At 42.4% G+C, this 144179-nt stretch overlaps 3 protein-coding genes and 1 non-coding gene across 8 annotated transcripts; 2 read left to right on the top strand and 2 right to left on the bottom strand.

Annotated features, from left to right (window-relative positions):
- Window positions 1-44245: 44245 nt before the first annotated feature.
- FUT10 (fucosyltransferase 10) lies at window positions 44246-116418 on the bottom strand. 3 transcript variants are annotated; one of them, XM_059685442.1, is made up of 6 exons: window positions 116166-116418; window positions 107425-107778; window positions 105262-105337; window positions 102269-102563; window positions 56038-56873; window positions 44246-48090 (listed from the first exon to the last, which is right to left on the bottom strand). In XM_059685442.1, the coding sequence occupies exons 4-6, from the start codon at window positions 102489-102491 to the stop codon at window positions 47866-47868; spliced, it is 1284 nt and encodes a 427-aa protein (XP_059541425.1). In that variant the 5' UTR covers window positions 102492-102563; window positions 105262-105337; window positions 107425-107778; window positions 116166-116418; the 3' UTR covers window positions 44246-47865. The 3 variants fall into 3 exon arrangements, with proteins under 3 accessions (XP_059541425.1, XP_059541423.1, XP_059541424.1); XM_059685440.1 differs by lacking the exon at window positions 105262-105337 and adding an exon at window positions 49025-49100; XM_059685441.1 differs by lacking the exon at window positions 105262-105337.
- Window positions 116419-118683: 2265 nt separating this feature from the next.
- Window positions 118684-128462, top strand: MAK16 (MAK16 homolog). 2 transcript variants are annotated; one of them, XM_059685444.1, is made up of 10 exons: window positions 118684-118771; window positions 121259-121308; window positions 121399-121508; window positions 121610-121674; window positions 122089-122240; window positions 122942-122996; window positions 125568-125642; window positions 126331-126441; window positions 127306-127371; window positions 127725-128462. In XM_059685444.1, exons 1-10 carry the CDS (start codon window positions 118757-118759, stop codon window positions 127917-127919), a joined length of 894 nt encoding a protein of 297 aa, XP_059541427.1. In that variant the 5' UTR covers window positions 118684-118756; the 3' UTR covers window positions 127920-128462. The 2 variants fall into 2 exon arrangements, with proteins under 2 accessions (XP_059541427.1, XP_059541426.1); XM_059685443.1 differs by lacking the exon at window positions 118684-118771 and having other exon boundaries at window positions 121220-121308.
- An 8-nt stretch (window positions 128463-128470) lies between these two features.
- TTI2 (TELO2 interacting protein 2) lies at window positions 128471-138399 on the bottom strand. Of its 2 annotated transcripts, none has more exons than XM_059685438.1 (7): window positions 137262-138359; window positions 135068-135254; window positions 134454-134546; window positions 132215-132402; window positions 131998-132141; window positions 130051-130213; window positions 128471-128762 (listed from the first exon to the last, which is right to left on the bottom strand). In XM_059685438.1, exons 1-7 carry the CDS (start codon window positions 137879-137881, stop codon window positions 128637-128639), a joined length of 1521 nt encoding a protein of 506 aa, XP_059541421.1. In that variant the 5' UTR covers window positions 137882-138359; the 3' UTR covers window positions 128471-128636. The 2 variants fall into 2 exon arrangements, with proteins under 2 accessions (XP_059541421.1, XP_059541420.1); XM_059685437.1 differs by lacking the exon at window positions 128471-128762 and adding an exon at window positions 128812-129621 and having other exon boundaries at window positions 137262-138399.
- Window positions 138400-138638: 239 nt separating this feature from the next.
- LOC132229071 (small nucleolar RNA U13) lies at window positions 138639-138741 on the top strand. The gene has a single exon (XR_009451637.1). It is a non-coding gene; the product is annotated as a small nucleolar RNA U13 (small nucleolar RNA).
- Window positions 138742-144179: the final 5438 nt, after the last annotated feature.

Genomic DNA, 144179 nt, shown 5'->3' with positions numbered 1-144179 from the left:
AACCTGGCTGAGTTAAAGATCCACAACTAAAGAGGTGAAGAAATCACACTGAGTCTGGTAAGAGGTAAGGAGGCGCGGAAAGTGCCGGCACCTGGATGTGCTGCTCTTTTAATCGGGAGGGAGATACAACCTCCCGCTTGCTCTGAACTCCAGTTCCAGGCGAGACTCTGGGGGACTTAGACACATAGAGGGAGAAACTGGACTGTCTGGCATCAGGACAGGAATGTGAGGGCAGCTTTCTCTCAGAGGTGCTCACAGCGATCATTGTTCCTGCAAGGGGGTGCCTGACGCAGAGACCCAGGGACCTCTCCAGTACAGGGCTGACTGGCAGCCATTGCTGTTTGCTCCACCCTGGTAATTCCCAGAGACCCCACCCCATCCAATTTACAACCCCACCCAAGCTGTACACATCGGCTTTTGCATATGAATGGCCTGTCCTCTCTCTGCCTAAAACCTGTCAAACTGCAGCTGGGTCAGAGAGCCCCAGAGCTTCCAAAGGAAGGCCCAAGGCTGGCAGCAGCAGCCTGCTTTGCTTCACAGCTGGGCCTCCTCTGGGCACTTCCAAACCCCATACAAAGAGGAGGAATCTGCAGATGTCTCTGTAGCTACTGCTGGGCAGCCTCAGACAGTGGCTGACTTTGCACCTCCTTGGAGATCCAAGAGCCAGTGTTTCCCGTGGTCACAGTGAGACCATACCCGATTACAACTCTTCACATCCATAAGAGATACACTCAAGGGGCAGACTCGGTGAGCACCAAAGCCCCACTGAAGCAAGTCCTGCCCCATAAGGGTGTATCCTGCGCAACAGATCTTCCAGTGTAGACACAGCTGGTCATCACAGCCAATTGGCCTGGAGGTCAATTCCTCCCAGTGATACCAACAGCAATCAAGGGTTAACTACAATAAGACTGTGCAAACAGCCCACAAAGGGGTGCACCAAGAGTGTCCACCTCAGGTGACTAGAGAGGCTGAACCACTAGGCCCTATAGGACACCTACCACACAAGGCCACTCTATCAACTCAAGGAGACTTAGCAGCTACCCAGTACATAGAAACAAACACAGGGAAGCAGCCAAAATGTGGAGACAAAGAAACAAGTCACAAATGAAAGAAATGGATGAAAGCAAACTACTGGATATAGAGTTCAAAACCATGGTTATAAGGTTACTCAAGAGTCTTGTAGAAACCTCCGAGAAATTTAGTCAGTCCCTCTAGGACAGGGGTCCTCAAACTTTTTAAACAGGGGGCCAGTTCACTGTCCCTCAGACTGTTGGAGGGCCTGACTATAGTTTTAAAAAAAAACTATGAACAAATTCCTATGTACACTGCACATATCTTATTTTGAAGTAAAAAAAACAAAACAGGAACAAATACAATATTTGTATTTGCATGTGGCCCGCGGGCCGTAGTTTGAGGACCCCTGCTCTAGGATATGAAAAAGGACCAATCAGAATTAAGCATACACTGACTGAAATACAGAACAATATACAGAGATCCAACAGCAGACTAGAGGATCCCAAGAATCAAGGCAAAGATTTGAAATACAAAGAAGCAACAAACACCCAACCAGAAAAGCAAAAAGAAAAAAGAATCTAAAAATATGAAGATAGTGTAAGGAGCCTCTGGGACAACTTCAAGCTTACCAACATCCGAATTATGGGGGTGCCAGAAGAAGAGAGAGAGCAAGATATTGAAAACCTATTTGAAGAAATAATGACAGAAAACTTCCCCTATCTGGTGAAAGAAAGAGACTTACAAGTCCAGAAAGCGCAGAGAATCCCAAACAAAAGGAATCCAAAGAGGACCACACCAAGTCACATCATAATTAAAATGCCAAGGGCAAAAGACAAAGAGAGAATCTTAAAAGCAGCAAGAGAAAAACAGTCAGTTACCTACAAGGGAGTACCCATACGACTGTCAGCTGATTTCTCAACAGAAACTATGCAGGCCAGAAGGGAGTGGCAAGAAATATACAAAGTGATGAATAGCAAGAACCTACAACCAAGATTACTCTACCCAGCAAAGCTATCATTTAGAATTGAAGGTCAGATAAAGAGCTTCACAGACAAGAAAAAGCTAAAGGGGTTTATCACCACCAAACCAGTATTATATGAAATCCTGAAGGGTATTCTCTCAGAAGAGAAAGAAGAAGAAGAAGATAAAGATAAAAAATTATGAACAACAAAGTGACAACAAATACATATCTAATAACAAGTGAACCTAAAAATCAAATGAATAAAAAACCTAATGAACAGAACAAACTGGTGAATGTAACAGAATCAGGGGCATGGAAAGGGAGCAGACTGACAATTCTTGGGGGGAAGGGGTTGTGGGGGTACAGGAAACGATTTTACAAAGAGCTTATACCTATGAACGAGGTCAGTGGGGTGGGGGGAAGGCCTGGAGTGGGGTGGGAACTGGATGGAGGGGAGCTATGGGGGGAAAAAGAAGAACATCTGTAATAATCTGAACAATAAAAATTTTTTTTAAATGCACATATAATAGCAATTGCTACTACCCTTTACTAAGATTACTTGTTTAACTATGTGTCTGGCTCCTTCACTAACTGCTGTTGAAAGCACCTGTGTTGCTCACAACTGCATCCCCAATACCCAGCCTCAATAAATATTAGCCAACCATGGAGGCTGATTGTGTCTATAATAAACCTTAATGAAACTATCTTTTGACTTCAAGAGTTAAGACTGAACCCATGGTCTTTGTCTCCCTCTTTGATTTTTTCCTCCCTTCCACTTTCCCCCTAACATACAGAAGCATGTTTTCAGGTTAATAACACCATCAAGTCCTGAGCCCATTTTTCTTTCAGCAGCAGCTCCTGTGGGCTTGAGTAGTAATTACCATGCAGAAGACAGAGACGGGGTGGAGGCATAAACTGCTCCTGAAAATGAATCTACCATGATGCACCAGCCAGGAGCTTAATAGGGAGCATGATCTTCAATTTGCTGAGTGTAGCTCTACAAGGAGCCCTGAGCTGGGCTTGTGACATGTCATATCTCAGAGGATTTCAGCTACGGCTACTGCTGCTGCTGTTGCTACAGGGATGGATTGATGACTCCAATAAGAGATTTGAACACAGTCCTCTTAAAAACCAGAAGGGTCATTGGGCTAATTAGGATTGAAGCCATGCGTATGTGTGTGCCATACATAATAATGTATGTATATTATATACGTAGTACAGAGGATAGAATGTTTGAGGATAAAGCAAAAGCCAAAAGGACAAAGACAACAGGCAATCTAATCCACTTAATGGGTCAAGGAGCTCAGATCTGAGCCGCAAATGCATCATTTGATAACAGTAATGAAAAAGACAGCAATCTATATCTACAAATAGCATTAAGGCAGATTTGGTTTAGAGGCCAAACTAAGTTGATGTGAAATTTATGAGACTGGCTGTCTCTCAGAGATGTTTGATGGGGGTAGAGGGAGTGTGCATTGAATCCCTTCGTTTCTCCTGTGGACCTCAGTGAATTAGGTCTTGTTTCCATGGTGGGTCTTTCAGATGTGGGGCTTTGTTTTGTTTAAATGACAATTAATCATTCTGCCACATAAGCTTGTCTTAATGCTGAGGACGGAAATTTTACAAGTGGGTGAGGAAGTGGTCCCTTTGGGCATTTCATTTCCCTGTGCAAACTGTGATTCTCCTGCTTGCAGGGGGGGGGGGGGGGGGTGCATGCATGCGCATGCACACACACACACACACACATGCATACACAGAGTTAAAAGTTGCAGGTGCTTGTACTGGAATTTGCAGTAAGGTATGTGTCTGAATCATGACTCAGCAGCTACCCCTAGGAAATATCTGAAATGTGTATCCTAATGTCTTATAAAGTATGTTTTGTGTCTGTGAATTCCATTACAATATTCCTGTGCAAGATGCTATTGGAAAGGTACTTTATTTTCAACCCAAGTTCTAATACATCCTCTACAGTAATCACAGTACATTGCATTGCAAAATATGCAGGATGCATTAAGCTTTTTCCTCCTTAGGATGCCTCAGTCAATATCAGGTAGCGCTCACAAAGGGTAATGAAGTCTGCTTTCAACACAGCAATGTTCCTGCAATTATGTGCTGATTGACCTTCACTTTGTGCTGTGCCTGCAAAGAAAGGGGACCCTGATATATTGTGCAGAGCAGAGCTTGTCCCTGCAGCATGGGATAGGAGTTTCACTCTAGACTTGCTCCTAATTCAAGGTACAGCAGACCAAACCAGAAGTTTAAGAATGGATTTGGCCAGAGACAGAGAAGCATCGATCAGACCATTAAACCTCAGAGGGAACGCTGGAGGGTGAGAGGAAGGGGGAGAGATCAACCAAAGGACTTGTATGCATGCATATAAGCATAACCAATGGACACAGACACTAGGGGGGTGAGGCGGGGTGAGGGGGCACTGGGGAGATAAGGACACATATGTAATACCTTAATCAATAAAGAAAAAAATTAAAAAGAATGGATTTGGGGGGAGCAGTTTTTAAAAAGTCACCCCAGGATTTAGATCTCCATCTGTTTTATAAGAAATTTTATGAAAAGTGAAGTCACTTTATTTACTTATTCCACAAATCTAACCTAAGAATACATTCCCTCATGAAGGAAATATGAATTCTACATAAGATGCAACTGCATAGATGAGTTCTCGCCCTTTGTAATGCTCCTTACTGTGCAGGTCTCTCTGCTTTGGTTAGGGTAGGTAACTGTGGTAACAAGTAGTCTCACGAGTATATGATTCAAGTAAAATCAGCATGTATTTCTTGCTCACCTAACAGCCTGGGGCAATTTCAAGTCATCAGGATTGGTGGTGATGGGAGGCGTGCCCTGCCTTACACAGTTACGCAGAGAACCAGGCTGAGGGAGGCTTTGTCAACAACATATGATAGTCCCCCTGGAGCTCTCCATCTCAGTACACTGGAAGGGAAAGAAGCATGGAAAACACCAGGTAAAAAGTTGTATGGACTCTGTCCACATCACTTCTGCTCACACAAGAGTAGCTAGAAATCAGCCAGCCACACCTGGCTACCAGGGAGGCTGGGAGATGTCACCTAACTGGGTGCCCAGAAAGAAGAGAATATGGGTCATGGTCAGAAACTAGCCACTTCTGCTATACTCCTCTCCTCCCTGCTCTTTTTTAAAAAATATATATTTTTATTAATTTCAGAGAGGAAGGGAGAGGGAGAGATAGAAACATCAATGATGAGAGAGAATCATCCATCAGCTACCTCCTGCATGCCTGCCCCCCCTATGCCCCCCCACTGGGGATCAAGCCGAACCTGGGCATGTGCCCTGAAAGGGAATCAAACCATGACCTCCTGGTTCATAGATTGATGCTCAACCACTGAGCCACACCGGCCAGGCTCCTCCCTGTTCTTTTAGTGGTGGAGTTCCTAGCTTCACGGGGTCTGTCTCGGTGTTATAAGATACTTCCAGGACACAAGGATTACCATCTATGGGATGCTGTCATGTCCAGCCAAAACTCACCTCCTAAATTCAAGAAGGAGATTTCCAAAACTCCACTATACATCTATCTGATTATCAAATGAGCACTTCAAATTTGACACACATGAAGCCAAATGTGTTATCTGTGCTCATCTATAAAACAGAGATACTAATAGTATCTATTCATAAGGTTGCTAGCGATTAAATGACTTACTATGTGTAAGCCACTCAGAAAAATGCTGGTGCATAGTGGATGCTTAGTAAATGTTGGTTATTTTTATTATTTTTTCTCCCTTCTTCTCTTCCCACAAATATTTTCCTTCTCATGTTTCATAACAGGATCACCTACTTAATACATCAAGCTGGAAGTCATATTTGACTCCTTCTTAATCAGCTCTGACCATTATCCAGTCATTTTCAAATAACTCTCAGAGCTGGGCCTGACCTCCATTCCCATTGTCATGTTCTGTCTCAGGCACTCATTCCTTCTCAACTGAACTATTGCAAAATCCTGCTGAGGCTCACCCTTTCTGTTGTCTCTTCTTCCCCTACTCTCCCTCCATAATATTGTGAGATAATGTACTTAAAATATTCTAAAATATGTTCTCAAACACTTCAAGGGATTTTTATTGTCAACAAGCATAAAGTCCACAATCCAAAAAGCTGAAAAGGTGGGTCGAGCCAAACTGGGAAGGTCTTGAATTCTAGCCTAGTTCTCACATTCCTCACCCCTTTTCTCTGTTCCAACCGCAGCTGACTACTCACGCTCTTCACTCTCTGAGTCGTGTTGATTCTGGTCCTTGTATTTAGAAAAACCACCCTTTTTCTTTTCCTCATATTTCTCAGCCCCAATTCAAATATCACCTCATCAAAATGGTAGTCCACATCTGATTTATCGGGCCTTCCTCCACTTCCCCTAGCACTTTATTCATACCTCTATCACTTGTTAATTGTGATTTGTCCTAAAGTAAATGGGGCCTGTTTCCTCTATGGGATTCTGAGTCCTTGAATGTTCCCAAGCAGAGACAGTCTCACCTCCATGATACTTTAACTTAATTTTTAAAGTTTCTCAGCTTACTGGGATATAAATATGAACCTTTTAATTTTTACTCCATTAACTATCTTTAACTGAGCTGTGTTGATTCCCTCTTTCCCTTGGGGCAGTAGCCCCTTAACAACACAGAGCATGCTCAATAATTTCCAGGACCAGTCAGATACCAAAAAGTCTTGGGATCTGGATCCAAGACACTGGCTCCTCCTTTTTCCAGCCTTTTGTTCCTCCAGTGTTGGGAAGAGGAGGGAAGGATAAGTCTCCTTGCATGGTAAGAGTCTCTACACGGACTCACGTTCAGTTCAGTTCCAGCCAATGCTGGCTTCCAAGTAAGTGGTATGAATGGTGTTCTTAGAGAGAATTTGGCTTTAGCCCAGCACCCTCTGTAATTGAAGTCCTCTCCCAGAAGGCCACCACCATCTCTGCACACCCCAGCTGCATCTCAGGGTACAGCAGTGTATATGTTTGCTGCAGTGGCTCACTGGGCAAGCCCACAGCTGCTGTTTCTCAATTAAACCTGGTACTCTTCATGTAGAACTGCCTGGATTGCTAGAGTCCTCTCCTACACCCTCTAAAGCAGTGGTTCTCAACCTTCCTAATGCCGCGACACTTTAATACAGTTCCTCATGTTGTGGTGACCCCCAATTTCATTGTTACAAATTGAACATAATTAAAGTATAGTGAGGGAGAAAACAAGATGGCGGCATAGGTAAACACCGGAGATTGCTGCCTCACACAACCACTTCAAAAATACAACTAAAAGACGGAATGGACATCATCCAGAACCACAGGAAGGCTGGCTGAGTGGAAATTCTACAACTAGAAGGAAAGAGAAAAGCATACCGAGACTCAGAGGAGGTGTGGTGCGAAAGCAAAATACAAAGGTGCGGAGGTGCATGCGGAGAGGGCTGGCGGCTGAGGACACAATTGTCTTTTTCAATCAGGAGGGAGTCTCAAGCTCTGAGCTCCAGTTCCGGGTGAGTCTCTGGGGACCCAGACTCAAATGGGAGAAGCGGGACTGTCTGGCATCGGTCGGAACTTGAGGACAGCTTTCTCTTGGAGGCATTTGCAGCGATTGCAGGGGCCTCTGAGGGCAGGACTGAGAGCAGCCATACTGCTCACTCCGCCCGCCCTGTTGATCCCCTGGGACCCCACCCCGCCCAAGGAGGCTTTTGCATATGAAAGGCCCAGCCCTTTGTAATCTGAAAATTACTTAACTGCAGCTGGTCCAAGGCCCCATGGCAACTTGCATTGCTTTCCAGCTGGCTTCTGCTGGGTAGCCTCAGGCAAAGGCTAGATTAGCACCTCCTTAGATCCAAGAGCCAGTGTACCCAGTGGTCAGAGTGGGACCATCCAATTACAACTCCTCAGATCCATAAGGGACACACTCAGGGAGCAGACTCAGTGAGCACCAAAGCCCCACTGAAGCAAGTCTTGCCCCATAAGGGTGTCTTCAGCACAGAAGTTCTCCCACTGCAGACACAGCTGATTCTCACAGCCAATTGGCCTGGAGGTCAATTCCTCCCAGAGTTACCTAAAACAATCAAGGCTTAACTACAACAAGACTGTGCACAAAGCCCACAAGGGGGTGCACCAAGAGTGTCTACTTTAGGTAATTGGGGAGGCTGAGCCACTGGGCCCTATAGGACACTTAGCACAGAAAGCCACTCTATCGACACAGCGGAGCATAAAAAATGCCGAGACAAAGAAACAGGACACAAATGACAGAAATGGAGGAAAGCAAACTACTGGGTATAGAGTTCAAAACCACACTTTTAAGGTTTTTCAAGAATTTTCTAGAAACTGCTGATAAACTTAATGAAACCCTCAAGAAATTTAGTGAGACCCTCGATGCTGTGATAAAGGACCAACTAGAAATTAAGTATACACTGACTGAAATAAAGAATATTATACAGACTCCCAACAGCAGACCAGAGGAACACAAGAATCAAGTCAAAGATTTGAAATACGAAGAAGCAAAAAACACCCAACCAGAAAAGCAAAATGAAAAAAGAATCCAAAAATACGAAGATAGTGTAAGGAGCCTCTGGGACAGCTTCAAGTGTACCAACATCCAAATTATAGGGGAACCAGAAGAAGAGAGAGAGCAAGATATTGAAAACCTATTTGAAGAAATAATGACAGAAAACTTCCCCTACCTGGTGAAAGAAAGAGACTTACAAGTCCAGAAAGCGCAGAGAACCCCAAACAAAAGGAATCCAAAGAGGACCACACCAAGACACATCATAATTAAAATGCCAAGAGCAAAAGACAAACAGAGAATCTTAAAAGCAGCAAGAGAAAGAAACCGAGTTACCTACAAGGGAGTACCCATACGACTGTCAGCTGATTTCCCAACAGAAACTTTGCAGGCCAGAAAGGAGTGGCAAGAAATATTCAAAGTGATGAATACCAAGAACCTACAACCAATATTACTTTATCCAGCAAAGCTATCATTCAGAATTGAAGGTCAGATAAAGAGCTTCACAGCTAAGGAAAAGCTAAAGGGGTTCATCACCACTAAACCAGTATTATATGAAATGCTGAAAGGTATCTTTTAAGAAGAGGAAGAAGAAGAAAAAGGTAAAGATACAAATTATGAACAACAAATACACATCCATCAACAAGTGAATCTAAAATCAAGTGAATAAATAATCTGATGATCAGAATAAACTGGTGATTATAATAGAATCAGGGGCATAGAAAGGGAGTGGACTGACTATTCTTGGGGGGGAAAGAAGTGTGGCAGATTCGGGAAGAGACTGGACAATAATTATGTACCTATAAATGAGGACAGTGGGGGGGGTGAGGGCGGAGTGTGGGAGGGGAACTGGGTGGAGGGGAGCTATGGGGGGAAAAAAGAGGAACAACTGTAATAATCTGAACAATAAAGATTTAATTTTAAAAAAAAGAACACACACACACAAAAAGTATAGTGATTAATCACATATGTAATTATATATGTGTTTCTGATGGTCTTAGGCGACCCCTGTAAAAGGGTCATTCGACCTCCAAAGGGGTCGCGACCCACAGGTTGAGAACCGCTGCTCTAAGGCCTAGGAAGAACTAGGATAAGGGGCAACTTGTCCCATCTCTTCCCCAAACACTTTATACAGGGTTCTACAATCCTTTCATGTTCATATGGCCTACTCCAGTGGCCTTTCATCCTCAGAAATTTCTAGATTTAAACTCTCTTGTTCAAGTACATTCCCAAACCTTTGGAGATTCTGGGACTGAAATGGACATTGTAAGTGTTGCCCTAGGATACTGACACTCCTCCAGGAACCCTGAAAGCATTCACCTTGAACAGGGGCATCCGAGTGCTTCTAGAAGGCTGACAGCTCAGCACATGCCAGTTGTGGAATGAGATGCCAATCTTCATGTCTTCCAGTCTCCAAGTTACTTCCAGTCTTTCCCACAAGAAATTCTCCTAGTGGGCTTAGGGCTGTGAGACAGTAGACTCTCACCTGGAACTGCGCTGCTCACTTGGTCAAGACTGCCCCACATTCCTGTCCCCCTCTCATAACAGGGGGTAGGGGGAGACAACGCCAGCATGGCTCTGGTCCCTCCCAGTAAGTCCTATGGACAGTACTGGCCTCACTTGCTCAAGAGGAATGTGCTGTATGTAGGGCCTTTCTCTGTTTTGGGCCTTGGCTACAATTCTGGGGCAGATGAAAACGCATTTTCACATACTGTTAAGTGCCTAATATGTAGGTACACCTCTGTTGGCCTTATCACTCTTTCTATAATATATTTTTCTAAATGTACATCTCCCTGCAGACACTGGTAACTCTTTAGAAGACTTGATCTTCCTCGTTTTGTTTTGCCATTTCTCAGCACAGCACTGAGCACTGTATGGGTACACAGTAAATATCTGATACATTATTTCCTAATCCCCATGAACACTAAAGTCCCAGGACTATGCAATGCCAACCTCATTTTTCAGAAGACAAACCTTAGGTCCAGAAAGATGAGGTCACTTATCCAAGGGCACACTGCAAGTTCAGATTCCATTTCACATACAAATTCATACACTTAATGGTGCAGCAGAAGCAGAAGCAAGCCAAGTCTATTTGATGACTGGCCTTTGGAGAAAAGAAAGTGGGTAATGGAAAACACTGCACAAATTCCAAAAGTTAATTTTTGCAGATGAAGCACATTTCTCTTTCCCTGGTCTGGTAGGTTTGCCAGCATGTGCCGTGACTAATTCCTGTTGGCCCAGCCCAGACTTCCTGTTTTCAGGGCAGCGTGACAGATTTGTTGGTATAATTTGGCTTTAATTCGTTTCAGGCCGATGCTGGAAACCAGAGGCTCTGTCATGTCTTCATTGCAACATTAACTCCATTTTTCTTTCTTCACTTCTTCTATTAATAAGCAGAGGCCACTCAATAGGGCAATCTTAACTGCCCGCTCAAGGTGACAGCCAGAAGTATAAATAACTCTTCTTATTTCGCCTTTTATTCTCTTCCGGGAAAAGTCATGGCTTATTCTCTTATCTCTCCAGTGGATCCAAAGCTGATAAACTCATTCAAGACACTCATTAAATGTTGTTGGGTTTTGCTTGGTTTGTGTTTTGTTTTGGTGAAACAGAATTTGCAGGGCCAGCTGCCAGAGAAGGAGCAACACCCCCACTGCCATCCGATGAATTCACAGAGATTCAGAATTGAGACAGGGTTTCCTCTGAGCCCTGTTGTGTATACATTTAACTCCATCTATGAAAGATCCTGAGATATTATCCAGGAAAGTTTTTCTTCTGCATTGTCTGTAAGCACAAAAAGCTGCTCACTTATTCAGAAGTCTCAGAATAGAGGTGAAAAGCAAGAGAGATAGAGAGCAGAAGCCAGATGTGGGTGGGTCCAAAAAGGAACTCTGGATAATCTGTGATGGAGCGTGGTCTCTAGGCACATACTTTTCAGGGAGCAATTCATGAATCAACAGTCCCTTGGCACAGGTACCTGCCTGTCTTGTGCACCTTCATGCATTGGGTAAGGACTGATCTAAAAATCTACCCCCATCCCCAACCTTCCTTGGTAGAGAAATAGAAGACCCAACCTTTTGTTCCTGGTGAGTCCTTTGCCTAACTATGACTCAATTACCATGGCCAGGGAGACCCAGAACACCAGTTGGCCACTCTGTGTCATATACCCACACTCAAGTCTATGAAATAAAGGAGAACTCAGTGAATGGCAGAGGGACACTCAAGACATGGGAGAGCAAGGCAGAGGGTAGGCATTTCCCTGAGGAAGGTATGCTGAGAATATATCTATGCATTAATAGAAACCTCTACACACTTTTAAAAAATGTTTTTATTGATTTTTTAGAGAGAGCAGAAGGGAGAGAGAGATAGAAACATCAATGAGAGAGAAACATCACATCGATCAGTTGCCTCTTGCACGCCCCCTGCTGGGCATCAAACCCACAACCCAGGAATGTGCCCCGACAGGAAATCAAACTGGGCCTTGCCAGTGTGGCTCACTGGTTGAGCATCATACCTCTCTGTACATAATCTGACATTCAACCACTGAGCCACACTGATGGGGCCCTACGCACTTTTTTATTCATAATCTTAAACTCACTCATGAACATATTACATAAGATCGTTTTGACATTTCACCTAACATTTAGGTATCTTATGTAATGTCTAGAGAATCTATTGGCTATAATAGTAACTATATTATACTTTTTGAAAGACTGTGAGGCTATATATACAATACCCAGGAACTGCACTCACTGGCTACCTACTGAGCTTTTCCAGCAATGCACCACATGTTAAATTTCTGTGTCAAGTGTCCTGTCTTTTCATTCCCAATTAATTCTTCTCTAGGAGTCACATGGAAAATTTTTAGAAATAAATATTTCAGAATAAAACAGATGGAGAATATGTATTATAATCCATCAGTCATAGTTATCTATGGAAAAATTTGGAATATAGGACATTTAGAGGGTCTAAGAATAAATTATTATATTTATATGTTTTCAGAAAGTAAAACAATGGTAGAATTAGACAAAATCTAAACTCATAATGTCTATTAAAAGAGAGGCTGTTATCTTTATGTAGGAGCTGGAAAGCTGGGAATTTCCTTCTTCTTAATACTTCTTATTCCCATTCTGCTACTGGACCAATAACCATTACTTTTATCACACGAATTCTTGATACTGAAAAGGGAACATAAGGCTGATTATCCCATTCCTCACATGATGTGATTTGGAGTCCCCAATGCTTCAAGCAATGCTACAGAAAAACAAGAGCCGACGCACCCGCCTCATTTTCATTTCACTCGTAAGAAAATGAGGGCAGCCAAGAATTATGAGTGTTTATAATGAGGTGTTCTTGTAAGGTTTAATATGTTTCTAGTCTGCCATCGATATAACACTAGCTGCTTGGTATTTCTTATAAATGGGTCTTTCTTCTTCAAATAACATTTTAGTTGTTTTCTGGCCAAAGATTCACTTAAGAAAAGCATGAAGAGAGAATAAAAGAATAACAATCCTTCTTACCTTCTAAATCACCTCACAGCAAATACTTAACAATAACGGGAAAGATGAGAAGATACTGGGGTTTAGTGATTAGAGGGAGCTCTCATCCTTAAATAGAGGAGCATTGCTTTGAGGAAGGCAAGGGTGGAAAAGGGGAAAAAAGGAACTGCAATTCCTTAAATGGTTGTTTCATTCTAAGCACTCTCTTAGATATGGGATTGACAAAAATAAACACACAAAAAATTTCATCCTTCAAAGAAATCACAAATTATGACAGACATGCACATTAACTAGAAGAGCATAGAAGGTGTCTATTAAATGCCTGTTGGCCTGGTAAGTTACTTAAACTAAAATTCAAATTCTCAGGGAGAAACCAAGATGGTGGCATAGGTAAACACCGGAAATTGCTGCCTCGCACAACCACTTCAAAAATACAACAAAAAGACAAAACGGACATCATCCAGAACCACAGGAAGGCTGGCTAAGTGGAAATTCTACAAGTAGAAGGAAAGAGAAAAGCACACTGAGACTCAGAGGAGGTGCAGAAGTAAAGTGCTGAGGTCCGGAGGCGCACGTGGAAAGGGCTGGCAACTGAGGACACGGTTGTCTTTTTCAATCGGGAGGGAGTCTCAAGCAACCCACTGCTCTGAACTCCAGTTGAGGGTGAGTCTCTGGGGACCCAGACTCATACAGAGAGAAACTGGACTGTCTGGAAGCTGGCAAAACTCGAGGGCAGCTTTCTTTCAGAGGTGCTTGCAGTGATTACTGGGAAACTGAGACACAGGGCCTCTTAGGGTAGGACTGAGGAGCAGCCATAGCTGCTAGCTCTGCCCTGTTGATCCCCTGAGACCCTGCCCCACCCAAACTGTGCACAGAGGCTTTTGCATGTGAAAGGCCTGGCCCTTTGCAATCTGAAAATTACCTAACAAACTGCAGCTGGGTCAGAGAGACCCAGAAGTTCCAAAAGAAGGCCCAAGGCCCCACAGCAGCTTGCATTGCTTCACAGCTGGGCCTCATCTGGACACTCAAAACCCCAAACAAAGAAGAGGAATCTGCAGATCTCTCCATAGCTCCTGCTGGGGTGCCTCAGGCAGAGGCTAAATTAGCACCTCATTAGAGATCCAAATGCCAGTGTACCTAGTGGTCAGAGTGGACCATCCAGATTACAACTCCTCAGATCCATAAGGGACACACTCAGGGAGCAGACTCAGTGAGCACCAAAGCCCCACTGAAGCAAGTCTTGCCCCATAAGGGTGTCTTCAGCACAGAAGTTCTCCCACTGCAGACACAGCTGATTCTCACAGCCAATTGGCCTGGAGGTCAATTCCTCCCAGTGTTACCTACAACAATCAAGGCTTGGCTACAACAAGATTGTGCACAAAGCCCACAAAGGGGTGCACAAGAGTGTCCACCTCAGGTAATTGGGGAGGCTGAGCCACTGGGCCCTATAGGACACCTAGCACACAAAGCCACTCTATCAACACAGGGAAGCAACCAAAATGCGGAGACAAAGAAACAGATAAAAAATGACGGAAATGGAGGAAAGCAAACTACTGGATATAGAGTTCAAAACCACACTTTTAAGGTTTTTCAAGAATTTTCTAGAAACCGCCAATAAATTTAGTGAGACCCTTGAGGATATGAAAAAGGACCAACTAGAAATTAAGCATACACTGACTGAAATAAAGAATATTATACAGAGTTCCAACAGGAGACTAGAGTATTGCAAGAATCAAGTCAAAGATTTGAAATATGAAGAAGCAAAAAACACCCAACTGGAAAAACAAAAAGAAAAAAGAATCCAAAAATATGAAGATAGTGTAAGGAGCCTCTGGGATAACTTCAAGCAAACCAACATCCGAATTATGGGGGTGTCAGAAGAAGAGAGAGAGCAAGGTATTGAAAACCTATTTGAAGAAATAATGACAGAAAACTTCCCCTACCTGGTGAAAGAAAGAGACTTACAAGTCCAGAAAGTGCAGAGAACCCCAAACAAAAGGAATCCAAAGAGGACCACACCAAGACACATCATAATTAAAATGCCAAGAGCAAAAGACAAAGAGAGAATCTTAAAAGCAACAAGAGAAAAACAGTCAGTTACGTACAAGGGAGTACCCATACGACTGTCAGCTGATTTCCCAACAGAAACTATGCAGGCCAGAAAGGAGTGGCAAGAAATATTCAAAGTGATGAATATCAAGAACCTACAACCAAGATTACTTTACCCAGCAAAGCTATCATTCAGAATTGAAGGTCAGATAAAGAGTTTCACAGATCAGAAAAAGCTAAAGGAGTTCATCACCACCAAACCAGTATTATATGAAATGCTGAAAGGTATCCTTTAAGAGGAGGAAGAAGAATAAAAAGGTAAAGATACAAATTATGAACAACAAATACACATCCATCAACAAGTGAATCTAAAAATCAAGTGAATAAATAATCTGATGAACAGAATAAACTGGTAAATATAATAGAATCGGGGTCATAGAAAGGGAGTGGACTGACTCTTCTTGGGGGGAAAGGTGTGGGGAGGGGGGTGCGGGAAGAGACTGGACAAAAATCGTACACCTATGGATGAGGACAGTGGCGGGGGGGTAAGGGCAGAGGGTGGGGGGGGGGGACCAGGTGGAGGGGAGCTATGGGGGGAAATAAGAGGAACAACTGTAATAATCTGAACAATAAAATAGACAAACAGGGTAATTGACCGTAAAAAAAATAAAATAATAAAATAAAATTCAAATTCTCATTCCACACCATACCTGTCAAATTCTAGCCCTATAACTAACAAGCAGTGTTGTTGCTGCACAGGTTATATAACATCTATATGCTACTGTGAACTACTTTGCTTGTAGTATTTGCTCAGTGTCTGGCAAATAAATGTAATAGTAGTTTATATTGATTGTATTGTTATTGTTGCCTGCCTCTCCCTTCATCTCCCAACATGCTCCTTCTTCCTCCCTTCCTTAAAGTTTACACTCCAGTCAGACCAAACCAGATGCTGATTCCAAGACTCATCATGCTACTTCAAGTTGCTAAGTTTGTGCTTTTCATTCTGTTTTGTCCATCTAGAGTGGATTTCCCAAACCAGTTGTGAAGCCTGTGGAGAAGGCATTGTGGTTTTTCACATTTCTAATTCAATCACCTAGCACACTGCCTGGAACAGGGAAGACATTTCACATCTACTTGTTCAGTTGAATTAACTATGTGTTAAACTAAATAGTGTGAATAAAACTATATACATCAAAGTAGGGAAAGAGTGAAGAATTCTTCATATGGAATAAATCATAAAATGTTTCCCACAGGATCAGACAGTTTAACTTGCAAACTTTGAAGGATAAATTCTTCAGTTGATTGAGGTTTGGTGTGTTTAACTGTTATAGTTGCCTTAAGAAAACACAAGACATTGCATAGCATAGGTGCTCTATGGGCAGGGAGCTGAATGAGGAAAAGAATGGAGACACATCTTTGTTCTCTAAGCAACAAATTCTTTTCATATTAAGAAAGCACAACTTAAAGGAGACATATGTACTACTCTTTGTAATATTTTAAGCAATAAAACAAAATTTAAAAAAAAAGAAAGCACAACTTGCCTGGCTGGTGTAGCTCAGTGGTTTAGTGTTGACCTATGAACCAGGAGGATTTCCGGTCAGAGCACATGCCTGGTTTTCTAGCTCGATTCCCTGTGGGGAGCATGCAGGAGGCAACCGGTAAATGACTCCCTCTCATCATTGATCTTTCTATCTCTCTTTCCTAAATATATTTTTTGAAAGAAGGAAGGAAGGAAGGAAGGAAGGAAGGAAGGAAGGAAGGAAGGAAGGAAGGAAGGAAGGAAGGAAGGAAGGAAGGAAGGAAGGAAGGTTGGTTAACATGATTGGAAACTTTTGGAAAACAAAAACAAAAAACACTACTTGGATTTTTCAGCTTCATGTTAGTTTTTCCCCTGCATCAATAATATTTTTGTAAACTCGTGGGCCTGGAGGAAGGGAGGGGCCTTAGCCATTTCTCAGGCTTTAATAGATAAGCTAAAAAATAACACTCTCACTACCATTAAATTACTCCATTATCCAAGTCGACTTAGCCCCAGCTCATATTTCCCATAGATAACAGAGATTTCTTCTCCAACTTCTACTTCATCTTCAGGTCTGAGCTTGTGCAGAAGCAAACCTTCGCCACCTGATGTTCTGAAAGATGGGACTTTTGACAACCAAACTAGAGCACAACCATCATTCAGAACCTCCTGAAATCTAGTTGAATGGAAGTCCTACAATCAGAGATATAAAGAAGAAGTCATCCCTGGCCAAGCACCTCAGTTGGTGAGAGCATCATTCCCATACACCAAGGTTAAGGTTCGATTCCCAGTCAGGGCACATACAAGAATCAACCAATGAATGCATAAATAAGTGGAACAACAAATCAATGTTTCTATGTTTCTTTCTTTCTATCAGTTTATCTATCTATCTATCTAATCTATCTTTATCTCTATCTCTCTCTAAAAACAATCAGTACATAAAAAAATTTTTAAAAAGAAGGAGCCACATCGAAACTGGTAGGAAGGGGAGAGGTATGGAACAAGGCTGGTCCCACACCATGGATACTGATGAAAACTGGGAGGGATATCTCAGCTTCAGAGGCCTCCCCTAAAAAGTGAGGAATACCAACCACACACCAGGCCCCCAGCCCAGGGTTCCAGTGCCAGAAGAGAAGTCCCTATAACTTCTGGCTGCAAAAACCAGGAGGCTTAAAAACTCTCAGCAAAGTGGGAATAGAGGGATCATACCTCAACATAATAAAAGCCTTATATGACAAACCTAGGGCCCACATCATACTCAATGGGCAAAAACTAAACTCATTTCCCCTAAGAACAGAACAAGACAGGGATGCCCACTTTCACCACTCCTGTTCAATATAGTATTGGAAGTGATAGCCATAGAGATCAGACAAGAAGAAGAAATAAAAGGCATCCAAATTGGAAAAGAAGAAAAACTGTCCTTATTCACAGATGACATGATACTGTACGTAGAAAACCCCAAAGACTCCATCAAAAAACTACTAGATCTAATAAATGAATTCGGCAATGTAGCAGGATACAAAATTAACACCCAGAAATCTATGGCTTTTTTATCTATATAATAAAAGAGCCAGGGTTGGAACAACCGAAGGCTCAACCAGAATAGAAGTTTCTAGTCTCCTTCAGACTAGAAGGAGGGCAGTAGAGGGCGAGATCAGGCCTGCAGGGGAGGGCAGTTGGGAGGAAGATCAGGTCAGCAGGGGAGGGCAATTAGGGGTGATCAGGGAACTTTTACCATTTGCAACAGCATGGATGGAACTGGAGAGCATTTTGCTAAGCGAAATAAGCCAGTTGGAGAAAGATAAATATCACATGATCTCACTCATATGTGGGATATAATGATCAAAATAAACTGATGAACAAAAATAGATCCAGAGACAAATGGCAGGGGATATGGGGGTGGAAGAGGGGTGTTAGAGACTTGTATGCATGCATATTAGCATAACCAATGGATACAGACACTGGGGTGGTGGGGGCTTGCCCAGGTGGGAATGGCTGGCGGGGGGGGGGGGGGGCGGGGGGGGCGGGGTGTCAATCAGGGAAAAAGGAGATATATGTAAAACTTTAGACAATTAAAAAAAAAATAGGGGGCTTGTGATTGAGTGAGATGAAGGGCTGGTGGAGTCCAGGCAGTTCCTCTTAATGGGCCTGTGTACAGACTTACTCTCCAGTGGTGGGGCAGCAGCTTAAAAGGAACCAGGGACATACAGAGAGGAACTGAATTATCTGGCACCAGGGCAAAGGCTTGGGGGCAACTTTCTTCCAGACAGAAGTGAAGGCTGAGACCATTGTTCCTTTTCTGAGCCCGCCCCCCATAGAGCAAGCAGGAGGGTACCACATATAAATCTCCATCAGCTAAGCTCAGCTAACATTATTCACCTACTCGGATCCCACTCCATCCAACTTTCTGGTCCACTCAAGCTGTTTCCATACAAATGGCCTGTCTTGGCTCATGCTTCAGACTTTCCTAAAATCTCACAAACAAGCAGCATCTGACCTCAGTGTGTCCAATACCTCTCACTAAGTGGCCCCAAGCCTGGCACTAGCAGCAGCTGGTCTTGTATCACAGCTTGGCTGTGGCTGGACACCTTCAAGCCCAGCACAAGTAATAGCCATCTTCAGAACACTTTGTAGCTCAGGTGGCCTGGAAAGAACAGAGGCGGGGGCTGACCCTGTACTTCCCAGGAGGCCCCATAGCAGTGCACCAGTTTCAGACTACATCAAAGTACCACCCAACCACCTCCATAAGTGACACACTCAAGAGGAAGACTCAGGAGGGCACTATACCCCATTAAAGTAAATCCTGCTCTGTAGGATAGGCCCCTGCATAGCTGCTCTTCCACGGTGTTTGGTTTGTCTCAGCCAGTCCTTGCAGCTAATCAGCCTGCGTGCAAATCCCTACCATTTATGTGCCAATAGTAATCAAGGCTCAACTACAACAGTGGGGTGTATACAGCCCACATGGGGGTGAGGGGAACCTGGGATGCCCAGCATTGGTGATCAGGGAGGCTGTGCCACTGGACCCTACAGAACACCTACTACATAAGGCCACTCTACCAAGCCCAGGAGACATAGCAGCTCTACCTAATACACAGAAACAAACACAAGAGCTGCCAAATGAGGAAACAAAGAAACATGATTCAAATGAAAGAACAAAACTCCAGAAAAAGAATGAAATAAAATGGAGACCAGCAATCTACTAGATGCAGAGTTCAAAACATTGGTTATAAGAATGCTCAATGAACTCTGGGAAATTCAACATAAAAAAGGATGTGAAACCATAAAAAAGAACCAGTCAAAAATGAAGGATACATTAACTGAAATAAAGAATAATTTATCGGGAATCAATGGTACAGTAGATGAAGCTGAGAATCAAATTAGTGATTTAGAATATAAGAAAACTGCCTAATCATAACAGGAGGAAAAAAAGAATCCAAAAAAATAAAGATACTGCAAGAAGCCTCTGGGACAACTTCAAGTGTATCAACATTTGCATCATGGTGGTACTGGAAGGACAAGAGAGAGAGCAAGAAATCGAAAACCTGATTGAAAAAATAATGACAGAATGTTTCCCAAACCTGGTGAAGAAAACAGATATACTAGGTGTATCCGTTAATAATGCAGATTTTGTAATCAAAGAAAACATGATAATTTCAAGAGAAACATCAAAAGTGCTTTATTCAAAGCAATGGCCATTGCTAGCTACACAATTCTCCCATCTTTCAGGTAATTTGTAGATACCATCCCAATAGAACTTCTCTTGTTTTGAGGCAAACCATTCAGAGACCCAATTTTCCACTTCTTCGTATGTTTTGAAGTGCTGCTCAGAAAGTGCATGTGCCATCGATCAAAACAAGTGGTAATCTGAAGGAGCAAGGTCTGGTGAATACAGTGGGTGGGTTAATACTTCTCAGGCAAGATCTTTCAACGTGTCTTTAACTGGTTTTGAAGTGTGTGATGGTGCGTTATCATGAAGCAAAATTACTTTGCTGTGTCTTCTGGTCCATTCTGATGGTTTTACAATCAAAGCATGGTTCAAATTGATTATTTGTTGTCGGAAGTGATCAGTATTAATGGTTTCACCTGGGTTTAGAAGCTCATAATACACCACACCTTCCTGATCCCACCAAAAGCTGAGCATTGTCTTCTTTCCGAAGCGATTTGGCCTTGCAGTCGATGTTGATGGTTGACCTGGAACAACCCATGACTTTGTGCATTTGGGATTCTCAGAATAAATCCACTTTTCATCGCCAGTCACAATTCGATGCAAAAAAGACTTTCTTTCATGCCACTGAAGCAACATTTTCCTAATGACTTTTCGGTTTTCCATTTGTCTTTCGTTCAGTTGATGTGGCACCCATTTTCCTTCCTTTAAAATCTTTCCCACTGCTTGTAAATGATCGAAAATTGCTGAGCAATGTTTAATCTTTCTGCAAGTTGTTTTTCAGTTTGACACACATCTTCATCCAATAATGCTTGTAATTGTTGGTCTTCAAACTTTTTTGGTTGACCTGGATGTTCTCGGTCTTTCACATCGAAATCATAACTTTTAAAGTGTTTAAACCAGTGTTCACAAGTATCTTGAGATGGAGCATGTTCACCATAAGCTTCCCAAAGTATTCAGCAGCACTTTTCTTCAAAATAAAGTAATGAATTAAAACTTCCCGTGTGGGGCGCGGCTACAGTGTTTTGGACAGGTTCAAGCCTTGGACTGATGGGAGGACACAGTCCTCTCATGGCCATGTGAAAGTCCCAGCTTGGATGGCAGAGTCCTCCCAGCACAATTATAGCCAACAGCGATGGTTGTAAGCTTGAACCTATGGTCTGAACATGTGGCCCCACGTGCCTGAGTGATGTGGGCTTGATGGAGTTCAGATGCATGTAGTTGAGTAGCATTGAAACCCACGAGAATGTTGTAAATATCTTGATCACACCCTTACTGTGCCTCGTGGCATCTGCTATAAAATAAAGACACAGTTTGTGGGCGTTGGCACTGTCTCTCTTCATCAGAGAGGGCAGCATCCCACCGAAACCCAGCTTTCATTCTCTTATCTGCCTTTTCTTAATCTTTTCATTGCCCCCACTCAGGTTCACCCTTGGCCATCCTGGTGTAGCACATTCCTGCAAATGCTCTTCTTTTGGGCACGAAATTTGACATTTTTAAGTGTAAAAATATCTATGATGTTAACACCTTCAGCAAATTTGACATATGAAGTTTTGAAGCTTGTTGTCAATACAAAAAATAGCATACATATCAAATCACATATATATCAACATATGTGTAACTCCATCTATTGAAAAAAAATCTGCATTATTAACCGGTACACTTAATACAAGTCCAAGAAGCACAGAGAGTCCCAAACAAGATGAACACAAAGAGACCCACACCAAGACACATCATATTTAAAATGCCAGTGGTTAAATACAAAGAGAGAATCTTAATAGCAGCAAGAGATAAGCAGTTAATTACCTACAAGAGACCCCCATAAGATTGTCAGCTGATTTCTCAACAGAAACTTTGCAGGCCAAAAGGGAGCAGCAAGAAATATTCAAAGTGATGAAAAGCAAGGACCTACAACCAAGATTACTCTACCCAGTAAAACTATCATTTAGAACAGCCATGGGCAAACTACGGCCCGTGGGCCGGATCTGGCCCGTTTGCAATGAATAAAACTAAAAAAAAAAAAAAGACTGTACCCTTTTATGTAATGACTAGGGGCCCGGTGCACGAAATTCGTGCACTGGGTGTGTGTAGGGGAGGAAGTGTCCCTCAGCCCAGCCTGCCCCCTCTCACATACTGGGAGCCCTCAGGCGTTGACCCCCATCACCCTCCAATCGCAGGATCGGCCTCTTGCCCAGGCCTGACGCCTCTGACAGAGGCGTCAGGCCTGGGCAGGGAACCCTCATTTCCCCCCATCACTGGTTCTGCCCCCAGCTCAGGCCTGATGCCTCTGGCCCAGGCATCAGGCCTGGGCAGGGGACCCCCAGACCCCTCCGATTGCTGGCTCTGCCCCTTGCCCAGGCCTGATGCCTCGGCCAGAGGCATAGACCCCCATCACCCTCCGATCGCCTGATCGGCCCCTTGCCCAGGCCTGACGCCTCCGTCAGAGGTGTCAGGCTTGGACAGGGGACTCCCATCTCCCCCCGATCACTGGCTCTGGCCCCCGCCCAGGCCTGAGGCCTCTGGCCCAGGAATCATGCCTGGGCAGGGGACCTCCATCTCCCTCTGATCGCTTGCTCCACCCCCCGCCCAAGCCTGACACCTCTGACCCAGGCTTCAGGCCTGGGTAAGGGGACCATCATATCCCCCCAACCCCCGGCTCCGCCCCCCACCCAGGCATGATGCCTCTGGCCCAGGCATCAGGCCTGGGCAGGGGACCCCCAGCCCCCCGCCCAGGCCTGATGCCTTGGCCAGAGGAGTTGACCCTCATCACCCTCTGATCACCAATCACCGGATCGGCCCCTTGACCAGGCCTGAGGCCTCCAGCAGAGGTGTCAGGCCTGGGCAGGGGACCCCCAGCTCCCCGCGGTTGCAGGCTCCGCCCCTGCCCAGGCCTAATGCCTCTGGCTGAGGCGTCCGGCCCGGGCAGCGGGGACCCGCAGCTGCAGCGGCCCCGCGATCGTGGGCTCCGCTTTAGGCCCAGGCAAGGGACCCCTAGCTCCCGGGACTGCCAGCTTCGACCATGCTCAGCTCCCATCGCTGGCTCCACCCCTACTTCCTGCTATCACTGGCCAGGGCGGAAAAGGCGCCTGATTCTCCGATCATGGCTGGGGGGCAGGGCAAAGGCGGCCCCAGGGCCGCCTTTGCCCTGCCCCCCAGCTCTTAGCTCCCCCCTGAGTTTCCAATCACTGTTAGTGGCAGGGGGCTTCTTCCTGCTTTCCCTTTCGCCTCCCTGCATTGTGCCTACATATGCAAATTAACCACCATCTTGTTGGCAGTTAATTTGCATATAGCCCTGATTAGCCAATGAAAAGGCTAGCGTCGTACGCCAATTACCATTTTTCTCTTTTATTAGTGTAGATGTTTACTTTGAATTTATATTAGCTCACACAAACAGTCCATCCATGCTTTTGTTCCGGCCCTCTGGTCCTGTTTAAGAACCCAGTGTGGCCCTCGAGTCAAAAAGTTTGCCCACCCCTGATTTAGAATCTAAGGACAGATAAAGAGTTTCCCAGACAAGAAAAAGCTAAAGTAATTCACAGCCACCAAACCAGTATTACATGTAATGTTAAAGGATCTTCTTTAAGAATAAGATAAAAAATATGAATAATAAACTGGCAAACATTACATATCTAACAACAAATTGAATCTACAAGAAGATCATCTATTTTCTATTTATAAGTGAGCAATAGAGTTATCCATTGAAAGGCAGATACAGTACAAGACCTAAACCAAGACAAATCACCAAATCCCGCATTAGGTCTGGATCTAGAGTAGTGGTTCTCAACCTTCTGGCCCTTTAAATATAGTTCCTCATGTTGTGACTCAACCATAAAATTATTTTCGTTGCTCCTTCATAACTGTAATGCTGCAACTGTTATGAGTCGTAATGTAAATAACTGATATGCAGGATGGTCTTAGGCGACCCCTGTGAAAGGATCATTCGACTGCCAAAGGGGTCGCGACCCACAGGTTGAGAACCACTGCTAGAGTGTGGCTAGGGTTGGACCAGAAGACTTAAAGGTCTGAAAAAAGTGAGGAAGGGGGCCCTTGCAGAAAGATCAACTAGTCCAAAGACCAGTGTCAACAGGAACTTGGTATTTTGGGGGGACAGCAACGAGAGGAAGCAAGAGTGGCAAAAAGATGATGAAAAGCAGAGAGATCAAGGGCAATAGTAGACAGAACCCGACAATCTGGGATGTTGGAGGCCGTGGTAGAGTTTTTGAATGAACAAGGCAGACATACTCCCTTCCTTCATAAAGAAATAGCCTACCACGGAAATGAGACATCTAAAACAGAGTTATCGCCAACATGATAAGCATGAGAAATAAAAATACAAGTATTAGAGAATCATTTAACGAAGGACTTAGAGCATCTAAGGGGTTTAGAAAAGGCTTATCAAGCTCTTTTAAGAAAGTACCTGTCTGGAAATAGAGGAGCTGGGGCAGGGAGAAGAACATTCCATGGAGAAGAAGCAGAACCCAAGGCCCAGAATCACGAGAGAGTGAGAGCGTTTGAGACAAAAATCCCAGTGGAGCTGAGCATTGAGTCTAAGGAGGAAAGAGGTTCTGAGGAGGGAGATCACAAAATAAGAGAGGACTGGATCTTAGAAGCCCTTGTAAAACATTATAGAGATTTTGGTCCATGTCCTAAGAGCAAGAGGAAGCCACTTTAAGCAGGGGAGTGATATAATCAGACAGGAGTTTTAAGGTCACATTGGCTAATGATTTAGTATGGCTGGATACAGTGTGGAAGAAAGGGAGCTGGCAAAATAAGTTAGCTGGGGTCTGGTTATGCAAGAAAAGACCTAGAAAGCTTCTTCTTTCCAGGAAAAAATAAATAAAAAGAAAGAAAGAAAAATGAATAGGAAATCTAATAGGCACTAAGGAAAATGTCAGACTTCTCTCTCAAAAAGTGTCTCTCTTCCCCACTAACTTCATTCTTTTGCCCAATGAGGTTGAAAGTTATTTTTTCATCTTGTTTTCAGTTTCATGGGAACTACCAACATACGGGGCACTTATACTAGTGTTTCTCACACTTGAATGTGCATAAAGATCTGCTGGTGACCTTATTAAAATGCAATTGTTATCCAGTGGGTCTGGGGCAGAGCCTGAGATTCTGCATTTCTAACATGTTCCCCGGTAATGCCTATGATGCTGGTCCATGAACCACACTTTGAACAGCAAAGCTATATACAGTTCTAGAGCTAAACAAAAGGAATTCCAGGCTTTCTGAACATGTATATATAATAGAGTTAAAAATACAAAACAAGAAAACAAACAGAACCGGCAGATTACGCCTCTGTTATCGTGCTGCCCATTTTCCGAGAATCTGGATGTGACATGTTTTTCCATAAAGATATTTCAGGAGATGTTCAGTGTGTAACTTAACTGGAAACACTTCAATTCCAACAATTCTAGGGGAAGTTCAAATCTGGAGGCCTTCTGACTGTGGCCCTACACCACAGCGACACCTGCTGGTAAATTGATGAATATTTTAAGCACATTTATATAAGGAGACACTGAGAAAAATAAAGTGAACAAACTTTATCACAGTTGTAAGTAACTTGTCCTTAAGTGCATCTTCTAGTTGGAAAAAAATCTTTTAAAATCAGGTGTCTGAGCTACCTTGATAAGAATTAGGATCTGAGGGAGGCTAGGAGACTGTCAAGGGCGGGGGAGGGGGGGAGGACAAATATGTAATACCCTTTGTAATACTTTAAGCAATAAATAAATAAATAAATCAGTAAAAAAAAAAAAAAAGAAAAAAAGAATTAGGATCTGAGCATTGGTATGCTGATAAATGTTTAACAACCAGCTTGCTAGAAAAAAGATACATTAGTAATTACATACAAAATAAATTTTGCTGATATAAAGGATGTGCAGCACATTTTATAAATAATAAAGTATATAACATGTTTTGTTGCAAATTCTATACAGAAATTGATTCTCACAGAATCCTTTTGCTTACTAGTACTTTTGCCAAACTCTTGTGTCAATGGCTAACCTATAATTTCAATTCAACTGTTTTGACAAAATCAGCCTATGAAAAATGTTCGAGTAGTAGGCAATTTAGCAAAAAGCCATTCATGTCATTGATGGCATAAATGTAGTCCTGGGTAATTGCTGGTTGATGTATTTGTTTATATTAATGAATAAGACAACAGTGAAACACACAAACATGTTAGGACTTCACTCATTAGTCATATGAAAATGACTTCTTTGTGAAACTGGATAATCTGTTTTGAACTCTGGAAGACTATTTCTTCAATTTGGGGGCTATGCATATTGTAACAGCTACAGACATAACACAATTTTAAGTTTAATATGCATTAATAATGTTTTCCCATCATATTCTTAAGTCTAGACAGTCAACAAAACAATAAACCCAGCCCTGATTTGTGGCATTTTCCAACTCCCATGTTACCATGACTGGTTCCAAGCTACTGATGTGCCATCCCTGACTGTGAGGCTGGGAAGACATGAACATTATTCTGTACACACTCGCCTATATTTTTACCATACAGACAAGGGATGGAAATCACCTCCAGAGTACAGGGAGCAGGAAGTTGAAGTAAAATAATTAGTAAGTGATACAGTTTGAATGCTTTTATTTTTGTTTTTAAATAACTTACTTAATTGTAAATTTCTATAATTTAATTTTTTAATATATTTTATTGATTTTTTACAGTGAGGAAGGGAGAGGGATACAGAGTTAGAAACATCGATGGGAGAGAAACATCGATGGGAGAGAAACATCGATGGTAGAGAAACATCGATCAGCTGCCTCCTGCACACCTCCTATTGGGGATGTGCCCACAGCCAAGGTACATGCCCTTGACCGGAATCGAACCTGGGGCCTTCCAGTCTGCAGGCCGACGCTCTAGCCACTCAGCCAAACCAGCCAGGGCTATAATTTAATTTTTAATAGTGGCTGTTTTTAACAACCAGCTCAAAAAATTTCTTTAAAAATTTAACATTTGTCTCACATGAACCAGTAGGAGCCTGCGGCAGCACACCTCTAGACCTGCAGCGCGGGACAGTGAGAATAACAGAAAGGGATTCAGGGAGTCTAGGGATTTTGACCTAAAAAAAGGTCTATGCCAGCTCTTGACCAGGTAGACAAATGGCAGAGGAAGTCATAGAGTCACAGTGGAATGTAAAAGAACTATTCCTGAAGTGAGGAGAGATCTGAGAGAAGTAAAAACAAGTCCTCCTACCCTACAGTGGACCTTGTTAGGGACATCAAAGGGACAAGGCAGGAGGTGGAGACAATGACAAGGTTGCCAAAAGGGAAAGGAGGGTGGTGAGGAGAGGATCCTGGTGCAGGCAATCGCTCTAGAACCCCTGGAGCTAGTACTTAGGCCTCTGTTTGACAATAGGATAACCAAGATGTTAGAAAAGGCAGCAAAAAAATATTTAGCCCGCTGTTCCCCAGCAGTAAGAAAGAGAAAGAAAAGGGGAGATATTAACCCCGGAACTCCACATCTAACCATGTAGTTTTGGAGAAACGTACGTTTTCTCTAAAAGCACAGTAGGCTGATGAAGACTCTGCCTTTCGTTTGATGCTTGCAATGAGTCTTCATCTATGTACTCCCTACCTAAAAGAGAGAGTGGCTATCTTTGCTTAATTAGGACCTAGGCATCTTAAAATCAGAAAATCTGTCCAAAAAACAACTGATCAGGGAAGGATTTTAGAGATAAACTAGTCCAGTTCCCACATTTCACAAGTAACTATAAAAATGAATTGAGACTTCTATGCCCAAGAAGATGGAGAAGTACTTTTACATACTCCTTCTTAAAGGTACAGCTAAAAACCCTTCACTCTATATATAAAACAAACATAAAAAGATGCTGGAATATGGTGAGAAGGTAGAACGGCTAGGAAACTTGACATCCAAGAAATGACACAACAGAAAGTTCCTGAGGTTCCTGTTTTCCTAATCCATCCCAGACTTGGAGCTGAAGAAGCAGGCAACTAGAAAATACCAAAGTACAAGGAAAGGGACAGCCCACCAAGGCAGAAAACTGTTAGAAAACAACCCTTCTACTCTGCCAACAAACGCAGAAACTGAAATAAAAAATGAGAGAAGAGATATTACTACCGATTTTGTAGAAATAAAAAGGAGTATAAGAGAGTACTATGGAAATTGTATACCAATAAATCAAATAACTAGACAAAATGAAGTCTCAGAAATATACGAACTACTGACATTAAATCATAAAGAAACAGAAAATCTGAATTGACCTACGAATTAGTTTGCTAAGGCTGCCATAACAAAACCATAGACTGGGTAACTTAAACAACAGAAATTTATTTTCTCACCGTTCTAGAGACTTTAAGTCCAAGATCAAGGTGTTGGCAGGGTGTTTTATTTCTGAAATCTCTCTCCATGGCTTACAGATGGTCAATTTCTTGCTGTGTCCTCGCATGGTCTTTTCTTTGTGTATGTATATATGTACTGTCTTTGTGTGTGTCCTGATCTCTTCTTATAAAGACAACAGTCATATTGAGCTAGGACCCATCCTAATAACCCCCTTTGAACTTAATTAGTACCTAAAAAGGCTCTATCTCCTAATACAGTAACATTCTCAGGTGTTAAGGGTGAGGGCTTCAACATATGACATTTGCAGGAATACAATTCAGCCAATATTAGCCTATCCTATATAATCAACACTAATAAAAGAGAAAAATGGTAATTGGCGTACGACGATACCCTTTTCATTGGCTAATCAGGGCTATATGCAAATTAACTGCCAACTAAGATTGGCAGTTAACTGTCAAAAAGATGGCGGTTAATTTGCATATGTAGGCACAATGCAGGGAGGCAAAAGAGAAAGCAGGAAGAAGCCCCCTGCCACTGACAGTGATCGGAAACTCAGGGGGGAGCTAAGAACTGGGGGGCAGGGCAAAGGCGGCCCTGGGGCCGCCTTTGCCCTGCCCCCCAGCCATGATCGGAGAATCAGGTGCCTTTTCCGCCCTGGCCAGTGATAGCAGGAAGTAGGGGTGGAGCCAGCGATGGGAGCTGGGCATGGTCGAAGCTGGCAGTCCCAGGAGCTAGGGGCCCCTTGCCTGGGCCTAAAGCGAAGCCCACGATCGCGGGGCCACTGCAGCTGCGGGTCCCCGCTGCCCGGGCCGGACGCCTCAGCCAGAGGCATCCTGCAGGGGCAGGGGCAGAGCCCGTGCAATCGCGGCGCCCCCCGCTGCCACTGCAGGTCCCCGCTGCCCAGGCCGGACGCCTAGGCCAGAGGCATCAGGCCTGGGCAAGGGGCCAATCCTGCGATTGGAGGGTGATGGGGGTCAACGCCTGAGGGCTCCCAGTATGTGAGAGGGGGCAGGCTGGGCTGAGGGACACTCCCCTCACAAACACCCAGTGCACGAATTTCGTGCACCAGGCCCCTAGTAAAGACATAATATGCAAATTAACCCTCACGCCATCACAAAGATGTCTGCCTACGACCAGGCTGGCAGGAAGGTTAGTGAAGGACGACCAAACGATTGAACAAGCAGGCTGCGTGGGGTGACCAGGCCAGTGAGGGGGCCATGAGGGGTGACCAGGCCAGCGGGTGGGGGGGGGCAGTGAGGGGCAACTAGGCCAGCAGGGGGGGCAGTTGGGGGCTACCAGGCCGGCAGGGGGGCAGTTAGGGGCAATCAGGCCAGCACACAGAGGCAGTGGGGGGCGATCAGGCCAGCACGCAGAGGCAGTGAGGGGTGATCAGGCCGGTGGGGGGAAGGGGGGCAGTTAGGGGCAACCATGCAGGCAGGCAGGTGATCTATTAGGAGCCAGCGGTCCAGGATTGTGAGAGGGATGTCTGATCCCTGGGATTGTGCCTAAACCGGCAGTCAAACATTCCCCAAGGGATCCCAGATTGAAGAGAGTGCAGGCTGGGCTGAGGGGACACCCTCCCCATGCATGAATTTCATGCACCGGGCCTCTAGTCCTATGTAATAAAAGCTTAACATGTTAAGTGTCTGGTCATCCGGTTGTCTATTCAACCAATCAAAGTGTAATATGCTAATGATATTCTAAGGCCACTCAACTGCTCACTATGATGTGCACTGACCACTAGGAGGCAGACACTCAATGCAGGAGCCAGGCTCATGGCTGGAGCCAGGCTCACGGATGGAGAGTGCAGTGGTGGTGGCGGGCCTAAGCCATCAGTTGGACATCCCCCGAGTGTTCCTGGACTATGAAAGGGCACAGGTTGGGCTGAGGGACTCCGCTCCCCCCTCCCCCGAGTGCACAAATTTCATGCACCGGGCCTCTAGTAACAAATAAAGAGATTGAATCAGTAATTAAAACTTCCCAAGAAGAAAATAAAAGCCCTAGACCAGATAGAGGGCTTCATTGATGAATTCTACCAAATACTTTAAGTTAACACAAATATTTCTTAAGCTCATAAACTTGAAGAAAAGGATAAACTTCAAATTCAATCTATAAGACTAGCCTTACCTTATACCAAGCCAGAGAAAGACACAACAAGAAAATAAACTGAAGGCCAATATGCCTGGTGAATACTAAAAAAAAATCCCCAACAATATACTAGTAAACAGAATTCAACAACACATTGGAGGGATTATATACCAAGAGCAAGAATAATTTATTTCTGGAATGCAAGGATGGTTCAACATATGAATATAAATCAAGGTAACATAATACATTAACAAGACTAGGGGAGAGAATCCCCACTGATGCAGAAAAACCATTTAACAAAATTCAATACCTTTCATAATAAAAAAAAAAAAATCACCCAACAAATTAGGAATAGAAGAAAAATCATCACAATATAATAAAAGCCATTTATTTAAAAAAAAAAACATAGCTAACATCATACTCAATGGTGAAAGATTGAAAGCTTTTCTTGTAAGATGAGGAACAAGACAAAAAAAACCACTTTTAGCACCTGTATTCAACATAATATTGAAAATTCTGGTCTGTTTTTTGGAGCAATTGGGCAAGAAAAAGAAATAAACAGTTAAAAATTAAAAAGGAAGAAGTAAAATTATCTATGTTCAAAGATGACACAGATCTTATATGTAGAAATCCTAAATATTTCACAAATAGAAAAACTGTCAGAATTTAGTAATAAACTACTTCAGTAATGTAACAAGATACAAATTCATCACAAAATTATGCACAGTAACAATGAACAACCTAAAAAGGAAATTAAGAAAATTAATCCATTTAAAATAATATAAAAAATAATAAAATACTTAGTAAAAACCTTAACCAAGAATGCAAAAGACATGCACTGAAAACTAAAAAACACTACTGAAAGAATGTAAAGACATAAATAGATACAAACACACTAAATAAGATATGATCAAAAATAAGGTCATAAAATGACAAAATCAAAATAAATAAAAAAAAAACTTGTGTTTTGCAAAAGACCTTGTTAAAATGATGAAAAGGCAAGCTACTGAGTGGGAGAAAATGTTTATAAACTACTTATCCAACAAAGGACTAGTATCTAGAATATATAAAGAACTCTCAAGAGAAACTAAGATGGCGGCATAGATAAACACCGGGAAATTGCCGCCTCCCACAACAATCGAAAAACACCTCAAAGGACAGAGCAGACATCATCCAGAACAACAGGAACGCTGGCTGAGTGTAAATTCTACAACTAGAAGGAAAGAAAAGCACAGGGAGAGCCAGAGGAGCTGCGGAGGTGAAGTGCAGAGGTACGGCGGCTGGCGCACGCGGAAAGTGGGTGGCACCTGAGGACGCGGCTGTCTTTTTGAATCACAAGCTCCCGACTGCTCTGAACTCGGGTTCCGGGAAGTCTCTGGGGACCCAGGACTCATACCGGGAGAAGCTGCACTGTCAGGCAGCGGGCGAACTTGAGGGCGGCTTTCCCTCAGAGGTGCTTGCAGTAAATATCGGGTCACTGAGACTCGGGACTCCTTAGGGCTGGGTGGAGAATCAGCCATAGCTCTTTGCTCCGCCCTTTGATTCCCTGAGACCCCGCCCCACCCAGGCTGCGGCAGAGGCTTTTGCATGTGAATGTACCGGCCCTTTGCAAACTGATAATTACCTAACTGCAGCTGAGCCAGGCAGACCCAGAACTTCCAAGAGAAGGCCCAAGGCCCCGCAGCGGCTTGCATTGCTTCACAGCTGAGCCTCTTCGTGGCTCCTGCTGTGTGGCCTCAGGCAGAGGCTGAATTAGCACCTCCTTAGATCCAGGAGCCACTGCACCCAGTGGTCAGATTGCAACCCCTCAGATCCATAAGGGACACACTCGGGGAGCAGACTCAGTGAGCACCAAAGCCCCACTGAAGCAAGTCTTGCCCCAGAAGGGTGTCTTCAGCACAGAAGTTCTCCCACTCCAGACACAGCTGATTCTCACAGCCAATTGGCCTGGAGGTCAATTCCTCCCAGTGATCCTACAACAACCAAGGCACCAAGAGTGCACCAAGAGTGTCCACCTCAGGTAACTGGGGAGGCTGAGCCACTGGGCCCTACAGGACACCTGGTGCGCAGGGCCACTCTATCAACACAGGGAAGCAGCCAAAATGCGGAGACAAAGAAACAGGTCACAAATGGCAGAAATGAAGGAAAGCAAACGACTGGATATAGAGTTCAAGGCCACGTTTATAAGGTTTTTCAAGAATTTTATGGAAACCACTGATAAATTTAATGAATCCCTCAATAAGTATAGTGAGACCATGGAGGACATGAAAAAGGACCAACTAGAAATTAAGCATACACTGACTGAAATAAAGAATAATTTACAGAGATCCAACAGCAGACAAGAGGATCCCAAGAATCAAGTCAAAGATTTGAAATACAAAGAAACAAAAAATACCCAACCGAAAAAGAAAAAAGAAAAGATATTCCAAAAATATGAAGATAGTGTAAGGAACCTCTGGGACAACTTCAAGCGTACCAACATCAGAATTATAGGGGTACCAGAAGGAGAGAGAGGGCAAGATATTGAAAACCTTTTTGAAGAAATAATGACAGAAAACTTCCCCTACCTGGTGAAAGAAACGGACTTACAAGTCCAGGAAGCGCAGAGAACCCCAAACAAAAGGAATCCAAAGAGGACCACATCAAGACACATCATAATTAAAATGCCAAGAGCAAAAGATAAAGAGAGAATCTTAAAAGCAGCAAGAGAAAGACAGTCAGTTACCTACAAGGGAGTACCCATACGACTGTCAGCTGATTTCTCAACAGAAACCATGCAGGCCAGAAGAGAGTGGCAAGAAATATTCAAAGTGATGAATAGCAAGAACCTGCAACCAAGATTACTTTATCCAGCAAAGCTATCATTCAGAATAGAAGGTCAGATAAAGAGCTTCACGGATAAGAAAAAGCTAAAGGAGTTCATCACCACCAAACCAGCATTATATGAAATGCTGAAAGGTATTCTTTAAGAAGAGGAAGAAGAAAAAGGAACTCTTACCATTTGCCACAGCATGGATGGAACTGGAGAGCGGATAAATACCACAGGATCTCACTCATTTGTGGAATATAATGAACAACATAAACTGATGAACAAGGACTGATCCAGAGACGGAGAGGCATTGATTGGACTGTCGGGCCTTGGAGGGAAGGTAGGGGAGGGGAGGGGTAAGGGGGAAAGATCAACCAAAGAACTTTTATGCAAGCATATAGGCCTAACCAATGGACACGGACAATGGGGGGGTGAGGGCATGAGCGGGGGGGGGGGGGGGGGGTTAGAGGGTAACGTGGGGACAAGGACACATATGTAATATCTTAATCAATAAAAAAGATATTAAAAAAAAAAGAACTCTCAAAACTCGAAGGTAAAAAAGGAAACAATACAATTAGAAAATGGACTAAAGACATGAAGAGACATTTTCTAGAAGAAGATATAAAGACAATAAAAAAAAAAAGCCCATGAAAAGATGTTCAACATTAATGGCCACTAGGGAAATGCAAATTAAAATCACCACGACATTTTACTATGCACCTATAAGGATGGTTAAAAAAAAAAAAAAAATAGTGGGAACACCCAATCCTGGGGAAGATGCAGAAAAACTGGATCACTCATGCATGTTTGGTGGGAATGTTAGAGTCACTCTGAAAAAATTTGCCAATTTCCTTAAAAACTAAATATGAAACTACCATATAAACCAGAAAATTGCACTTCTGAGCAATTATCCTAGAGAAATGAAAACTTATTGCCACACAGAACACTATATCAAATTTAATTTTAAAGTATTTTATTGACTTCCCAAGGGTTACGCAGAAGTGTAAAAGCAGACCTCTGTCCAGTACTCTATTTTGTCACTATACATCCCTGTCCATTATATGTGAAATGACATTTAAGTTTTGTCTTCATCTGATGGGTAGCGGCTGCTTGAAATTCTGTGTTGAGAAAGATTCTACGGCCTTGGAGTTCCAAGGTCAGCAGGAAGTTTCCACAATTAATTAGAGGTGCCTGCCATGAATAACCCAGCAAGAACATACACGCTTACTATTTTCCCAAATTGAAATATGCTGCCTCACCAATCACAAAATGTTAAAACCAAAAGAGGTACAACAATTACTTTAATGATGAGAAAACCAAAGGAGTGAAATATGAGAGAGCCAGACCCCAAGTTTATTGCCTGACCTCTCCATTGTATCAAGTCCATCCATCCTTGCTCTCTCAAAAGTAATTGACTAGATAGTTCAAGTCCTTCAGTTTTCTCTTTGTGCAGAGGGTATTTTACTTGTGCAGTTATTTCTCACAAACAGCTGGGGTTGTCCGAGGAAAAATGGGAGCTCATTATAGAAAATATCCAACTCCAAAATTTGGAGCAGAGTCACTTTCATATACAGGCTGGTTTCCAGAGAATATCTGGCCTTATTCTAAGAAGTATATTGTGGGAAGAGGTAGAGCAGAGAGACATAGAAAATGGGGTGGTAGGATCTTCAAACCCTTCTGCCTACACAAGTCATCACCCCAGAAATAACAGGCTTCATTTTTTCTATGCGTTATTTTTGTCCTGTTACTATCAAAGAGATTACTAAATATGAATAAAGGGAGAGTCATTAAAATTTCTAGGTTTGGATACTGTCATGTTTTAAAAGGGGGGAAGCAGGCAGCTCTTAGGCCCTTTGCCACTGAGCACAAGCTGTACGGAGAGATTTGAACTCCCTGCTGGCTGCTCTAGTTCCATGTGCCCTGAGACCTTGCAGAACCTCTGCCGGAAGCCTCACTGCAACCTCCCTGAGTAACCACAAGCTGATGGTCAATGAACATGTAAGGATTTGAGGATAAGGCTGGGGTGAGCAGGCTTGATACTTGATCTTTTGAGTGAAACTCACAATAACAGCTCACAGTGCACCTTCTGAAAGCTTTCCATGGCCCTTACCACTGCCAGCCTCCCACCTTATCGGCAGGCACCAAACGCTTCAAATTACTGTAGCTAATTGGATGAAAACGGAAATGCATCCTTCTAATGGAGTGAGAGATTAATGCCCTGATCTTTTTCCTTCACTCTCGGAAGCAAAACAAAAACACAGATGAACGTTGCGACGCGGAAAAGTAAAGGAGCTCTGCTCCGGAGCCACAAGAGTGAATGAATGTTCCAGCTAAAATCTAAGCTGCTTTTGAGGCTATAGACACACATCAAAAGGACAGAAAACAACCCGAGATAGCAGTTGCCAAATTATCCCAGAGACAATCTGCAAATCCCTTGCTCAGCAAGAGTTAGCACTACAATTTACCTTCCTAAGTATATGAATAAGTTACTTTGTACCTAAAGATAATTTCATTTATGGCCCGGTTTTATAACATTTTTATAACTGTGACACCCTATATGGGCTCCAGGAATAAATAGAGCTGAATAATAAGAGGCGTCAAAATAAAGATTTAATGTGAAATTGTCTAATGCAGTTGGGACTCACGATTTAGCCAACGGGGCGTACTTTTCATGAGCATTCAGTTGATCCAGTAGATTTCTTAGGGACTAACATAGTTTTTATTAAAAACACATTTGCCGTTGTTTCAGGAAAGAAGACTCTTTTGACATCAACCTATTTTATCTAAAGAGATGCAATTAAAAATGTATACAAAGTCATTTCATCATTTTATTAAATTACCCTGAAGAAAAGAGCCGTGTGACCACAGAGTGACTGAACACTAAAATTCAAAGAAGTTTGAGAGTGAGATAAATTGAATTTGCATCATTTAAAAGAGAGGTCTGAGATCAAGATGCTGGGTGACCTTCTGACAATTAATCACCATGTGTGGTGTATTTTAATATGTTTTTATACTCTGTTTTCGAGGAATGACATGTGTGAGTGCCTGGGGGAAGTGTCATCATGATGGCAGTGGAAACAGTAGGGAGTGGAAAGAGAGATGATAATAATGAGGCAATTACAGAACTTGGTATTTATTACATTTTTAAATAATAGCCCCACCATTCAGTGCAAAGAAAAGGAAAACAGAAAACTCTGTGAGAGGTACTCAAATACCCTAATTGTGAGCTAAATGTCCTTTCTGGAATACGTACCTTACTGTTTTGGACAACTAGATCAACGGACACCCATCTATAAGCTGAAGGCCTGGTTCACACTGTCAAGAACCTAAGCCATCTCTATTAAGCACCAATTAAAAGCAGAACCTTGAAACTGATGGTTGCCAGAGGGGTGAGGGCAGGGGAGGTGAAAAAGTTGAAGGGATTGAGAAGTACAAATTGGTAGTCACAAAATAGTCATGGGGATGTAAAGTACAGCATAGGGGATATAGTGAATAATATTGTAATAACGATGTACAGTGCCAGGTGGGTACCTGAAATATCAGGGGAGCACTTTGTACAGTAAGTATATGATTGCCTAAACACTATGCCAGGGGTGGGCAAACTTTTTGACTCGAGGGCCACAATGGGTTCTTAAACTGGACCGGAGGGCCGGAACAAAAGCATGGATGGAGTGTTTGTGTGAACTAATACATGTTAACACTGCTGCTGGTGAAGGAGCGGAGGGGAGAGCAAGAGAACCCTCGCTCTTGCGGCTCCGCGGGCCGGATAGAACAGCCGAACGGGCCGGATCCGGCCTGCGGGCCGTAGTTTGCCCACGGCTGCACTATGCTGTATACCTGAAACTAATACAAAATAGTGTTCTATATAATAAAAGGCCAATATGCAAATAAACCAGACAGCGGGACAACCAAACAATCAGTCGCTATGATGTGTGCTGACCACCAGGGGGTGCACGCGGAACATGGCAGGCATTGGCAGCAGGTGGCAGAGCACAGATCATGGCGGGATGGTGGAGCAGGTGAGCAGAGTCGCCAGACCAAGGCAGGGCGCCGGTTGCTGTCATCCGGGCAAGCCTCTGGTGGTTACTGAAAATTCTTTGCTCCCATGTGCCGAGATCCCACCCAGCGCTCACACCTGCTGCTGGCGCCCAGCGCCAGCAAAGATAGCTCTGCAACATCAGCAGGTGCAAGCGGGGGCTGCCAGCCCCAATCACCCCTGAGGGCTTCTCCACCTTCCCCTGCTCCTGAGGGGCGATAGGGGCAGCAGCCGCTGCTCGCACCTGCTGATGGCGCCAGCCCCAATTACTCCACACAGTCAGTGGGTGAGAGTGGGGCCAGTGCAGTCAGTGCGTGGAAGTGGCGGTGGTGGGAGCAGGGCTGCTGGCAGACAGGGGTCCGGGGGCCGCTGTGGGAGGGACCAGGTGGGGATGTGGAGGATGGGCCGAGACCTGCCCCTGTGCCCACTGCAGCCTCATGGACCACAGTTCCTTTCAAGGTGCACAAATCCGTGCACTGGGCCCCTAGATGAATATAAACTGTAATTGAAAAATAAAATTTTAAATATGTATTTAAATTTTTTTAAAGTGGAACCTTGGATTATACTCTCCATGAATGACCATGAAATAGACATAGTATTCATATGATATAAAAAATGTACCAATTCCATGACAACAAAATGCTGCCATCCATTTTATTTTGTCAGTTTAATGAAGCATAAGTATGTCCTTTGGAATAAATCTGTCTCTTTAAAAAGTATATTGTAGAACAAAATACCATGAACTTTGATCTAAATCTGGATTCTGCCACTTATTTTCTGGGTAAATTCAGTTAAGTTACTCGGCACTCTGAATCTGTTTTCCCATTTGCAAAAATCAGATAATATTTTCACTTTACAAAGTTGCTTTGAGACTCCAACCACATCACAGCCATATGTAAAAATGCTTGGAACATGGTCAATACATACTGAACTATAGAGAGCATGCAAAGACATCAATTCCAGGACAAGATAATCTAGTAGGTTTGAGATTCAATTTGGAAACAACCTAAGGTATCATATACACATTCATTATAGAAACACAGACGGCCAAGATGAATATTATAGTTATCCAAAGCCAGCAAAGGGTTAGGGTTAATTTCTAAGAGGTTTTAGCCCTGACTAGGGAGTATGATCTTGCCATAATATGTGAAATTATAGCACACTGTTGGTATTTCTAAGGCGTATATATCTCCAAAGAACTTCTTGAATGCTTTATCTCACTTTGTGATACAGCAATACAACCTATTCTTCAACAAACGTGTATCAAAAGCCGGCGAATTTCCAGGTGTTCCTTCTCCTGAGCCTGTCACCATCTGCACAGAAACTTAAGAACCCGTCCAGGCTCTTCTACCCCCTGAGGAAAACAACTATCCGCACCTTGCTCTCTGCAATCAGCACTCTGAATTGACACGAGCTTACTCTTTCAAATGTGCTTTTAAAAAAGTGTACATTGTTTGGTTGTAATTTCCCTGGTTGTTTATTTTCTTCTCATTTATTTTCTTTTCTTTTAATGTATCCCAGGTACTACAAATAGTGCTCATTCCTGTACATTATATCAACATGTCTATCACCAGCAATAAGGCTTGACAAATTAATTTTTCAGTCTTGGCTTTATTTTATGTTTTAAAGAGTGATGCGTTGAATGAGAAGCATCAGCCCAGGAAAATATTATCTGTGCTGGGAGCTAATTTTAAATGAAAAATATTTCAAATTCAAACACTATGTGTAGATACTCAACCATATTTTCACTTACTCATGAGCAGGTTTTTTAATTAAGGCAGAACATGCTACTTAACATAAATCATTAACTTTGGTAACAAAGTATAGGCAGGATTCAAACTCATAAATGAGATTCATGGCACTGTGCTGGGCACTAGGGATATGGGGGTGGGGGTGAGGGAAGGGGAACACCAGTTGATCTTCAAGAAATCTAGTCTGTAGGAGACAAACATGTAAACTGGTCATTAAAATTACAATATAATAAGTCCTTTTATAAACATTTCCAGATATTTTTCCCATATGTCAAGAGGGTGCTCAACTCAGAAAAGAGAAGGTAACAGGAAATAGGTATCTTATCAAGATAACCTACAGAACAGGCATATAAGATTGCAGATGCTACTCAGCCCAGAACACCTGGGAGGCCTCTCTCCTTCCACCTCGGGTGGTATCCGCAGAGGCCTTGACAGAGCTCAAGGACATACCCCTGCAGGGAAGAAGCAGGGCCCGGAGTGGGGAACAAAAGACAATGAACATGCTAACTCCAAGACCAGTGAAAGAAACTGGAGGAGATACTAATGAAAAGTGGCAGAAGATTCACTCTCAAAACTCCAACTCCTCATTAAAACTCTTAACTGAGCTAGAATGAAAAACATAAACCAAAAGTCAAAGACTGTTAAATCGTTTCTTCCTCCATCCCTGTAGGTGTGTGGATGTGCACACGTGAGAATGTTCTCATAAGCTTAACCTATCAACTCTTAAGAACATTTTGGGAATGGGTTGCTTGTACTGCTCCCTCCCTTTCCACTGGAATGTTATCTGGGTCATTACAAAGAATAAATATACAATGTGTAATGCACAAGAAGAGAGAAATAGTCTTTTAAAGAACTAGGGAAGGCTTCACTGAGGAAATTATTTGAGCTGAGTCTTGAAGAATAAATAGAGATTCATCCAACCGATATTCCAGGCAGAGGAAAGAAAACAGTGCATGAAAAACAGAGGTATGCAGAAAGCATGGAGTGTGCAGGCAACATATAGTTTGGTATAGGATAGCACAGGGGCATGCTAACGATGGAGAAGAAAGAGGTGAGCCTGGAAACATAGGTAAGGGTTCTGTCAGGACATACTCTCCCTCAAAGGGAATGAGTGGCTATTAAAAGATATTGCACTAGGAAGTGTCTAATTTACCAGAGAAAGGTTTTATTGAGAGAATGGACCTGAAGTGAGCAGAATATCTGGCTCACACCAAATAAACATATTGGGAAAAGTCTATGCAGAGGTCATTTGAGCTGGGAGGTGGAGGACGTGGGGTATGACCTTGGAAGATACCACAGAACTCCTGGAACTTGGTGGGACTACTGTAATCTGTGAGGTCCTACACCAACAGTGGCAGAAGAAAGGGACAGATGTGGATACCTTAAGGGAGTAGATTACTAACTGGGATGGATTAGTATGGAAAGAGGAGGCAAGGAAGGAATATAGATGAATCTCAGATGTGCCGTTTTGGTGATTTGGCAGATTTATGGGGAAAGATCTTGATTTCCATTTCATTAAGGTCAAGGGGCCTGTGATGCATGTACGTCAAGTTTCCCAGTGGGTAGTTTACCATGATTAGAAGCATGGCTTTGAGGGAGGGAAAATATTTGGTGTCAAAAAGCAGATTAGTGATTGTCTAGGGCCAGAAATGGTGAGTATTGGATACAAAGGGGAACTAGGGAACTTATTGGAGGGATATAAATGTTGTAGCTGTCTACATTTGAAAAAAACTCACTGAACGTGAAATGGGTGTATTGTATTTTGTGTAATTACAATACAATAAAGTTAATTTTTAAAATGGTTCAATTCATAAGTATATTAATGAGAGTTGACAATGTGAAGCAGACAGTATAGATGAGAAAGATTACAGAGTGAGGTAAGAAGAGGATTGAGCCCTGCGCTGTGGCTCAGTTGGTTGAACATAGTTCCATGCACAGGAAGGTTGCCGTTTTGATTCCCAGTCAGGACACAAACTCAGATTACGGGTTTGACCCCAGGACGAAAGGCAATGCTCGATTTTTCTCTCATATTGATGTTTCTCTCTCTTCCTCTCTCTCTAAAATAAATAAAACATGTATTTTAAAGAAGAGGATTGAGGCTAGAACTGTATATAGGTAGAAGAGGAAAACTAGCAAAATCGTTAGCTGGTGTTTAGTGCTTGGGCATGAAACAGAAGAACACTGTTTTAAAGGCCTTGGGGCTTTATGTCATCTAGCTCTGCTTCATTTTACATATGAAGGAACTGGGGTTCATGTTGAGCTGAAATGCTTTGCTAAGGTCACAAAGTAGTTAATAGCAAAGGCAAAACTAGCCAGACTCCTGGGCCTGGGATGGTTCTGTGCTAAACTGCTCTATCAGTAGGACTCAATTGCAAAGGACACCCTACATCACAAGAAGTGCCAACAGTGTCCCACTAGAGCAGGGGTGGGCAAACTTTTTGACTCGAGGGCCACAATGGGTTCTTAAACTGGACGGGAGGGCCGGAACCAAAGCATGGATGGAGTGTTTGTGTGAACTAATATAAATTCAAAGTAAACATCATTACATAAAAGGGTACGGTCTTTTTTTTCAATAGTTTTATTCATTTCAAACGGGCCGGATCCGGCCCGCGGGCCGTAGTTTGCCCACGGCTACACTAGAGTTATTCCATATATTTATTTCTTTTAATTACTGCTTTCTGTGTGCAGGGGTCATCAAAGAGCCACCGGACCGGACAAGCTTGTAAAAAGCCTTGAAAGACAAAACCGTCTAGTGAGGAAGGAGAGGGGTGCTCCCAGCTGCCACCACCTAAGATCTTGGAAGTAGAAAGGGATAATGTTAGATCTAGATATGCACCACCATGACTGCAACTAGAAGAGGCGTTTTTCATCACGCGAACACACACTTACGAAGCAGGGGCTCTAGTTTTATTTTGTTTTCCTGGCATGATACACATTGACAGGCACTTTCTGGCAATCAAATCAATGAACTGAACATGTCACGCTGACAATTAAGAAAAAGTGTAGAGAAGGTATTTAACATTTTATCAAGCTAAGCACCATCTTTCAATTTTTATTTTCTTCTACTTTAAAAAACACACAAAATGAACCCACATAAGTACACTTGCCCTTAATATGAGAAAACAGACAAAAAGTTGACTTCGCTGGTAAATACCGAACAGATGGAACCAGAAGCGTCTAGGGGAGAGGAAATAGAGACAAACATGGTTGTCATGGTTTCTTTGAGATGCAATAAACAAAGGGACCCAAATGGACAATAAAATCCCCTATTGGGAAAAACCACATGTTGCTCCTTTCTGTCTTGGTTCGATAACTGCCAAGCTCCCTTTGAATGCCTGGAGTCAGTGGGAGATGAGAGCACAGTGATGCTGTCACTCACCCCTGGCTATTCTCAAATTATATTCACCCTGGGACCATCCTATCCCCCTATATAACAGACATCAAACAATTAATGACAAGCTCAGATTAATCAATTGTCCCAGTGGGCAGTGCCCTGAAGAAATATGTGCTACATGTAAACACGAGAGAAGCTGTGCACAGCCTGCGACCAAGTTCTCAGCTTAATTGGGAAGCAGCGAGCACATATGAGGGGAACATAGAAGATTTATGCATCCTGGTGGACACATTCAGGTTCCCCATCTCTAGAGTCCCTTTGCAGCCATGTCCAAATTAATCTAAATCCAACTCCACTTATATTCTAAGTAATAAGTGAATAGTCTGAGAGCTCGATACATCTGCACTGTCCAATGTTTCCCCATAATTTGTTTGTGGGGTGTTGAAAAGGAGGCAGTGGGGATGGGGAGGGGCCCCTTCACAACGGCTTTTTTGAGAGTCACACTGAAGCCAAGCACAATGAAGACTGTCCCTCTATGATGTTAAACAGGCAAATGTTGGAAACATTCAAATGTTTGGCTGAACTCATGATCTGTCTAGAGGTTCCGATCAAGTTGACACAAGGTCTTTTCCAAGGTCATCAGAGGCTGCCAGCACTGAGATCAGACTCTTGTAACCCTGGGTTCTCCCCTCCCCGCCAAAACAGATTCTTTCTATTCCACACAAGATTAGGGCTTGTTTCTCCTTGTTTTCCTTGCCCTTCTAGAGTGACCCTCCAGATTGCTGCAGGGTTGTGCAACTTGAGTGGAGGTGCCATGCGGAGGTGAGGAATGTGGCTGTGTTCCTGAAACACTGGGGTGATGGGCGGGAAGACCAGGCACTTGAGCCGGCTGCAGCCGCAGGAAGGCTGGCCTGACCTTGGCTCAGTGACATGTCCTCGGAAGCCAAGAAGTCGCCGAGTGATTTTTAGGTTTTTTAAATTTATCTCTCAAGTCTGTCCCAAAGCCCAAAGCTTGCAACATCTTATTTCCTGTTTGGGGATTTCCTGAAACTGAAACTGAGATGTTGGCCTCTGTAAAGAAATCCATAGAAATACTTCTCTGGAGCTATGACTGCGCATAGGCTTCACCGTACAACTCACCTTTCCAACTCAACACTTTTTTTTTTTAAATATATATACTTTTATTTCAGAGAGGAAGGGAGAGGGAGAGAGAGATAGAAACATCAATGATGAAAGAGAATCATTGATCAGCTGCCTCTTGCACGCCCCCTACTGGGGATCAAGCCCACAATCTGGACATGTGCACTGACCACGAATGGAACCATGCCCTCCTGTTTCATAGGTCAACACTCAAACCACTGAGTCATACCCGCCAGGCTCATTGCTCTTTTTATATCTCCTCACAAAGTGCATTTTTCATTCTTGTTCTTCATTGTCCACACCTCTCTGTTCCCTGTCATTGTCATTCCCCCTAACTTTCTGATAATATAAAAGCCTATTACAGTGATGGCGAACCTTTTGAGCTCGGCGTGTCAGCATTTTGAAAAACCCTAACTTAACTCGGGTGCCGTGTCACATATAGAAATTTTTTGATATTTGCAACCATAGTAAAACAAAGACTTATATTTTTGATATTTATTTTATATATTTAAATGCCATTTAAAAAAGAAAAATCAACCAAAAAACTGAGTTCGCGTGTCATAGGTTCGCCATCACTGGCCTATTATAAAGTTTATTCTGGGGTGCTGCTTTTTCAAAAGATGGGTTATAATATGAGTTTTAGGGAAATATGTTATCCTCTGTAATTACAAAACTGAGGGAAAGCATCAAAGTAGAAGGAATCACTGACTTGATTAATGGTGTCTGGGTCTTCAACCTGAGACTTGAATGAGGGGGATGGGCATAATAACTATGGCATAGGAATTGACATCACATACTATTTTCTTTGAACTTGAAAGCCAGTTTTCCATAATTGTGATCACGGTTTACTATAGTGTCACTTCCAAGATCCCAGCATCATTTTTTCTGAGTTTTTGTTGTTCCCACAAATATACCATCATTACTTTATGGTCCTTCCTATTCTACTCAAATTTCTACTTCTTCCCATAATACGTTTTGACTTTTCCATCAATAGGGTGCTTGGTGAAGATGCTACTCTTTCCAAACACAAAAAATTCCTCCAGAACGAGGGGAACCCACTTGCCTTGCATCGCCATATGTGAAGGGATTGATGGGGAAGTCCCTGCCAGAGCAGGGCATCTCCACCCAGGAGACCGGAGATCACCACCACTACAAAAAGCAGCTAGTGGCAAACCTTCTCTCCATTCAGATAAGAAAGTTTAAAATTTCACTCCGCCATGGTTACATGGAGTTTTGTTTGGTATTATAAAAGTAAGGGGGGGAGGGGGGAAACTACCTACCTCAAGTAGTTATTGTGATAACTAAGTGCTATTATGCAAGACAGCCTCCAGCACAGTGCTCCAGCACCAGAGGCATAAATCATGTCTAGGGCTTTCTTCTACTAGTAGAACAAAAAACACCTCATGTAATATAATTAACAATATGGCCTTTAACTAACAACCCCCTTGCCAGTCCTTTCTTCTTTGATATTACCAGATAAAATGGCAGAGAAATAAATTCCTTTCTATCCCCAATACCACTCAACAGCGTTCTTCCTCCTTCAAAGAGTGTGCTTTCCTTGAAAACACAGTGGCTTTGAAATGTCTTACTAAAAAACCACCTACAAAATCAAATTTCTTAGATTTTGATGAACAAAGAATGGTACACAGAGAAGAACTTCAAAGACCAGTCCAATCACTTCCTGTTAGGTACAAAAGCTAAGTAAGATCCAGGGAGGTTAAGAGATTTGTACAAAATCAGGGTGGGAAGAGATCAACCAAAGAACTTGTGTACATATATGCGTAACCCATGGACACAGACAATAGTGTAGTGAGGGCTTGGGGGGCGGGGGGGGGGGGGGAGGCAGACTAGAAGAGGTCAATGGGGAAAAAGGAGGACATATGTAATACTTTCAACAATAAATATTTAATAAAAAATAAAAAGTAACAAGAGATACATACAAAATCATATTTAGTTAATGGCAGAGCTAAGACTGAGAAAGAACCCAGTCACAGGGCAACAGCAATGTGACCCTTCTTGCCTCCAAGCACGGAAAGCCACTGGTCTGCGATAAAAGGGGGGTGGGGCCGCAGGAGCCCCTAAACTTCCCCCTTATGCCACGTCAGGGACATGAGTATCAGATCTCTTCCTGTCCCCTGGAGCTTACATCTTTCCACAGTAAAGAGTATCGAAGCCATGCCACAGTGGGTGGCACCAGGCTCTAGCATCGTCTAGAAAATGTGAGTCCATGCTTTCTCCTTGTCTTCCGTGGTGCCCCGACAGATGCTCTAGACCAGTGGTTCTCAACCTTCCTAATGCAGTTCCTTATGTTGTGACCCCCAACCATAAAATTATTTTCGTTGCTACTTCATAACTGTAATTTTGCTACTGTTATGAATCGTAATGTAAATATCTGATATGCAGGATGTATTTTCATTGTTACAAATTGAACATAATTAAAGCATAGTGATTAATCACAAAACAATATGTAATTATATATGTTTTCCGATGGTCTTAGGCGACCCCTGTGAAAGGGTCGTTTGACCCCCAAAGGGGTGGCGACCCACAGGTTGAGAACCGCTGCTCTAGACAACGCAGCTGAACTATGACAGGATCAGAAATGACAGTGAACGCTCACAAACCAATGGGCCCACCACAGCAGGTCATCTATCATCCTGAGAAAAGACAAATCAGCTTCAACACAACTGGAGCTCCCAGGGGCATTCACTTCCACCCTCACATTGATCAAAATGCACAGGCTGTCCAGCCCGAATCATACACTTATTATTCTGCTCGGCGGTATAAGGGACGGTTGGGAACATCTCGCTGATCACACACACACACACACACAAGAAGGAGAACTGTCTTCACAAAACATTCTGCCGCTCTGGGGATTGGGAGGATACAGGGCAAAATGAAAATCAGAAAGTTAACAGAGGTGACTGAGAGTATGGAGAAGCCAGAGGCGGGCCATGTCCTTTCAACTTGAAGAGTAGATGGATCAACTTCACACAGCTTTTAGAACTCACTCACATCCCCGAAACCAACAGAAGGAATCTCTCACTGCCAAGTTCTCATGCATTTCAGTTCCCGCTCAGCATCAGGGCATGGCGTTTGCCAAACGCCAATAAACTGCAACGAGTGAGGAACCAGGAATCCCTCCCTTTCAGCGAGGAAAGCATTCACTCTGCGTTACGTGAACTTCCACAAAACGCAGCAGGTACATGGGTGCAAACATGCACAATGAAGCTGATCAGTGTCCATGAAAAATACAGTAACCTCCCCTTATCCTCGGGGGGTGCCTTCCAATGCCCGCAGCGGGTGCCTGAAACCACAGACAGTACCAAACCTTATAGATACATTATAGATATAGATAGAGATAGAGATATATACTATGATCGTTTAATTTATAACTTAGGCATTGTAAGAGATGAACAACAGTAACTAATGATAGAATAGGGCAAGTGTAACAATATACTGTACGAAACGTTATGTGAATGTGGTCTCTTTCTCACAATATCTTATCGTACTGTACTCACCCTTCTTCTTTTGACGTGAGACCATAAAAGTATTGAGAACTTTCCGCTTTTCCCTGCAAGGCAGCACTGCACGGCTTCCCCGTGGCCTGCCCCAGCGGGCAGCACCGGCACCCCGCACTCCGGGGACATTACTGACTAAACTAAATGTGACTTAAACGCAAGCCCGGCGGCGCCCGGCAGTCCATCCGATAACCCGGCCAGGACGACCTAACGCGAGAGCACGTCTGCAGCGTAAACAGCGTAACAGAGACGCTGGAAAGGGGATGATTCACGTCCACCAGGGATGAAGGCCTCGCGAGATTTCATCAGATACTCAGAACGGCGCGTAATTTAAAACATATGAATGGTTTATTTCTGGATTTTCCATTTACTATTTTCAGACTGCGGTTAACTGTGGGTAACTTAAACCATGGCAAGCGAAACTACAGATAAGGGGGGGAGTGGGGTACTACTGTATTTTCCTTTTGAGTATAAAAAACATAGAGGTGACCCCTGAGGGTAGTTCATATCTATTATTTCATCGGGCTCATTATGAGTATTGCGGCAATTCTCATCCTAAAGGGTAGTCAACAGAGTGGCTATGATATTCAAATATTAAGGCAACCTAGAAAGTAAACCTCTGGAACTCTGTAGTCTGTATCATTCTGATACTTATTTAAATTAGTCCTTGAATACTAGGCCCCAAAACTCTTGAGCCGAAAAGTTTTGATTCCTATCGACCAGCCACCTTAGTGCCTGGGCTTCTCTCTTGGACTGTTGGAAGCTGGGTATCCACATCTCTCGAGAAGCGCTCCGACGCGGAGCCACAGGTGAGAAAGCAAACACTGTGGGTTCCGGGCAACTCAGGTGCGTAACATCTGCCTTCCATCTTTTGGGTGGTAAGCCCTGCATGGAGAGAAGGGGAAAAAAGAATGAAAAACATATGATAAGGAAGCCAAGTCCCATGTTCCTGCCTCGCAATAACAGAACCCAGCACGTACTTTCCCTAAAGCAAGTAACTTCACTCCATGGAGTCTCAGTAGTTATACTGCTGAACAGTGGAAAGAGATGGAAGATATCTTACATTTATTGAGAATATTCTGTGCACTAGACACTTTGCTAAGCATTTTATGCAGGTTACCTCATTTAATTCTTATGGCAAACCCTATGTAGAGACCAGTACCCTTCAAAAGTGTCAAAGTTATTAAAAATAAGGAAAAAATGAGCAACTGTCACAGATTGGAAGAGACCAAGGAGATGAGATGACTAAATCTGGGATCCTGGAATTAGTGCTGGAACACAAGGGATATTAGTGGAAAAGCTGTGAAAAATGACTGAAGTCTGTAGATCAGTTAGTAGTAGTGCACCAATATTAATTTCTTAGTGTTGACAAATGTGCTGTGGTTATGAAAATGTTAGTCTTAGGGAAAGCCAAGTGAAGGGGATATAAGAACTCTGTGCTCTATGTGTAACTCTTCTGTCAATTTAAAATCATTTCAAAATTAAACATTTTTAAAAGACAATAAAAAATGCCTTTAAAATTCTGAGAAAAATTGGTGTCCATTTTAGTAGCTTACACACAGCTAAACTACTGCTTAAATGTTAGAGTAGAATCAAGACATTTCAGATATCCCCCATGTACCCCGTCTCAGTAAGCTTTCTGGGGGTATATGATCACCAAAACAAGAGAGCAAACCAAGAAAAGGGGAGAAAAGCATGCAGGAAAGAGAGGTAGCAACACAAAAGAAAAAGACACGGAAGGCAATTCCCAAGATGCTGTGGAAGGGAGATCTCAAGCCTGAGATCCCTACACTGAATGTGGAAGGCAGTCAGTACATACTGGAAGAATCAGGATGCTCTGTGAGAGATTTCTTCAACAAGATTAAACGAACTGGATGACTGGTATATTTGAACATCTTCAAAGGAGATTTCAACAATCAATAAAAATTAAATTAGTGATAAATACGTAGAAAATAATAAACAAGAAGACAATTATTAACTAGAAAGAAACAAAAGCTATACAGGCAAGGGAAACTAATGATAGTATAAAACAAGGTTCATCTCTGAATAACAGTCATAACCCCATAAACACTGAATATTTAAAAATACTGTATGAGCATGTTATTTACTGAGTAAATACCAAAATACTTAGGTGCCGGGGTCCAACCCCAACGGGTCCAGGGGTCCCCAAAGGTGTGGACGGAGTCGGCGAAGAAGGAATGACACGGAGGCAGCCTTCGGGTGATCATCATAGCCAGGTTCAGTAGCCAGGTTCTAGTCAGGCTCTCTTGCCAACCTCTGCAGTCAGGTTCAGTCCAGGATCCCTTGCCATGTTCTCCCGCTAGGCTCTGTCTCTAGGCTCCGAGGCCAGTCCCTCTCCAGGATCCTCCGGCATGCTCTCTCCAGCGAAGTTCTTCTGTCTCTAGGCTCCGTGTAGGTTCTGTCTTCTTGATTCTGTTCTAAGTTCTGAGTGTTTCTGTCTTGTTACAACTGTATTTATACCAGTTGATTCAATCCTATCAATCTCTATTACAAAGGTTAGGGCGTTTCTTATCTCCATTCCAGGGAGAAAAGATTATGTAGTTTAAGCATGATTGTTCGTAGTTAAAGGGATTAATTACCCGCCTGGCACTTAGTTGAGGGGTTTTATTCCCTCCCTAACTTCAGGGGAAAATCCCTACCTGGGGATTCAACCTTTCTCGGAGAGGTGACTTTGGTTAAAACACAGCGCCAAGAAGGTGAGCAAACATATTAAGAACCGTATGCCATATATGCCAGGTCCCTTGAAACAGCAAGGATGGACCAGCTCCCGGCACTTAGGTAATTAGGGAGGTAAGTGACTGCCTCAAGGAAAGGAAAAAAGTGGAAAGTAAAAGACTACTCTTTTTTTTTAGACTCCTCTTTTTAATGCTTTTTTAATTATTTAAGTATAATTATATACCATATTATATTAGTTTCAGGTGTATAATAGATGATTCAATATTTCTATGCCTTACAGTGTGACCACCTCACTTAGTCTAGTAATCATCCTGTCTTTTGAAAAAGAACAACATTGGAAGATTGACACTACCTCATCTGCAAGACTTATCATAAAGCTACAGTACCCAAATACAGAGGCATTAATCAGTCCAGAAATTGACCTATACATATGTTGAAAAATTGAAGTTTGAAAAAGAAGCCAAGGTAATTCAATCAGGAAAGAATAATCTTTCCAACAAAATGGTGTGGATATAATTGGATATCCAAGTAAACAAGCCTCAACTCTTACATCATAATGCATTATAAAAATGAACTCCAAGTAGATTATAGACCTAAATGTGGAAGTTTTAATTTCAGGAAGAAAATCTTAGTGACCTTAGGTTAGACAAATTTTTTTAAAACAGGTCAGAAAAAGCATAAATTCTAAAAAGATAAAATTGATGAACTGGACTTCCATCAAAATTTTTAAAACTTGCCCTAACCAGTTTGGCTCAGTGGATAAAGCGTCGGCCTACGGACTCAAGGGTCCCAGGTTCGATTCTGGTCAAGGGCATGTACCTTCATTGAGGGCACATCCCCAGTAGGGGGTGTGCAAGAGGCAGCTGATTGATGTTTCTATCCCTCTCCCTTCCTGTCTGTAAAAAATCAATAAAATATATTTTTTAAAAAAATGTTTTAAAACTTTACACTTCAAAAGACACTGTAAAGAAAATAAAAATAATATTGAATGTAAACTGTAATTTTAAAATAAAATTAAATAAAAGAAAATGAAAAGAAAAGCCACAGTCTGGAAGAGAAATTTTGTTAATTACAAAATTAACAAATGAGTTGTATTCAAAATTCTTACAACTGAAGATTAACAAGAAAACTCAATTTTCAGAAAATGAGCAAAATATTTAAAGAGACATTTCACCAAAGAAGATATTGATGCCAATAAAGTATTAAAAGATACTCAACATCATTAGTTATTAGAAAAATATAAATTAAACCACCATGAGATACCACTATATACCCATCAGAATGGTAAAAAATTTTAAAACTGACCACACCAACTGTTAATGAATGGAACTCAAAGAATGTAAGATAGAGCAATTTTGGAAAACAGTTTAGTAGTTTCTCAAAATGTTAAACATACATCTTCCAAATGATCTCTAGGCATTACACTCCTAGGTATTTATAGAAGAGAAATGAAAGCATACATCCTTACAGAGACGTATATAAATGTTCATAGCAGCTTTATTTGTAACAGCCAAAAACTGGAAATAAGTCAAATGTCCATCAACAAGTGAATAGATAAGCAAATTTTGGTATGTCCAAACTTCAGAATAAAGAGAAATGTAATACTAATATGTTGTGGATGACTGTCGTTATTATCATGCAGACTGAGAGAAGCCAGACACAAAAGAGTACACATTACTTGATTGCATTTATATAAAATCCTAGAAAACTGCCTAGAATTTTGTCAAAAGTGACAAAAAGCAGATGGGTGCCTGAGGCAAGGGGTGGTGAGAGACATGAAGAAACTTTTGAGGGATGACAGAAATGTTTGTCATCTCAATTGTGGTGATAATTTTACAGGTGTATGCATATGTCGTAACTAATCAAATTGCACCCTTTAAATCCTAGTATATGCAGATTATTGTATGTCAATTACACTACAATAAAGCTATTTTTTAAAGTTCATCCCAATTTCATGAAGTTATATTTCTCATGATTACACCTTGTCTCTCCTATTTTAGCCTCTTTGAGGACAGGAGCATTTATCAATAAATGTTCTTTAACTGACTAAAATTAACTCATGGGTGACCTCTTCATAATGGAAGACTTTCTCCTACATAAATAAAGCAAACTACACTGAGAGTAAGCCTACTCAGATCCACCAGGATGTCTGACTCAAGATGGCCCCTTGATTGCTGCCTCCTGGTGGTCATGCCCAGTGTATTCCCCTCCCCTTGAGTGTAGGTATCACTTGTCACTTGCTTCTAACCAACAGAATATGACAAAGATGAGAGGATGTCTATAATTACATGTATATGATTACATTTTTAAGATTGTAGTACTGGTCTTGCAAGAATCTCTCAGTCCCTGGCTGGCTTAGAGGAAGTAAGCAGCCATGATGGGGAAGCCCACATGACAAGCGTAGGGGAACTCACTTCAGAGATGCAATATGGCTCCACCAGCAAAGGCATCTAGGAGATGTGGAACTCTCTGTGACTGTTGGACTCTCTGTGACTATTTAACTCCCTGGAACCTCATGCGTGGCTGACTACCCCAAAAACCAGAATGCCACTCAAAGACAAACATCATGCCGTCAGGAAGGAGGTTAATGAATGTAGAGAGTATAGTAACTTCCTGATGTTATCTTTTAACTTAGTGATTCATTGTTCTACCAGGAGGTCTATATGCCAACTGGTTTTGCTGTTAACATTTGCTATTAACTCCCTTTTTAAGGGGACCTTGTCCTGGGGGGCGGGGTATGAATTTTTCCTGGCCTGCCCCGACTAGGGAGCAGCTGTTTTGCCTGTGTATGTAAGTTTCTTCTACTAAAGCTCGTATGAATTTGGATAAGGTTATGTGTCAGTTCTTTGGAATCGATCCTAAATTTAGACTTTGGGGGCTTTTCCCAACACAAGAAACTCGAGAACCTGAGAGCAGCCTCCAGCCTACAACTGGCCCCAAACAGATGCTCTCAATCCTACAAACTCAAGAAACTGAATCTGCCAACAGGCCTGTGAGTTTAGAAGCAGACCTGTCCCCAGTTGTGCCTCCAGATGAGAACCCAGCCCTCATGAACAGCCCTGATTGAATCCTTCCAGGGCACCCAGCTAAGCCATGACCAGAATCCTAACCCACAGAAACTGTGATATAACAAGTATATGTTGTTTTAAGCTACTACGTTGGTGGTAATATTGTTTACACAGCAATAGATATCATACTGGGTAGTATGTGTCTGAGAAGGAGAGGAGGGCAAAAGCAGAATAAAGGGGGAATATATTTGATATTCTAATAGTATTTTCTACATCCAAGTACAGTGATTTAAACTACTATCAATTGCAAGATAAAAAATAACCACAGAGGAAATCAAATTATTTCTTTCAACTGAAAAGGAAAATGTGAAGAAACATATTTAAGTAGCTTACTTTAAGGCAGGGCTGGGGAACATCTGGGCCATGGGCCATATAAGGCCTGAGAAATCATTTGGTCTGGCCCTACTAAGCCACTGGGGATGAGTTATTTAAATGTTTGACCAAATATAGCAGGCTAATTGTTAAGTGGATAATTTTGTATGGCCTGAGAATGATGTTATATATATCCAAATGGCTCTTGGCAGAAAAAAGGTTCCCCACCGCTGCTTTAAGGCATGCCTTACAAAAGCTGTAACAAGTCTTGTAAAATAAATGCAAATGAAAACAACTGGTCCAATACCCTATTTACTTTCATGGTATGTTTTGGTTTGCTTTTCAATAACGAGCACAATTAGCATTAGAGAACTATAACAGGTTCACTGAAATGCAAGCAAAGCCTAGTTATCATCTTCACTGACCAGCACTGTGGGAAGACTGACAGCAAGGTGGAGGAGAGCCTATTCTATGTATGTTTCTTCAAAGACTCCGAAGAGAAGGACATTGAATCACACCACCCTCAGGCATGCTAAAATATCAGTTAGCTGTTTTTGTTGGAAATACAGGAATGTATGATTCTCCTATATCTTTTAAAAAGCTATTTACCAATATTGTTATCCCTTCTTTTCCAGTCCCCAGTAATCCTTCCAAAAGGGCTTCTGTGAAGTGCTGAAACAGTTAGGGTTTGTGAGTCATTCAGTTTTCTGTGAATATAATTTCCAAACCTGAAATGGACTGTTAAATACAGAGCAGACAAATCATCACCCTCAGAAGTTGTATTTTTGCCTTGGCATGTTTTAAAAATAAATAATTGGTATAGCATGGGCAATTAATATGATCTCTCCTTTCTCGTGTGTTTTTGCAGTAGTATGTGTATTTTGTTTTTGCTGTTATGTGGCCCTATACATTAGGTCATAAAGGAAGTCATTGGACATCAGGATGCATTCTCTAAGAAGAATGATGTAATATTAAGTGTTCCTGTTGCTGACCAAGGCACTCAGCTTAAAATAAATTATTTTATGAGCAAACATTTGTCATATAAAACCAGATAAAATAATTTAAAATTTCATAATAATTAAAATTAGGAAAATAATGTTTTAAATACATATTTAGTATATAAAAGCTTTATATAGTATACACAAAATACATAAAAATAATTCCACACACTGTTTAGATTTCTGTTTGACCAGAAACTAATATGCTAGTCAAAATAAACATTTGCCTTTGGAGAATTTATTTAAACCATTATGTGTATATGGGAGTAGGCAAAGGACTGATAGGTGATACCCAAGTGCTATGTTGGGGCCTCTCATCTTTAAAAGATTTCAAAGGTAGTAGTTGAAACTAATTTTTCTTTTTCTTTCAATAAATTACCTTATAAAAATTCAGTTATATGTAAAGTGGGGCCATGCCTGGTATAAGTGACTAAACAAACAAATGTTAAAACCATCTAGAACTCTGAAGACATGACTAAGAACTTTATTTATACGAATTCGTGCACCTTGAAAGGAACTGTGGGCCATGAGGCTGCAGTGGGTACAGGGGCGGATCTCAGCCCATCCTCCGTGCCCCCACCCAGCCACTCCCGCAGCAGCTGCTGGTCCCCTGTCTGCCAGCAGCCCCACTCCCACTGCCGCCACCACTCCCACCGTTAACAGCATGGAGTGATTGGGGCCAGCGCCAGCAGCGGGTGTGAGCAGGGCTGGCGCCGTCAGTGGGTGCAAGTGGGGCTGGCACCAGCAGTGGGTGCAAGCGGCAGCTGCTGCCCGAACGTCCCTCAGGAGCAGGAGGAGGTGGAGAAGCCCTCAGGGCGATCAGGACCAGCAGCTGCCGCTTGCACCCGCTGACAGTGCAGAGCAATTGGGACCAGCACTGGGCGCCAACAGCAGGTGAGAGTGGCAGCTCCGGCACTGGCTGCAGGTGCGAGCGGGGCCAGCACTGGCAGCAGGTACAAGCACCAGGCGGGACCGCGGCACGTGGGAGCAAAGAATTTTCAGTAACCACCAGAGGCTCGTCCCAATGACAGCGCCCAGCACCCCGCCTTGGTCTGGTGGCCCCGCTCACCTGCTCCACCATCCCACTGTGGTCGACACCCACCATGTTCTGCGCTCTGCCACCTGCTATTGACGCCCACCATGGTCCACGCGTGCTCCCTGTTGGTCAGCGCATGTCATAGCGACTGGTTGTTCGGTTGTTCTACCGTTTATTAGCCTTTTATTATATAGGATAATTTAAGAAAAATAATCTTTTAAGGATTATTCCCATAATCCTTTGAATATTCTCTATACATGAAAAAGCATGAGGAGAAAGAACAGGAATCAAAGAAAAAGAGAGGTTAATTTATTGTGTATGTGAACTGAAAAGTGAGGCATGAGTATAAGGGGTCTGGCCAAAACCACAGCATTGACAGAAAGGTGAAAGATTAAAGGACAAGATTCAAAACTTTGAAGCTTTTTAAATTTTTTGGCCTCTTTCCTCCTTCTGCAGCCTCCCGTCTCACTGCCCAGCACCTGCAGCATGGTGTCCTCCAGAAGAAATAATAAAGAGACTCTAAGGCCTGAGGAAGAAAGACATGACAGTGAACTTCATGGAAATTCTCAAAGGATAGGAATAGTCAGCCTGCCTACAGAGCATGGCCTCTCTGACGGGAATGAGGAGCGGTAATGAGGTAGCTGCCACAGAAGGACGCCAAAAGGCAGACACCATCAAGATGGCCCCCTAGCACCTCTCTGCCAAACCTTGAGTCACTTACCTTTTCCCGAAGCCTAATGTTATCCCACACCTTGCTGCACACCATGCATTCAAATGCATCAATGTAGTTGTCTTGGTTGATGTCTTGCACTCCCCATGTCCTTTCCCTGAGAGCTGTGAGGAGTCGCTGGTTGGAGATCTCACCCTTCAGCTTCCATTCCATATAGGCCTCATACAGTCTGTCATCAGAGTCCAGCTGTCGGATGTAAGCTGCCAGTTCTCTAGGGTGAGAAAATTCCGATACGAGAATAGCACTTCTATTACTTGGAAGCCAGTCGGTGACGCTGGGGGATCCATAATACACAGGGACTACCCCCAGTTTCAGAGGTCTCCAGAACTTCTCAGTGATGTAGTCATCACAAACTGCATTCTCAAAAGCAAGGATGAACTTGTACTGTGCGATGATCCTATAGAAGCCATCGGCATCCATGGAGGCTGGACTTTTCAGCTGCCGAGGGAGATCTTTGTTGTGTAAACACTCGCCATAGGAATCCACCTCAATGTAAGTCATCAGCTCTCGAACATAGCTGTCCCTATCCGATGGCGGGTCACAGTCTGACTGCACATACACCAGCGGAGCGAGTCTTTTCCGAAGGTTGTTTTTAGACGGCAAAGGGACCAGGTATCGGTGAGACTTCAGGACCCCTATGCCCTCCAGGTACTGGGTGGTGAGTGGCAGGTGGGAATGCCGACTGAATGTGGCAGTGTGGTTGAACAAAGTGATGACTGGCTTATGAAAGAGCTTATAATTGTTTTTTGGAGACTCTTCATGAAAAAGGGCCCAGTCATGATGGGCTTTCCGGGGCAGAGGTAAGCTATCTATGTTAAAGTCAGTACCTAGAAGAAGAAAAGAAAATATGAGTATGTCCAAAAGAATCTTGGTGCTAAGTTTGAGTCCACCTGGTAAGATTAGAATACAGAGAAGTCTGAAGCTGTAAATAAAAAGCATGTTACAGTTCTGCAAAGTGCCTGGCAGGCAGTCATACAACTCTCACCCCAGAAACTGCTTCGGGAGAGAATCACTAAGGACAGGACCCTCTTTCTCGTGTAATGAAAAGGGAAATGGGAGTGGTGTCTAGCCGAGATCTAATGGGAGCACTCATTCCACTGCCTCCTACAATTGCCTTTTCTTCCTGAGGTTGCTGCCTAAGAGAGGACGTAAGAAATAAAGATATAGACAGTTCTTAAAAAAGAAAAGAGTAAGAGAAAGGAAGCCAACAAAGAAAAGCAATCAGCTTGGCAGATTGATTAACTGAAAAAAGGTGAAATCATGCAAAAGTAGCCAGAACAAATATACAGGATAGATTTTTTAATCCAAATGATCGATTTCAACAAAGTGCAGTTAATCAATCTTAGTCAAAATGGTAGACAAGAGGCTTTTAAAGACGAAAGAGCTGATAATAGCACTATGTTACAGACCACTGCAGCATGGACATGAATTAACAAGCACATCAAGAAATAAAGAAGGCATAACAGGATTATAATTATGAGTGACTCTAGCTTCCACGGGATTAACTGGGGAGCCTCTGAAACATGATCGCGTGCAGACAGAAGTGATGGATGTGGTAAGCAATTGTTTCCTGACTGCATGGGTGGAGGCCCAATCAGGACGAATTTCTTTCTCTAACTGAGAAAGAAGAATTAAGACAGTATCACAATATAAAATACAGAATTTCTAAAGTGTTCCTGACATGGATAATTTTCTGGCCCCTGATTTGTGTTTTTAAGTGTAAGGAAAGGGGAGAAAAATCCATCTTCCAGCACCCACTGGGAAGAAGAGCACCAAATAAATGCTTCTAGTGAAGTAAAACATATTGTCCAGTACAATTCATAAAAATTAATTATTTAATGCCAGTGCACACTATCAAATAAATATATACTCCGTGGTGGCAACAGTACATAAATAAGAGATCAATTAATCAAAAAAGGCTTTTAAACAATTAAAAATCAAATAAGATTATGTTGGAAGACATACACTGCACACAGAGATATTGCTAAAGAAAGTACTGCTGTCTTTTTTTTTTCTTTTAATCTTTATTGCTGAAAGAATTACATAAGTCCTCCTTTTTGCCCATTAACCTCTTCCAGCCTGCTCCTGCCTCCAGGCCTTCACCACCCCATTGTCTGTCCACTGGTTATGCATATATGCATACAAGTTCATTGGTTGATCTCTTCCCACCCACCCTCCCCTGCCTTCCCTCTGAGGTTCAACAGTCTGTTTATGCTTCTATGACTCTGGGTCTATTTTTGATCATCAGTTTATTTGTTTCATTAGATTCCACATATGAGTGAGATCATGTGATACTTATCTTTCTCTGACTGGCTTATTTCGCTCAGCATAATACTCTCTAGGTCCATCCATGCCATTGCAAATGGTAAGAGTTCTTTCTTTTTTAATGTGAAGTATTCCATTGTGTAAGTGTGCCATAGTTTTTTTTATCCACTCATCTGCTGATGGACACTTAGGCTGTTTCCAAATCTTAGCTATTGTAAATTGCGCTGCTATGAACGTAGGGGCGCTTACATACTACTGTCTTGATAACAGGCTTTTATTCTCAATGATCAAGAATGAAAGACTAACATCTAAATGTGGTCATATATTTATTTACTTGGCATTTGCTATATCTGACCATTAGCATAAAAAAGAATACTCATCCATACACCTGAGATCTAATGGCACACAGAGTTGGGATGGTCAGCAATGGTTAATAGAGAAACATGAGGACATGAAAAAGAAGAGGATTTTAGGCAACTTACTGCATTGCAGTGGTTGCTGCTCAAAAAGGTTCTAGGCTGGTCAAGTAACCAATGATGGGAACTGGAACCCATAAAACTTGAGTTAGAACATAAAGTTTCCACCGATGGCACAACACAGTATCAAGGCCATCTGCCTAGGAGAGGAAGAACTACAGTCCAATCCATGCAAGTCAGAGTAAGGATCTAACTGTAAGATTAGAGACTGGAGGGGACTGATTAAAACAAAGCTGGGTCTGGCAGTAACGAGGGGATCAGATACAGAAGTCTCGAGTAAGTGACTCAAACACCAGTGGCTGTCTGTTGCTACTAGTTATGTGGCACGTGGCTGATTCTTCACCTAGCTCACCCTGGATGTGCCACAGGAAAGATCCAATATGCAGAGCAGGGAAACAGAAAGACACAAAATCTGCCTCCAGTGCTTGGGATAATGGAGAGGACTTGAGTTTCATCTCTGCTTGTCTAAACCGGTAAAGTCCAGGAGAAACTACATGGCTATGCTAGGCCTTTCCATGGCCACTATGTGGGTCCACTCAGACTGGGTGATAATACGAACCAAACGTGAAATAGGCGGCAGTTATAATGAACCTTTCATTAACTTCAACTAGAAGACGAGGGCTTACAAACTCATTATTCCTTTTCCAAGCTGCTATTGAAACCTTGATGTTGGAAGGATGGGGAGAAGAGCATTGAATTGCTCCCATATGCAATCTGCAGTAGCAAAAAAGCCTACCGAATCTAAGCAAGAAACACTGACTTATATTCATGTGCTAAAAAGCAACACGCTTCTTAAAATTGAAGGCTGAGGTTCTCATACGTCCATCTGAATTTTGTTTAATTTTTAGCAGTGGCTTTATATCTTTAATTGTGAAGAAAGGCCTGCTTAAGAGGAATCTAGCCCTAGGTAGTTTGGCTCAGTGGATAGAGCATCAGCCTGTGGACCAAAGGGTCCCAGGTTCGATTCCAGTCAAGGGCACATGCCAGGGGTTGTGGGCTCGATCCCCAGTAGGGGGCGTGCAGGAGGCAACCAATCAATAATTCCCTCTCATCACTGATGTTTCTATCTCTCCCTCTCTCTTCCTCTCTGAAATCAATAAAAAAAAATATTTTTTAAAAAAAGGAGACTCTAACTTTCTACAAACATTTCCCTTGTTTTCTTTCTATCTTAAAAAGTACTTCCTAGCCCAGCCAGTGTTGCTCAGTGGTTGATCATAGACCTATGAACCAGGAGGTCATGGTTTGATTCAGGTCAGGACACATGTCTGGGTTGCAGGCTTGATCCCTGGTAAGGGCCATGCAGGAGGCAGCCAATCAATGATTCTCTTTCATCATTGATGTTGCTCTCTCTCTCCCCCTCTTCCTTCCTCTCTGAAATCAATAAAAATATGTATTTTTTAAAAGTGCCTCCCAGTTACTTCCCTAAGATACACAACACACATTAAAAATTAGCTCCCTAACAGATCTAGAATACTTCACTGAGGATATCCTGGCATAAAATATGAGTATTGATATTGAGCAATTCCTAAAAGGTATTGGATGTGGCTCAGGAAACAAGTGAGTTATTTAAATGCCCACTATAACAAGAGTTGGAACCTGGGTCTTTAGAGAAATTAAAATCAACTAACCTATGGTAAAAGTGACTAACTTACATGTGATTGGTTAACTAGTCCTCTTCATTGTAGCTTACATTTAACAAAATCAGATTCAAACTTTCTTCTCTCTGGGTTATTTTGTTTACTGAATACTGACAAATTTACTCATTCCTTTAAATAACAGCTGACAAATAGATCTTAAGCACTAAAGTGCATCGCAAAGGAAACTGCAACTTGGAATACAAATGGAATAAAACTAATGCTGGCAAATGTTGCCAGATTGCTGACTACAGAGACTGAATTTGAAACAGCAGATAAGCAGCGGCGATACTTTACAGTACGTGTTTCTGTGTTCTTTTCCTTCTTTTGTGAGTCTCAGACAAACTGGTAAAAACAGAAAAGCAACACATGTTATTAACCCCACTGGACTAACAAAGTTTCAGTCATTTATCTGGAGCTTAAAACCCCTGGTGGGACCAGAGTATTCAGACTGGCTAATGGTGAAGGAGCAGAGGTATCACTGGCCCTGCTGCAACATGGAATCTATTGCATAACTTATCCTTGGCTCCCCAAGTGCACCCACAAAAATATCACCCAACTTAAACCCAGTCCACTTAAGAAGACAGAACCCCTTAGTGTCCCATAAAGCAAGCCAGTCAGAGAAAGACAAGTCTCACATGATCTCACTCATATGTGGAATCTAATGAACAAAATAAAGTGATGAAGAAAGTAGACACAGAAACATAGAAGCATGGAAACAGACTGATGAATCTCAGAGGGAAGATGGGGGTAGGTGGGCTGGGGGGAGAGATTAACCAAAGAACTTGTATGCATTTTGCATAACCCATGGACACGGACAATAGTGTGATGAAGGCCTGGGGCAGGGAGCGGGTGCAGGACGGGGCGATGGGGTACGGGTGTCAATGGGGAAAATAAAGGGGCATCTGTAATACTTTCAACATTAAAGATACATTTTTTTAAAATGTGGTACCACAAAATATACTCCCAATAGAGGGAACTAAAACTTTTGAGGAAAAACATCTTAAGCCAAGGAGCTGCTTCTTACACTATCATCCAGCATTTGCATAGTTCATTGCTATTTTCAAAGCCATTTCACATGAATTTTCTCAACTTTCCCTCACAATCCCATCAGGCCATTTATGTTCTCTAGATGATTAACTAAAAATGTGCAAGACTGGTGTTGGTACCTGGGAAAGGATCCTGTTATCTCAGGCTAAATTCTAACCAAGGGCACTAGAGTCTCCTGCCACACATGCGCCCCTGAGGACATAGCCTGGCTGTAACCAGTTCAGAGACTGTGGCAGGCCACGCGACTCAAAACACTCTCATACTAACTTCTAGACCCGTGTTCTTCCCTCTTTCCCATTATCTCCCTTCATGAGTCCTTTTACCTGCCCCTTAATCAATTCTATGTCACAGAGCCCTCTCTCAATTATCCATGTTATAGCCCTCTATCAATTATACATGTGCAATTAGGCATCTGTCCATTCTACCCCCGGGCCTGGGAATTTCTCAGGCCCCTTATTGAGCCTGTGCTGCAGGCCAGTCAATAACTTTGCAGCCCCTTCCTAACAGTGCAGGGCCTGAGGCAAGAGTATAAAGACAGTCTCACCTACCATATGTCTAAACATTTAAAAGCTATAAATCTATTTAACAAGTTGTTAGATGCTTTATCTTTCGACTTTAACATTTAAACATCAGAATTTTATTTCAATGTGTAAAGCCGTGGTTCATACCAAATAGGGACACATGTATTCAAAACTAGCATCCTTGCCTGTCACAATCCATAATTTTCTTTGGGGCTTGGCATGGGGTAAAAAGAGAAGGGAGAGGATTCTCCTTCACTTGCTGACTCATCCTCCCTCAATCTCTCAAACCTCCCCTTCCAATCACTTACGTCGGCCACAGGTGAAACGCATATTCTCTTCCTAGACCAGTGGTTCTCAACCTTGGCTGCACATTAGAATCACCTGGGAATCTTTTTAAAATCCTGATTTCTGGGCCTTGTCCTCCGGAAATTCTGTTTCTTTGTTATGGGATGAGGCCACAACATTAGTAACAAAGAAACAGAATTTCTGGAGGATGAGGCCCAGAAATCAGGATTTTAAAAAGATTCCCAGGTGATTCTAATGTGCAGCCAAGGTTGAGAACCACTGCTCTAGGGGGTGAGGGGATGTTACACTGTTATGGTCATAAGGAAACCCCTTTAATGTGTGAAATGATTATTGTGTGAAATGTTTGCTGTGTGGAGACCCCAATATTCTGTAACTTCCAAAATGTTATGAACACGATGAATGGCCCACTATTTTGATGTAAACGCCCTACGCCAGGGGTGGGCAAACTTTTTGACTCGAGGGCCACAATGGGTTCTTAAACTGGACGGGAGAGCCGGAACAAAAGCATGGATGGAGTGTTTGTGTGAACTAATATAAATTCAAAGTAAACATCATTACATAAAAGGGTACGGTCTCTTTTTTTTTTTAGTTTTATTCATTTCAAATGGGCCAGATCCGGCCCGCGGGCCGTAGTTTGCCCACGGCTGCCCTAAGCCCTTAAAGTGTAAATGCTCTGCTCCTAGCCTAAGGCACACCGTCTGGCCCACACCATAAGACACAAGTCGTTTACTACCGGCAATATAAGCACCGGACCTTCTTCAGTCAACGCATCCTGCCTGATAAGAGGAGGACGCTCCATGAGATGAGCCCCTGACTGACTGCTCTGCTGTGCGAGCCTCAACCATCTGTGGCCGCCTGTCTGTCTCCGTCTTTCGGTGCATTGCTGGGTGGCCTTTGCTGGAGCCTAGGACCCACTGGGAATAGGTAAATGAACCTTGTGTGATTGCATGCTAATTCTGTCTTTTGTGTTCATGTGTTCCAGTTCAGCTCAACTGTCTAGAGCAGTAGTTCTCAACCTTCTGGCCCTTTAAATACAGTTCCTCATGTTGTGACCCAACCATAAAATTATTTTCGTTGCTACTTCATAACTGTAATGTTGCTACTGTTACGAATCGTAATGTAAATATCTGATATGCAGGATGGTCTTAGGCGACCCCTGTGAAAGGGTCGTTTGACCGCCAGCGGGGTCACAACCCACAGGTTGAGAACCGCTGGTCTAGAGTCTCACCCCATAACAAAGAAACAGAATTTCCAGAGGATGAGGCCCAGAAATCAGGATTTTAAAAAGATTCCCAGGTGATTCTAATGTGCAGCCAAGGTTGAGAACCACTGGTCTAGACATTGAAGTACCAGGGGATAGGCCATTACTGCTGACCCCTGGTCACCTGCGTATGTCCCACTAAATCTAGGCAGATAATTAATTGGGGCATAACTGGGACAGGGGATAAGGGTGGAAGTTGAGCTCAGCTCTACACTGAAGCCTCTCTCCTCTATTACTGTAGTTCAAATAAAGTCTGTCTTGCCATTTTTAACAAGTTTCCAGTGCAGTCACCCCTGGACAACCTTTAAGCCCGTTTGCTCTTGGGAGGATAAACCAGAAAGTGGCCAGTGCAGGTTCTGGAGTGGGCTCCAATTCGGCCTTTGGGGCAGGGAATTCGGGGGTCCTGGTACTGGGAGTATGGCGTTTAAGGTGAGCAGGGCCTGCGACCGTGGCCCATTGACTCCTCGCAGCTGGAGAAAGGCCAAAGTAGACAGACCCTTCTTGGCCAGGTCTAAGGGTTCCATTGTTCAAACGTTGCCACTCATCCTACCCAAGCGTGGTTACTTGGCCTCTGGAATTCATGTTCTACATTAAACGGGCCTGATATACCTTTTGTGATTCCTTAAACCAAGGACACAAATTCAGATTTTTTTTTTTTTTTTGGTATGTTGTGTTCTGTATTGTACAAGGCTGAGACCCTGTGAATATCATTTCTCAAGATCCCTCGCCATTAGGTCCCACCAGCAGGAGCACTCGCCGGGAGACTGGAAGGTGGAGGGGGAGAAGAAGCATCATCCTAAAGCCTCTCGTGTAATGGAGAGAGCCCAGCTGGGGACTTTGAGCACAGCTGTGGTGGAGACCCAGGTCATGTGAACAGTGGTGACAGCCACAGGAGCCGTGGCAGTGACCTGGGAGTGCTGGCTCATGGGTTCCTGCTCACTTCCATCGCTGGATCCCTGGAGAACAGCCATCCTGTACTTTGGGTAAAGTAATTTGCCCCTGAAATGTTTCCTTTTTATTCATTTTGCATAACCTTCCACCTCCTCCTTCTGCTCCAATTAGCCCCCTTCAACCCCTTTGGAATCAATTCCCATTATAAATCCCCACTGTTTGAAATTCCTACAATAATGTGTTTTCCTATGAGACTGATTAATACAGAAGTCCATTTCAAAAGCTTGGGACTTCCATCTGATTGCAACTTATTATTGCAAATTATGTTGCAAGTTTTCTCTTGCTTCTTGACTTTTCTAAAAATATTGTTTCTTCATAATTCTTCCCCGTTGTCACCACCATCCCAGGTCCCTATTTTCCCCTCAGAGAATCACCAGAAAGACTTATTTCTTTCTTAGTCCATCTGGTGAGAATGTGGGAGCAGAAAAAAAAAACTCACGTCTCCCATTTAAGAAGGGAAAATATAAAATCAGAAAATGAGACTCCCTGTAAGAAAGGATCCATCAAATTACTGGAAACCAATAGCACATTCCTCATTCAGGTAGTATGCTATAAATTCCTTCTCTGAGCTGCTAATTAAAATATACAGAATACTGATGACCCAGGTAGCTACAAAGAATGATGAGGTGGAGGTGAAGTCTTTTGTATAACTGTATTTGACCTCATTCTAAGTTTTATCACAAATTACAAATCCTCTCCACTGTGTTTCTTGACATTTAATGTAAAAAGAGATAAAGACTTCCTTGTTGCTAAACTCTTTTACTACAGAGCCTTTTACCCATTGGAAATGAAAACCTCTAAGGCCATATGATGTTAAAGCTTATGAAACAATGGGCAAAACACAATTGTAGGGGACAGCAATAGTTCATAAATCATATCTATTGTTAATCACCCCAGCCGTTGCTAAACTCATGGTGACCTCACTGAGTTTGTTTTAATGTCCTGTCTTGGATTAAATCATTTGTTTCATAAAGCTCAAACAACTTCCAGTGTTCAAGATAACCATTACAATGGCTACCTCCCTGCTATAAGCTTAACAACATATTAAAGTATTCTGACAGTGTCTAAATCTCAACACAAAGGGAAATTCCATTGCTTCCACAGTAATAATTAGAAAAAGTGAAAATGTGGTGCTGTGAACTCCAAGAAGAAACCAGAGCAGGAGTGACAGTTTGCAATGCAACCTGCGGCACTCACTCCCCCAGAGAGATGGGAGCTGATGTCACCAAGGGCTTGTTAGCAAAGTCGCTTCAGGGTCCTCATGGTTCTGCTGAACTCTGACATTCACAGCAAAGCTCCATAACCCTGGATTAGGCTTTCTGGTCTGTCCCAAGCATGTAAAAAGCTGACTCTTTGACATTAAAAGCCCGGTTAGGGTGTTTCTGCATCTCATATTCTGATTCTCTCTCTTGCAGCCAACATACCTGGAAACAGAAGACGCCACCACCCACTCCAAGAAGCACAGCCACCAGTGAAAAGCAAGTTTTTTCTGAGTCCTACTACTTGGAAAGTATTAAGCTAGGAACTCTGGGACTTCGAAGATGAACAAAATAAGCCCCAGGGATCTTATGATTATGAATGTGAATGTTAATGCATTAGCTGAAATTCAAAGTAGAATAACACAAACACAATTAGCCCTGGCAGGAGAAAGAAAGGAATCGTTATTTCTCACTGGTCAAAGCGTTTTGGGGCTGAATTTCTGATAAGTACATAAAGAAACCAAGCAATTAAAGAAAATAAATACAACCCAGTTATTAACTCAGGGCAAACAAGAAAAGTAATCAGTGTACTATCTGGTTCACCTATGAATATCATTTGCTTAGTCATAATAATGTAAATATTGATCTATCAAATGTGGTAATACAAGTGAAAGGTGAGGATACAAGAGGGTGAGTGTGTCTTGAGCAGGACAGGGTAAGAGAGTAAATGCTCATCTTCCAAGATTGAGTCAAAAGATAACACCTACCACTGAAAGAAAAGTCACGAAATAGTAATATAAAAGTCCTGCTGGTGGTAACCTCGGGAGATAAGTTTGCTATGTAAACTTATAGTACATGTAGCTCTGATAGAAATGAAAATAAAGTGAGCTAAAGATTATAGAGGAAAAGTGTCACATGCACCCAGAAACCCAAGTCCTTCCCCTCTGTTAGCAGTTTCTTGTATGTTCCCCATTTTTTTTTTTAATGGAAGGAAGGAAGGAAGGAAAGAAGGAAGGAAGGAAAGAAGGAAGGAAGAAGGAAGGAAGTCACACGTAAATTAAATCTAGAAAAAAATAAACTATAAGATATACTATTTTTTGTACCATTATTTTTTATAATGTCACTAAGAAAAGTATTTCCAACTAAACTATGATATAATGCTTTCCTATACTTAGAAATTTTTATGTATACTTATTGAAAATGCTCTTTTAGATTTGCTTATAGATTTTTTAAAAATATATTTTATTGATTTTTTACAGATAGGAAGGGAGAGGGATAGAGAGTTAGAAACATCAATGAGAGAGAAACACTGATCAGTTGCCTCCTGGACACCCTCTACTGGGGATGTGCCCGAAACCAAGGTACATGCCCTTGACTGGAATAGAACCTGGGACCCTTCAGTCCACAGGCCAACACTCTACCCACCGAGCCAAACCAGTTAGGGCTATTTATAGATTATTTTTTTATCATTTATCACTCTTGTGAACGCTTAGGAAAAAATATAAGTTAAATTGTTAAAGTATCTAAAATGCCTTCACATTCAGAGTCCAAACTCTGAATCACTTCTGAATCTTTGATGTCAGGGTTTTTTCATAAATATTTTTCCCTGTGCCCTTAAGACTGTTAGCAATACAGCATTGCTTAACAGAGTGCTCCTCTGTGTCTCTGAGATGTTCTTCCTAGCCACTCACACCCATCCTCAAGCTTTGATGCCTGTGCTTTCTTGGCATTACCAGGTGTCAACATTTTCAGACTTGAAAACGTGACTCATATTCTTTCCTCAGAAGATCCTTGAATGGTTTGCGGATGGCAACATCAAAGGCTCAGGTGTCCCATTGTGCCAGAGGGAAGGACGACCCAACTGCACCCCTGCTGCTGCCCGGCTGGCAGCCACTGCAGGGAGGCTGTCCGCAGCCAAACACTTGCTGACTCAGAGATGTTAACATTTGAAAAAGAAAAATGCTTTTTAGGGTCCAGGAGATTTGTTTCATGTAAATGAGAACATACGACACATACTGTTGTCAGCCTGGCATTGTCTGTGTAGAGACATGTCCATGGAGAGAGAGATCCTCGGCGGGGCAGATACAGCTGTCCTGTTCTTTCTTGGGATCATGTACTGCGTTCCCATTGAGCGCGTGCAATCACTTCACTATCCTCCCGATTCTTCCACTTTGTGGGACAAATCTCAACCCTGAAAGTGGGTCAAGAAACAGCAACAACTAAAACGTCAGTGCACACTCTCCAGGCGTCTGTCTTAGACTCTTGGCTGAAGGGACATTTTACAGAAGTTAATCCTGAGTCCAGCAGTCGGTCTCCAAGCTAATTATGTCCTCTGAAGGAGCAAGACACCACATGAGTGCTTTTGCCAGAATGAGTCTATCCACCAGGTAGGTATGGAACTGCCAAATCATTAATTATATTCCACTTAGTCTCTGGGCCACATCTGACCTTCGTTGAAAGCTATGACCTGGAAAAATAAACTCTTATTCTCAAAACCTCCTGTGTCCCGCTCCATTTAATCATCTTAGAGTCTCTCTACCCAAGAGAGAAACAGTGAAGAATACAGCCCTGTCCTCCACAGTCAGCCATGTCTAACAGACCCCATTTTAATTTTCTAATGTTCATATGTCTCATCACAGAAACAAAACAACAACAAATTTGGTCAAAGATTTTAGGTCCAAATCCTTAGTCATACAATGTATAAGTTGTATTTTATAGGCCTCAGTGTGATGTTATAAAAAATATGAGATCCAGCTCTCCTCTGGCAGTCAAAAAAAGTGAGGCAGTAAACACATAAAGCAAAGGACATAAACAATGTCCGCTAATTTTTATTTCATTTAAATATTTCATCAAATTTCTAGTATAATACATGTTCAACACAAAAATTCTGTTGTACTAAAAAATATAAAAGAGGGAAGAGAGGGCAGAGGGCAGAAAGAAGAGAAGGAACATCATCCATATTCCCAAAGTAATGCTAACATCAGGTGTTCATCAGTGTGTCAGTATGTCAGTGTGGGAGAGTGAGTATGTAAGATTCAAATAAGTTACTTACTGTAACCCTTCAGTACAGTCACTACTGATGTCTTAAAAAAGAATTTATAGTGATATCAGTTTATGTTATATTGCTCATACTCAAAGACAGATGACATTTGTCCCAAAACACCTCATCCAGTAGAGACTATGGGTCAAAGAAAGAACAGAATGAACCCCAAAGTTGGAAATGAAAATCCCCTCAGACACTCCAGTCTTGACCAGGGAGGCCTAGCAGGCAAGGCGCCTTTGAGGCTCAGTTCATCCCCATGCTCCAAAGCTCAGCTCAAGCAAGCAGCCAGCCAGCAAGTGAGCAGGTGCACAGGGGCAAAGCATAAGACAGTGAGAAAGTGAGGGTGCTCAAACAGGGATATCACCACCCCAAGTTTGGGGGTGGTTGGATGTGCTCAGCTACGGGAGGTCACAGAGCTTTCAGCTGCCACAGCCCTCAGAGGACCATGTGGAGAACTGGCGGAGCAGAAAGATGTCGTCAGTGACTGTTGAACTGCTGAACAAAACAGGTCTGCCTTCCCCAGACTTCTGGCTGATCCAGTAAACAAAGGCCTGGGTTGCTAAGCCACTTTGGGAAAGGCTTTTCATACCTGCAGCCTAATGCACTTGAGTGGTGACGGCATTCGTCTGTGGCCTAATGTCTGAGAAGTCTGCATGTTGCGGCCTTGAGAAGCAGCGCTGTAGATGAGACCTTTCCTGCTCTTTTTCTAAAACAGGTTAAATTGCTATTGACTGTGGATCTTTAAGAGGTGAATGCTTTTGCAGGAAGAGCTTTCCAAGCTGCCCAACTTCTCATTTTGGTTGTTCTCTACTCAGTTATCGTGTGGCTTTTTGTATTGGCCTGAACTACAGCATTTATCATACTCAATTGCAATTATGTGCGGACTGTCTGGCCCGCCAGGCAGGCAGCCCTTCCAGGACCCATGACTTGTTCACCCTGGCCTGTAGAGCCTAACCCAGAGCCTGGAATGTAGTAAGTACTCAAATACATTTGGAGAATAAATAAATACATTCTTAGATTTTATTTTGCAAAAGTCAGACCTTAGTTTATTTTGCCAATAAGAGGTAGACAGCAAGAAGTAAAAAGCCGAAATGGGGTGTTAACACCAAGTATCCGTCAAAGGGATAGAGCTCAAATGTAGAATCACTGGACATTCTAAAAAAGAGTCTTAAAATTGAGACAACGTATCGAAAGCCATTTACACAAGTGTTAATCTGCAAATCATATCAGCCCCATCATACGCAAAGAGGAATTTCAGTTCACATCCCCATCTGTTTGATTTCATGACTCGCATCTCTGCCCAATGAGGTTAACTAGGTTTCTGTAAACATAACAGGGAGAAATAGGTGAAATGCATTGATGAGAAAATTGCTACTTCATCTTAGGAACTTTCTCCAGCCTCATTTACTCCAGCAAGTACAGTAGTTTTATTTTAATTACTTATGATAACACTTCATGGTAGACTAGTAAGTAATACCACCACCTCCTAAAAAATAATGAAATCTTAGCAGCACTGTAGCATTTATTAATCCAGTTAATTCTTTGCAAAAAAAAATGTGTGACAGTCAATGATTTGAAAAAGAATTAGTGAGTTATAAAAATAAAAAATAGGACATTAAGAAAACGCTAAAAAATTGGACTCTTAACCTAAGCTTTGTATGGGAGAGTTTTAAGTGTCGGTGATTTCTTGACTATTCCATGCTGACCACATTTTCATTAGTGTTTATTATATAGAAACATCTTAGCAGTCAGTCACGCTAATTCTGAGCTCATGTGAAGTCTATGAAATTATTACTAGCAAATAAATCAATAAGCTAAGTGTCTTAAATTTTTCCGAGAAGTTTTATACAAATCAAATATATAAGTAAGCAATAAAAAAGATTTACTAAAAGCAGAAAAAATGAATTTGCTGTCTGAGCTTGCAAAATTTAATTATCCATTTTTATTCTGTTTCAAATTTTTCACATGTTAATAAGAATTCAAACTTTGAGGGGAACTCAGTACAGCCTTTTCTAGGCCAATTTGGCAGTATGTACCAAAATGTTAATTTAATTTATCCATTGACACAGCAACACCATCCTCAGGTATGTAGTGAAATAATAGCTCATCTGAGCAGAGACATACAAGTATGTTCATAACAACAACAAAACAAAAACAAAGACAGCATTAACCTAAATAATCGCTGACAGGGGAGTGGTTAAATAAATGTAGGTACCTCCATACTACTGAATCATCGGAGCTTTTAAAATAATGAAGTAAATTTATATAGTCTAACCTTTAAAAAAATATTTAAATCATATTTTTAAATGAAAAAAAACACAATTTATACCTATGGCATTATTCAGTTTAAGAAAAAACATACAAAACTATAGGCTGAATTCAAGTATACATAAAAATTCTGGAAAAATAGCCATTAATCTGACTGGGACAGGGACTGAGAAAGAAAAGATAAAAGTTCATTTTTTAAGCTTGCTAAACTTTATTGTTTAAATTTTCCTTAGTGGTATAGTCAGACATTATTTACATAATTTTTTAAAAGTCAAAAAATTAAGCCCTGCGGGCATGGCTCTGTGGTTGAGCGTCAACCCATGAGCCAGGAGGTCATGGTTCAATTCCCGGTGGATCCCCACAAGGGGGCATGCAGGAGGCAGCCTATCAATGATTCTCTCTCATCATTGATGTTTCTCTTTCTCCCTCTCCCTACCTCTCTAAAATCAATAAAAATATTTTTTTAAAAAAATTAAAGAAATAAAGAAACTCTTCTCTGAAGAGAAGCATTAAAAATCTCACAAACTTTGTGTAGTATGTAAAGGCTCACAGATATACTCCAAACTGCCGTATCGTCCCCACTGCTACTTAGGAAATGTTACCCTTGGAGTCATGCATGCTTTTAAATATCATAGTTCAGAATTTATATGGAAAATTATATGACACCATTAACTTCCAGGGATTTCATATGCCCCAAAAGAAACCTGGCAGGTTACAGATTATATGAGCATTAACAGGTGAACGTGTTCTGCAAACACCCAGGTAATGAATTATTTCAGATAAACATGAGAGATCAGCACACATCCTCAGAGAAGCCATGTTAGAACAAAGCTTTGTAATTCTATCAAAAAATCGGTTGGTTTTTAAAATTAAACACATCAAAATAATCAAGCTGGAGCACATCAAACCAAACACCTTGAAATAATAATAATTATTAATTTGTTAATCTTAGTGCTTTCAAATATGTACTTCACAATCTTGATTACATTTCAAAGTATTAAATGTTGCCAATGTCAGAGCTCTTAAAATAGTATTCTGCAAAGCAGAAAAGTAATAAAACATAATATGTCCTTAATAAAATAGGAAACCAAACTATACAAAATGTTTAAAAGAAAACCTCAGCTGAAATCAGGTAAGTGAGGCATGCAAGCCCAGCTGGAGACCTTCCAGAAGGATTCTCCAGAGGTTGCTGCTGAGAGCCTCAAGGTGAAGAAGCATAAGTGCCCATTTTTCTTGCCCACCCTCTAATGTTTAAAGCTCACACCTCTAGTGTCCTAATGCTCTTTATGGTACCTACTAGAGGGGCCTAGGGTGACCAATTTGCCTGGGACTTGCCTGCTTTAACCCGAGCAAAGAACTTGTATGCATATATGCATAGCCCATGGACATAGACCATAGGGTGGTGAAGGCCTGGGGCAGGGAGTGGGGGTGGGCTAGAAGGGGTCAATGGGGGCGGGGGAGGGGAGGGGATATATGTAACACTTTCAACAATAAAGATTTTTTAAAATAAATAAATTTTAAAAATAAAACCCTGTATCTGAGGAGCTCCCTCAGTCCTGGGCAATTCTGACAGTCAATTCCCATCAAAGAAAAAAATGTCCGGGCCCTCAACAGCCTCAGTATGGGCAGAAAGGCATGAATTACGTTAAATCTTATTCTTGGTCATATACGTATACAATATGGGCTAAAAATCAGAGTTTCATCTCTTCTTAATCAGAAAATAAAGGAATCTCAAAAACATACTGTGCAAACAGAGCCAGGCACACACACACACAAATGAGTACATAGTATACAATTCCATTTATATGAAGTCTCTACACTAGCAAGACTAACCTAAAGTGATAAAAAATCAAATCAGAGGTTTCCTGGGGCAGGGGTGGGATGGGGTGGTGCAGAGGGTGGAAGTTAGGGGAGACTGACTAGCTTACAGAGGAGCACAAGGAGTGGGCAAATGCTCTATACCTTGATCGGTAAGTTGTCACCAACTGCTGACTTACAATGTGTACATTGGTATATGTAAACTTTACCTTTCAAAAGTTTGTTTTAAAAAGAGAGGAAAAAGAGAAAAGAGAGGTCTTCCGCCACCCTCAAGACTCAGGACAGGTTGCAACAATGTCTCTTAGGGATGCTTTTGGAGGGACTCCTGAGACCTGGGGCAGATCAGAGGGCGACGGGCACTTTCAACCCTACACTTACGGGACTCAAGGGAGCAGCACGTTACCCCTCCCTGTGTCCAATAAATTCAAGATTCATTCAGAATTTGTATAGTCCTTCATCACAGGAAGTTGTACAGATTCTTTCTGTGTAAATATAGGAAGAAAAGCATAGCTAGTGTTCTCCCACTTTACATTATTTTGTTGTTGTTCTAACTATGAATTCTTCAAGACTAGAAGACCAGAAGCACAATAGAAAGGAAGGTGGTGTAGGTTTCAGTGTCTCTAAATAATGCATAGAGCAGCCCAACATAAGCAGCTTCTAGCACAGAGATAATCCCAGCTGTCGGAACCTAATCTAATGGAAACATGTGAAGTGGCTCTGGTTCAGGAGAGATCCCTTCTGACCTTGATGCCTTCTTTACTTACTTCGATATAAGTAACATCTGAGAGTTGGCTAGACACTAGGAAATAGAGGCACAGACTTGCAGGATGGAAGATCAGAAGACCCACACAGATGTCTTTCAAGGAATCATGATGTGACCACTGCACAGGGAAATAGTCCTTGAGTATTTGATTTTTAGAGTGTTCTCTTGCCCTGGTCCAAGGCAACCATCCCTTTTCTGTTCCCTGCTTCTTCTGTGATTCTGAAGCTGCCCAGAGGAACGGTACACACTACAAACAGTTGGCATGAGGCTGGGATGGATGGAATCTGCCTTGTTGCTGAACAGCCCTGAGAGAGGAGCGTAGTACCTGCAGGAGGGAGGTGCCACCTACCGGTGGTGATTGTGGGAGAAGAATGCAATCCAACCTTTAAAAGGCCTGTAGGATCCCTAACCGGTTTGGCTCAATGGATACAGCATCGGTCTGAGGACCCAAGGGCCTGAGGACCCAAGGGTCCCGGGTTCGATTCCGATCAAGGGCATGTACCTTGGTTGCAGGCACATCCCCAGTAGGGGGTGTGCAGGAAGCAGCTGATCAATGTTTCTAACTTTCTATCCCTCTCCCTTCCTTTCTGTAAAAAATCAATAAAATATACTTTTTAAAAAAAATACCTCAATAAATCTGAATTTAACCCCCCCCCCAAAATTTTTTTTTAAATATATAACAAATAAAAGGCCTGTAGGGAAGCATCCATGAACTTGCACTGGAAGTCTCTCAAGTGAAAGCCAGAGTCTCCCATGTGATACAGACCTGGCGAGGGACAGGACTCGTTACCCGTTGGGTGTGTGCATGCGTGTACATTTCCACGTGCCAAATGTCTGCTGATTCCTGTTAGCCAGGAACGTGGCTCTGTGCACTGCACCAGTAGAGCCAAACATCTTCACAGATTCACTTCCCGACTGGGAAATGGAAAGTTATTGGGTTGACTCTCCCATCTGATGGTCTGTAATGAAGTCTCGCACCGAGCGGAGGTCCTGGCCCAGGGAAACATCAGAGCCAAGTCCATCCTCTGCAACCCGAGGGCTGAGCTGGCATGCAGGGTCCCCCGTGCAGCACCGTCTGCCCAAGCCGGATCCTCCAGGCAGGCCGCCTGTTACTCATGACCACCGAACAGCCATCTCACTCACGTTTCCTACCATAGCGTCAGGTCCCCTTTGTCTAATAATGAGCAGTGGATGGCGGTTGGGTGTTATGGTCCAGGCCCTTCAGATGCCAAGCCTTGAAAATGAATCCTCCCCCAGTAACTTGGAGCTAGTGCTCAGGAAAAATAATGGCACCTCCGAGATCCTTGAGCTTGCATGAAAGGAATTAGAGGATCAGAACCGGGGAATGACGTTATGAGAAAAACAGCACGCTCTCTGATCCAAGGTACATGAGAAAATTAAGACACAATAACACCGAATCAGGACACGGGAGCAGGACAGGGAAATGCTGAAGTGGTTTTAATCGACAGCAAAGCTGGATCAAGGCCACGACAAACCAGAGCAGTGTTTTTATTTTCTTTTCATCCGTTCCCTAGCAGATACGCTGAGGAGCTTGTGCTGGTTTCAACTTGACTGCATGGCTCTACCGCAAAATAAAAAACTGCACAGTACCACTAGTTAACAGGAAAAAGAACCTTCCAAATCCTCATTTTGGATTTAAAACAACATGCCAAACTGAGCAGGAGTCGTCTGGAACACCATTTTAGGACCGGCTCTAAATAAAGTACATGTGAGTATCACTGGGCAGCATCAGAGAGCTCAAAACTCAAACCCTTTGTACTGGCCAAGGCATCCAGCATCTGCCACTCAGAGCAGGCACAGACAATTCCCAGGTCCTCATTCACCGCTTGGACACCAAGAGTCACATCTCCTCGAGCACATCTCACAGGCAACAGTTAACACAGGAGCATCGGTTAAAATATACTGATACAGCCCGGCTGGCATGGCTCAGTGGTTGAGCATCGACCTATGAGCCAGGAGGTCATGGTTCGATTCCCAGTCAGGGCACAAGCCCAGGTTGTAGGCTCGATCCCCAGTGTGGGGCATGCAGGAAGCAGCGGATTAGTGATTCTCTTTCATCATTGATGTTTCTCTCTCTCTCTCTCTCCCTCTCCCTTCCTCTCTGAAATCAATAAAAATGTATTTAAAAAATAAGGAAATCTTACCTTTAAAATATATAAATAATATATATATATATAAGTACTGATATACCTTTTATCATCTTTAATCTAAAGACCTAAGGCAGTAAAATCATCAACGGTAAGAAAACCTACAACTTTTGAAATCATTATGGAGTTACTTTTTTGAATTAGGCCTCAAAATGTCTCCAAACATATTATGTCTAGGGCCAAGGAAAACAAAAATGAAGCACTGGAAATAAATTGCAAGCCAGTGTGAAAACTTAAAAAGGCCTCAAAAACTGAGCTCAGCAATGACTACACAACTGGACCTGCAGTTGGACCCAGTCATCTCACTCTTCTGCGGCAGGGCCAGGCCAGGCAGGACCCTGAAAGCACTGGGCCTGCCAGCATTCACGGGCATCAGCCCGGCTGCAGCAGCACAGCACAGGGAGCTGCCTGGCCATACTGTTGCTCCAGTCTGAGTAGATCCACTGGCCTGAAGCCCATCAAGCTAACCTACTCAAATGAACATCCCCTCTCATATCACGAGTCCTATCTCCTAGGACACTGGTCGGCAAACGCATCAGTCAACAGAGCCAAATATCAACAGTACCACGACTGAAATTTCTTTTGAGAGCCAAATTTTTTAAACTTAAACTATATAGGTAGGTGCATTGTTATTAACTTAATTAGGGTACTCCTAAGGCTTGGGAAGAGCCACACTCAAGGGGCCAAAGAACCACACGTGGCTCGCAAGCCGCAGTTTGCCGACCACGGTCCTAGGAGACCGAGGTGCCACAGCACTGGAGCAAGGGGTCTGTGTACAAGGGAGTGGAAAAGCTCAAAACAAAAAAAGATTTTCCTTCCTGGAGACATAAGACCATGATGGGTTTGTTTATTTTATTTATTCATTTGATTATCATTTACATGTTTTAAGTGCTGACACTCATATCTCAGAAATCGCTCAGTCCTTCTCTAGTCACTCTGGAAAATGTACTAATTGTATCACGGTGATGCTGTATAAAGGCATTGGCACACTCTGCCAGAGTCCCCGTCAAAATAGTGCAGGTTCCAATGTCACACATGGTCACCCTTGTAGGATGCACCCTCTAAAATGAGCTACATAGAATGGCACAACACATTTGTAAGTATCTTTCCTTCAAAGGGCATAAGACTTATAGTTATTAAACTAAAATCTGACAAACAAATCTTCCTTAACTTAGCTATATTCTGCCTTCTTTTATTCCTAAACAATGCATTACCTTATTTCCTTCTCTGTTCATTTTTCAATCCCCAAAAGTTGACCTGGATGCTAACAAAGATTCTCTCCTTGACCAAACTCTAATGAGGCTCCTCTGAACTCTTCTTTAAACTAGGGCCTGACACTTAATTTTCCGTGTCTGTCTCTGCATTGTCCAATTTTAGCAAAAATCCTAAGTCAGTTGAGCCAGAATTCTCCATTCTCCATATCTATCACCCTTAGTATCTGACTGAGCTTCTCATCCTCCACTCCACCCCCCAGGTGCTATAGGGTCAGCGTGGCCTGCCTTCAGCAAAAATCCTGTTACGTAGGTTTAGCCAGAGCCCCCCTCACCCTTGATGTTTCCTGTTAGTAATTTTCCATCCACCAACCCCCACTCAGCTATAAGTTCTCACTTGCCTGCACTGTCTCTCCAATCTCTCCCCCTCAGGGCGGGACCCCAATGCCACAGTCCATACACCTATCTCAGCAGGCCTCCCTTGAGTAAAGTCTTCTTTACCATCTTTAGCAAGTGTCCAGAATACTTTTTCTTTTCTTTTTTCTTTTTTTTTTTTTTAGCAACACCTAACCTCACAGAGAGAGTAAGTAGAGCTTGGGACTCAGTGCCTGGCTCATTATGGTAAACACCAGTTCATCTCTTCCCCATCTTCAAACTCCACCAAAGGAAAAATAGTTGGATAAATTATAAATCATAAAGAAAAGAAAAAAAAGATAAAACATACAAGGACAAAGAAGTGGAAAAAGGCTGAGTCGCAGGAAGAATTTCTGAAGGATGTGGAGCTGGGTGAACTCTATGTAGGACGGTGCTCTGGAGGAGGAAGGAGCCGACTGAGCACAGGAGGCTTAAATCACAGGACTAGGAGGTGGCAGAGGCTGTGGGAGGCAGGCTGAGCGATGAAAAAATTAGGAATAATGAAAATTCTAACTATGAAGCCGTAAAATGCCAGGTCTCCTCCCTCTTAAGGTAACCTGTGACAGATACACTCCCAGCCAGGAGAGTGGAGGTGTGCTCTCACAGTATTTTCAACATGAGTGCCCACACTTGGTTCACTGAGTACAACAGAGGGCAGGGTGGCATTCACGGCTATCAATAGGAGAATGATAGGAAAACAGGGGAAGTGAAGCCCAGGACCTATCCCCACCAGCTCCTAGAACGTGGACAGCCAGGTGTATGCTCTTCAACTCTTCTCTTCAGAAACTGAGCAGCTCCTGAAAAATGACCCACACTTACTGTACTAACATTTAGTGGTTCCCCCAAAGGGAAGAAGCAGGTTCAATCCGCCTCCTACAAAACCCTCATCCTATATAACAAAAGCCTAATATGCTAAGTGTCCAACCATTTGTTCGACCGTTCGACTAGTCACTAGGACACACACTGACCACCAGGGGGCAGATGCTCTGACCAGTAGGTTAGCTTGCTGCTGGGGTCCAGCTGATCAGGACTGGGCAAGATGGGCCAGACGCACCCTGGAGCCCTCCCGTGGTCCCTTCCTAGCACGATCATGCACTGGTGGGGTCCCTCAGCCTGGCCTGCACCCTCTCCCAACCCAGGACTCTTCGGGAGATGTCAGAGAGCCGGTTTTGGCCCAATCCCTGCAGGCCAGGCTGAGGGACCACACCAGCGCACGAATCCATGCACTGAGCCTCTAGTGTCTTATAAGCATCTCCCAAACTTTCCAATCAGCTTTTTCATGCTTGACTCTAAAATGAAAACCATCAAAGATCAACAAACAACATATAATACACCTCTAACATAAATCAGAGAGAATAAAATAAACAAGTGAAACTTAAAAAATGGGAAATAATCTTAAAGCAGTATTATTTAGTTAATCAAAGAACTGTTACATTATTCCATCCACACAAAAAAGTAAAAGAAAAGAAATTAAAAGCGGAGAAACCAAGATGGCGGCATAGGTTAGCGCCGGAGATTGCTGCCTAGAACAACCACTTCAAAAAACAACTAAAAGACGGAACGGACATCATCCAGAACCACAGGAAGGCTGGCTGAGTGGAAATTCTACAACTAGGAGGAAAGAGAATATCATACCCAGACTCAGAGGAGGCGCAGTGCTGAAGTGAAATACTAAGGTGCGGAGTGCACGCGGAGCGGGCTGGAGGCGGAGGGCGTGGTTGTTGTTTTCAATCGGGAGGGAGTTTCAGACTCTGAGCTCCAGATCTGGGAGAGTCTCTAGGGACCCAGACTCAAACGGGAGAAGCGGGACTGTCTAGCTTCGGTCGGAACTCGAAGGCAGCTTTCTCTCCGAGGTTTGCAGCAGTTGCTGGGACTCTGTGAGGTAGAGCCCCTAGGGACGGAACTGAGAGCAGCCATAACTGCTCGCTCCGGCCACCCTGTAGATCCCCGGGGACCCGCCCCGCCCAAGCCCTGCGCAGAGCCATTTGCCGGATAGCCTCAGGCAAACGCTAGATTAGCACCGCCCTAGAGATCCAGCATAGAAGCTCTCCCACTGCAGACACAGCGGACTCTCATAGCCAGTTAGCCTGGAGGTCAAATCACCCCCGGTATTGCCGACAACAATCAAGGCTTAACTACAATAAGATTGCGCACAAAGACCACTAGGGGGTGCACCAAGAAAGCATAAAAAATGCGGAGACAAAGAAACAGGACAAAACTGTCAATGGAGGATATTGAGTTCAGAACCACACTTTTAAGGTCTCTCAAGAACTGTCTAGAAGCCGCCGATAAATGTAGTGAGATCCTCAAGAAATCTAATGAGACCCTCGATGTTATGATAAAGAACCAACTAGAAATTAAGCATACATGGACTGAAATAACAAATACTATACAGACTCCCAACAGCAGACCAGAGGAGTGCAAGAATCAAGGCAAAGATTTGAAATGCGAAGAAGCAAAAAACACCCAACCAGAAAAGCAAAATGAAAAAAGAATACGAAGATAGTGTAAGGAGCCTCTGGGACAGCTTCAAGCGTACCAACATCAGAATTATAGGGGTGCCAGAAGATGAGAGAGAGCAAGATATTGAAAACCTATTTGAAGAAATAATGACAGAAAACTTCCCCCACCTGGTGAAAGAAATAGACTTACAAGTCCAGGAAGCACAGAGAACCCCAAACAAAAGGAATCCAAAGAGGACCACACCAAGACACATCATAATTAAAATGCCAAGAGCAAAAGACAAAGAGAGAATCTTAAAAGCAGCAAGAGAAAGAAACTCAGTTACCTACAAGGGAGTACCCATAAGACTGTCAGCTGATTTCTCAACAGAAACTTTGCAGGCCAGAAGAGAGTGGCAAGAAATATTCAAAGTGATGAATGCCAAGAACCTACAACCAAGATTACTTTATCCAGCAAAGCTATCATTCAGAACTGAAGGTCAGATAAAGAGCTTCACAAATAAGGAAAAGCTAAAGGAGTTCATCACCACCAAACCAGGATTATATGAAATGCTGAAAGGTATCCTTTAAGAAGAGGAAGAAGAAGAAAAAGGTAAAGATACAAATTATGAACAACAAACATGCATCTATCAACAAGTGAATCTAAGAATCAAGTGAATAAATAATCTGGTGATCATAATAGAATCAGGGACATAGAAAGGGAATGGACTGACTATTCTTGGGGGGAAAGGGGTGTGGGAGATGTGGGAAGAGACTGGACAAAAATCGTGCACCTATGGATGAGGACAGTGGGTGGGGAGTGAGGGCGGAGGGTGGGGCAGGAACTGGGAGGAGGGGAGTTATGGGGGGGAAAAAGAGGAACAAATGTAATAATCTGAACAATAAAGATTTAATTAAAAAAAATTAAAAGCAATATAACAAAAATGTTAATCATAATAGAAGAGTTGGGAAATAAAATAAATCTCAAAAAAGCAGAATAAAATGGCAAAGTGTTAGAAAAGAGAAAAAAATTTAAATGTAGAAAATTAATCTATGAGGTCCAGTATACACTTAGTAGTAATTTCAAAATAGAGATCAGCCTTGGCTAGTGTGGGTAAGTTGGTTGAGCACCATCCCATGAAACGAAAGATCGCCAGTTCAATTCCCAGTCAGGGCACATGCCCAGGTTGCAGTCCCAGTAGAGGGATGTTTCTCTCTCATTGATGTTTCTCTCTCTCCCTCTTCTTCCTTTCTCTCCAAAATCAATAAAAGCATTTAAAAAAATAGTGATCAGAAAAGAATACATGATTAATACTACCAGAAACAAAGAATAATCACCGGTATAATGAGATACGTTGTCAGAGTTGAATGACACTGCCTCCAAACTGAAAGGTTACTAAGTGTTTGTCCCAATGAAAGAAAAAGATGCACATTGAGCCACATCATGAATCATGGATGTACAGATGTACATGTGAACAAGACTGACTCTATCTTTTGCCCCTGAATTCTTTTTGTTAGCTTTTCATGCTGTGAACTCTGACTAACCTATCTATTCTCAGTCAGCACACACAAGCTTATAGTTAATGATTATCTGTGTTCTGTAAGCTTACCCAATGTAACCATAAAGATTCTTGTCAGTAGCAGCCAGGAGGGCATTTATTGTTCACCGAGATAAGCATCAAACTGGTGTTAGCCTCAATTCTAAGCTATTTCCCATCATAAGATCACCAGGATGTATGGTTCCTGGCATGCTCTGTCCCTTTGCCTTGTCAGTCACTGGTGCCTTAGCTATACCATAAAATATTTAGTGAACTGTTTGGTGGCAAAGTTTATCTCCACAGCCGAGAGTTCTGAATCGCCTTTGGCTCTGATCCTATCCCTGAAAGTAACTTACTCTACAATACATTCTGTTACATTCTGTGGAGTTGCCTGCCTTGTTTTTCTGTCTCAAGACACCTTCTCGTTTCAGTGGCCACTATATCTTCGCGCTACCATCAGACAATGAATTTTTAGAGAACTGGCCATTTGTAAAGAAATAGGAAGCAAAATACTACCAGATACAAAGAACAGTCACCTGATATAAAGATGAACCGAGTTCCAGATACCAGCACTCTTCAGTTAATATTTCTGGTTGCTTTCCTTTGAAGACAAAGCTGTACAAGCACTCACCAGAATCAGCAATCCAATCTCCCCTAATTAAGTCGGCCTGTGTGACCGGCTGGTCACAAAGTTCACTTACAAAGGAAGAGGAATCAGAATGACATCAGACGTCTAGCAGACAGTGCAGCCACCCTTCAGCATCCTGTGGGAAGGTGAGGCACAGCCGCACATCCCAAACTCCCCTTGGACTGTTCCTAGGAAACTAGTGAACATGGGCTGCAGCCACTCAAGGGAGTAAATCGAGACAGCGGAAAACAGACCGAGGAAATAGGAAATCCATCATAAAGCAGAAAAAAAAACCAAAAACCCTATCATTTCTGAAATTCCAGGGTTAGAATGCTCAGCGAGATTAGCAAACAAGTCCAGTTTAAGGCTGGAGGGGGCCTCAGAAAAAATGTTTCCTGAGAAGAAATAAAATAGACAATGTGACCAAATTTTAAATGTTATTTATGAACCTAAAAGTTATTTACACACATAAGAATGCTACATACACATACAAGTATTTGATATATCTGATGGGATACTGTTAAAATAAAATTAGTGATAAGTAAAACTAAGCAAATTTTAAAAGACAATTATGAGCTCTAGGTAAAAAAAATAATATATATCAAAAAAGGAAATGTAATCACTGGCTCTATGTTGAGCAATATTTCACAGTCATAAATTATTGTTTAGAATAATTAGGAGGGGGAAGAGGAATGCAGGGACAAACACAGACAAGAAAAGATTGATAGTAGTAGTTGAAGCTGGGTGAAAAGTACCATAATGAAAATGTAAAATTATAACAGTCACATAGCAAACAGTGGTTTCTGATGTCATAAAATTTAATTATATTAGGTAGATTTGGTGAGAGTATAAATGTATATGTCTGGGGAAATTCATTAACAATAAACCAAATAACCACTTGTCTCAAGAAGTACAATTATGTACCCATTATTTAGAAATATGAACAAAAATTCCAGAAGAAGCTTCAAGGAAGATATAGCAGATGTGAAGAGAACTTGTTCTTTTAATGAAAAAAACATTTAATACTACATGATTTTTTAAAATTAAATTTATTATTTTGCAAAAATAATTTATTAAAAATTAACAATCTTCGTCTTTTTAGGATATTTTTGTTATGGTGGTGTATAGTTTTAATGTTTTTCCCCTTTATTTATTTAATGAAGTGAAGAGAATTAAGAGGTGATATTTGAACATGAATAAAAAGCATAACTAGAAATAGCAAGAATTCCATAGCCAGTTCTATTATGAGGTTTGGCTGTACATACTGCCCTCTAGTGTCACTTTATGAGAAAGCATCTTAAACTTTATAAACTAGAAATTTACTTAAATCTCCAAACTTTACATTCTTTCTTTGTCTTGGGTCTTCTATCTTCTCCAGGTTCAGTCTCCTACTTCTAGGACCCAGAATTAAAGTCTATTTGTTTTATATTACAGACTCATTATGGATTCAAAAGGTTTTGACGGGAAGGGCCTTGGAACCTGGTCATGATGAACAGAGAAATATGTTTTGTGTCCTAACCACCTGTTCATTCTATTGAGGCAAAGAACCCATTTGATTGCCATGTCCTCGGTTCCTTGAAGATGCATGCCTACGGAATCAAATACAGTGCTAAGTAGAAGATTGATAGGTAGGTGCTCAAAAATCATAATGAGTCTGGCGAGTGACTGACTTCAGAACTTGGCATTGGTGGGCAAGAGTAACATAGGAAAGTGATAACTGTTGTCATTAATAACTGCTTAAACCAAGTATTTAACAAATATAGGCAAGGCAACACAGACGATATGATTTAAATCATTCCTGGAAGATCAAATTGCTAAAGGCTGTAAGAGATTAAATAATTAAAGTTTCACCCTGATGCTTTCTCCTCTTCTGAGAGGGGAAAAAAAAATAGACAATGTCTGCTTTGCACTACACTCCTTTCCTTGCAATGACAAGGATGTATTTTATTATTTACTATTTGATTTATTTACTATTTTATTATTTACTATTGTTTACTATTTGGTAAAATCATACATTTTTCCCTGCCAAAACTTCCATAATGCTCAGCTCCAAGATTGTCCTCTGCTATTAGGTAACAGGGAGCGTGCCCTGTGCTTCCCTGGACGTCGCTGCTTCCCATTTCTCCTCCCCTGGGGCCCCATGCCTTCCATCCCATCTGACTTTGCTAATCACACAGCGATGGGCTTGGACTGGGGTGTCTGAGCCAAACTGAGTCAATACCTCCAATAGTGTGGACAGTGTTCTACCGAGGAGTACTCTCTCAAAGGATTTCAGAAGAACTTGCCTTCTCTGGTGGTTACATTCAAGGTCAGAAATCCTTTAAGTTTAAATTCATTCTAATGTTGGATCATAATCTGTGAGCAGAAATCCTAGTTCCTACATTAGTATTCACTTGTTAACACTAAGAAAACATCACAGTTATTTACATCCTTCCATATAAAATCAAGATAACAATTCTTGCAATTTTTGCCCTCACAAACATGCCATAAGAACTTGGACAGTTCGAATTCTGAGTCTGTAGGCAATCAGAGATTATAAACTGCCAGTTAAAATGCAATCTTTTATGTTTATGGCACACTTAATTTCCCAAGAGCCAATAAGTCCATAAATAGGGATAATTGTTGCCAGTATAAGTTCTGAATCTAACAATATGGCATGTAATTAAATGGGTATATTTCTCTTTAGGCACAGCAAGTAAAAAAAAGAGTCATTACCAAAATCCTTAAGAAGTTACCAGGAAAAAAGAAAAAAAGGAAGTTACCAAAGTAGCCAGACTGGCATGGCTTGGTGGTTGAGTGTCAACCTATGAACCAGGAGGTGACAGTTCAATTCCTGGTCAGGACACATGCCCGGGTTATGGGCTCAATCCCCAGTGTGGGGTGTGCTGGAGACAGCTGATTAATGATTCTCTCTCATCACTGATGTTTCCATCTCTTTCTCCCTCTCCCTTCCTCTCTGAAATCAATAAAAATATTTTTTTAAAAAAAAAAAGAAGTTATCAGTATCTGAGAAAGAACATGGGTTTTTGATCCAAGGGAGTTGGGACTAAAAACTCAGCTTGCCCACGTGACTTGGAGCAGATTACTCTAAGCCTGAGCCACAGCACCCTCATCTTGCGAATGAGGAAAATATAGACCGTACAGGACTACTTTGTGCCTGTAACACAGAGGGTACTTAGGATATGTTCATTTCTTCTTTTCCCCAGTGCCCCATGTCCATACCCCATTAAGAGATAGAACTACCACTGCAGGCCATGCTCTATGCTTTCAAAACAAAGCTGTGGCCAGCAAGAAAAATCTGGCTTTCCCCCTTCCTTTACTACCCCATCCTCATACTAATGGCTTTCTGGTATATAGAAGCGGGGTTCCTTTCAACCCTAAAGAGGCCTGATGAGAAGCAATACCAGCCCCAAATCACATTGGAGAGCCCTTTCTAGTCCCCTCTACCTAACTCCAGTTACTCATTCTGGTTCCATTTTCCTTCTGGATTATCTGTTCTTTTGCTTCTCAGTTTTCACTTGGAATTTTTTCTCTCCCTTTCTCCACTCCTGATTAAACAGCCTGACAAACTGGATTTTCTAGCCTAAAAGACAAGAGGCCACTCCTTTGGCAACTCTCTGCTGCCCCCTCTTGTTGTAAAATGAAACAGGCTGCTGCTCTGGCCACACAAAAAAATCTCATTTCAGGTTTCAGGAACACTCAGCATTTATTGAAGGCCTACTGTGTACCAGGCACCGTGCTAGGTATTAGAGATACAATAGTGAGAAAACTCAGAAAAGAGCTTCCAGCACAGTGGGAAACACAGGCGTTAATCAATGAATCATGTAAGTAAGGGTAATACCAGAACTCAAGCATGTGTTATGAAATGCAACGATAGGGTATTTGAGCTTATCAGAGAGGTCAAGGAAGGCTTCCTGGAGGTAGTGACACAAGCTGAGATGGAAGGACGAGTGGGATAAACAGAATGAAGAGGGAGGAGGGACATTCCAGAGAGTCGTAGCATGTGGTACAAAACACGGTAACTACAAAGGACCAGAGGAAAACCAGTGCAGCCAGAGGAAGAGCCGAGGACGGGTGCAGCTGGGTGAGCCGCAGGCCACTGGGGTGGTCCTAGTAAGAGAGTATGGCAGTTTAGAGTAAAAGTGTTATGGTAGAGGCTGGGAGAGTGAAGAGATTTCAAAAAAACTTCAGAAAATATTTTCAGTGTTTAGGAAATATATCAAAAGAACTGTATGATGGATTGGATATCCATAGAGAGAAAGGGGCACAGCGCTCCTAGGATTATCCCTAGTCTCCTGACCTGCAGAAATGGATGGACACCGCAGCCACTAGCGGAGGCTGGAGGTGACTTTTGTGGCCCATAAACTGGATACCAAGCAGACAGTAGATTATTCAGGTTTGGAGCTCAGAAGAGAGGTCTGGAGTGAAGATGGACGTGTGTGTATCTGCAGCCCCCAATGAGGAGGAAACTCCCTAGAGCAGTAGTTCTTCACTACAGAGTCAGACCCCACAGGGGAATTTGGGGAATTTTGCAGAGGTAGAGAAATGAGGGCAGGTACCTTACAGTGACTGTGGGATAGCCACTGCCATTCAATGGGAGGGGACCTTGTAAGGCACAGTACAGTTCACAGAGGAGAAATGGCCCAGGTCCCACATGTCATGAAAGTTAAAAACCTGTTTTAAATGATCTGTGCCTGGAAACTAATTTCATCTTCAAATTCAAGGCTTGTAATTCTTGCTTAGTTTCAATTTACATTGACTTTTCCAGGAATGTGAATTAAAGGGAGAGTGAACTGTTGTTTAGTATTGACGCAGAGTTTCTGACCATTTCAGAAAATCGCACCACTGCCCATGGCTCTGAGTGCCAGCACACCATCGGTCTGTCAGTCTACAGTGCATACTCTCCATACAGGGCACCCCTGGTCACAGTCAAGGACTCTACACAGAGGCACACCATCTGGCTACTTCATTGTGCTTTCTATATGGCCAAGCACACACATATGAAAATACCCATTCAATCTGAGTGATTTTCCTTTATGTTACAAATAGGGCATTATATATTTTTAATTACATATTGTTATAAGAAGGAAGCATTTAAGCCCTAGCCAGTTTGGCTAAGTGGACAGAGTGTCGGCTTGCAGACTGAGGGGTCCTGGGTTTGATTCCAGTCAAGGGCACATGGGTTGCAAGCTCGGTCCCCAGTGGGGGCGTGCAGGAGGCAGCCCATCAATGATTCTCTCCCAACATAATGTTTCTATCTCTCTCTCTCCCTCTCCCTTCCTCTCTGACATCAATAAAAGTATATTTTTTTAAAAAAGAAGAAGAAGGAAGCATTTAAGCTGATAGAATGGTGACCCAGCTCAGAAAGACAAAGAATGCTGGGTTGGAGAAGCAAAGGGGAAAAAAGAGAATATTTAGGGAATGAATACACAGTTAACACTGTCAAATGTTACTGAGAAGTCAAATAGAATGAGGACTAGGAAATACCTCCAACTTGTTTAGCAATCTGGAGGGTTTGGCAGTAGAGTGTCACTCATAGTTTAGCAGGAGCTGTTTAAGTGGAGAGATGGGGCCAGAGCAGAGAGTTGAGGAGTAAGGATGGGGTGAGAAGATGGAGGTGACTCTGCCATGTTTCTTGGACAATGTAGGTTATAAAGGGGCAATGATAGGTGATGAGAAGGTGAGCAGGGGGTTGTACTCGTGTCTAAGGGAAAGGCTTGTATACACACATTTGCTAGTATGACCGTGGTCTCTCCAGTGGAAACAGCCGATGCTGGCTCCCTCCACACAAGGACCTTCAGTTGGTTGAAGTTGGCAAGACAGAAAAGAGAAGAAGGTAGGATCACAGGCTACACCCGGAGCTGGAGTCTGGGTTCAGAGTGGTCCCCCTCTTGCTGTATGCAACATTTTAGAGAGCCCATCAAATTCACCTCATTGGATTTTATGAAATTATGTTCAACTCTGTGTGTTCTGAATTAATCCCTCACATTCTAGCTCTTGTAAGTAAGTGAACAGGTAAGGGAGTAGGAGAGACTGCCCTAACTCCCCCCTGTTGTCCCAGACAGAAAGGAGGTCATTACAAAATTATACAGGAATGCACTAATTCATAAAGCTAATCAATAATTGTAAGCCTATGGCTTTATTCATTCCCTCTAGGTAAAAAGGTCTGTTAGGTTTCTCAGATTCTGCTCCCCCCTGTACCTATTCTCCCTGACCATGTCTGCCAATGGAAAAGAGGTCCTGGAACCTGGGCAGTGTCCTCTGATTTCTCTGACCTCAGAGTGGGCATCCTGCTGCTTTTGCAGCTAAAGTTAGTCCCTGGTATAACTTGTGATCTGGTCCAGGGGCCCTGCAAGGGCCTGGGGATGCTCCATTGATGACTGGGTCACCCTCACTGCTCACTGGGAGTACACTTCTTGAGGAAAACCACGTCATTTATGGTATATTGGGACACTTTTAAGAGTGACAGAGGGCATTAACTGGAGAGGATGCTGGGACGCAGGTGAAAACAGGGTTGTCCTGGACAAATGGGAGTGTACAATCGCCCTGTACCTAAGTCTCTGCCACATATTCTGCCAGATGTTAGCCAGGCTTCACCTCCAGCCTTTGCTGGTGGCCACTTTGCATCTTCACATTAAACAGACACATCCAAGCTTCTGAGAATACAGAAGCTTGGAGAGCAGGCCAGAAGCCCCCTGCCTGGCCATGCCAGTCTGACCAATTTAATTATGCTAGACTGCATACTTTACCTCCAGACCTGCCTGTCTTAGTGGTTTCCCCAATTTATTAAGATATTTCTAACATCTCCTCTTCAAAATCTGACCCCCAGGCAGAATTTGGGGTTGACAAGGGAAAACATAAAACACAGGTCTCTACCTGCCTCCTCTTTTCTCTTAATTCTTTTTGCAGCAACACTTAGGACAAGAGAGCATGAGGCTTTCTCCCCTTCCTTCTTCTAAGGCTAGTGGCCAAGCTGTCACAGCTGGAGGGAGTCTCTTCTCAACAGGAGAAATCCATGAGCTGAATTCCTTAACTCCTATTATGTTAAAACAGGAGCTAGAGAAATGTACACAGTCCCCTCAAGAGAGCAGTCTGACTCTAGAAGGTTGTTCTTATCTTACAGGAAGTATCCTATTATGAACGTCAAAGTTGAATATAAATATCAAACTTTTCTCCAGTAACAGTCCTCCTAAACAGGTGGATGCCCTGGATCAGGAGAGGGGACCGAAACCTACTCAAAAGGAAAGAAATCCTTTTTACCCCCAAAATACCTCTATCAGTTTAGCTTTTAAATCATTGATAATCCCATTATTGTTGCTTTTTATCTTTACATTAGCTCATCTGAATATAAACATGATAACAACCCTAACATGTATAAATCTGTAAGACAAACCACATGAGGCAAAACTGATAGAATGCAAGGAGAAAGAGATTAATCCACTATTTTAGTTGCGGACTCCAACAGCTCTCTATCGGAAATGGACAAATCCATCAAGCAGAAAATCAGTAAAGACATAGTTGAACTCAACAACACCATCAATCAACCGGATATAATTGCCATCTACACACTACTTCATCCAACAACAATAGAATACACGTTATTCTCAAGCTCACATGAAACATTCATCAAGAGAGACCACATTCTGGTCAAAAAACGCACTTGAACAAATGTAAAAGACTAGAAATCACACAATGTTTGCTCTTAGACCACAATGGGATTAAACTAGAAATCAAGAACGTAAAAGTAACTGGAAAATCCCAAATATATGAAGATTAAACATCACACTTCTAAATAACACAAGTTGAAGAAGAATCCTCAAGAAAATATTTTGAACTAAATAAAAATTAAAACACAACTTATGAAAATTTATGTAATAGAGAGAAAGATGTTCTTAAAGGTATATTAATAGCATCAAATGCATATACATTAGAAAAGAAAAAAGTTCTAAAATCAATAACCAAGTCTCCACCTTAGGAAACTAGAAAAAGAAGAGCAAATGAACTCCAAAGTAAGCAAAAGAAATGAAATAAAAAAAATTAGAGCAGAAATCAATGCATTGAAAATAGGAAATCAGTGAGAAAAATCAATGAAACCAAAAGTTGGTTCTTAGAAAAGATCAATAGAATCAATAAGCCTCTCGCCAGGCTAAGAAAAAAGAGACAGGACACAAATTATTGATATCTGAGATGAAAGAGGGGCTATCACTATAGGTCTCACGGACATCAAAATGATAACAAAGGAATACCATCAACATAAAAATATTATGTTAACTGTCATTATTTATTGACCATCTACCATGCTCCAGGCAATATGTTGTGCATTTTACATGAATTCTCTTTAAAAATAACAAAACCCTTAAATAAAATGGAATTGTTATCCTCACATCAAAAATGAGAAAAGAAGCTTAAAGAGATTCAGTAATGATATCACAGATGTAACAAGTGGTGAAGATGAAGTCAGCCTTTCTCTTACTGACTCTCAAAGTCCAGGTCTTTCCATAACCATAGAATTTCTTAAGTAAATTAGGGGTATATCATTTGATGATGGCATAGCTCACTCCCCCCCCCCCCCGCTCCCTACCATAAATGCCACCATTATCTCTACAAAGTATACATGTAAATGTATCAAATTCGACCTGCCTTTGTTCATCAAAAGAGAAATTCTTTTGCCAGTCTGAGTATTTAAGAATAGTTTGGCTAAAGTAAAACAACTTTGCCTCTTTCTTCCAAAGAATAATGTGATATAAAATAGAGCATGATGGGGTGATACAAAGAAGAGATATTCTTTCTATAATTGATGACAGAAATTCATGAAACTATTGAAGAGAAGGAGGAGACAATGATAGAAATGCTGACCAGTAAGTAAGTCACAGGAAGTATGAGTATAAGCAACAATAAGAAGACACACTTGATCTTAGTTAGAACGAAAAAAAATAATCCAGTTCTTACTTAAGCCTAGAAAATTTTTCTCATGTACCAAAACTCACCGTCCCCTACACCACCGACGCCATTACCAACCGCCATCTAATACACTGACTGCGGCCGAGGAAACCAACTACTTGCATGAGCATAATGGTGAGCTAGCACCAAACACCAATATTACCCTTGAAGAGAGAGCACTGAGTACGTTTTATAAGATGAGCAAAAGCAGAAGTGACTTGGTTGCCGTGAAAAGCAAAAATGCTCATTTCAGCCTGGCCGGTGTGCTCAGTGGTTGAGCATCAACCATGAACCAAGAGGTCACTGTTAGATCCCCAGGTTGCGGACCCATTAGGGGGTGTGCAGGAGGCAGTCAATCAATATTTCTCTCTCATCAATGTTTATCTCTCTATCCCTCTCCCTACCTCTCTCTCTCTAAAAGCAATAAAAACATTTTTTTAATGCTCATTTCATCTTTATGCCTTCAACTCCTCTCCATATATTGGTGACCCAAACAGAGAGTGTTTGGAAAACTGGATTTAGAGGCTAAAGTGGGAAGCTTAGGTAATACAGTGTGCGTATTTGCCTTCATTTAAAATTATGGGACGATTTAACTAGGAAGTTTGCAAACTACTTAATGTCATGTATAAAAATAAAAGTTAAACTGTAGTTGCCTTGAGAATAAAGAGAATATGGGCCACACAAGCCAATGAGCCTCTGAAATTAGGATCTTCATAGTTACTGATCAAAGGGGGACTAAAGGGATTGTTTTAAAGCAGCGGCTCTCAACCTGTGGGTCGCGACCCCTTTGGGGGTCGAGCGACCCTTTCACAGGGGTCGCCTAAGACCATCGGAAAACACATATATAATTACATATTGTTTTTTTTGGTTAATCACTATGCTTTAATTATGTTCAATTTGTAACAATGAAATTGGGGGTCACCACAACATGAGGAACTGTATTAAAGGGTCACAGCATTAGGAAGGTTGAGAAGCACTGTATCCAGGAATGCGCACTATGGCAGACAGCTAAGTCAAATGACCCTGAAGCCCCCTTTAACCTCAACAGGTTTACACTTTTATGGTAACATGCAATTCACCCCAGAAAATGTGCATCCTGGGTCTGGGCACTACTGGCTGGAGACAGCTGAGACGGATCTCTATCCTCCCGGAATCAGGCTTTAGCTCAGCATCAGCTAAGTAACAAGGATTGTATTTCACGTGAAGGTCTGTGGCTCTGACACTTTCAGACATTGCTAGATGCTGTATCAGTCCAAAGGCCAAGTGCTCCTGAAAGAGTAACTTGTGCCCATGTGGCTGCAAGAACTCTCTAACTGCATAATTCCTGTGAATGAATCATCAGAATTCACACCTGCAATTACAAATAGTTTTCCAATTTTAACATAAAACATCCTTGGAAACTTCGTCACAAGGCAAATGTCCTAAAGAGGATTTTATTTTCCCAAAGGCTTATGTTATAATTGGATATTCTGTTATCAAAGACTAAATATCTCATAGCTCACAGGCACACATGGGAAACAACAGGATATAAAACCAACGATACATCTACAAATTCCCATGACGGAACTTGGAGATTTTATATTAAGTCATAAAACATTAGTGGTGGAAGCCACCTAAAAGATCATCTGTTCCCATTAACCGCCCCCCACCACCCCCCCCACACACACACACACAGAGACACATACACACTTAGACTGACCACATCATTACTTCCTGGGAAGCTTGATAAAGAGTGGAGCCCTGAACCTCATTTCCAGAGATGTTAATTTGTCATAGTGTGGGACACAAAATGCTGTCTTTTTCTTTTAATTTTTCCGGGTGATTCAGATGTACATTTAGATTGGAGTACCCCTACCAATGAAAAACAGTTCCAAGCCATGTTTCGACGTGGCCCCCCCCAGACACTTCTTAGAGCTATGTTTTCTGATCAACTTGTATCATCTTGTATTTCTTTTCTTCCTTCCTGGCATCACTTCCCTTTTCCCCTCACTCTTGCTCTCCCTGGGGCTGTATCCCTAATAAAGTTCTAGTTCTAGGGAACCCTAGCTGAGACAAAGAGTGAACTGAATTATCATAACTATTACCCCACAAAGTAAGGAGATTCTATTAAAACTAACAAACAAACAAAAGGACTGCCCACTCTCAAAAGACTGGGGCGGGTGGGAGGGGTGATCCATATAAATGACACTGGGTATTTTTCTCCTAGATTTACTGATTAAATGCCAATGGCTTCATCAGTAAATGGATGAGTCTGAGGAATCTGTATTTACATCTTTAGCCATTAATGCCTCTGAGAGTGAATTATATGACTACCATTTGCACACTAAGATTTAATCACTGCTCCTTACAAGCAACTGAAATACAGAGTTGCCAATGATTTGGATATCAAGGATTGTATTTAGATGTCTGTACTCAGGAAAGCGGAATATGCAGATGTCAATAACCTGAAGGATTAAATATTTATATTCCTGTGGAAGCAAAATATCTAGTGATCAATAATTTACTGACATCTTTTCTTCACCCAGCAGGAAGGAAATGAATAGGTGCATTTATGATTTTTATGCATCACAGTTGTGGTAAGTTGATTACATGAGGTTGGACAAAGTGTCAGAGAGGCCAAGAAGTTAAATGAATATGCACGCTAATTCTTCTCTTTAGACAGCTGCATCTATGAAAATAGATACCACTAAGACATCAAGACATCAATTCTATCTCCAAATCACATCGCAAATCTGCCCATTTCTTTCTTTCTCCGTTGTCTCCCTCCCTAATCCAGGGTACATCACTTCCACTTCTTTACTAGAAACTGTGGTTGTTTTCACTTTCATATTCCAATTCATTCTCCATGGAGAAGCCAGAGGGGTCTTTTCAAAACAAAAATCAGAACAGAACATAAATCAGATCACAGCAACCCTGCTTAAAACTCCTATTTTCCCACTGCACTTAGACTATATCCAAACCTGTTACCATGTCATATGGAGCCCTTTATCAGCTGACCCCTACCTCCCATTCAAATCTCATCGCATACTATCTTCCTTTGCACCCAAGGTTTTCTGCCACGGTGGCCTTCCTTCTGACGCTACCAAACTCCACTGCACTCTTATTTGCATCAGCTGTCCCCTATGCACAAAATTAATCCCCTCTATCTTCACAGGACTCTCCTCCCCCCTTTCAAGTCTCGACCTTAATGTTATATTCTAAGGGAGGCCTCCCTGGTCACTCTGTCTAAACCCAAAATGCTTATTCCTATCTATTACCATCCTACTGACATGCTTCATAGGCTCCATGAGGGCAGAGCCTGTGTGTTTACCACTCTAGCCCCAGCAACTAGCATATGGCTACACATATACCTGCATAAATGAATGCAGAACAGACCCTGACATCAGCAAGAGACATTCTCAAATTCTATCAAATCACAAATATTGTAGCATATGATTTCCTTTCAAAAATGGAGCTATGGGGAATTTCACACAGATCCAAACCACAAGTTCATCCCATATCCTACTCTATTTAAATAGCTATCTTCCGCCTAATAACCATTGTTCCTGAACAATGGCTTTGTCTTCCTCTCCATTATCATTACTAGTAGTTTACTTCCTTTGGAGAGGTGTTTTTTCCCCACTAATAAACAAAATGTTTAATATTTCAAGAGATTTCCGGCATGTGCAACAAGTCTATAACACAAAGCCAGTGGAGAGGGGGACACTGGCTGTTCTTGCCCAGCAGGTACACGACTCTCCCTTGCAGCCCCATCTCTCAAAGGCCAGGAGACTCCAACCTGTGCTCCAGAACCAGCCAGATGAATTGAAAATAAAATCTGTAAAAAAAAAAAAAAAAAAAGGTCTGCTATACTTACTCTCCACTTTACATTGTTTTCATTTTGTTTTGTTTTTTTAATTTTTAAGAGCACAGAGAAGCATATCAATTAAAGCTGCATCGTTTTAAAAGATGTGGTTGTCTTGGCTGAAGAATGGAGCTGCCAGCTTGTGTCAAAGGACTCCTGGGTGTCGGAGAGTCTGCCTAGAATTGGATCGGTGCCGGCAGGTCCATTGGCCCAGATTGCTGAAACCACAGTAATGAAGCCTGTCACTGCCTCCCAGTGCCAGCCAGAAGGAAAAAGCCTGACTTCTGGCACTGGTCACTCCTGTACTTCCTCTCAGATATTTTTATTGACCTCAGAGAGGAAGGGAGAGGGAGATAGAAACATCAATGATGAGAAAGAATCATTGATCAGCTACCTCCTGCAAGTCCCACTCTGGGGATTGAGCCTGCAACCTGGGTATGTACCCTGACCGGGAATCAAACCCGTGACCTTCTGGGTTCATAGATCAATGCTCAATCACTGAGCCACACCGGCTAGGATCCTCTCATATTTTTAAGGTTCACCTGAGAAATGCTTTCAGATTTTCAGCCTCTTTTGCTCTTCATTTAAACTTTATATAATCACATGCCATTGAAGAACAGAGAGGGTTAAAAAGGATGGGAGAAGGTGAGTCAGAAACAAAGCTTATAGGGGGGATAAATGGTAATGGAAAAGAAAAGAAAAGAAACAAAACTAAGAGAATTCACAGCCATGACTGAACAAGCCTTAAAATCAAACATTATGAGGCTTTCTATAAAGCCTTTGTCCTTATATCAAACTAAATCTAGTAAAAGTCAGTTGACTTATTTTTTACCTGGAATGATTTAAAATCAAGTAATATTAATATGTAATTTTTTCATAGAACGAAATGAGTACCTTAGCTAAAAGAAATATTTATGTCGTGGTACACTTAACACTCTCCCAAAAGGGATCTTGATAAAGCAAAGAGGTCTGGAAATTGGATAACTTATTAATAACTGTGCTTACTGTCTTTGTACTTAACTATCTCCTCAGACAAAATGTCTTTGTTAATTAAATTGTTATTTATATCATGTTAATACTGTTTGTAGCTTGAAAAGTGAAATCAGAAGATGGCGGCATAGGTTAACGCCGGAGTTTGCTGCTTTGAACAACTACTTCAAAAGTGAAACCAAAAAACGGAAGGGACATCACCCAGAACCACAGGAACGCTGGCTGAGTGGAAGTCCTACAACTAGGAGGAAAGAGAAACGCACACGGACACTCAGAGGAGGCACAGTGCTGAAGTCAAATTCTGAGGTGCGGAGTGCGCAGAGCGGGCTGGCGGCGGAGGGCGCGGTTGTTGTTTTCAATCGGGAGGGAGTCGCAGACTCTGAGCACCAGATCCAGGCGAGTCTTTAGGGACCCAGACTCAAACAGGAGAAGCGGGACTGTCTGGCTTCGGTCGGAACTCGAAGGCAGCTTTCTCTCTGAGGTTTGCAGCGGTTGCTGGGACTCTGTGAGGCAGAGCCCCTAGGGACGGAACTGAGAGCAGCCATAACTGCTCGCTCCGGCCCGGCCTGTAGATCCCCGGGGACCCGCCCCGCCCAAGCCCTGCACAGAGGCATTTGCCGGATAGCCTCAGGCAAAGGCTAGATTAGCACCTCCCTAGAGGACAGAAGTTCTCTCACTGCTAACACAGCTGATTCTCATAGCCACTTGGCCTGGAGGTCAAACCCTCCCTGGAATTAGCTACAACAATCAAGATTTAACTATAAGACTGCGAACAAAGACCACTAGGGGGTGCACCAAGGAAGCATAACAAAATGCGGAGACAAAGAAACAGGACAAAATTGTCAATGGAAGATATAGAGTTCAGAACCACACTTTTAAGGTCTCTCAAGAACTGTTTAGAAGCTGCCGATAAACTTAATGAGATCTACACGAAAACTAATAAGACCCTCGATCTTATATTGGGGAACCAACTAGAAATTAAGCATACACGGACTGAAATAATGAATATTATACAGACGCCCGACAGCAGACCAGAGGAGCACAAGAATCAAGTCAATGATTTGAAATGCGAGGAAGCAAAAAACATCCAACCGGAAAAGCAAAATGAAAAAAGAATCCAAAAATGCGAGGATAGTGTAAGGAGCCTCTGGGACAGCTTCAAACGTACCAACATCAGAATTATAGGGGTGCCAGGAGATGAGAGAGAGCAAGATATTGAAAACCTATTTGAAGAAATAATGACAGAAAACTTCCCCCACCTGGTGAAAGAAATGGACTTACAGGTCCAAGAAGCGCGGAGAACCCCAAACAAAAGGAATCCAAAGAGGACCACACCAAGACACATCATAATTAAAATGCCAAGAGCAAAAGATAAAGAGAGAATCTTAAAAACAGCAAGAGAAAGAAACTCAGTTACCTACAAGGGAATACCCATACAACTGTCAGCTGATTTCTCAACAGAAACTTTGCAGGCCAGAAGGGAGTGGCAAGAAATATTCAAAGTGATGAATGCCAAGAACCTAGAACCAAGATTACTTTATCCAGCAAAGCTATCATTCAGAATTGAAGGTCAGATAAAGAGCTTCACAGATAAGGAAAAGCTAAAGGAGTTCATCACCACCAAACCAGGATTATATGAAATGCTGAAAGGTATCCTTTAAGAAGAGGAAGAGGAAGAAAAAGGTAAAGATACAAATTATGAACAACAAATATGCATCTATCAACAAGTGAATCTAAGAATCAAGTGAATAAATAATCTGATGAACAGAATGAACTGTTGATTATAATAGAATCAGGGACATAGAAAGGGAATGGACTGACTATTCTTGGGGGGGGAAGGGGTGTGGGAGATGTGGGAAGAGACTGGACAAAAATCGTGCACCTATGGATGAGGACAGTGGGTGGGGAGTGAGGGCGGAGGGTGGAGCGGGAACTGGGAGGAGGGGAGTTATGGGGGGAAAAAAAAGAGGAACAAATGTAATAATCTGAACAATAAAGATTTAATTTAAAAAAAATAAAAAATAAAAAAAAAAGAAAAGTGAAATAATTTTATCTGGCCATTGACACAGGAGAGCAGTGCCCTGCCCACCCTCACCCTATCTCCATATGCCAGAGTCACTTACTCCCATTCCTTCACGTGTTTTCTTCTGTATGTGCACTTCAAATATATCTAAATAACATGCTTACCATGCTATTTCTTGGTTTTTCACTGTTAGATAATAGCTATTGTCTTGCTGCTATGGAAGATGTAGATTTAACTCTCCTCTACCACCCTCTCCCCACACGTATTTGTCAGCCTTCCTCATCCATTTGATTAAGTGAATAGCCAGTACTTGCATTATTACAAGTATAATTATTTACTGCTACACCAAAACAGTGCATTAGAGTCACATTTTATTTCGCAACAATTTATTTTGTTTTGTTTTCCAGCCTCTGTGTGTTTATTTCATCCCATCCATCATGCTTATTCACCATATGGGCCATGAATGAATGGATGACTGAATGAACGAACAAATGAAATGTCTAAAATGAATGAGTAAACAAAAGAGTACTAGTAAATGCCTGCATGCAGCCTGGAAGAGGGAGAGATGAATAACAGGAGTCACTGTTTATCTAGCATCTCCAAAAGATGCAGGCTTACAGCCTCTGGTGTAGACAGTGCAGTAAGACGTTGATAAACAGACCATGGGTTGTAGAATCAGGTTTGGGTGCATGCTATTATCTGGGCCTGTTTCCTCATCTCTAGGGTAATACACAGTATTGTGATTATTTAGATAAGAGAATACATGGAGAGTGTCTGGGTGCCTGGCAGAGCAGGTACCTATAATGACAGTGATCATTATTATAATCTGTTGGGGACAGAGGAAGCTAACCAAGCTATCTCCTCCAACCCTCAAGACCATCAAAATACTTACTGTAATAATTCTAAGGTTACTAAGCAACCTCATGATTCTCACTCCGTTTTTTAACCAACTTGGTGTTGGGGAAGAGGTACCCTGAATAATGAACAGTAAGACTCCTGCTACTGTGAAGATGCACTAGTAAGTCAGCTTCTTGGCGTAAGCACAAATCTCATATTTAGATCGACACCATTCAGGTCATTAGTCTGACTAATGCCTGGTGATCTGAGCCATTGAGGGGTGAGGATTCCGCCAGAGGACTGATCCTTGAGAGGCCTTGTCCGAACAGCTGGGCTCCCACTCCTACATCCCTCTCTTTTTAATTACACATTATCGCCCTCAAACACAGAAATCCCCAAGTGTCCTCTGAAACAAAGGAAGTGTCTATTGTGTTTGCTATCACTTGTTCTAAATGTATTTTATTACAAGTCTCTGAGAACTGGTAATCCATAGACAGTGAATATCTTTATCACTCAGCAGACCTTTCAAAACCAGAGTGCCTTGTTCCTTAACATGTCAGGTCACAGAATTTGCTACAATGCTGATTTCTGTTGCTCTGCTCATGACACTTCTGTGTCCACACTCTCCTCTTGTATCCACAACTTCTTTTCTAAAAACCTTCCCCATAACTCATGTCCTTCAAGTAGTCCTCCAGAATGATACTACCCATTGCTGATCATTCCTTTACGCTAAGTCTTCTCCAAGGTTGAAAATATAATTTGGGCTGTATTATCTCATACTTTTCCATTAAGAGAAATTTCTGGCTTCTACCACCCAAGTAAGTGACCTAGAACAAGCCCTTTACTTCTATGCCTTAATTTCTTCTTCATAAAAATAGATGTAATTCTTAACTATAAAAGCTATTTTGAAAAGCAAATGAGACTGCATTCAAGAAAGTGCTTGGAAACCAATGGGTAGGGGGAACAAGGAGGCTGCTCCTATGGGTGGGGCTTCTAGGACTCCCACCAATTACGTAGGATCCAGTTGTACGGCTGTTTTGTAATTGTCCCTTGAGAAAGACCAGCCAATGTCCTTCCTCTTTATGACCTTCAGACTTTATCAAGCTGTGCTAACATTTATATTCATAAGGAAGTAACACATTTCAGTAGCTACTTAACTTCTTTCTCTCTGTGAGCCTATCCTATATAATAAAAGTCTAACATGCAAATTGACTGAATGGTGGAATGACCAGTGGAACGATCAGTCGCTATGACATGCACTGACCACTAGGGGGCAAGATGCTCAACGCAGAAGCTGCCCCCAGCCCGCAGGCCCCTGGCCAGTCAAGGTGGGTGCGAGTGGGGGCCCCCCAATCGCCAGTCACCCCACAGATCAGTCCTGATCGCTGGCTAGGTCTAAGGACCCTACCCATGCACGAATTTCATGCACTGGGCCTCTAGTATTAACTAAAATTCCTAATTAGAAGCTCACCTAAAACATAAGCAGTTCCCTGCCCTAACCACTCATTCTTATCAAAAAAAAAACTCCAACCCCTCCATGGTACACACATTTCAAGAGAACTGTTTAAAAACAGAGTTGTGTTTTGAAATCACAACAGTGACCATATCTAACACTAACTTTGCTAACTCTATGGACTTTTGGTTTAAAAAATAATTTACTCACTTGTGACTGCTTAATTTTTGTTTGAGGGAATTGTTAATGTAGGTAAAGCCTTGCATTTCACAAATGGCTCAAACCAGACTCGGCATTCATCATATTTCACTGGTGAAAGTCCTTATGACCTCCAGATGTGTTTCTATTAAGTAAATGAATCATCTCTAGGAAGAAGGAAAAGAAAGTAGGCTGCAAAGAAAACAAACAAACTAAAAAAATATTTTGGTTTACAAAAGCTTCCAAGTCACATAATCCTTTGGGGTTTCCATTTCCCTTAATTAGGTCAGCTTTTGACACCTGAATCATTTTCCCTGCCTTTTCTTTTTCAATCCTGCAGCACCAAAGGCCCATTTGCAGTTTTAAGTGACCTACTTACCAGTAATTAGAATTTGGAACCCTCAGCCAGAAAAGTGTGTTGTCTTCTGTTTTGCTCAACAGATCTTACTAATGAACTGAATTTCTAATTCAGTCTGTTTTTTAAAAAATCCATACATCCTAAGCAATTCCAAAATCCAAATGTCCAGGTTTAATTATACTCATGAGTGTACAATCAAATATTATTATCAGATGTCAGGGAACCTTGGTTCTCTGTGCAACTCTGCTGCTAGCTCCTACATAGTCCTGGCACATCCCTAACCTTCCTGAGCCTTGGATTTCTCACCTTTACAAAGAGGAATTTAGACTCTCTCAGGTTCTTTATGGCTCTAAGTCTCTATGAATACTTCCTGAGTACCTACCATGTACAAGGCACTATGCTAGATATAGGAAGCAGGGTAGGTACTAAGATGAATTGATGTTTCCCTACCTTCAAGAACTTTATATGCTACTGGGGAAGAAAAGGTCATACAGGGCAAAACCAAATGCCGTAGTTACCTTATTTGTGATTGGCATTGTGCCTGGCATATTGTAGCTGTTCAATTTAATGACATAAGAGAGATATAAAATACTCTATGGCCATCTAGAGAAGAGAGGCTACGTTTAATGGAGGAGAATCAGGATGGTTCACAGATGTTATTTTGGGTTAGTTTTTAAAAAGCCATTCAATTCCTGTGGCTCCCTGATACCATCCCCTAATTTGATACAAAATCTTAAGCCAACATTTGAGGTTCCCCGTGCTGTGGCCCCAATCTATCCTTCAATCTTTATATCTCTCTCTTACACAAAACTATGCTATAGCCTTACTGTACCTCATGTATCAACCATAAATTTCTACCCTCATGCCTCTATTCATGCTATTCTTCATACTGAAATAGCCTCCAACCACAATGTAATCCAATTCCATTATCCCTCAAGGCCCACTGAAAATTTCCTTTTTTATGAAGGTGGTCCTAGAAAGCCTTTTCCCTCCCACTCATCACCGAGGAGCCCTGTGTTCCTAAAGGCTGCCACCATCTTACTAACTCCTCCTAGCTGGGTGTGGTTGCCCTTCCATCCCAGCATGACATATAACCAGCCTAAAGAGCAGTGAACACTGCTTGAAATCTTAGTCCTACTTGAAATCTGATGCTGAGCAACCTTTTTATTTTTATTCTTGATTAATCTGACCAATGAAATAAAGAACATTGGGCTTAGCTTATGCCCAATTAAACATCTGTTATGGTCATCAAAATCTCTTGGCAATTATCATGACATTCTGAATTGCTATCAGCAATATTATCCACCCAACTCCCTAAATAGTAAATTCAGTAAGCATAAATTTACTATTTCCTAGTAAGCATAGGACCCAACGGTGAAAGGTGAGAAAAAACATCTCTTCTCCTCCATCAATACCTGTGGCCCAGCCAACCACCTCCACGCTGGTCAAGCTTATTTATTTATCATATTTGCTAAATGCACAGGTCTTCCACAGAGCCAATGCAAAGGAAATCAGGCATGCTGAAGTGTTTTCTAGGGGATTCCACCATCTCTTCTTTGGAAAGTAAGCAGTCGTGCAGCTTTAGAGAAACAAACAAAGGCAGAAAGGCAAAAGCCCCACTTACCATAGAAGAGGAATGCTCTGGTCATGGGATGATGTAGATAGGTCCGGTTGATGGTGAAGAAGCAAGCATCTTCTCCACACTGGCCCACCCTGCCGGTTTCCCCAGTCAGTGGGGACCACCAGAGCATGATGGGGTAGCTATCAGTTTCCAACGTTTTTTTCCTATTCAGGATCAGAGAATCTTTCTTAGGGAAAGGGTAGAGTTGTGTAGGCTCTTCCTCCATTTTTGCATGCCCATCTCGCAAATTGGAACTTTTAAACTTCTTCCTTTCAAATTTTCCCAGCTCAACTACTACCTAAAAGAGGAGATAGATATTACCAGAGTTAGACCATTTAATTGCCTTTTGCACGTCTCCCATCCATCTTGATGATTTAGGCCCTTTATTAGGGTTCTATTGCTGCTGTAACAAATTACCACAAACACAGCCATTTAAAAAAATGAACATTAATTATCCTATCGTTCTGGAGGTCAGAAGTCTAAAACCAGTCTCACTGGGCTAGCCAAGGCATCAGCAAGGCTACGTACGATGTTCCTTTCTAGGAACTCGAGAGAAGAAGGGATCCATTTTCTGGTTTTCCTCTCTTTTAGAGCCACTCACAATTCTGGGTTCACAGCCCCCTTTCTCCACCTTCAGTGCCAGCAATGTTGCATCTCTCTGACACTCCTTCTGTTGTCACATCTTTCTCTGAGCACAGCCAAGCAAGGTTCTCATTGGGCCCACACAGATAATTCCGGATAATCTCCTCCTCTCAAGGTGTGTCACCTTAATCCCATCCACAAAGTCCACTTTGCAAGGTAACATATTCTCAGGTTCCAGGGATTAGGGCAAGGACCTAGGCTCCAAAATATCCACCAACAAGGCTGCTTAGTCCTACTGAACACATAGCAGATACGTTTCTCCTCTATTTCATAGGCATATGTAGTTACTTTTGTCTCAATGATGAAAGTTCGATGAAACGGCAGCACTTTTGGAGAGCAACTATTGGTGAAGAAGCACCAATAGTTTTGACAGCTCTCATAGAGGAAATGCCAAGGAGAATCATATGAGAGTCATGGCTATTACCTGGCTATGAAAGGAGATGAGATTCTAGGGAACATGAGTTGAATTTCCAAATGGTTTTTCGTTATTATGTGTCACAACTAAATGTATCATAACCTGGGTCTTATATGTCTAATGATACCCACTATGGCATCGGGATGGTGAAGTGGACCATGAGCACTGGGCTCCCTCCTATGTAAAAACAAGTTTGTGTTTATTTCAGATAGTCTGGACCACCAGACAGCTAGGCCATCAGTAACAGTAATGTGAAGGGCAGGTGGGCAGAGTGGAATAAGTGGAATAGTTGCTCTCCAAAAGTGCTGCCGTTTCATCAAACTTTAAGGTGCGATATTGATATTGATAGAGCATTATAAAAATACTAGAGGCCCAATGCATGAAATTCATGCAAGGAGCTCGGCCCCCGCTGCTGCGGCTTCATCTGGAAGGTTGCTCGGAAGGTAGTCCAGTCTAATTAGCATATTACACTTTTATTATTATAGATATCAGAGAGGACATGACCTGTGTTGTCCTCTCACTCTCAGCAGTCAAGGGTAACACCTTCTTTATGCCCACAGATGTGATATAGAGTTTGTAACTCCCTGGGGAGGGTCCATGACTTCCACTGGATTCCCTGAGGGATGCAATAACCAAAAAAATGTTAAGAGCCACTGAGGGAACACCAAGTAGTGTTCAGTAGAAGTAGTATTCCAAAAGGAGAAAAAAATGATACTGGCTTTAATAAATCATGGGTTTTTATGATTTATTAAATCATAATAAATGAGGGTTCTCCACCTCCCCCTGCTCCTGAGGGGCAATTGGGGCAGCAGCCGCCGCTCGCACCCACTGATGGTGCCAGCCTCAATCACTCAGCACCATCAGCCATCAGCGCATGGGAGCAGCAGCGGCAGGAATGGGGCTGCTGGCAGACAGGGGACCAGGGGCCATGGTGGGAGGGGCTGGGCAGGGACATGGAGGATGGACCGAGACCCGCCCCTGTGCCCATCACAGCCTCTCGGCCCACAGTTCCTTTCAAGGTGCACGAATTTGTGCACTGGGCCCCTATAACATAATAATGCGCCTCTTCCCCAGGAGCTTGATGGAGCAGAGTTGACTCATAGCCAGAAACTATATTTTCACCCAACCTTCACTTCGAATGTACAACCAACAACTTAATGACTTATAGAAAGCCATGAATATAGCTCCTAAGACAAATTTTTCTCTGTTTCTCATCAGTGTCTATAATGTGAAGTATAAGTTTATTTTCAAATAATAAGGATTGCTTTAAGGAGAGATTTTCTGCCAAACAGCTTTTACCCCTATCAGGTGGTAGAAAATATGGGGGATAGAGAAACATATTACAGAAAATCATGAGAACAAAATCAGCCAAATCCAAAATCTGGGAAATTCAAAAGGACAAAAGACCCAGTTCCTTCAACAAATCCATGACATGGAATCAAAGGTGGAGCAAAAGAAATTTTTATAGGAAAAAAATATACACACAAAACTTGCAACACACCAACTAAATGCCATGTGTGGGATTTGTTTACCTCACATTCAAACTAACCCATTATAAAAAAAACTTTTTTGATGCCCTAGCCAGTTTGGATCCATGGATAGAGCACTGGCCTGCGGACTGAAGGGTCCCGGGTTTGATACCGGTCAAGGCACATGCCCGCGTTGCGTGCTCAATCCCCAGTATGGGACATGCAGGAGGCAGCCAGCCAATGATTCTCTCTCATCATTGATGTTTCTATCTCTCTCTTCCTCTCCCTTCCTCTCTGAAATCAATAAAAATATATTTAGAAAAAAAACTTTTTTGAGATAATCAGGAAAGATTTAACACAGCATGGGATACAGATGGTACTGAGTAATTATTGTTAATTTTTGTTGGGTATGACAACAGTTATATGGTTATTCTGAATTTTTAAAAGTCACCATCATTAGGGAATCATACCAAAGTAAATCCAGGGGAAGTGATATGAAGTCCTAGATTCACTTCAAAATGCTCCAAATGTATTCAATAATTATTTCTGCAATTATAAAGTAAAATTTAAAAAATAAAGAATATATATATACAGCATATCCCCAAAAATGTATACACACTTTAAATGATTATAAAGTCAATGTTTATTAACATACAGCTCATTTTCAAAATTTAAAAGAATCTACAGAAATGAATAACTATTTTTTGTCAATGCCTGTTTTCAAACTGATGACCATTCTGATCCAGGTGCTGCTGATAATGCGAAGCAATGGAATTTCAAACATCAAGAATCAAGAATTTTGTTCGGAATTTGTGTGCATCCTCAATTCATCGATTGTTGCTGTTTTGTTCCATAAACTTTATCTTTTATGTATACCCCATTAAAAAAAAATCTAGTGGCACTTTGGGATAAATTTTCTTTGTTCAAAGCTTAGTCTGGCTTCACCCATTCTTTCAAATCAACTAAACGTGAAAAGGAGTGAACATTGAGTTATCAGCTGTTAAAGTGTGTATACATTTTGGGTGTGTGTGTGTGTGTGTGTGTGTGTAAAGAATTTATAGGTTGTACACACAAAATAGACTAGTAGTTAAATGTGAGTGGAAAACAATGTCTCAGATGAATGATCTCCTCCAGAGAACCACAACGGTTTGGCTTAACTATAGGTCAGCACAGCATTTACATGTTTAGGTAATTTGTTAATTATGTTATGAGATCTGTTATGGACTGAACTGTGCCCCTCCCAAAATCCATATGTTGAAGCAATACCCCCCATGCCTAAACCATAGGAGATAGGTTTGTTAAAGAGGTAACGAAGTTAAAACAAGGCCATCAGGGTGAGCCCTAATCCAATACGACTGGTGTCCTTATAAAAAGAGGAGATGAGGACACGGACAAGGACGGAGGGAAGGCCATGTGAAGCACAGGGGAAGACGGCCATCCACAACCAGAGAGGCCTCAGAAGAAACAACCCTGCTTGCTGACACCTTGCTCTTGGACTGCTACCCTCCACAGTGAGAAAGAAATTTCTGCTGGTTATGCCACAGCGTGGTACTTCATGATGGCAGCCCTAGCACACTAATACAGAGCCCACAACATGATTTTTTTAAAATGTATCCTTCCTCTACCCTACCAACATAGCAAATTACCTGCCTATCCTGCAAACCAGTAATGTCAGAAATGGTCCTAAATACACCGGCATTATATATATTGATTTTTAGTGTTTAAAAAAAAAATAGCAAAGCAGTCCATGTATCAGGGAAGACTGGGAAACAGCCCAAAGCACACTGTTGGTGGCAAACTGAAATCAAGATCCAGATGAAGGTTTAGCTCCAGTAACCGTACCTCCTGTCGCATTCCGGAAGCTTAGACCTATGAACCAGGAGGTCATGGTTTGATTCCCAGTCAGGGCACATGCCCAGATTGGGGGCTCGATCCCCAGTAGGGGGAGTGCAGGAAGCAGCTGATCAATGATTCTCTCTCCTCACTATCTCTCTCTCCTTCTTCCTTTGTCTCTGAAACCAATAAAAATATTTTTGTAATGTCACTTTGGGGCAGAAAGGGTAGGTAATTATTATTATTGGTAAATGAATAATAATAATAATATTCATTTTTCAGATAGGCAAAAAATATATTTTTTGGTGTGCCACAGAATATTGGTAACTGGTTTATTGTGCCATGAGATTAAAAAAAGTTGAAAATCTTTGGTCTGGTAAATACATCAAGAATGACAGAGTTATTGATGCAGATGTCTGTGTTCTGCAGAACAGCTATCTTGTTCTCAAAATAGCCACTAATTCCTCAAAAATGCTATCTTTCAGACGTGATCACAATAGGGGACTTTGAGAAAGCCGTCCAATTTGACCCGATAAGACAGACTGAGCTCTACTTTCCTCTAAAACTATACCCTACAACAGTCACACACTGATCCTTAGTCACTGATTTTGTTTCCACCTGACACATCCACTCACTAAATCTCACTTTCATCGGTTAAAGAAGAATTTCCAGTGCCTTAGACAGGAACCCCTGATCCTGAGAGATAAAGCAAAAAGTAAAGTTCTTGGAGAGACCAAGGTGGGGCAGGAATGGTGGCGAAGGTCCAGGAATCAATACTGCACAACCCAAATTCTGGGTACCTGGAGTGTGACAAGCAGAAAGATGGTCGCTGTGATGCACAGGCAAGATGCCAAAAGCTTCCTCCTCTGAATCCGCACCATGCTGCCCTGCCCTGGGTGGGCTGACAGAGGGCGAGCCTGGTTACCAGGTGTTCTCTCGTCGGCCCACAGCCTGAGACCATTTCATGTGGAGGAACCATCTGGGTGTCAATTTCCTCCACTGCCATTCCTGCTGGGACCTGGTCTCCATGACGGACTGAGATCAGAGGTTCCGAGTGGGCCTGGCTTGGCATTGAGAGGGAACAGCATGCAGTCTTCTTAAGCTATCATCAGAGCAGCTGGAGATTCTTCAGACCAGAAAGCATCAAAAAAACTCTGTAATAAACGAATCATCTTTTAGCCATAGTGCAGACTTAATAAATGTCTTTCATGATTATCATGTAAAAACCCAAAACTTTAAAAGGAACCTTTGAAATCATGAAGTCCTCACTCATAGATAAGGAGACCAAAACCAGAGAGGTGAAGTGACTTGCTCAAGGTCATACAGCCCATTGGAGCACAGTGACAGGTCTACAAACAGGTCTCAAGTCTGAAATTCTGTTTCCACTTCATCTTCTCTTCCTCCAGAAGGTTGAATTCCAGAAGCCATTTACAAGTAATGCCTTCCTTCTATCTAGGTTTCAAAGGAAGAGAGAAGTGGAGTCGAAATTATCAGTCCTAAGGACTATCCACCCACTCCTGTAAAAATTAGGAAGAAAAAATAAATAAAAGTTCAGGCTTTGATCAAAAATAGATAATGATCCATTGGCCCCCAACTCCTCCCAAGGAAAATAACTTCAGCCACAACATAAAGAATTATGACTATTGATTTATGTGCTTCATCTTTAATGGTACATGTAATAAAGCAGTGGGTTATGTAGGCAATGTGATTCTCTGGAAGTTTTGAAATAAGACTTTCATCTATCTGAAATGGATAATATTTCCAAAAGTTTTAGAAATGAACTAAGTCCCACAGAACACCTTTTACGCCCAGGGTTCTGTAAGTCAAATGCCTTGGGCAAGTGACACTGTGGAGTTCAGAACAGAGCAAGGATCGCTCTTCCTCTAGACCAGCGGTTCTCAACCTGTGGGTTGCGACCCCTTTGGTGGTTGAATGACCCTTTCACAGGGGTCGCCTAAGACCATCCTGCATATCAGATATTTACATTACGATTCTTAACAGTAGCAACATTACAGTTATGAAGTAGCAATGAAAATAATTTTATGGTTGGGTCACAACATGAGGAACTGTATTTAAAGGGCCAGAAGGTTGAGAACCACTGCTTCTAAACTATAGAGCATTGCTAAAAAAAAAAAAAAAAAAAAAAAAGGTAAGTTTGCTTGTATATTTCTCAGCTATAAAATTAAACATATAATTAGGAACCTAAAAATGATGTAGAATTCAGGTTAAAAACTTTGGTCTTAAAGGTATGCTCTCCTCTCGTGGATCTACCTTGATTTACTTTTAAGTCCAATATTTTTTCTCCTCTTAGCAACAAAATGACTTAGTCTAAGAAATTGTGAAAAGTACATTTTTCTTCTTTCATCCATGGAATTCCTGCAACCCACAGTGACGAAGAAAATGAACTCAAGAGTCAGTCTGTGGGGATCCAAATCTCAACTCCCCAACCAGTTTAACCTAGCCTCTCCATGACTGAATTTACAAAATGTAGATAATAATGCTACCTAATCCAAGAGTTACTGTGCCAATTTTATATAAGACTGCTAAAACACTTGCTTCACCGTCTGGTACACAAATGTCCAATAACTCTTTGCTACCTTATTTTTTAATATTATTATAATTTTTATTATTATATCTTTAAGTGGATGTCGGAGCCAGCAGCAAGGGCACTGTACAGCTCTGCTGGTCTGACAGGCTCTGACTCCATGTATTCTTCTCAATTCTCCTATCCGACTATGCCAGGGCAGGTCCTTCTCGAACACTGCCTAGTGTACAACTGTTAGGAACTTAGTCCAAGTTCCTCCTTTATCTTCTGCTCACTAGACACAGCTCAATTCTCAGCGGCAGGGCAGACGGAGAAGGCATGTTTGGTTGTGGGTATATAAGAACGAGTCTTTATTGCAGAAGCCAGTGGTCACATAGCCATCAGACAAGAACAGTCCCTATAGCAAAGTCTATACAGGCAGGCAGCCGGACACCGGCTGGTAAATACGTATCTTTCCCATAAAGCAACATCAGTCTCTATACTCACAGCTATTATTTGAGCAGCCGCATGCTGCCTCTAGAGCAGGGGTGGGCAAACTTTTTGACTCGAGGGCCACAATGGGTTCTTAAACTGGACCGGAGGGCCGGAACAAAAGCATGGATGGAGTGTTTGTGTGAACTAATATAAATTCAAAGTAAACATCATTACATAAAAGGGTACGGTCTTTTTTTTTTTTTTTTAGTTTTATTCATTTCAAACGGGCCGGATCCGGCCCGCGGGCCGCAGTTTGCCCACGGCTGGTCTAGAGACTCACCACCTTACATCGTAGCAGTACCTGAGCTCTCTGGCTGAGGAGCTTCTCCTGTCTCTCTTGTCCCGCTGCTCTCTCTAGCAGACTTCTTCACACACTCCATCCGAGCTGCCGTCTCTCCATACTCCAGCCTACTAGCTGGTCAGTAACCTACTTTCACACTATTTAGACAAAGAAGGCTTGCCAATAGTTACATCAATCAGACTGGCCACTGCAGAGCACAGTGTAACATGTGTTGCACCCACTCATGGTATCTTGGCCTGATTAGGATTCCCAGGCTCAGAGTCCTTGGACATTCCGATTCGCCTAATGCCCAGAGTGGCCTTTGGCCTTTCTGATGTACTGATAACAAGGCCTCTGTGCTCCCATTGGCCTTGACCATCCGGGGACCCTGGCATGGTTCCCACGGTGGAAAATGAAGTTGATTCATATAAAATATGTTTCTGCCCAATCAATAGGAACATCAAAGGAGCAATACTCACTTTGCCAAGAAAGAGATTGCAACTATCTGTTGAGTGACCTATTATGAGTAAGGCCCTTCCTAGACACCCAGCATGGGTGAGCTTATTTAATCCTCTCAACTCCATGAAGAATCAATGACTTTCCTCACTTTTAAGGGTGAAATGGAATTTGAAGGAAGTAAAGTAACTTGCCCAAGACTAACCTTTATAAGTACTACAACCAGAAATCAGTCGGACTCTGAAGTTCTCAACACTGAGACTATAAAATTCCTACCAAATAATGCCAACACTCACAGATTATCTGCCTGGATCACAGAGAAAAAACAAACAAACAAAAAAACCTACGTAGAATAGCTCTGTCAGTTGGTATACCAAAGAAAAAAGTAATAAAAATCTGTAAGAACCTGAAAAGCACCTCTCCTTCTACTCAGTGGGCCTTACTAGCTATTAACTACATAGAACATGGAGCTAGTCTTTGGGTTCCAATCCTGGCTCTGTCATTTTACATAATATAAATTTGGACAAGTCACTAAATCTTTCTAAGCCTCTTTTTCTTCATAGCTAACTATCATTATTTCCCTTGCATAGCAGAAATATCAAGTTATCATTTTTTATGCAAAAGCAGCTTATTATAGCCATAATTAATATAACCTAGATTAGGTAATGAAATAACATTACCACCATAAGTGGGTATAAAACTATATCATTTTTTAAAGATTTTTAGATATATCACTCCCCTCAACCTTACTGATCGCCATCATCTAAAGCAGGCAAGGTGGGTATATTCTCAGTTCCCACAAATAAGGACACCAAGTCTTGGCGAGTTTAAGTGATTTGACCAAGATCATAGCTTTTAAAGGTTGAAGAGGGTCTAGAAATCAGGTCACCTGACTGCGAGATCAGTGGAAAAGAAAGAGGAAAAACAGTGTCAGTCTGTTAAGAGTACACAAGAGTCAGGAATACGGGAAAACAAAAGATGGAGAGAAAATGTGAGGACGTAGCCTGGGATATTTTTACAGCTACCACACAGCTCAGGCCTAGCCTAGGGGCTTTTAAAGTCTTTACATGGCTGTATGAACTATGACAGAAGAATTGAAGGTTACAAAGTCCCTTCCATCCAAAGACCCTCAATTGCGGTTATATACCCAAAGCCAAAAATACAGTGAAGTCTCAGGGACCAAGCTGTGGTTAAATACCCACTTCTAAAGAACACAGCCAGCTAGTGTAGATGGAATTATGATTGACAGCATGCAGCCATGAACCTGGCCTTGAGGCATATCAATCTAATATATGGTATTAATTCCCCAGGAGCTTGTCATCAAGTCAGCAATCACCCAACTGGTGAGACAGATGGGCTTGCAGAGAGCACCGTGAAGGCGAGCAAGCTCCAATGCAATGGGACCCCGAGAGGAGAGCTCCCTTCTGTCTCCTCCCTGCACGCGGGGTGAATCTGAGTCCTCCAAGAGGGTGCCCCAGAGCGCTCCTTCCGGATGGAACGATGTGTGTTTGCTCAGACAGCCACCCATGGTAGACAGCATGTGAACGGTTCTCAGTCACCAACCCTCCTGACCTGGAGCTAAGCTCCTGCCATGCACTGTGTGTGCAGCTGGTGTGCACTGCCTGGGGCTGCCCATCTGCTGCCCAGAGAGGGATCTGGAGCTGAGTGTGACTACTCCTATCTTACACGTGCTATTCCATCCAAACCAGCAACACTTTCACCCTAAAATAATTCTACATTTCTCCACTTTGTTTTGAGTTAAAATGCACAGAAGAGAGCAAATGAATATCTTAAAGTGAATTCGCAATGTGAGGATGCCAGCTTCAAATTTCAGCCATGTGGGCTAGTCCAAGGTGTAGGTTAAGGGTCTCGGAATGGGACTGAGAGACGATTTCTGTCCTGTGCCCCTGGGTGTTAAGATGAGAAACCACCCCCAGGCAGTTTCTATGTCTGGCAAAGGAACGAGGTAGAGCAGGAGTCAGAGCTCTGAGGAGACTCCTTTGATCTCTCTCCTCTAGTAACTGCTGAGTCCTTGTGATAAGAAGAGACTGTCTTCACTGAGCATAAGGTTCTACCAGGTGGTCTTTAGAAGGAATGTATCTAACTCCCAGACTTAAATTATTCACACTAAAGTATAATTTCTTAAGTAGGTTTGACTCTCCCAAAATATGTTTTCATTTATGATGCATAAATCCTCAGAGCACCCCTGGGATGGTGGCCGTCGGGGGAAGACAGGTGATGCGGTAGGCTTGATGGAAAGGTCTAAGGGCCTTTGGACAACTCTCCAGGCACTTTGTAACTGCTGCCCTTCAACTCTACTTGTCATCATTAACACTCCTCATTTATTCCTACTTGGTTACTCCAAAAGCCTGGTAACTGACGTTCCCACCACTCTGACCCCTTGCACTCTCCATTTAGCTGGAGTTGTTTCTGTAGTGTAGATTGGCTATCTCTCCTCTGATTAAAATCCTTCAATGGCTTCCCCAAGATTTCAAGATACATCTTGAATAAATCTCATCAGTTTAGGAAATAACACCGGCAAGCTCCCCACCGAGCAGATCTTCCCCTTCCCCCTCTTCTTTCCCCAGGTTCCACACCTTTACCTTTCTTTCTCCCAAACCCCCAGGGCCTCTTCTTTTGCCTCTGTAAGTTTCTAAATAAACTTTCCCTTATAGTTTGAAACAAAGAAAACAACACTACCTGGACCCCTCTTCCCTTCTCTAACTTCCTTTCCTTTCCCCACCACACATGCCCTTTGTTCCTGCTATTCTTGGGATGTAGTTTCCCGTTGTGTGCTCTGGTCCCTACCTACATCCATGCCTCTTTCACTACCCTAGCCATTCTCCAAGACTTTCAAGGCTGCACACTTTGGGAAGCCTTACTCCTCCCCAATACCAATTCCGGGAGATCTAGATCCATATCCTCGTGTGCTTGTTTCTACTACAGCAGTAGACAGATGCAGGAAGCTGGGGGATTTTAGGACACTATTAAAGCTGCTCGACTGGGTGCCTATCAGAGTAACTGTCGAACATTAAAAAGGCGACTTTGTTCCTTTGCAGACTTCCTTGGTGCTGCAACTGTCCCTTGGGCACCTGACAAACGTGTGATGGTTCCACAGTTTCCACTTTCACCCAATTTTCTTTATCACCAACTATTTGTGTTCATGTGTTCCTCACTCTTTTTTAATGGACTTCATATTTTGCTGAGCACTCATTTTTATGTAAACAGTGTTTTGAGTTGCAGATTTCCATCTGGCAAGGTCATCCTCTTCAGCCAAGTACACATTTCAGGCAAGACAACTAGAGAATAATGAGAGAGAAAGGGGTACTGGCAGCCAGGTGACGACTCAAACAAAACAGGTGATTAATGGGGGGACAGAAGTTGTAGCCCAAACACCTTCACATTTCTATTACGGAACTGAAGGTGAAGCCATTCTTAAATTCTAGACACACAGCAAAGCACTCAAATCACGTAGTGCTAATACACTCTCAATTAGTGAATCTATTTCATATAGAAACTAAATAAAAATATACTCCCAAACAAAACAAAATGACTGACATAAAGCTCCAAAGAGAAGTACTCAGGAGGCCTAGGTTTTTTAAAGGTCACAGGGGCACAGACTGAAGATTCCATATCAGGAAGAACTGAGCCAGCTCCTCAAGAACAGGGCTCTTTCTCATCTTTGTCCTTCGAAGGTCTTCTTGTTGCTGTTCTTTCTCCAATAACGGCTTATGGTTACCTGTTACAATTGTCCTATTTGGCCCATCTGAATAAAAAGCTCTCATCTGCTTTGATCACTGAAGTAATCATGAATGAGGACCTGATTAAATAACACTGACCTAACAAGGCTAACACTTCACACGCCTACAGACAAAGGGCTGGCCCAGATGATCTCAGGTTTCGTCCTGAAATTAAGCTCTCTGATCCCATAAATGGTGTCCAGGAGCAAAACTCTCCAAGGAAGAAAGATTGATCAATTAAAGAAACACCAACCAAGACAATTTGTGTCAACATAAAATAAGATTTCTGGAAATATAAAACAATAAATACTTCTATAGCACAAGTTTAGGATTACTTGATCTTCGTTTTCCTTTTTAGTAATTCAACATTAACTTTTGAAAACACAAACTGCATTCTCAAAGACATAAATATCTGAAAAAACATTGTATATAAAAGTTGTTTTTAATTTTTAAAACTCATGTTCAGGAATTATAACAAACGCTCATTGCAGAATGCTGTTAATTGAATTAGGTATTGCATTTCTTGCTGAAATCAACTCTTTAGATTTCAAATTTAAGAAGCATTTAAATATGTTTTAAAAATGCCTACATATCAATAATATTATATTGCTTCCCAAACTTTTTTTAATTTCCTAAATTTAACCTGTTTGAATTTTTTTCAGAAATGTTCTGTTTGTAAGATAAAACTTGAAAACATACTACGTTTTAAAATTGAAGAATAAAAGATGAGCCATAATAACGGTAACAGTTGAGATTGTGTATTTAATTCACTATTAGACACTGCCATCTAGCAGGAAGCCAGGAAATGAAGAGTTACTACAGCAATTTCAGACACTGAACGGACCTGAGTGATGCTCTGATGCTAGACATTGCCTCTGGCTTGCAGACAGAGGGGAAAGTTGTAAAACTGAGGCGAGGGTGCTGACTAGATGGTGGCTCTGCCACTCTGGTGTGCAAATACCTGGGCTGCTTATTCAATGCAGGTGGCCAGACGCCAGCTGAAGCCCTCCATCTGAGAGACCACGGTGGACCACGGAGAAACAACCTCCTACTTGTAGTGTGAGGTCACTAGCAAGCCCAAGATGGGTCACAGCTCCGGGGGTGTCCCAGTTTGAGAGAAGGAAGGATGTAAAAGGGAATGAGGTCCTGAAAACCAACTTGCCATACACAAAACTGTGCCCAGCCCTAGGGTACTGAATGCATTCCACAAATGAAATCAACAATCCAAGCCACAACTCATAGAACATTCTCCCCAACTACTTTGGGAGCTGGTGCAGTGAGTAGGCAGCGGCCTCTTGAAGCCATGGTGTTAAGAAAAAGTCCTTCTGCATGGTATTCGCTATATATTAAAGACTCCTTAAAAGATCCCCAGAAACTGTCTTAAAATCACACGTGTTATTTCTCTATCTTACACAAAATGAGGTCTGTTCTGAGGACACTAACTGCATACAAAAATACCCGGGAAATGGCTTAGGTATCGGTACCCAAAGCCTGCTGTGCTGGGGGCTCTCCCAGGGCACCTTCTCCATTAAATGCACTGTGCTCTGCACCGCTGGGCAGTGGGAATCGCAGCCTCAGCACACACTCCAGGCAACAAGTGACTCTCCGTGAAGACCTGGGGAGAGGGGGCAGCAATTCACCGTACACGCTGGCAGAGTTAGGTTCTGGCGTTGGTGGGACTGGGAAGATCCTGGCAGACGGAAGGTACCAGAAAGCCTTCCTTCCCAGGAGTTGGAACCATCTGCCCCCCTGGGCTCCAGCGGGGCTCCTGCGTGTCACCTGCCTCCCACCCGGACTTTCTTGGCCGACAGAGAGGTTTCAATCTCGGGCAGTGACCCTGGAAAGCGCTGCCCAAGGTTTCCAAAAACAGCACACAACTCCGTCTTCCTCTTACTCTCCCTCTGGGCACAAAGAGGTCTCCTTTTGCCGTGAGACCCGCGGGCTGCGCCCCAGCCTCCGTGGGCGCCAGAAAGGCCTGTATTGCTGGGCACCAAGACCCTGCCCCCACCAGGCTTTCACGGGAGCCAGAGCGATGCGCACACTCACCTCTTCTCGGTGCCGGAGGCTCGCTCTGCGCTGCGCACCCGGGTTTCCCACTTTCAGTTCGCACCCCTGGAGCTGTGGCGAAGACTCGGAGAGGAGATTTGGGGAAGGCGGGATACCTCTCGGCGCGGTCAGGCCCAGCGATCCTGGATCCAGGTTTTCACGGATGCCTCCTCTTTAAAAGCAAGTGGGACCTCGGTTCCAGGCCGGCCCTGCAGCACAGCCTTTCCCCAAAGTCCCTGGGAGGCTCCGGAGACCTTCTAGAAGCAGTGGTTCTCAACCTTCCTAATGCCGTGACCCTTTAATACAGTTCCTCATGTTGTGGTGACTCCCAACCATAAAATTATTTTTGTTGCTACTTCATCACTGTCATTTTGCTACTGTTATGAATCGTCATGTAAATATCTGATATGCAGGATGTATTTTCATTGTTACAAATTGAACATAATTAAAGCATAGTGATTAACTACAAAAACAATATGTAATTATATATGTGTTTTCCGATGGTCTTAGGTGACCCCTGTGAAAGGGTCGTTTGGCCCCCAAAGGGGTCGCGACCCACAGGTTGAGAACCGCTGTTCTAAAGCAAGTCCCAAGCCGAAGCACTTTCTTCTCCAACTCGAGGAAGACTGCAGCGTATGCAAAGCCACCTGCGGAGGAAAACTGAGAATCTGCTAAGCAGAGCAGAGGCCTGAGCGCCGTTAGTCAGGGACCAGTGTTGGGTAGCCGGAGCAGGATGATCATTTGGGTGTTGTTTACTCGGGAAGTAAAACTGACTTCAAGCTACTGAGTTCCAAATCCAGATAACCCAACGACAGTGACGTTGCCCTGGTCTAGTAGGAGGTGGTAACGCTGGGGAAGCAATGCGAGACCAGGGGAGGGCTGGGACTGACTCAGGCCAAGGGAGGCTCCCAGGGTCAACATCCGAGAAGGCACTGCAAGCGCTGGACTCGCCGGCAGGAACCGGAGCGTGACTGCTGCCCTGGTCCCTCAGAGCTCTGGTGCCAAGTTCCTCAATTGTCCTCTCTGTAAAAATGGGTTGATCGTCATGGCATCAACTTCCTGAAAACCCCAAATACAACGGACAACATTGATAAGCTGGATATTTGTCTAACAAAGAGTGCGTATCCAGAATACATCAAGGAGTCCTACAATGCAATAAAAGAATCCAGTAAGAAGGGGGAAGGAGCCCAGGCCGGTTTGGCTCAGTGGATAGAGCATCGGCCTGATACCAGCCAAGGGCACATGCCCAGCTCAATCCCCCCCAGTAGGGGGCGCAGGAGGCAGCCAATCAAGGATTCTCATCATTGATGTTTCTATCTCTCTCCCTTCCTCTCTGAAATCAATAAAAAATATATATTTAAAAAATAAGAAAAAAGAATATTAAAAAAGAAGAAGGGGGAAGGAAGGGGCCAAAGACTTATACAGCACTTCACAAAAGAAGGAAAGTGACGAGCCAATGAGTATGTGAAAAGATGCTTAACTTTTTAAAAAAATATATATTTTTATTGATTTCAGAGGGGAAGGGAGAGGGAGAGTGATAGAAACATAATGATGAGAGAGAACCATTGACCGGCTGCCTCCTGCACGCCCCCTACTGGGTTCGACCCCACAACCGGGGCAGGTGCCCTGACCAGGAATCCAACGGTGGTCTCCTGGTCGAAGCTCAACCACTGAGCAAACCGGCCGGGCACGACTTTTTTTTTATGAATCAATGTAAACCATGGGTTTAACACATAGCCCCATTATTCACATGAAAAAGTTTGATAAAGGTTACGTGACTTGCCCAAAGATATTTCGTTAATGCCAGTTGGTTTTTATAACCTACGCTGGGCTCCAAAAATCCGTGACGAAACCATGCTTTCTAGCAGGGTGGCCCTAATTCAGAGGTTCCACCTGCCTGCAGCACAATCACTTACAACACATTGAACTGCTGTATGTGACATGCAAAGCCGGGGCCCATGCTTATTCTGAGATTGTGCCTCTCTGACTCGTTTGGTATTAAAAGGGCCTTTCTTTTGAAAAACGATATGAACTAGTAAAGGTGTTTACCCTCCCCGCCTCCGTCAAAATATAAAGCTGAAAAAAGTTGTTAGTCCTTCGAAAATATGTTTGAATTTCTAAAACCTGGACCCCATGCCCACCAAACAAGTGTCTGCGGGCGCGAGGGTCTCTAGTTACCAGGACCGACTTAGAGACCCACTCACTGGGCGAAGCAGTGAAAGCAAAGTAGCCCTGACCCGCCTGCAGGGCCCGGCACCCGGGAGGCTGGGGACCAGGGCGCGCCGGCCGCTCTCGGCTCCGCGCTCCGGGACTGGGCGCCTTCTCCGCGGGCTGCTCCGCACCGGAGCCGCGCCTGCGCCCTCGGCGAGCCCGGGCAAGCGCCGCGCGACGTGAGCGCGCGGAGACGGGCGGATCGAGCGGGGGCCGGGAAGGCGCGCGCACGTCCCACCGCCAGGCGGCGCTGTGCGCCAGTCTGAGACCGCGGAGCTCTCGCGGTAGGTGAGACTAAGGCGTTCCGGAAGTGAGTCGCCGGAAGAAGCATGGTTGCTTCCGGGGATCTGGCCAGCTCCGCACGCTGAATTGCCGGCACCATGCAGTCCGATGATGTGAGTCTCCCGTGCTCTGCCGCCCGGGGTTTACGCAGGGTGTCTGGGTGTCTCGCAGGGTGTCTGCGTGTCTCGACTCAGAGGCGCATACTCAGGTCGCTCCCTGTCTCGTGTGGCTTCGGAAGCGAGGCTTCCGGTTTCCGGGCGTGGGGCTCTCACGTGTCTGCCCTGGACCTCCAGCCCGTGGCCCCAGCAGGGTTAGGGGGCCAGAACACCCCCTCCCCTCAGTCCAAAGGGTCGGCGGTTGCAGCCCCTGTGCCCAGCAATGACGGGCTGTGCGTCTGGGCCTGGGGGGCCTGGGGGGCGGGTGGGGGTTGGGGGGGCCGATACGGCGAAGTCTCGGCATCCACTTTAAGGATCCTTTTCATGCATGTGCACCCTACTTTTCAGTCTGCTTTTGCTGGGTGTGGGTTTTTCTTTACATGTGTCCCACTGCCTGCCCAAGTTATTGTTTGGAAGCGTCCTAGATTCATTCCTTGAGTAACGTGTAGGAGAAATACCTGCGCGCTTGCGGTGTGCCAGGATGGTGGATGTTGGAGGTGTGGGTGTTAATCAGCCAGGCAGACGACCTGCTTCCCCGGAGCCCTCTGTGGGGCAGACGAGTGAACAAACAAGGACCATTGCGGGGCCTCGACAGGGCTTTGAAAGACCAGGGGTGATGACGTAGAGAGCAGTTGGGAAAGACCACGGCAGATAGGGAAGGTGTCCCTGAATAGAAGACCTTTGAGCTGAGATCTAGAGGATGAGAATGGGCCGCCACGGAGGGGCTGAGCTAAAAGCAGTCATCAGGCAGTGGGAGCGTCAAGTCCAAACATCTGGAGGTAAGAGAGAAGGAATATATTCAAGGACACCAAGAGCATGTGAAGTCTTGTAAGAAGTGTTCTTAGGGGTTTTCATGGGAAATGGCATCTGGTTTACAATTGTGTGAAGTTCTCTAGTTGTGTGAAAGGTTTTTGAAGGAGAGAAAGGTTGGAAGCAAGGAGACTAGAATATCATGAAGGAAGCTTCAATTAAGGTAGTCATGGCGGATATGAAAAGAAATGGATAAATGTGAGGTTTAATAGAAAAGACTTGGCGAGGGGTTAAATGAAAAAGAAAAGAGAGATCAAGGATACTTTGATTTGAACAACAGTTGAGTGGTGGTTTTATTTCTGGAGAGGGGAAGGCTGGGGGAGGAGCACAGTCTTCTTTTGAGAGAGAATGGAATCGAGAGCTCCATGTGGACATGTTCATGTGTCCGATGCCTTTTAGACCACCAAGCCGAGATGTCAGGTAGCAGCTGCCTGTATATACGAGTCTGGTGCTCAGGAGAGAAGTTTGACCAGGAAATAAAAATTTCGGAATCAAAATTTAGAGATATTTAAAGCCACTAGCCTGATTGAGCTGCTACTTCTCTAGTTTCATTTCCTCTAACCTGTTTCCTTCCATCCCCTGCCAAACGCATCCTACAAAATTCCAGAAACGTTTGCTCCCTTCTTTTATGTTTGTGTCTTTCCCTTTAGCTACTTGAAAGCCTCTCCCAGTTCCTCAGGACAGCTCGCTCAGAGGCTCTCATACAGTCTACACCTCTTTGGTACTCGGATTGCTGCTTTGTGTATGTGTCTTTCTCCCTAACTAGATAGATAACACCTTTAAGGACTAGACCTTCCTTCATTCAGCAAGTACTTGAGCGCCTCCTGTTTGTCAGGATTTGGGGATGTCGGTGCCTTACATAAGTTAGTACACAATAAATGCTGAATGAATAAAGAACACCTTAGTCCAGGCCAGGTAGCTCGGTTGGTTGCAGCAGTCGCCAACCTTTTGGACCTCACGGACCATCGGTTGGCGACCACTGGGTTAGAGCATCGTCCTGATATTCCAAGGTTACCAGTTCAATCCCTGGTCAGAGCACATATAAGAATCAACCAGTGAGTGTATCAGTAAGTGGGAAAACAAATTGATGTTCTCTCCCTCTTTCTAAAAATCAGTAAAAAATATAAATAAATAAAAGTATCAAAACAAAAAAAACCCACACATTAGCAGAGGATAACAATGGGATATTTTTCTTGCCCTCAATGGAAAATTGTACATATTTCCAAAAGTCTAGTACTGTGTAGCCTTTTACACTGGATAGTGAACATTTTGAGTAGAAAAGGAAAGTTACAAAATATATAATATGACCTCATTTTGTTGAAAACATACATATAGGCATACTAGTTCTTGGAATGTATACACATACAGAAAAAGTTGAAAATATTTACAAAATAATAATAAATTATCTGGGTAATGGGTTATGGTTATTGCTAATTTGTATTTACTTTTTCTATAAGAATCTGTTATATGTGTAAAGAAAAAAAGTCAGACTATTTTACAAAGCATTTTTTCCTCATTCCTCACAGAGTTCTTTCCTCAATAAAGCAGGGCACTGCCCTAGGGCATTGTTTATTGGATTAATATGCCACTTATTGGGTCAGAGCAGTTGAAATGGGTTTATACTTTGTCTTGCAGGTTATCTGGGATACACTAGGAAACAAGCAATTTTGTTCCTTCAAGATAAGGTGAGTCTAGATTTGCAGCTTGGACAAAGATTCCTTTAGTTACCCTCTTGGTAACCCATCTTGTAATGCTTGCTGTTCCTCGAATTCTAGAACCAAGACACAGGGCTTTTGCAGAAATGAGTACAGCCTGACTGGCCTGTGTAACCGGTCGTCCTGTCCCCTGGCAAACAGTCAGTATGCCACTATCAAAGAAGAGAAGGGTAAGGCCCGGTTCCACCTTTCATGAGAACCACTCAGCAGCTTTTCAAAGGATGTTCTTCAGTCTCTAGATAACATTAAAGGTATTTACTTCATCCCGCAGGACAGTGCTTCCTGTACATGAAGGTGATAGAACGAGCAGCTTTCCCTAGGCGGCTCTGGGAACGGGTAAGACTTGGAACATAGTATTACAGTGACCATTGCTCAAGAGCAAAAATGCCACATTTTTCCCTCTTCCATGATCATATCTAGATTAAACTTTGAAGCCATCCTTACTAGGTCCCATAGTGCTGTTAACAGTGACGACCTAATCATTTATCTTTGCCCTTCAAGCTTCCTTTTTCTTTTCTTTTTTAAATATATTTTTATTGATTTCAGGAAGAGGAAGAGAGAGATAGAAACATCAATGATGAGAGAGAATCGTTGATTTGGCTGCCTCCTGCACCCCCGCTATGGGGATCCAGCCACAACCCAAGCACATGCCCTGACTAGGAATCAAACCATGATCTCCTGGTTCATAGGTTGATGCTCAACCATTGAGCCTCACCCGCTGGGCTCAAGCTTCCTTTATCTGTTTGATAGGTCCGGCTTCACAAAAACTATGAGAAAGCACTGGAGCAAATAGATGAAAATCTAATTTACTGGCCCCGTTTCATTCGACACAAGTGTAAGCAGAGATTCACCAAGATCACCCAGTACCTAATTCGAATTCGAAAACTTACACTAAAGCGACAGTAAGTATTTAGCTCATTTATTTATTTTTACATCTATTTTTTTCATGGATATATTGAAAACATGAAACAGTGTTGTGAAACCTCTAGTAATACTGTTGTATTACAATAAACTTCAGCTTGGGGTAGCCGTTGGGGTATGCTAAGAATAAGCTTCACCTCAGGTTAAAGGCGCGCCCTTCGATTCTGCAGGAATGTAGACACAGTGTAGTACAGCCTGATTGTCCCTCCCTGTCCGAACACCAGCTTCAGAACGCTCTGTTTACAACTCCCTGCAGGAACCTTAAAAAGGGGGGATTTTAAAATGACCTAAAAATGTGAATGAACAGGAATGTAAGAACTTTACTTTGAGTACAATGCAAACTCATTTTTAAAAGAGACATGAAATCCAGACTTAATGGAGAATATTAAAGCTGTCAGTCTTCTACAACAAAGTCCTTTTAGTTCACTGAAGCATTGTTGGCATAGTGAATGTCCTTAGAAGTCTCAGAACACCTCAAGAAAACAAAAACAGCCACATAAAAGTAGATACAAAAATGTTTGATTTTTTTATAGCATTAGATTTATCTAGAAAATTTTAAGTATATAATCTTGCTGTATTGATCTGAATCCTACAAAATGAATTCCAATCCTTTTCTTATTTTTTAAAGGAACGCATAGCACATGTACTTGAGTTTTCTGATAACGTGTTTTATTTCCCGTAGGAGGAAACTTGTTCCTTTGAGTAAGAAGGTGGAGCGGAGAGAAAAAAGAAGAGAGGTAACGTATTGTTCTGATATTCATAGTGTCTGTATTTTCGTTGAGGGGAGGGCTATGTAGGTAGAAAAAGATTCAGTCACCATTGTCTATAAACTTTTCAAGCCCTGGATAACACTAATGGATAACAGTAAAGGTTGCATAAGATATCTGATATTCTATATTCTAAGATTATGACTTTCAGGGCAGGTTAAAATGTGGGCACTTGGGGATATATGTGATGGGGAAGACATATAGAATCCCTTAGAGAGCCACAACTCCTTGCCTGAAATTCTGGAGGTCAGATGTTTCAGAATTCAGAATTTTGGTATGTCTGATCTTACATATTGCCCTCAGCAGGGTTAGAGCATTCTAATCAAACACACTAATAGTTTTGCAGTGAAATATAAGAACGCTCATTCACATTAGATGGAATTTTTTAAATCACTTTAATTAGACTCCTGTGACATCAGGTCATATTAGGCCACTAAATTGAGGTGTGTGTTTTTCATTATTATTTTGAAATTGTTAGTAAGGAACAGACTGGAATTATTTCTTAGAAGTAAACTGAGCAGCTTTGTTACCAAAGTAATGACTAGCGATGTTAATGGCCTGCTGTCCATGGAAAATCTGGTCGGGAAACTCCAGCTTTGTCACAGAAAGCAGTCAGCCTCTCCACCTCGCTGGTACTTTGGTCGAGCTGAATTTTCTTAGGCTTTTCAAGACCCAGGAATTAGCTTTTCCCGACAAGTCCAACCGTTCATTCTAGGTATTTGCTTTGCTTACTTCCTTTCTAGCAATAGACATTTACCTGATTATTTGTCAAGTTCTGTCAAGAAATAACTTTAATAATGTTGATGCTTTTGTTTCCATTAATCCATGGAGTTCTGTATCTCAAATGCATTTTATCATTGGTCTTCAAGCTTTTTTGATCACTTACCCCATCAATAAAATTTTTAGCATATGCTCCCATTATATCATTTATAAGTGTTATACATGCATACTTGCGCTCATAGGTATAAGTAATTGTTTGTGATGGCCTGGTTCTTTTTTTTGTTGTTTTTAATATATTTTTATTGATTTTTTACAGAGAGGAAGGGAGAGAGATAGTTAGAAACATCGATGAGAGAGAAACATCCATCAGCTGCCTCCTGCACATCTCCTACTGGGGATGTGCCCGCAACCCTGGTACATGCCCTTGACCGTAATTGAACCTGGGACCCTTCAGTCCACAGGCCGACGCTCTATCCACTGAGCCAAACCGGTTTCGGCGATGGCCTGGTTCTTAGCTGAGTATAAATTTGTCCTTATGGGCTCTCATAATTGATAGGTAGGGCAGGGATGCTTAGGGAAGTGCACTGTGATTGTTTGCTCTTTATTTTCATTCTCCACCCCCAATTGTTAAACAGGTGTTCATGCAAGTCTTTCAGAAGAAATTAAATTTTTCCGTTTATGCCAAATAATTTTGAAGCTCTCTGGAAAATGCAGATGATTTTGTAATGGTTTGGGAAATTATGTCTCCAGATTTTTAAGTTGTGGGACTGAAATTTTTGTAGGAGACATGTTTTCTGCAATATCACATAGATGTAATCCTTTTCTTTTTAAGGTGGTCTGTCCACAATTTTTTTTCTTTAAACTCACTGGTAAAATATTCCCTTTCTCTTGAAAGAACAGATAAATATATTTTTTAAAACTCCTGCTACGTTACATAATACGGACAGCCATTTGTCATTTTAAAAAAGGTTGGCAAATGTTCACTCTATCGGACATATAGCTATTTGTTTTATCTAGTTCACTGTATCTGACACAACTATTTGCTCTGTGGACAGATCAAGTCACCAATGTCAGTATGCATAAAAAATATTTGTAACATTTAAGTTCTGAGTATTTTCTTCCTACATCTCACTGGATCACTCTTTGAGGTGTAAGCACCTACTTTAGAGAATGATGTAGACCACCACAGTAGACTTTTAACTAACCCATGTGCCTCAGTCTTCTGCATTGTGGTTTATCTGACACTGTTCTTCATGCTAACACAGCTTCAGTGTGTAACACTTTGAAATCCTCTATGATTTTCACTAATTAATGCACAATCTTAGGCTAGGGTTGAGGTGAGATTTGTATGTTTTGGTTGTGAGTGGTACAGGTTGATGCCATGTATCATTTCCTATGAGAGATCATTGAAGGAAGAGATTTTTTTTTTTCTTTTTTGTATCAAGGGGTCTACTATGGTGTTAGAAAACGTAAATGAATGAGGGTCTCTGTTCCCTTTTCTGTGAGTCTGCTTCAGGATTGCTTATTTTCTAAGACACTTAAATGTATGTAGACCTACCTGCTTTGTATATCTATCAAGGGCTTTTTTAGAATTTAAAATGCTATTTATAAAAACTCTAGGAATTTTTTACATTGAAAGGTTACCAAGAAGGGTTGAGAGGTAAAGAAATACATCTGGTTGGAGAGGCAGAAGCCCCCATAATAGCAAGAGGGAGAAGTGATTACATCTTCTTTCTTATAAAAACTTAATAGTTTCTTCTTCTTGTACAGGCTAGAAAATGAATACTAGTGAGGTAAATGGGTTTGCTCTTTTTCTTACAGGAAAAGGCATTAATAGCTGCCCAGCTGGATAATGCCATTGAAAAGGAATTGCTGGAGAGACTTAAACAAGATACGGTGAGAAAGCTAGGAGCTTGGGGTACGGATTTTGTTTTAGGTGGTACTGTCATGCTAGGAAATGTGGGACTAGTGAGAAATGGGTCTTATTTTTAAAGGTGATAGATGTTCACCATGATTTTATTCCTGGAACAAATAACATATGGGTCCTGGCTTCTTCATTTAAGTTCATTGATGCCAGCACATAAGATGCTTTGGTTGTTCTTGATACTCCATTCGGTACGAGACCTCTCTCGCTTTTGCCATTATTCCCAAACTCCTGTTCCCAAACGCAGCAATTCCAGATCTCTGTGCAAAAACCATCGTTCTGATCCTCCTGTCTGTTCTCCTCTTTTAAAGATTTAATGTCATTTATAGAGACAGTATGAATAAAAAAATTTTCTTTATTCCCCTTTATCAGCAAAATTTTACATCTGTCCTACTCCTTGGGTTTTATAGACTACTAAGTTTTAAGTGATTTTTCTTCCATCCTTCATAGAAGTTACCAGTTTGGTATTAACCACTGATTATTTAAATGTTAAAATGGGCTTTTTAAAGACACTGCCAGCTCTAGACTTGAAAATAAGATAGAAATATTACTCATCAAATTAAATATTCTCATTTCACTGAGGAAAAAGTACGCTTGTTGGACAGTGGGCTTTAAGTGTGAGATTCAAATATCGATAAAGCCAATCTGTGTGTTCTTCAGTATGGCGACATCTACAACTTCCCCATTCATGCCTTCGACAAGGCCCTGGAACAGCAGGAGGCAGGGAGCGACTCTTCAGATGCTGAGGAACAAGATGAAGATGATGAGGAAGTAAGCCTTGTTGGTATTTTTGTTTTGTCCAGCAGTAATCTATAGGACTAGATCTATTTTGAGAGACAGGCTGTCATTTTCAGCCTCTTAACCAAAAGTAATGAAATGATCTTAGTTTTCTATCGTGAGGTTAATTCTGGTTCAGCAGTGGCTTCTGTGTTCTCCAGGTTCAGCTAACCAAATGTGCATTGACAATTTTAATTTTACTGATGGGCTTTCTAATATTTTTCCTGTGAAAGACAAAGGAAGAACCTTCATCATCTGTAAGAATACACCATTAAGGAACCTACTGAAAGTTACAAGGATTTAATCTTACTATTAACATACTATTTTTAGAAGGGCAGATTTAGCAAGTAGATGGTAAGCCACACAGTATACTAACTCACACAGGTACAGAAGCATACTTTTCCTATTACTAAACTAGTTTTTGATTATTTGAAATTAATAATTTTAGTTGAATGTTTGTAAATATTAAATACTGATTTCAGAAGTATTAAACTTGGAAATAGGTAGACTTGGGTTGCCTAGCAAGTAAATACTGATTCTGGTTGTTATTTATGCATTTACTTATCAAAGACTATAAAACAGCGGTTCTCAACCTGTGGGTCACGACCCCTTTGGGGGTAGAACGACCCTTTCACAGGGGTCACCTAAGACCATCCTGCACATCAGATATTTACATTACAATTCATAACAGTAGCAAAATTATAGTTATGAAGTAGCAATGAAAATAATTTTATGGTTGGGTCACAACATGAGGAACTGTATTAAAGGGCCAGAAGGTTGAGAACCACTGCATAAAACTAGTTGTCTAGGTTGAATTTTCATCATATATTTTGACTTAACAGTTATGTTTTATTTTAGGATGTGGGAAAAAGAGAGTTTGTGGAAGCTGATGAGGCGGATGAGAGTGACATAAGTGACTTTGAGGTGAGATTTATGGGTGACAGGAAGAAGGGTTTCCAAACACACAGAGGCAGATAAATCCTCTAGTTCAGGGGTGGGCAAACTTTTTGACTCGAGGGCCACAATGGGTTCTTACACTGGACCAGAGGGCCGGAACAAAAGCATGGATGGAGTGTTTGTGTGAACTAATATAAATTCAAAGTAAACGTCATTACATAAAAGGGTACGGTCTTTTTTTTTTTAGTTTTATTCATTGCAAACAGGCCATAGTTTGCCCACGGCTGCTCTAGTTTGTTCAAAATTGAGAGGACAGTGGAGTTTGGGGAATGAGTCTACTAGCGTCTTCCCTGCTCTTACTTCTTTACTCCCCATGCTAGGATATGGACAAACTGGATGCCAGCAGTGATGAAGATGAGGGTGAGAAATCCTCCAGTGAGGAAGAAGAAAAGGCCCTTGACGCCAAACACAAAGGCAAAACACCCTTGAAAGGAACTTTGCGGAGAAAACGAGCCTATGTGGAGATTGAGTATGAGCAGGAGACAGAGCCTGTGGCCAAGGCCAAAACCACGTGAATTACGTTCAGACATTTTTAACAGGACTGAACATTTTGAACTTTATCCTATCGTCATCACATACATACCTCGTTTCACTCTTTTTTTTTATGTAACACAATATTTGTGTTTTTTATATTTATGCCACTTCTGTAGAGCAAGAAATCTGGGGGAGAGTGGAGGAAATCCTTAAAGTTATAAACAGAGTATTTTTATAGCTTTGGAATGTGTTGAGGTGATAGCTTGACAGATGAGTTTATGATTGTAAATATATAATAAAGAGGCAATATACAAATTGACCATCACACCCTTACAACAGGGCAGTGCCCAGAGCAGGGGCGGGGCCGGCTGCTACCCCAGCTGCCCAGGGCCAGCCGAGTCCTGCGCTGCTGGCAGTTGGAGCAGCAGAGGTGTGATGGGGGCGTCGATACCCGCCCCCTGAGGGCTCCCAGACTGTGAGGGGGGCAGGCCGGGCTGAGGGACACTCCCCCACACCTCCAGTGCATGAATTTTCATGCATCAGGCCTCTAGTTTATAAATGGTAGCCACCTTAGGTGCCCACCCCCCAAAAAAAACTTTATTCAGAAATGTCCAGACTTCAGTTTTTTTCTTGTTCTTTGCCTACTTCTATTAGAAGTAAAAGACAAGAAGGAAAAAGATCTAAATTATATTGTCCAGTACAAAAATACCTTTTTCTTTAAATAATTCCATTTATACAAAAAGAAAATCCTCTTCTCTTTAGGAAAGTACTGCAAAGTTTTTAGTTCCACTGTAAGGAGCGCCTTCAGAAACCAGCTGCACCTTTCTGACACACTCCACCACCTTGCTGTCTTCGCAGCTTTGGGGAATTTTAGCCAGGAGACCCTGAAACATGAAACCAAACAAGTTTTGATTTTTTGAGGGGGGGCGAGGGGGTAATTTTTTTTTCCTTTTACCTTGGTTCTTCTTTCTTGGTTTCATACTCAAAGAAGGAAAGAATAGATGACACTAGGGGACAGTTCACAGAACAAGTATAACTAAGAATTGTTGGCATGTTTGGAAATGGCTCATGAAGCAGCAGCTTAATACCAGCTGAGATGAATTAAATGGGATCTAGGACTTGAAAACTGCCTGAAATTAAAGAGCAAAGATGAATCTTAATCTGAATAAACTAATAAAACAAGAAACTATGCTATCTCTAAGTATTTTTAGGATATGAATTTCTTTTCATGCTGCCTTACACCTTTTCAAATAAAGACTTCTAATGGGGTAAGAAATGAGGCAATAGTTTATTAAATATATATAAACACACACATAGCTATTATATGCTACTAGTGACTTGGTGCATGGATTCATGCACATTGAAAGGAAATTAATTAGAAGGTGGCTGGTGGGGCGGGACTGGGCAAGACAGGCCGGACACACCCTGGAGCCAACCTCCTGCAGTCCCTCCATGATCGGCTGCACCTGGGGTGGCACTGTGGCTTGAAGGGTGTCTGTGGAATGAGTGGGGTCCCTCTGCCTGGCCTGCAGGGATTGGGCTGAAACTGGCTCTCTGACATCCCCTGAGGGGTCCCAGAGTGCAAGAGGGCCCTCTGCAAAGTTGCTGTTGTACAGGGTGTGGAACACAAATGCAAGTGTTCAGTAAACCAGATTCGGGGCCAGGAATCAAACTGGTGACCTCTTGGTTCCTGGGTCGTTGCTCATCTGCTGAGCCACACGTGGCTGGACCTGTTTTTTTTAACTGGAACAGAATTTATAAACACTTGATCATGATCCTTTTGCCCATTTTCTGTCCTAGGCCCAGAGATATTTTCTTTTTTCCGGGTGGGGGGTGGGCGAGGGGAATATGTTCATTAAAGCTGGGGACGATGAAACCAAGGAAGAAATTAGGATAGAAGAAAAACGGCTTAGGCGGTGCTCTGCTTTGGCTCTCGAGAAATGTTACAGGAAAGAAGACCCCAGAGATATTTTCTAATCCTTCTGCCTTTTGAGCTGAACAGTTCTGAATAACTTTGCTCAAAGTTATTCAGTTATAGAAGGTTAGAGGGCTCCAGAAATGGAGACCTGAACCCTCCACATTCATTTACAGGCTTGGCCAGACACATGAATAGCAAACGGGATTTAAGGATAATGAGGCCTAACTGAAACCACGGGGCATGCTGTCCCTTACCTTCACTTGTCCTTGAGAGCAGCGGTCCAGGAGAAGCAGGCAGTCTGTGGCCTCCTCTAATAAAGCACCCTTAACAGGCTCCGGTGTAAGGCTTGAATCCCTTGCTACATCACATATCAGTTTCAAGAGAGCCTTCAGTAAGACCACAAGTCTACAGGAAACTCTGGAATCAAGACAAAAAACTGTTCATACTCTAAATCAGGATGTTAAACTGGAGACTCCACAAATGAAGGAACTAAAGTCAATGACAAAGAGCTGGAAGCAGAACCAGAAACCAGGCTCTATTTCCTCAGGCCCCACTGTTTTCTAAGCAACACCCACACACACACCCTGGCCTGTTCCCCTTTGGAAGCCTGCCTCCACTCTAAGGAAACAGCCGCTCCTGAAGAGGGAGAACTGGGATTTCCCCTTACCAGGGTCCCACACTTTCGGCCAGAGAACAGGAAGTAGCCCATTATCCTTTAACTTCTATGCAGTCTCAGGCTAGAAAGTTAAAAAGAGGAAATAAGCTTGGAGTCTGGGACTTAAGTGTCAACCTGAATTTTCTATCCATCAGTGAAACCCGCCCTATTCACTTATGCTTACTAGCCTTTCTAAGAAAATTGTGATGGTTGCACAAAATTGAAATGTACCTAATGAACTGGCCATTTTAAAATAGTATATGTTTGTGTGTATGTTTTTTACCACAATAAAAACTAAAAAGCTTTCGTGGCAGCTGGAAGGTAATTTTAACATAGCGTGAAAATATGCATAATAAACGATTATGGGCAGAAATATGATGGAAAAGTTTGCATCCCCTGCCTTAATCTAAAAAATGAAATGTTTTCCTATAATCTGTGTATTGCTTAGCCTTCTACCTGTCATCATTCAATATGTAATCTGCTGTTTCCCAAGCCCCACCCCTCCACAATACATCACATTCACTTTCTAACCCTTACGTTTGCTTGCCAATCTACTTTGAATCTTGGTCTCTGCTCTTTAAAGGCCTGACAGTATTAATATGACTCAGTTTCATTTGTCCATCTATTACATTCTTTAAATATTCGTGCACCTAATACCAGGTATTGTGTAAACTCTGGTACGCTCAGTATACCAAAGTGGTCTTCATCCTCCTGGAGCCTATAATTCAGAAGGGAGAAAGAGTAAACAAATGCAACCTGGTTCCAAATGTGACTTAGGGAAACACTTGGGTACATTATAAAGAAATGAGATAATACGGTTCAGAATAGATATGTATGTAGTTAAGGCACTGGACTCTACATGAATTAAACTTTTGTTATTTCATGCAAGAAAGCCTTTTGTTACCCTGGCTCAGTTGGAGGGTTGTCCCATACACCAAAAAGTTGTGGGTTTGATTTCCGGTCAGGGCACACACCTAGATTTTGGATTCAATCCCCAGTCTGGGCCCATACAGGAGAAATCAATCCATGTTTCTCTCTCACATTTATCTCTCTCTCTCAAATCAATAAAAACAGTCTTGGGCAAGGATTTAAAAAAAAAGAAAAGAAAGCCTTCTGTTGACTTAAAATGTTTGAATACCAGTTTACTGTTCCTAATACCTACCTCAAGCCAGAGTTGCAATGCTTTCTAAGCAATCAGATTCTAACCTGGTATTCTCCTGATCACTGTTCAGTATTGTGCTATGAAGTGCTCTGGTCCCAACTGGATGTCAAAAACATTAATATGAACAAAGCTAGGCCTGTCTTTATTGAAGCACTTCTACATGGCCTTTTAAATTTAATGTGCCTATTAATCTAGAGAGATGTACACCTGAAGCAACAATGGGTACAGTTTATCTTTTAAATGACATTTTTCTCAGTTCAATAGGTATGGGAGGTATACGTGGCATATCCTTAACACTCTGCACTGCATGGACATCTGGTCAAGTTCTGAAGAGCAAATCTGAGTTTTGACCCTCTCACCACACATGTCTGCTGGCTGTTATACCTGGGCCAAGTATACTGCATGAGAAGTTTTAGGGTTTCCAGTATCTTCAATCTCGCCGCCTCCTCTGGCCCATCATAAACCTCCAGATAGCCAAGGATGACTCGCTCTAGCCTCTTCCAGTGCCGGACGGTCAGGATCCCCAGCCTACAAACAGAGAAAATGTGACAGCAAAGGAATGAAGTCTGGAGGATGGCCAGCCAGCAGCCTGAGCACTCACCTCTTCACAAAAGCTGGCAGACTTCTCGCGTAGGTCCTGCGTAAGAGAATGCGGTGCTCTGGCTCCATGTGGGTCAGGATCAGCTGCAGGACCTCATCACAGTGTGTGGTGGGTCGAGCTGCACCTCCCTGCCAGTGCAGGCCTTTCTCCAGGACTGGAAATAGATCCAGCAGACACAGCAACACAGCCTAGCAGAGAGTAATGGACAGGAGCTGTAGCCATCCATTCGCATTCACAACCCTCTCTGAAGTTTCTAGCAACGTTAATAATCTATTAATGTAATGTCATAAAATTCTAAAACATACTAGTTATAATACATTCAGTGTATATTACTTTATATTTTTTAATCTCTTTTTTTTTTACATTATCTCTATCTGACAGTCCCAAATAAGTTAATGCTTTCTCCTCAGGACTGTTCTTTGCTAAGCTATCAAATGGGAAGGCAGCTGGGACTTTAACCCAAATTTTAGGAGTCTGAGTCTATTGTCACTGTATTACTAAGTCTAAGTAATACTTACATGAACTTAAAACAAAACTGCTTCTAAATAGAATCTAAGATGGTCCTCATTTGTGTCCAACTGGACCACTGTATCTGAGGTTTCAGTGTTTAGGCAATCCCTTCTATCTCTCCTGGCTCTTTGGTTTTCTTGTAGTTTTTTGGTAGTGTTTTTTTTCCTCTCGAACACCATCTCAAGAGTCCTAACTTTTCTAGTTGTAAAGTACCTGGATTTTCAATGCCTAGAACAGTGATGGCGAACCTTCTGAGCTCAGCGTGTCAGCATTTTGAAAAACCCTAACTTAACTCGGTGCCGTGTCACATATAGAAATTTTTTGATATTTGCAACCATAGTAAAACAAAGACTTATATTTTTGATATTTATTTTATATATTTAAATGCCATTTAACAAAGAAAAATCAACCAAAAAAATGAGTTCGCGTGTCACCTCTGACACGCGTGTCATAAGTTCGCCATCACTGGCCTAGAATAATATTTAAAAAAGAAAGGTGGCAAAGTGAGGGGTTAAGTGTGGGTAGGCATAAAATAAGAAACATGGTGCCAGCCTGTGTGGCTCAGCATTTGAATGTCGACCCAGGAACCAAGAAGTCATCAGTTCAATTCCCAGTCAGGGTACATGCCCGGGTTGCAGGCTCAATCCCCAGTAGGGGGCATGCAGGAGGCAGTTGATCAATGATGTTTCCTCTCATTGATGCTTCTATCTCCCTCCCTTCCTCTCTCTCTAAAAATCAATAAAAACAAATTTAAAAAAAAAAAAAGAAATATGGTTATGTCTACCTCTAATTTTATGTAACTTGTTGATAACTTGTTCCTTCGGTTTTGAGAATATTCTCCTCCTCCTCCCCATCAGACTCCTGTTCATCCTTCATAAGCAAATACCACCTCCTCTGGAATCCTAAAACCACCACCAAACCTGGTGAGCTGCTTATCGCTGGACACCCACTGCACTTTATACAAACCTCCTTTAATAGATTTATCACTTTATGCTGTAGGCCAGGGGTCCTCAAACTTTTTAAACAGGGGGCCAGTTCATTGTCCCTCAGACCGTTGGAGGGCCGGACTATAGTTTAAAAAGAACTATGAACAAATTCCTATGCACACTGCACATATCTTATTTCGAAGTAAAAAAACAAAACGGGAACAAATACAATATTTGTATTTGCATGTGGCCCGCGGGCCGTAGTTTGAGGAGCCCTGCTGTAGACATATGTATAAACATTTATATTCACATAAACATCTCCCAAAGGGTCTCTGGCTCTAAGAAATCCTGTCTGATTCATTCACTCTTGGAACCTACAATGGTTACTGGCACACAGTAGGTATTCAATTTCTATTGGAGGAAAGAATAAATGACACTAACACATCCAACATACAAGGGATTTCAAGTGTGTGTGTGTTTATAATAAGTCAGCACAAAAGACACTTAAATTACTAAAAATGGAACTTTTTCAGACATAAAGTTGCCCCCAAGTGATACGTAATTGACCCAGATAAAGAAAAAACACTGGCTTTTCTGTGGATACTCAAGGATGTGGATGGTGGCTTGGTATGGAGATATTTTCACCAGTCACTGCTACCTTCCTATTTTCAACTTGGCAATGGCTTTTAGTTATCATCCTCACTCTCCAAGAAAATGTCTCTCAACTATTCTTATTCACATAATGCCACCTGCCACTCAAATTTGAGAACTTAGACTCAGTTACCAACAAATCTTACAATTACCTGAATGAGGTGGTGCTCCGGTGTGTACAGATGGTTGAAAAGGGCATGGTATAGGACCTGGGCCCTGTTATACTGGAGCAAATCAGCAGCTGGCTGCAATCAGACAAATCGCCCAATTAAAAGAAAAGTTAGCCAAGGCAGGCAAATGTTGATAATTTTAAAAATTGAATTATGGGTATATGGGATCCATTATACCACTCTCCCTACTTCTGTGTGTATTTTAAAAGCTCTATGGCACATAGTTAAGAAAGAAATATACAAACTTCCTCGAGTAATAGCTTGCACATCTGAATATAACCCCTGCCAGTTTTTTGATCCTTGAAAGTCAACTGTTAATTACTCAAATCTTTCAGTTTGAAAGTGGCCTATATGCACAATAATAGCCCATGTTTCTTATATATATTACCTATGAGCTATAACCTCTACTAGGTTGGCAGATGGAATGAATATAAAGAGAAAACACATAAATAAGTGAATTTAGTCACATAACTGCAATAATAGAAAGTTAGTTAATAAAAGATACAAACATACTAGTAGGCAAAATAAACTAGTGACATCATGGATGGGGAACAGCCATATGACTCAGTCTGTCCATCAGAGCAGAGGTTGCTTACCACATTAAGCACAATGTGATGGAGGCAATGGACACCCAGGACTTTGTTCTCAATTTGATAGTCATCTGAGATGAGCAAGGATGGGGGAAGTATCCTTTCTAGATGTTGGTTCAGCCAGGGTCTAGTGACCTGTTGCAGAGTCCAGGAGAAAACATGTTTGGTGGCAGGGTTATTCTTCCAGGATTCCCTAAGTGGGAATGTGAAGCCAAATTAAGTACAGTGACATGGTGTTAACTAGCAAAGAAAATTAAGCTAAACAGAGTATGCCCTTGTCATTGAAAAAAATACATCCCACATAAGGAAACTCCTGATGTTAATAACATACATTTTAAGACTTAAATCAAAATAACTTACAGAACTTACACTACATACATTTAACATTTACCCAGAGCTCTGAGTCTAAAGCTTATCCAATGAGAAGAAGCCATTCATAAGCACAGCAATGCAAAGGATCTGTGGCAATGGTGATAAGTGGCTACAGTGAGGATATGTTGAGAAGGGAGAGATAACTAATAAAAATGTCTTCAGATTCTTGTTGCTGTTGTTGTTACTATTATTATTATAAGGGAATCAAAATTTGAACAGCAGTTCATAAATCTGAAAGTATTAGATAAATACTTTATCTAATAGCAACCTAAAGCAAGTAATGAGTTTACACGCATTACTCAACTAATCTTCAAAATAACTGTAACAGGCAATATTACCTTTATGTTACAAATAATAAAACTGAGTATCGAAGAGATTATTTGACCTGGTCCTACTCAGAAGCAATAAAAGGAAGCACCACCAGCCTCAAAACTAAGCCTTTTAATTCCAAGTTCCTAGTACAATGACAGCTGTGCACACATTGTTTTCTATTACTGCAGTGCTACGATACCCTTGCAGCACATTAGGTCCAAACATCCATGAGCATCTTTGGTCCACGCCAAGCAGCCCGACATTTGGTCCTGTCAACAATGTCCACACTTAGCAAATGTCCCTGGGCCCAAAGAACCCACAACGTTTATTTATACTCCTGGTTTGCAGGATTCATACATAAAATACTATCACATTTTATTGGTCCAATAACTGTGTTGTGCCTGTATTGCCAATAATAACCCTTCTCCACTAGACAGCCTTGCTGGTCCTAACACATGGGGTTAGGGAGATGAGCTAGCATGGACCAAATGTCTTGTGGACGCTTTGGAAAAGACCACATTTCAAGAACCTTTTGGCTAAATCAAATGTCTCCATGGTCATCTTGGACAGGAACAAATGTCCACTCATCACAAATACTAACACACAAAGTAGCAAGTGGAAACTCACAACATAATACTTTATCTAGCCCTAACCGGTTTGGCTCAATGGACAGAGCATCGGCTGTGGACTGAAGGATCCCGGGTTCAATGCCCGTCAAGGGCATGTACCTTGGTTGCAGGCTTGATCCCCAGTTGGGGGCGTGCAGGAGGCAGCTAATGGGAGATTTCTCTCTCATTATTTATAATTCTCTATCCCTCTCCCTTCCTCTCTATAAAGTGTTTAAAAAAAACAAGTGTTAAAAAAAAGAGACAGAATAAAGATTTTAAAAAAAAATACTTTATCTAATAGCAATCTAAAGCTTATATTTTTCATCCCAAACACTGCTTCCATATCTAATAACTATCCCTCCCTATCTATTAGTGATGACTTTCAAGATCCCTACGTTCAAACTACAAGTTTAAATCCTCTCCACGCTCCCACCTCCATCATCTTATTTCAGAGAGTTCAATCTAAATAAATGAGACAGAACTTCCCATTTCCAGGGTAGTCGTCAGGAGGACCGACAAGAACACTAGAAAGTGGAGTCTGAAGACTTGTATGCTAATGTCAAATTTACCACTAGCTGCTTATGTCATTTATATATTTTATTGATTTTTTACAGAGAGGGAGAGGGATAGAGAGTTAAAACATCGATGAGAAACATCGATCAGCCGCCTCCTGCACACCCCTTACTGGGGATGTGCCCGCAACCAAGGTACATGTCCTTGGCCGGAATCGAACCCGGGACCCCTCAGTCCGAAGGACGACGCTCTACCCACTGAGCCAAACCGGCCAGGGCAACTTATGTCATTCATAGAGACCCAACCTTTCTGGGCCTTAACCGCCTTTGCGCTCTCACATTCTCAAACAGACTGCAGTTCCCCCCTTGGCCCTTTCTGCAGGGGTAGGTACTTACTTATTCAAATCAGGCTGGAGAAGGCCCATTATCTCAGCAAACCTCCCTTTCTCGCCTTCGTGTTCCCCGCGGAGGAATCCTGCCACAGAACCACACTCAGAAACGCGCAGCAGTAAAGCGAGCACCTCTCTTGCAACCTCCCGAGACCCCGGCCTGGTCCACGGCTGCTGCAGGCTGTGTGTGATGGCAAACACATAGATGGGTCCGGCCAGGTGGCGCAGGCCTCTCTTCCACGCGAGGCAACCCGGGGACTCCTTGGCCGACTCCACTCTCCTCAGCAGCTTAGTGAACAGCAGCCCAACCGCCGCCGCCTTCTCGGCCACCGCAGAGCACCCATCCGCTCCGCCTTCCTCCTCCTTGCGGGGCGCTGCATGCTTCTCCAGGGCGGCTGTCACCTCCCCCAGCGTCCCGGGCGCTCCGCCGAGCGGCGTGTCACTCCCCGCAAATAACCGATCGCACCCTGTGGCCTCCAGGAGAGCGCTGAGGTCCTGGAGAGCTGCATTCCTGGCGCTGCCCCGTCGGGACTCCGGGCCGGTCAGACGGTGCAGGATCTGGGACAGGGCCTGTCCGAGGTCAGAAGCAGGGCACTCTCCGGGCGGGGAAGAGCCCTCCCGCTCCATTCCCGACCGCGGCGAGCTAGGGGCCGGGCTCCCCGGGGGACGAAGATGGAGGCGAGAGGGGGACCCGCTCAGGAGGCACCGGAAGCTGGACTTCTCCCAAAGAACAGAACTAAAACCAAATCAAACGACGAGACATCATTCTAGGCGAAGGGAGGGCGAGTCTAACCAGCCTAAGAGTCAAGTGTGTGTCAAGGAAACGACGCAGGGAAGGGAGAGCGACCTCTCCGGGGCCAGTAACAGAATCTCCGACTCCCAGCAGTGAAGTGGGGGGATTACTCTCGCCTTCCTGAAGACTCAAAAACAGGCAGACAAAAGCAAACCCTAAAGCTAGATACGGAAACGGATGCCGATACCTGCAGCCCCTGCACACCTGCAGCCCGCCCTGCACCTCTCGAGCCTATCCAGACGCGAACCTACCGAAAGTCGTTGCCGTAAAGCCCAAGGCTAGCTTCCGCCAATGCTACGTCAATGCTCCGTTATTTCACGACATTCTGTCGTAAAGCAATACGGAGTCGGGTTTTATAAGGGTGGGGCTAGTGCGAGAAATTTGCATAGAGAATGATCCGCTCGCTAATTTTGTTCCTGTTTTCACTTGTTAAGGTAGAAACAAAAGAATAAAATCACAGGGTATCGGCGATATTTTAAAAATATACATGCTTTTGTGTGTCTACACTGAGTACATGCGGACTATGTATGTCACCCTTTCTGTAAACTCAGTGGGCTGTATCCGAGGTTCCTTAACCAAAACTCTAAGCTGATCCTTTCGGAGTTCATAAGCGTGATGATTGGGTGTTCACGTTGGTGTGTGAGATGTGCCGCCCACTAACCTTGTTACGCTCTGGCACATGACCCGTCTGACATGAACTTGAAGGATCTTTATAACCCAGAGTTGTCTCTAGAGCAGCTAATGTTGCCCAAGCAAGTCTTTAGAATAAGCCGTGACTTCTGGTTGCAGTTATTAGGGGGGCTGTAGGCGCGTGGTCTGGTCCAGGTGGGGGCACCCTCGCCGCGGGTGGGCGCTAGGTGCTGCCGGCTGCTGCGCGCGGGGCTGGGGCTGGGGCTGGGCGGCTGGCAGCGGCTGCTGGCAGATGGCGGGCGGGCGAGCGAGCGAGCGAGCAGCTGCGCCCTGCATGCAGCTAGTCTCAATGCGGTTTTGAATGAGGAAGGGAGGAACCACAACCCTTTCGTCCCAGCCGGTCTCACAGGGCGACTGCCGTGCTTCTTTCCCCTGCGATGGGTTCTCTGAGAGTAGAAGGCCGGTCCCCGTACCTCAACAACTTTGGAAGTTCGTACGCGGCTTCATATATTTTTATAGGAGGAGCCCGGGATAGCAAACTTCATTGGTGCCAAGGCCTAGGCACAGCGCAGAGAGATGGGCGTCGGACACCGGGAGGGTCGGAGAACCGACCTGTGGGGGTGGGGGTGGAGGTGGGGGTGGGGGTGAGGTGGGGGGGGGGCGGCAGCCGCCTCGCAGACGGGCGGGCCGGCTCAGCCTCGGCGGTGCACCCAGCAAGTCGCCTTCTGGCTTTGGGATTCCTCCAGCCTCCGAGCCCCCAAAAGTGCATAGAAAGCCCCAAAGCATTTTCCTGTGGGGATCGGGGGGAGGAAGGGCGGGAGGGAGATGTCACGAGTAGGTTCTTCTCCCACAGCGAGGGGAGAGGCTGCGGAGAGATTTCAGCATCCTTGGAGAGGGGACTGCTTGCAAGTATCCAATGTTTCCTTCCTTGCTCCCTCCCTCCCTCGCTGTGTGACCTCGGGCAAAAGTTCGCTAACCTCTCTGTGCCTTAATTTCTTTACCTGTAAAATTTGGGTAAATAATAGTCACTACTTCTCTCTTTATTTTATATTTTTGGCATTGATTTTTTAGCATTGTTGCTTCATTGTTGAAAGTATTACAGATGTCCCCTTTTCTTTTTTTAACTTTTATTTAACCCCTGCTTAAGCTTGTTATGAGAAATAAAGGAGTTAAATAAATATGCAAACTGCTTAGAGCACTCTGCTCAGTGTTAAGATGTACTGCACAGATGTTAGCGCTTGTAGTTAAACCACAGCTTCTGTATTAAGTTACATCTCTTTTCGGGGGAATCTTGTGGTTAGGGGCCCTTCTCTGCCTCTTTCATTTGGTCTTGCCTTTTCTGACCAAACGGTGGCACTCGTGATTTTCTAAGCAATTTCAAATAGAGATAAAAATCATTTCCTCCCAAGGGGGTTCTCCCATACTAAGGACCAGCAAGATGCCAACCCACAGACAGTTATTGCATCCGTCCTGTGTGGGAGCCTGTCTTCCCTGTTCCAGGAGTCCCTAGTGCTAAGGGGATCCAAGATCTCTCTCCCTTATGAGGAAAGTACTTGTATTGCAGAGGTCTCCCCCTACACTCAGTTTTCTGAGGCCAGACACCCTGCACTTACCCTCAGCGCCTGGCACAGTTTAAGTCATGCAATTGTGACCCCCACATGGCCATCCACAGAGGACTGGTTGAATAGACCACCGTACATCCACACAGTGCAGCTCTGTGCAGCTGGACAAAGGAATGAAGACCATCTCTGTGGAAGGCCGTGGAACTCTCCTACAAATTAAGTGAAAAAGCAAGGCTGAGACCATGTACCAGTATATGTTGCCTTTCTTCTTAGAAAGATGTGTGCATTTGCTTACATTTTAAAGAAGAAGCAAGGAAAGTATAAATTACAAACTTGTAAAAATGGCCACACATAAGAGAGGGTGGAAGAAATGGGAATGGAAGCTAGACTTTATATACTGTGTTATATACTGTGTTTTATAGTTTGACTTTGGAATCGTGTGCATGTTTTACATAATTTTTAAAAAGAAAAAAAAGCCATTAATCAAAGTACAGAGTGGGGCAAAAGTAGGGTTACAGGTATTTATATGGAAAATAACACAATAATAAATAAAACTATAAGAACAAAATCTGTGTTTTTCAGTCTCATAACTGTAAACTTACCTTTTTCCACCCTGTATTCATGGGGTTACTCCTATAACTGCACAGGACAATAAGAAGCTGACTTTAAAACTCATTATTTTCACTATATATCCTTATGGTGACATACCCTAAGGACAAAAAAGAATAGCAAACAGACCAAACTGCATGTAGGTATAATATTTGTTAGTAATAATGCTAGTATTGTTATTTAGATGCTATTTTATACATTATGTACATTTTACATACATGTATATAAAATAGCAAATAAATATCAATATTGTTGGAAACCAAGGTCTTCAGTAAGAGATAAAAGAGACACAAATATCAAATCAGTATAGGTAGGTATAAGTTCTGTAATCAAAATTTTGAATTGGCAATTACAGTATGAATTTATGATTAAATTTTATCTTTCTACAAAATACATATATCCTAGTTGTGTTCACTGAAAAAGCCAAGAAGCAATGACAATCTAATGATTGTGAGCAACCCTCGTGTTTAAATTCATAATCTAAATGCCATTGTCCACTAAGAGGAACCAGGACTTCTTTAGGCAACTATTGATTTCAGGATGGCATGGGATGGCATGGCATTTTATTATGCCAGAAATCCAGGTAGCTATCAAATACTACTGAGGTTATGTCAAAAGACCCCAAGATCAAAGATGATGGGGCACCATTTGGCCAAACATGGAACAATTTGGATTTAAAAAAGAATAATGACTATTGGATAGATATATATCAACTATAGCCTGGCTGGCATGGCTCAGTGGTTGAGCATCAACCTATGAACCAGGAGGTCACAGTTTGATTCCTGGTCAGGGTACGGGGTGTGCAGGTGGCAACCGATCAATAATTCTCTCTCATCATTGATGTTTCTATCTCTCTCTCCCTCTTCCTTCTTCTCTGAAATCAATAAAAAATATATTTTTAAAAAAGAAATATATCAACTATAGGCAAAATCCATGAGTTCATAGTAATACTCAAAAAGAAAAAAAAATCCCTCATCATTCACCTTTGGATCAGCTAAGTACCAACTCTTTATTTTAAAAGTTGGTAAATTGGGGGGGGGGTGTGGATCAAGCATTTATTCTGCTATATATTTCAAGACGCCCAGATTGTTTATAAAGGTAACAAATGCAACAGGCCTGATAGAATTGGAAAGTCAGTAATCACAACTCCTAATGAAGCACTGAGAGGAGGCAACAATCATCTATAGTTGTTACAATTATGGGGTAGAATGTTGATGGGAAACTTTATGCTGGCTGTATTGAGGTAACAAAACCTGAACCCACTGATTTATCACAAAAAGTGAGACCACCAGATACCATGGGCCTCCTAATGCAATGCAATAGGAAGTATACACCATCTATGAAATATTCTTGCACAAATTTGAACCTAAATCTAATCGAACATCTAGTTCTAATTACCAAATGGGAAGAAATATGGAGGACAAAGAAACAAATTAAACGATACCAAAAAAATATAATCAGCCAAGGTAAGGATGTGGGAAATCCCACAAATTACCCAGTTTCATCAATAAATAACTAGCATGAAAGAAACGGAGTAGAGGAAGAACTGATTTAGATTAAAAGTTTTTGAAGACACCTCACTCAATCAAATGCAATGTTGGATCTCGTATTCAATAAATGAATTGTAAAAAGATATATTTACAACAATTGGGGACATGTGAACATAGATTCATAACTAAGGTGTTTATATAATTTGTCATCTAAACAGGGCATGTTGAGAGTTAAAGGAGACACTATGAATAATTGTGCTGGTACAAAGGTAGAACTTGGATCTCTCCCAGGCAAACTTGATTTCCCTGGTATTGCACAACGTTGTGGAGTTATTGTTGGTTATTATGTTTAAGGTTTTTTGCATTATATTAGTTTCAGGTGTACAACATAATGATGCAATATATGTGTATATTGCAAAATGTTCACCACAGTAAGTCTAATTAATATCCATCACCACACAGTTGCAAATTTCTTTTTCTTATGATAAGAACTTTTAAATATACAATGCAATATTATTAACTATATTCACCAGGCTGTACATTATATGCCCGAGACATATTTGTTTTATAATTGGACATTTGTACCTTTTTATTATCTTTACCCATTTTCCCTGTCCCCCCCACCCCTACCTCTGGCAACCACCAATCTGCCCTCTGTATCTATGAACTTGGTTTGAACTTTTTTTTTAATGTTTTCTTAAATGTTTTTAAAGCTATTTGTTAGAAAAACAACTCTCAAACATTTTAGTCTCAGAATCTTTAACACGCTTAAAAATTACTGAATCATACAAGGATGGCTAGAATCAAGAACACTGAAAATAAATTTTGGCAGGGATGTGGAGAAATTGGAATGCTTACACACTGGTGGTTCAAATGTAAAATGGTGCAGCTGCTGTGGAAAACAGTTTGACAGTTTCTCAAAAAGTTAAAAATAGAGTAACATAGAGTTAAACATATGACCCAGCAATTCTATTCCTAGGGATATAACCAAGAGAACTAAAAACATGTATTCACACAAAAACTTGGGCACAAATGATCATAGCAGCATTATTCGTAACAACCCACAGTGGAAACCACATAAAAGTCTATCAGCCAATGAATGGACAAACAAAATGGGCCATATAGATGCAATGGACTATTATTCATCCATAAAAAGAAATAATGTCCTGATATATGTTATAACATGGCTAAACTTTAAAGACATTAGGGTAAATGAAATAAGCCAGACACAAGAGATCCCATTTATATGAAATGTCCAAAATATACAAACCAGTAGAGTCGGAAGTAGATTAGTGGTTGGCAGGGGATGGGGACAAAGGAGAATTGGGTAGGTATGGACTTTCCATTTAGGGTGATGAGTGTTCTGGTATTAACTGGTGGTGATGGCTACTCAACCTTGTAAATATGCTAAACCTGCTGAGTTTTGTACTTTAAAATGGTGAATCCTATGGTATATGAATTAAATCTCAATTCAAAAACTATTTTAAGAACGTATTGAGGACTTCAAAGAACTTGGCTTTATGTGAGATATTCAGGTATTTTCTGTATTAAAACGAACAAACTTTTAAAATATTGATTTGATTCTTTGAAAAATACCAACAAGGCTGGATTGGCGTGGCTCAGGGGTTGAGCATTGACCCATGAACCGGGAGGTCGCAGTTTGATTCCCGGGTCAGGGCACATGCCCCAGTTGCAGGCTTGATCCCCAGTGTGAGGCATGCAGGAGGCAGCCAATCAATGATTCTCTCTCATCATTGATGTTTCTATCTCTCTCTCCCCCTCCCCCTTTCTCTCTGAAATCAATCCTATATAATAAAAGAGAAAAATGGTAATTGGCGTAC

The sequence above is a fragment of the Myotis daubentonii genome, chromosome 2, assembly GCF_963259705.1.
Source record: "Myotis daubentonii chromosome 2, mMyoDau2.1, whole genome shotgun sequence".
Taxonomy (NCBI): domain Eukaryota; kingdom Metazoa; phylum Chordata; class Mammalia; order Chiroptera; family Vespertilionidae; genus Myotis; species Myotis daubentonii.
Note: the sequence above shows the minus strand (reverse complement) of the source record. Positions and strands in the feature narration are given on the sequence as shown.

Excerpts from the sequence above, each read along its gene's own strand:
- FUT10 (XM_059685440.1), bottom strand. The coding sequence starts at position 107,505 with ATGGTGCGGATTCAGAGGAGGAAGCTTTTGGCATCTTGCCTGTGCATC. Across the intron at positions 102,564-107,424 it reads TTCTGCTTGTCACACTCCAG|GTAGTAGTTGAGCTGGGAAA; the intron begins GTACCCAGAATT and ends CTCCTCTTTTAG. Across the intron at positions 48,091-49,024 it reads AGAGCATCCTGATTCTTCCA|GGCTTACCACCCAAAAGATG; the intron begins GTATGTACTGAC and ends CTCTCCATGCAG.
- MAK16 (XM_059685443.1), top strand. The coding sequence starts at position 121,235 with ATGGGTTTATACTTTGTCTTGCAGGTTATCTGGGATACACTAGGAAAC. Across the intron at positions 122,241-122,941 it reads AAACTTACACTAAAGCGACA|GAGGAAACTTGTTCCTTTGA; the intron begins GTAAGTATTTAG and ends TATTTCCCGTAG. Across the intron at positions 127,372-127,724 it reads GTGACATAAGTGACTTTGAG|GATATGGACAAACTGGATGC; the intron begins GTGAGATTTATG and ends TCCCCATGCTAG.
- TTI2 (XM_059685437.1), bottom strand. The coding sequence starts at position 137,881 with ATGGAGCGGGAGGGCTCTTCCCCGCCCGGAGAGTGCCCTGCTTCTGAC. Across the intron at positions 134,547-135,067 it reads ATCACATTGTGCTTAATGTG|CCAGCTGCTGATTTGCTCCA; the intron begins GTAAGCAACCTC and ends GTCTGATTGCAG. Across the intron at positions 130,214-131,997 it reads ATGCAGTATACTTGGCCCAG|AGTTTCCTGTAGACTTGTGG; the intron begins GTATAACAGCCA and ends TCTTGATTCCAG.